The following is a 108,210-nucleotide window of genomic DNA, read 5'->3' as shown; positions in this document are numbered from 1 at the left end:
AACAGAAGAGAAACAGAAATGACATCCAAAGTTCCACCAGATAATATGGACACCGTTGGAAGTCTTTCACCAAACCTATGTCGCCATTAGCCACTAACAGGGTTTTCACAGATTTTTCCCCCACGGATTTTTGGACATTTTAGAAGTACCTTATTCCTTTCCAAAAACTGGTTTACAATCTCAGAGTTAGCAACTTTTTCAAGTATTGGATACCTACTTTTTTTCATTAACTGAAATACTGTAAAATGAGGTACTATGTTATCAACATCAGCGGTAGAGAATCCAGAACTGAACTTGTAGTATCTCGAAGAATGAGTTCTCCACAATACAAAGCTGGGGCATTTTCTGTCACTGCCTCAACTAACTGGATTCAGCCCTTGAGTAATGAGCATCCTTGTAAGATGGCTGCCACTGTAAGAATTCAGCCAAGAAACTAGTGATCCTTTCTATAAGACATAGAAAGAACTTTGGAGGGGAATAATTTGTCAAATGCTCAGCCCAAATGAATCATGAAATGGACAATAAGGCTGTGCGTGCTTTGAAAATGATTGGGGAAAGGTGCTTTGGAATGCGTAACATCTCTTTAAAGGAACAGTGAGGGGTATTTTTCCCCAGGCTTTCAAGGATCAGAATTCTCCCAATATTATTTATTTATTCCACCAGTACCAGCCTTCCCACGAAGGAACATAGAAAGTAATACATGAATTGTCAAATTTCATTCCTGAGAACTGGTCTTTGTCAGGTTCAATCTTTCCGCCGAACAGTATTCACTGAAGGCCCTGGTTTACTCAGCCACCTTTAAAAACTCTGAAGTGAAGACAGCTTCTGCATAGTCTTCACAGAAGCCATGGAGCTCAGCTGCTACATCTGTCAACATTTCCTCTGTCAGCTCCTCTGCCAGGCTAAAGGAAAGAAATGAAAATAGCTCAGCAGCCAAGACCTCAGTTCCAAAGTTTCTACAACAGGGATGTCAAACTTGCGCCGTAATGTTGCTGTCATGTGACGTTCCGTGACATTTTTTTTCTGTTCGTAGAGGTGGGGTGGGCATGGCCTGCGTGTGACACATCTGGTCTGTGGGCTGCCAGTTTGACACCCCTGTCTTACAACCTGATCCATAGCAGCAGCATGTAGACCAGTGGTGGGTTTCAAATTTTTTTAGAACCTCTTCTGTAGGTGTGACCTGCTTTGTGGGAGTAGCTTGCTGGCCATATGACCAGGTGGGAGTAGCTTGGCAGTCATGTGACTGGGTGGGCGTGGCCAACTTGTAAAATGTGGTGAAACTCACTTAACCACGCTCTTGCTTAGCAACCAAAATGTTGGCTCAGAAACTCTGGCATTTGAAGCACGCAAGTCTTAAAGCTGTCAAGTTACAAGACCCTTGCACCCCTAACCCTTTAGGAAAAAACCCCCAGGGGTGTTCATACTTGACAGCTTTAAGACTTTAAGGTTTAGATAGAACTCTTAGAGGCGGGTGGGCGATTGGTGAGCCAGCCAATCAGTGAGCGGTGGGCGGGGCAAGCTTGGTGCGGACGGGCAGGGGGAGGGAGCTGGAACTGGTTCTAAACGGCACGCTAGATTTGTGGAACCTCTTCTATAGAAGAGGTTAGAACTGGCAGGAACCCACCTCCCGTCATTTCCCTCGGTCCTGGTTTCAACCCTTCAAGAAAGGCCACACTAGGAAAGCAAAGTCATGCAAGGCCAAGATTACTGTTGTTATAAGATACCATAACAACATCTTTCAAGCGAGAATGTGCTTCATCCCTCACTCTCTTTATCTCTGAGAACTACGGAGAGTGTTGCATGAGATGTTTCCTCATATCACTGGGCTTTTTTCAAAAAAATATTTTTTTTAATTCCACCTTCATTATTTTTTTATAAATAACTTGAGGCAAATGTAACTAATACTCCTTCCTCCTCACATTTTCCCCGCAATAACCACCCGGTGAGGTGAGGTGAGCTGGGAGAGAATGGCTGGCCCAAAGTCACCTAGCCCAGTGTTTCTCAACCTTGGCAACTTGAAGATGTCTGGACTTCAACTTCCAGAATTCCCCAGCCAGCATTCGCTGGCTGGGGAATTCTGGGAGTTGAAGTCCAGTCATCTTCAAGTTGCCAAGGTTGAGAAACACTGACCTAGCCAACTCTCATGGCTAAGGCAGGACTAGAACTGAGAGTCTCCTGGTTTCAAGACTGTGGTGCCTCAATTTGCTCAGTTCCATTCTGGACTCGAGTTGTTGTTTTTTCCTGACCATAGTCTGGATAGCAGCTCTTTTCCTCCTGTCCCTCATCACCATTCCCTACAACCAGCAAGAAGGAACTGGCAGGCCATTTCTGAAAAAGCTGCTAAGAAAACTGCAGATACACTGCTGTCAAACTGCTGATCAGGGCATAGGAAGCAGCAACCCCTTTTGACTCCTGATTAATCTGATGTCTTCAGCAGCGTCCTTTTTATTGCCTGTACCTGGGGGAACTGCTCCCTCAACCCTCCCTTGGTGCCCCATAGTCATGACCTTACTATAAAGGGATTCCACATATATGTGAATGAGGTATGAGAAAGAGCACTGGGGATGGGCTTGAAGGAAACAAGAACAAAAACATTAGCTATAAGGAAGGAAGTAGAAACGGTGAGAGCAGCTACTCTTGACAATCCCTCTAAAACAGAAATATGAAGGAAGGTGACCAGATATTCAAGAAGGCAGCAATTAGTCTGAAAAATTAAATGATATTCTAACTAGACAAAGCAATTATTTTTTTTGCCCCATTGGAAAATTGTGAAAGGAGAAAAACAAAGGCAGAAAAATGGAAAAACAGAAGGAGATTGACTGCCACCTGGTGGCACTAAAAGAATCCACAACACAATTCTTTTCAATCTATGACTTAAGTGTTTCTCAGCTTTAGCAACTTTAAGATGTGTGGACTCCAAGTCCCAGAATTCCCCATCCAAGGGAACTCCATTTTCCGACAGTGAAGTATGGGTTTTTGAAATAAAAAAAGCAAATCCCTCCAGAAGATACAAAGAAAGCAAGCACACCAAGATTCCCCATACCTCTCTGCAATGTTCCAAGGGTTAAACTGCCCCACCTCTTCGAGGAAAATGCTCTTTAGGTGCTGCCGGTATCGGGCATCATAATCAAAGAGGCTTTGGAGAACTTGTTTCGGTACTGAGAGGAAAGTGCCAGACTCTTTCTCAGGGGGGATGTGATGTGTAAAAGACTGCAGAGTCCCACTCCTGGGCTCTGACAGCTCTTCATCAATAGTGCTGAAAGCATAAATACAACCAGAATTAGGAAAAAAATAAGCCCTAAAATTGGATCAGACCAAAAGCCTCTACTTCACTGAGACAGTCTTGTTATGACTAACACCTATGAGAAGCAAGCTGGCTGGGCACAATAGCAATTGTCTTCTCCCCCATTTCTTTCCCCGAGCCGAGGATTTAGAACCCCTAAATCAAATTCATATTTCAAAACCAATAGGATCTCACCACAGTACAGCTGTTAATTCTTTCTGTAGTCCTCTGCCTCCTTAGCAAGCTTGGCTTATTCTTCTCACTTAAGCTTAAAACAGACCATTGTAGGTACTTGTTCCTTTCTAGCCCATCTCTTGTGTAAGTTCAACTACTGGTTTTAGACCTAGGCTATCTGTCTCCCGAACAATTAAAGAAAACAATAAAGCCAAGCAAGTTTCAGTGAGAAGGTGAAAAGTCAAGGAAAGAAAAGCTGCTTCTCTTTCACTTCAGCCCACCTTCCGACTTTCATTCATTTGTTCATGTTGAAAGATGTAATTTTGCTCTGCTCAAAAACTTCTCTGAGGAATCATGTGAAACAAAATTGTGGGCAAGATAGAACTGTCTCAGTCTATTTAGTACTAACGTTCCTATCTATCTAGTTCCCAGAGTCCTTAAACAGGGGTGGGTTCCGACGGGCACTACTACCGTTTTGCTCGTGTGCTTGCTTTGCATGCAGGTGCACACTTGATACACGCAGTGCAATTAAAATTGTTCTGCTCATGCGCAGAACTGAAAAGCAAGATGGCGGCACTGCCTGGGGAACTGGTTCAGGGGCATGGCAGGCCTGGGTCGCTGCTGGTTCCAGCGACCCAGGCGGCCGAACCAGTCCGAACCAGTAGGAACCCACCGTCCTTACTATCATTACTTGATAATTTGATTATTCCTAAACACCCCATACATTCTAACCAAGGGAGCAAATCCACTTTTAGCATAAACAAAGATGATGCTGTTTAAGCACAGCAAGCTATTAAATCTGTTACTCACCTGGCATCCAAGGGTTTTTCTAATACTATTGCTATTTGTGGCTCTTTGTGATTATCTAGTTTTGTTATCTGGATGGGATGAACAACGGCAGGTTGTTGGTCTCTCACTACAGACTCTTCCTCTGGGAGAAGGAATTGTTAGAAAAATAATTACCTTATCAATACCAAAGTAGACAAGCGCCTAATGTATTTCAAATTCCATGTTCCCCATTCAGTTAACATATTTTTATAGAAACATAAGCCAAGAAGAATCTATGGAATATTTGGATGTTGGATACCCATTTGTCTGGAGTGAGGTAGGGTTTCCTGCCTAAGCAGGGGATTGGACTAGAAGACCTCCAAGGTCCCTTCCAACTCTGTTATTCTATTCTATTCTATTCTATTCTATTCTAATTTTTATTGCTGACCATGAGTTTATCCCAAAGACTACATTATATCAATCATGTCTGTTTCCTTCCTCTCTACAATATACACATATTAAGAATGTAAAAATATATACTCAAAACTAGAGGAGGAAAGAGAACCATTCACTGCTCAGCTGTTATTTCTTAAAAATGCAAAACCAAACCAGAAACTCACCTTTGTTCTGCTGGACCCAGAAATCAACATCGGCATAAGCAATCTGGTTATATCGTCTGCGTATAGTTTCTTGATAGTGCTTCAATATAGAAAGATAAACCCGGTGTTAATACAATATTTTAGTCAATTTGACCGGGTTTGGGAAAGACTGGGAGACTGACAGATTAAAACATTCCTAGCAAAGCAAACCACTCTATTTTGTGCAATGAGAAACTTTAGTTAATGGAGAATTCAGAATGGGAGAAGTTATCTTTTTTCTCTCTGGAAAAAAGTACTTTTATACAATACTTTTTGTACAGGATACAATAAATATACAGTATTAATGTCCTGCCACAAGCTAGCAGGGCTCTGGGCAGCCTACCAAAAGACAAAAATAAAATTACAAAACAAACATAAAATCATATAATCCCAAGTGTCCAATTTGGGTATCAAATTTTGATGATGAATGAGGGCAGGAGAAATGGGAGTATTGGCCAGCATGAATGTCTCTACATTTCTAGCAGTTTGGGTATCTCCAAATAAAACCATCAGAAATCTCAAGTAATCTTCAGTAAAGGAGAGCAGAGCAAACCCTAAATCTAGTGAATCTATCTAAGACACAAATTTTGGCACAAGGCAGCTTTCCCCAATTGACACTCTATGCTGGTTGAGAAGGAATTCTGAGAATTACAATCCCAATGCATCATTCATGGAAGAAAGGATAGAGCAGAACCTGTGCAAAAATACCAGATGGTACAAACAGCAAATAGGTTGTTTTTTTTCTCTTGTAAGGATGACAAAATGCAGCGCCCATAGCAGCAAAATACAGCAGATTCTCAAGATATTCCTTGAGCTCAGTGCTTGAAGTGCCTGACCGCTGAGAGGCATCAAAGCTCAATAACCTGATGCACAGGTATAGGTCAGCAACCAACAAATGAATGCACCTCTATTTCCTCCATCCTCTTCATCATTGTCTCTAGGTCAGAGATGCTGAGTGCAGAAAGAGCCTCATGTTCCATCTTCTTGCACTGTTCCAGATGGCAATCCTCCAAACGAATACCTGGTAAGCTTGTTGCATCCTAACGAGAGAGGGAGGGAGAGACAATAGCTTATTGTGTTCTCTAAAACTACCTGCCCACACACAAAATATCCACTGGGAGAATGAGAGAAGCCAAGCCACAAAGCATCTTCCGTGACCCCAAATCATGCTCCATGAATTGTAACATTGCAGTATTAGAGGTACATTGTAATTTTCAAGTGCCCAGTGCTGAATGGTTATACCACAAAGATCCCCTATGACCAGTCTTTCTTTCTAAGGAGGGATTCAATTTCTAATGAAACAAATGTATATCAGTTAGTCAAGGTGGCCGACATAACCTCAGTCTGAATTAAGACTTTCTGGTAGAAGGGCCAACTCGGTTTAAGAGCATTTATAGTTTCTTAGCAGCTCTCTTAACTCCAAGCTACAAAATTGAAAACACTCCAAACTAATTTATTATTGGATAACTGACATACTAAAGCAGGGGTCTCCAATCTTGGCAACTTTAAGGCTTGTAGACTTCAATTCCCAGAATTCCTCAGCCAACTAGCTGAGGAATTCTGGGAATTGAAGTCTACAAGCCTTAAAGTTGCCAAGATTGGAGAGCTAGAAGCTTTACAGTTGCCAAGATTGGAGAGCTAGAAGCCTTAAAGTTGCCAAGATTGGAGATCCCTGGTCAGTTGCTCTTTCAGAAAAAGTTAATGATAAAGTTCAAATGATTTCACAGAAGTATGAATCACGTTTTTATGGAAGCATGGATCTATTCTAATTAGAAAAATGTAATATAAAACAACTCCATTCACAAAGAAAAAGATAACTGGAAGAATTTAAAGAAAATAAAATTGGTCACAACTCAAATCAAGGGAAGGCTCTGAAAAAATGTAAAGGCTTGTCTCCAGCCTGGTCTCCCCAGAACGACTATTTCCACAATATAGATGCTGCCACAAAAAAGGATAATTATATAACTTATGCTAACTCTTATTTTAATAAATTTAGTGTCATGTGAAAATTATGATTGAACATTGAAATATATTGTTCTGGGTTATTATCCTGTATTTTGATTTCTTCTGGCCTTACAGAATATTAAAAGTGGCAAAAAGACTAAAAATGAGTATGTGGAAGTATTTTCCCCCTACGGTGAAATTTATTTGGCTTTAGAATCCTTTAAAGCTCTTTTTTTTTTGTCAAGATGCTCTCTTGGAGCAACGTTGCAAAGCTAAATTACTTTAGGCTATAGGGATGGTTAAATACATAACCCATTTCAAAAGAAAGCAGGAAGAAAAGTCTGGCACTTTTTCTAATTACTTTGTAAAGTCTGACACTTTTTGCATAAATTATCACACACTGGATGCCCAAGGTGAAACTGTTTAACAATCAAGTGAGCTTAACAACTGAGGTGGGGAGTGGTGGTTTCACACGGATTTGTGATTTATTTCACCAACATGGCATCCAATGCAACTGAGAAGAAATTAAACCTGAGAGCCATATTTGTTTACAAAAATGGAGCTTTCATTTCCCCCCTAACCACATTCAACATCTACTTCAGATGCTGCCTTTTCTGTTCCGTTTTTTTAGCCATTTTTCTCCCAGGTCTGCCCGATTATGTAATGCAGGGATTGACGAGCATATACCTACAGCATCTGTCATCTTACATTACAGGTATTTTTGAAAAGATAGAGAGGGAAATAAACACATGAAGTACCTCATAAAGAAAGGCAAAATTTTCAAACTTCCTTATTTGAGCGTCGTCATTGCCCTGTAATGGAAGGACTGTTTGTGCTGCCTTGAGCTCCTATGTGAAAAGTAGGATATAAGTTCAATGAATGAATGAATGAATTCTAATAAGAACGACTCAATTGTTGCCTTATAAGCCTTACTTCTTGCATTTAGCCACGGTGGCGTAGTGGTAAGAGTGCAGTACTGCAGGAGTACTTCTACTGCCTGCTGGCTGCCTGCAATTTGGCAGTTCGAATCTCACCAGGCTCAAGATTGACTCAGCCTTCCATCCTTCTGAGGTGGGTTAAATGAGGACTCAGATTGTTGGAGGCCATATGCTGACTCTTTAAACCACTTAGAGAGGGCCGCAAAGCACTGTGAAGCAGTACGTAAGTCTCAGGGCTTATTGCTATTTAGCCGAGGCAAAATCTTACTTGTAGTCCTGGCTAATACAAGAGGTAAGACTTTGGAAGCAAGAGTTGAGTCAGACTCAATTTATGTGAAATATCCAGCCTTGAGGTGCTCTTCATAAAAGTTCTGGAAAGAAAGGAGGAAGTTATTTCTTCATCTCATCAACAAGGAAATATGTCAAGAAAATCAAAAGGAAAAGAGGAAGACTGTGATACTCTACCTGCGCTTTTTCCAAAAGAAGCTCCAGGCCCTCAGGGTCAGCTTGCTCCACCTCCTCTGTTGGGGAAGCCCCTTTGTCTCTGAAATTTTTCAAATAATACAGCACAGTGACAATTTGATGACTCATGTTATCTTTTAAAAATGTGACTAACAGAACACCCAAACAATAATAGGACAGCATAATTCAGCATCTCTCCAGACCAGGCACTCTGAAGCCTATGCCTTTCAGAATGCAGGCTTTTATAATAATATGGAAGGGCCTAAAATTCCCATTTCCCATTTGCATTCCTTGTTTAATGCATTCCTGAGAGATAAGACTGAAACAGCAAAATATAGCCCAGGTTTTAATTCTTTCCTCACCAAATGCAAAAGAGTACACAAAGGGAAATAGACACAGGGGACTGGAGCTTTGTTTCTTCCCACAGCTCAAAATCACAGAAACTGGAAGCCTTTTCCAAAAGTGAAAAGCCAACCGATGCCTCGGTCATCACCTCTGCTCCTATCCAAGTTAGTACTGAAGACTATAATACCGAACATTGTCAGAAGAGATGAAATAATAATGTCAGGTGACTATTTCCCTGGGAGTAATGAAAGAGGGTGAGATTTTTCTGTCGCAATATTCTTGTGAAATGTTGCTCTACTCTCGACATCTGACAAGACAAGGTCAAGTACCAAGCAGGTGTAAAGACTTTGTTAATTTTACATATAGTTTTCAAAGAAAGCAACACATGAGAAATGTATACACACAGCTTTTTATGAAAACATGGCAGTTGGGACTGCCCTACTATACAGCCTTCTTAGGTTCAACTAATAAACAACAAGTAATGATGGAAGCAAAGCAGAGTTTTCTCATTTCTCTCATAATTTTGGGAAATCATCCCAACTGCTTCTTTTTGGACAGGATATAAAATCTAGGATATTGGCACATTTTCCCCATAACTAGTTTTCCTTTACTTGCTATATTCTATGCTGGTCGAGGAAACCAAGTCCAATTCAGATCTATTTCCAAAGTAAATGTTCTTCCATATGGGTTTCAGTCCAAATTTAAAATGACAAATGATATATGTTGGGGACAAAGAAAAAAAATCTGTATCTATGAAGAAGAGCCTGTTAGATGTAGTGGTTAAGGCCTCAGGACAGAAACCAAGAGCCTATGTGTTCTTTAGGCACAAAGCCAGCTGGATGACCTTGGGCCAGCTATTCTCTCTCAACCCTAGAAGGAGGCAGAGGCAAATGACCTCCAAAACACCTTGCCAAAGAACATTGCAAGGATTTGACCAGGCATGAAAAATTTACTTGAAGGCACAAGGAGGGAAGGAGAGGGAAAAGGAGAGAGAGAGAAACAGAAGGGTGGGGGGCAGAGAAAGATTCCCAAAATGCAACTATTTAAAAATCCACAACCTTCCACCCTCCCTTTCAGGCCTACCTGAGCACTTCTTTCTCAGGTGTTTCTTTTTCCTTTGTCTCTATCTCCAGAGATGGCTCAGGATTTTCAGGATTTTTCTCCAGGTGCCTACAAGAACGTTGAATTTAAGTGGGAGAAGAAAAATAACAAGGCAAGCTTATCGTTGCTGTTGCCATCCCAGGGGCACCAATTATAAATTTCCACATCATAAATTAATTATTGACATTGGTGAAAACATCATCTGGTGAATGAAAACACTTCTTCAAGCATTCCAGAAAGAGGGACAGGAATAAGTCTCCAAAGAACATGAGGACCTCCTCACAAGAGGTTGACAATTGCTGTAGTATACGAACGCAAAAGGATCTCAGAAATGGTGAGGGCCATGGCTAAGTTTACATTCAGAAAGTTCTGTGTTCATTCCATATTATCACTTGGTGACCATTGGAAATATCTGAAATTCTGCAGAATGAAGAAGACACTGAACCAAATTAATCAAATATCTGATCCATCTTAGTACACAGCAGTTCTGAATGTTTCAATCTCCAGGTAAAATCTTAGAAACTATACTAGACAGACTTGAACACTGGGTGCTATCTAGCAAAATGAAATTCAATGGTAAAAAGAGTAAGGTTCTACATTTAGGCAAGAAAAACGAAATGCACAGCTACAGTATAGTTGGTACCTTGCTCAACATAATAAGTGTGAGAGGGATCTTGGAGTCTAGTGAACAGCCATTTAAATATGAGCCAGCAGGGTGCAGCAGCTGCCAAAAAAGCCAACACAGTTCTAGGCTGCATAAACAGAGGGATAGAATCAAGACCAGTTAATACCACTTTATAATGCCTTGGTAAGGCCACACTTGGAATGCTGCATCCAGTTTTGGTTGCCACGATGTAAAAAAGATGTGGAGACTCCAGAAAGAGTGCAGAAAAAGAGCAACAAAGATGATTAGGGGACTGGAGGCTGAAACATATGAAGAACGGTTGCAGGAACTGGGTATGTCTAGTTTGATGAAAAGAAGGTCTAAGGGAGACATGATAGCTGTGTTCCAATATCTCAGGGGCTGCCACAAAGAAGAGGGAGTCAAGCTATTCTCCAAAGCACCTGAGGGTAGAACAAGAAGCAATGGATGGAAACTAATCAAGGAGAGAAGAAACTTAGAACTGAAGAGAAATTTCCTGACAGTTAGAACAATTAATCAGAGGAACAACTTGCCTCCAGAAGTTGTGAGTGCTCCAACACTGGAAGTTTTTAGGAATATGTTGGATATCCATTTGTCTGAAGTGGTGTAGGGTTTCCTGCCTAGGCAGGGGGTTGGACTAGAAGACCTCCAAGGTCCCCCTATTCTATTAAGCTATTATGCCATCTGTCATAAATGAACCATCGTCAGAATCATAATCCACTGTAGATGTTTACACCCCTAACAACTGCCCTCGCAAGGGTGTTAACCTACCGCAGAGCAGAGTGGAGGGGAGACTTGACACTGGGAGGCATCCATGGGGTCCTATTATCTCGGACAGGTGGTTTGCTCTCCTTAAGCCGGAATGCAACGGTGGGATCTAGAAAGCGGGCTTGTTTGGCTACAGGCTGCACTGTTTTTGTTTTGGGAGGTCGACAGCTACCCTTTAGAGAAACAAAAACATTAAAATAATATGTGTTTCCAGACACGTTTTAGCAGTTTTTCCTACACAACAACATCTATTAAAGCCTTCATTTCAATCACTATGATTTTGGAGGAAAAGACATTACATCAGGGGAGAAAGTGTCTCTCACAGCACCTAAAATTAAGCTTGGAGACAAAGGAAGAGGAGTAGAAGCTGATGATTATATAACCATACCTGAGGTCTGAGGGAAAACAAGCCTCCTCTCTTCTTCAGAGTCCCTGCTTTCTGTTCTGAACCAGAACCTGCTTTCAAGGGTCCTGATCTCCTTACGGCCTCACCCTTGCACCGTGCAACTGCCCCTCGCTCAACAGGGAGTGCGTCTTCCTGGGCTCTTGTGCTGCAGTGATTGATTGTCTTATGTTGGAACAGGTCTGCAGATTCTGGATATTCATCTGAAGTAATTTGTTACGACAAATGGTACACATATTATATTGATTTATTATATGCCCATGACACTTTACCAAAAAAAGAGAGGTAAGAATAGTTGCATACCATAGGGCACTTACTATCTAAAATAAGGGACAGGAAAAAAACAGTATGCAGCAGAGGCATACTAAAAACAGAGGCAAATATACTGAGTTTGACTTAATTACAGTAAGATCTAGGGATAGGAAGCAGAGGGAATAATTTTAAGAGGAAGCAGGAGTCTCTTTACATAATAATCATCCAAATAACCATTTCCCCCTTCAGCATCTTCTTCTGAAATATTCAATTCTGAACATCCTGAATTCTGAACATCCAATTGGACCAGAAGTTAAGTTACAAGTTCACTCATTCCCAACTCATCTGGATCTACAATTTTTCTGGGGAAGAAATCAAACACAATATGTAAGAATTACTAATCAGACTTCTTACAACTCAGCACCCAGAAGACTCACCGGGAAGAAGTTTCCGAGCCACTGAAGACTTTTTTCGGTCCAACGCACAAGGTTTCTTTTGTTTTTTGGGCAATCTGTTGGCACTTTTTGGCGCATAAACTTGTGAGGCAGAGAGCCATTCTTGCCCTTTCTTGGGGGATTCATTTTTGGACAACACAGAGTCCAAGTCCTGCCATAGCAATTTGTATTAAGTTAAACACACAAAAATCTTACACTGAACACCCACAATCCAACCCACAGGATGCAAACTTCAGGTGGATGTTCAGCCTTCTTAATTGACAAAAAGCAAAACCACCTCTGAATAAATTAGAAGAAAAAAATGCTATCTGGCTAACATACTCACTGTCTGCTAACAGATTTAGGGATAATTTTAAGATAACGTAATTATATTACTCATCCCATGGGCACAATACATTTTTTTTTAAATGAGACAACTGATGATCTGTTGAGTCATCCTTTTAAATATATTTCTTCACCAGATTCTTCAATGCCTTAAAAAATGTCAGAACTTCTAATGTCCTGCCTTTACTGGAAAGGTGTATCTGCTTTGAAAATAGCCCACAATGAACTACAGAGCAGAGTCAAACATCAGCACAGGAAATGTTTTCTGACATTTTATATTATGTCATAAGATGTTTTAGGATACTTTTTATCATAACATGTTTTATAAAATTTGTCAACTTTCAATTCCACAGCAGTCTTGAGTTCCAGATTTTAGACACATTCTGCAAGTTAGTCCATTTGGGATCCTTGATTCAAAAATGGTTGCCTGTGATGCACCATTTCACCCAGTTAAAAATTACTAAGCATTTTAGTAGCATATAGCAATAGCACTTAGATTTATATACCGCTTCACGGTGCTTTCAAGCCCTCTCAAAGTGGTTTACAGAGTCAGCCTATTGCCTCCAACAATCTGGGTCCTCATTTTCCCCACCTCGGAAGGATGAAAGGCTGAGTCAACCTTGAGCCTGGTGAGATTTGAATTGCCAAATTGCAGACAGCCAACATTAAGGAGAAGTAGCCTGCACTGCAGTACTCCACTCTAACCACTGCGCCACTGCAGCTGTTTAGATACCTTTAACGTATTCTCAATTCAATGTGAAAGTAAAGAGCAATGGCTCATTCCTTAGAAATCAAATGCCAAAACATGCCATTATTTAACACTTATTTCAAAGGGGTTGTGCCTTCTCTGGATGATGGAAATCTGTTCCTCCCCATAAAGGGTTATATCACACTGCCTAGGAAGCCAAGCAAAGAAAAAACTCACTCTCTCCTGACCTCAATTTGTAGCAGCAGATCTATGATGATATCAGGAATGGATGAGTCCATCTCGAGGCGAGCAGAGCAGAGAGAGAGCTGCCTGATGAGATTGCCCAGCTCTTTACAATGCGCAGAGGCAGACTGCTGCTCTGACTGGTCAGCAAAATGAGTGACAAACATCTGCAGAGCTCGGATGGCACCTCTGTGAGCTGCTGCCAGCTTGGCCATAGCGTGTGACTGCATCACAAAGGAAAAAGAATTCTGGTTTGAATCAAGTAATCTCTTGTCAAGAAACCCAGAGCAATTCCACCCAATCCTCAAACACTAGTTCCTTGACAGCTTGGCTGGATACATGGAATCCATTTTCACAAACTCCCCAGCCAGAATGGCTAGTGAGGAAAATTCTGAAGGTTGAAGCCCTCACAACCTAAGACACCAAGATTGGAGAAGGTTTTTCTAGTCTGTATCAGAAGAATAACTGTAGGGGAATAACACAAAATCGGACTGCTATGACAATACGCAAAGTAGTAACAAACATCAGGTCTGAATGAAAGATCGCACAGCTCAGTGAAAAGCCCACGGAACACAAAGTTTAAAAAGTCATCTTCTACCCCCATGCTTCCAACTATTCTCCCAAAGGATCTTTCAGGGAGGTTCCAACTGCAGCAACTTTAAGATGTGTGAACTTCAACTCCCAAAATTCCCCAGCCACATCTTTAAAAGTTTCTGAGGTTGGGAAACACTGCCCCAAAGGCTCCAACTGAGCTTTTCCCTCATCACTCAGCTTTCTCCCAAACTCGTAAAGCAATTTCATCTTACCTTCTTTGTATGTTTAACTTTAAGGGGGCTCAGCTTCTCGAGATCTTCTTGAATTTGTTTTACCTGTTTGATAATGTGACAAATCAATTAACAACAGAATGCAGTTTGGAAAACTCTCTGCCTGCATAATAAAGTCTGCATTTGGAACCAAGCTATCTGGTTCAGACTGCCTTGTTTGGATTCCCCAGTTTGGGTCTGAAATATCTTCCCAAAGTTTCCAGAGATTGTTCAGACCTGTTGCTGGAGCACATAGAGCACTCGGGCAGAGCGCACAGCTTGTTCCTGCCTCCGAATATGGACCCGGCGTTCTTCCTCAGGATCCAGACATATTTCACTCCTCTCTGGATGAAAAAAGGTTTAGCAAAACTGTTGATTATGCTCAGTTAAGAACTGACAATTTAGTGCAGAAAACATGAAATGTGTAACACAATTGAGAAGACATAATGAAGAAAAATGTCTGTGCCACTCAAAAGCCATCAAAAAATGTTCCAAAAACTGTATTAAATGCTTTACAACCCATAATAGCAGCTTAGATCCAGACTACACAAAAGAAGTCAGCAATATTCACAGTTCTTCACTTTACTGTCTCAAGTGTGAAATTTTAAAACTGATTTCCAAGAGTTCTTCTCTTTAATTCTTGCAGTTCAAATAATCAGCTCACGACTAGCCTCAAAATCAGTGGGCTTAATTAAACTCAAATTATGTCACATGGGATCATTAGTCCAAGGGCACAACACTGAAGCCTTTTCATACATTGATACAAAAATGAAGAAACTAAAAGTATCATAATAGGCTAGTAAGCATGTACTTCAGTCTGGCCACATATACTTAATTTGTTACTGTGTTGATACTTTCCCCCCCACAACATCAGTGCTTCAGAGTATCATTGCAGACTTCAAAAAATGAATAAGGGGAAGCGTATGTAACACATAGGCTACAATTGTAAGACTCTAATCAGTCTGTGAGAGAATCTGGCTGCAAAGTACATATACTCTATTTAGTAACATTGACAAAAATAGTCTCTGACAGTGAAAATGAATATCCTACCCAAATTTTTATTTCTTTTCCAAATGTTACCTAGACATTTTTTTTTTTAGACATTTATTACGATTTATAGGCCGCCCTTCTCCCTGAGGGGACTCAGGGCGGCTTACAATCACGGGAAGGGGATGCAAGAATACAAGACAAACAGTGAGTAAACAAGATAGATAATAAAACACCAACTTGCATTCAACAGTCAACACTCGGGCGGGTAATTTAAAAACTTATCCCCAGGCCTGCTGGGAGAGCCAGGTCTTAAGGGCCGTGCGGAAGGTCTGGATGGTGGTGAGGGTACGAATCTCAACGGGGAGATCGTTCCACAGGGTCGGAGCTACCTATACTTAAAAAAGATGCAAATTTGCTAGAATGGCAGAAGGGTATTAATAAATTTGTATGGGCAGGAAAGAAGCCCAGAGTAAAGTTAAAAATAATGCAGGATGTGCGTGAGAGGGGAGGTTTGAAATTACCCAACCTAAAATTATATTATGATGCAGTAGTATTATCTGTAATCAGTGATTGGATTGATTTAACTAATGACAGGATACTTAATATCGAGGGACATGATTTGGTATATGGCTGGCATGCTTACCTGTTATACAACAAAAAAGTGGACATAAATTTTAAAAGTCATATTTTAAGGAATGCTTTATTGCGGGTTTGGAAAAAATATCAATACAAATTAAATGACAAGATACCCATGTGGGCAATTCCTAGACACGCAATAGAAAATATGAACATAACACAAAAACAGGATAGAATTACTTACAGACAGCTTCTTACCCTAGAAAGGGGGGTACTACAACTAAAACCCTTAGATGTATTAAAAGAGGAAAAGGTAATTCAAACATGGTTCCAGTATGGGCAGTTACAGGCCAGGTGGAAAACAGATCAAAAAATTGGTTTCATGCAAGTTGAGTATAATCTATTTAAACAAATAAGAGATCAAAGTTTAATGCATATAAATATATAATGTATTAGTACAGATGGATTCCGAGACAGAATTAGTTAAAGATTGTATGATAAAGTGGGCTCAAAATATTGAAGAACCAATAATGTTGGACACATGGGAAAGAATCTGGGTAAGAAATGTGAAATTTACACAAGCCCAAAATCTGAGAGAAAATTTTTACAAGATGTTCTATAGATGGCATTTAGATCCTAAAAAGTTGGCTTCTATGTATTCGAATTTACAACCCAAATGTTGGAGATGTGGTTCTCTCGATGCTACATATTTCCATATATGGTGGACTTGTCAAAAGGTTAAGGCATTTTGGATAAAAATATGGTGGATTATACAAAATATTCTTTAAAAAAGGATAAAGTTTACTCCTCAGTTATTTTTGTTAGGTATAATTACTGACTGTACAGCGGTAGAGATTAACTTGATTTTGCACTTAATAACGGCAGCAAGATTGTTGGTGGCGCAATACTGGAAGAAGGAAGACTTGCCTACAATCCAAGAATGGACATTGAAAGTCACAAATTTAGCGGAGATGGCTAAAATATCTGCATATCTTAAAGACCACTCAAATGAGAGATATAAACGAGACTGGAAAAAATGGATTGACTATATACAAAATAAATACGGGACCAAGAAATTCCAGATAGCCTATGCTTAAGATCAGGAATGATTTAAATTGTTTAAAGTTAGTTTAGCAAGGAGGAGCTAAGTTCAATGTAAAGATGCTATTAATTTCTCATTCCTTTTTTCCCCCAATATGTCTTAGACTGTGTTTGTTAAAAATCTATACCGTGTATGGGTTCTGGGAAACCGGGGGGGGGGGGGTGTAGGTTGTGGAGGGTCGGGGGGGGATATATCAGGTTAGATGAGATGTGTTAGATTTCAATGTAATTTGACACCACATGTATACTGTTTCTTTTTTTCTTTTCTCTTTCTTTATTTTATATTCTTACCACTATTACTATTATTACTTTTTCTCTAAAAATAGGATAGGCTAAGCATATTGACATGTAGCGGAAATACACCAAGGAGAGGAGGAGTTGGAAAGAAGAAAGATGGGCAGAGAGGGATGGGAGAGAGGGTGGGGGGGGGAGATGAGAAGGATGTGGGGGGAGTGGATTGTGGAGAGAGGAGTGGTAGAGGGGGAGGGGAAGTAGAGTAGAGGGGGATGATGGAAGGAAGATAGAAAGTTGGAGGGTGGTAGAAGAAAGAGGTGTATGGAGAGCAGAAGAGCTATAATGGGTTCCTATTTTGGGGGGCATTATTGACAAGAGGAACTGATGTAATTATTATTTAATACTATATGATATGGGCTATGTATAGTATACATGTGAGTGTGTGTTATGAAAAGAAAATAAAATATTTCAAAATAAAAAGACAAAAATAGTCTCTGGTCAAGTACTACTATTACGAACATTTCTTTATATTGAACTGGGAGATGACTAGCAGGATAAATGGGTGGGATAGTAGGCACAGAGCCTCGTGCTTACTCAAATCTTCTTTATAAGCCTCATTTAGACTTGAGAACCTTTACAACAAAGTCCTGGAACTCAGGAACAATTACAAAGACTCATTGTTCTTTGCTGTCAATTTGCTTGTCACCATTTTCTTTCCCCGTAAGATTAATCTTTTACCCACTTCTCAGGACTTGCTACAAGAAATTCAAGGTTGCCTTGAATTCAAAGCCTCCCTTCAGTGGGAAACAAAATCCATGAAGATTCTTCTGCATTACCAATCAGAGACTTATATGTGGGTACCTAGCTTGTTAGGCCAAGAGAGTGACCTGTATCTCTTCTACTGTCATATATTGCATTTTCATTTACGTCAGCTTTCCCCCCTTACCTTTTGTTGCTAGCAATTCAATTTTCTGAATGTAAGTCTGAAGCTCTTTTTGTAGCCTTCTGATTTCTATGGCACATTTGTCTTCCTCCTTTTTGGGCCCAGGTCCTGGATCACGTGTTGGTGGAGAATCAGACAAAACGGGTTCTGAGTTCACATGACTTGGATCATAAAGGAGGACTTTTGCCCCAGTGCTGTTCCTCTCCATCTTAGAAGGGTTATTAAGCTGGTGTTCATATTTCAGGTGGGACTTAGATGCTTTCAACACCGCAGCGTTCCCTAAGTCCTTTCCCCAACTAAATCCCACAGGACACTTATTCATCTTGGTGAGATGCTGCTTCATTTGCTCTTGCAGGTGCTTTCTTTTCACATCCCTTCTGGCCATCTGAACAGCCAGGTTGAGCTTCTCTTCAGATACAATGGAGAATTCAACAGAGCCCCTCAGATCATCACCAGCACCTTGATTCTGTTGAGTTGCTGAGTGTTTCAACTTTTCTATGACAATTGGACAGGGATTGGTGTAGTGGATTGACAGGTTTTCAGGCAACGCGGGAGCATTCCGGCTGAACTGCAGCTGTTCCAAACATTTAAAATAGGCAGTGTGGTTACAAGGTGAGTATTGGATTAAAATCACCTAAATGCAAATCTCTGTTTAACCAAAAACAACTACAACCCACCATTGGATAACTGAACCCATCACTCCCTAGCAGTTCAATTGGCTTCCCAGAATTGTGGTGAGGATTAAAGGTGGTAGTGGAGACCATTATATATGCTAGTATACCTACTCAGGTTTCTCTGCACAAGCACAGAATAAGCAGCTTACAAGGCTCTTAAATTATTTCGCAAGCCAGTTGACTAAAAGGTAAACTAAATAATTAAAAATTAATCCACTTTATACTAACGTCATTATCTGTTAGCTTCTCCACAAAGAGAGCAGTTATATAGCCCAAAATACACCATACTAACTTTAGGGGAGTAATAATAGTTGCTCTGCAAAAGGAAGGAAAGAAGACAGGTATGGGCCATAGGTTTCCACAATCCCTATCATATTCCTCTGAGGAACCTCCAACAATCTAAATAGGCCTTATATCTCAATTCATACATGGAAAAATGCAAGCGGTTGTATGCAACTTATTTAAAGACAGAAAACATAAAAAGAAATCCAGACAGGATTTTACTTACGGGTTTATGATAATTAGTATTAAAAGCACAAATCCCATGCAATATGTTTCTAAGAATCAGCACCCTCACATTTAAAAAAAATTACAGGTTGGCAATGCTAGAATTGGCAAGCTTATTACATGTTAGCATTTCATCACATAAAATCCATAGAAGTTGTTGATGTTGTGCAATACCTGTATTTGTGGGGACTTTGTATCACTTTTGGCCATTTGTGGGTGGGATGCCAAAGGAATAGTGGTTGTAGTTGCTTTTCGCAGCTCCATCATAATTTTCAGAAGCTCAAGCTCCTGTTGTTTATGAAGTTACTGAAAGTTACCAAATATTAAATTGCCATTAGCATAAACACATTCTGTTTTCTTAGCTGAAAGACACTTAATTTGGCATAAGAATTTTAATTTTCTGAGCATGTTTAGAATTTGCAATTCACTCATCAGCACAATGCTTAGAATACAAGTGTTAAGGTTATCTTTTTTTAAAAGTTATGGAATCATTTTGTTTGGTTTTGTTTTATCTATGTTTATTTTTTTCAATTGGTTTTGCAGAATGTTTTAATTACTGGTTTTATTGTATGTCATCCAGAATCACTTTGTGTGAGAGGAGTAACCATACAAATTTGATAAACAAACTCAGGTGTGTCTATATAGCCAGCTGTCTTTCAAAAGGCAGCACAAAAATGCTGTTTGCCCCCAATATTGGATATCTGGAAGAAACACATAGAGAGATGATTATCAGAAATAAAGCTTCCTTATATTAAAGCTAATTTGCCATCATTCTGTCATTGATGTAACTAAGCAAAAGGATTGACAGGTTACAGTTTGCTTCTTCTTTACAAAGACTTTGAAAACATGGTAGACACACAGCCAGGAACCTTTTGCAAAAAAAAAAAGTTGTAACCAGAAATAGAATGGATTAAAGTATAAATACCTGATCATCTGCTACAATTCCTTATAAAAATGCTAATTATTTTTAAAATCCTTAACAATCTATAAAATCAATCACACAGATGTAAAAAATTCCTTTCAAAAAAAAAAGTTCAGAAAATATCGTGACTGATATGAAAGATTTATAGTTATACAAAGCTCTGACAATCACTGAGGGATTGAAAGGCAACGAAGACATTGTAAAATTTGGATCCAGCTTTGTTCTGCTGCCCAAATGTCACAAACAGGATTGGGAGGGCTCCTCATGTAGTGTAATCTATCGATAGTGTATGGTCAGAGCTGAAATGAGGGGTTCTTGGTGCTTTCTGAACTTTTTTTTCCTTGCAGGCGTTTAGTTTGGGTAATGAAACATCTGCAAGAAAACAATCAAGCTCAGAGTCTATGGAGTTTCTCAATCATCCAGGTCATGGTTGTTCCAAAGGTGCTTTTTCCAAGAGGAAACTGGACTTTCTGGTTTTTCTTTGAAGACGTTTCGCTTCTCATCCAGAGCTGTAGAAGCTTCTTGGATGATAAGCGAAATTTCTTCCAAAACAAACCCCCAGAAAGTCCAGTTGGGACAAGGGGATAAATGGGGAACTCATCAAGTTTGCAGATGACACTAAACTGGCAGGAATAGCCAATATTCCAGAATATAGGCTTAAGATACAGAAGGATCTTCACAAACCTGAACATTGGATGCTATCTAACAAAATGAAATTCAGTGGTGAAAAGTGTAAAGTTCTACATTTAGGCAAGAAAAACGAAATGCACAGGTACAGTATAGGTCAGTGATGGGCAACCTTTTTGGCGTGGTGTGTCAAAAATCGGCAAAAAATCGAGCATAACTCGCGTTGTGTGTCACTTCGACAAAAACATAATTTTGCGCAATTTATAGTTTAAACTACAAAAATGTATAATTGCAATATATAATTGTATTTAATAAACTAAAAACAAATTATTTAATATACCTGCTTAGTAACTTCTTTGTTCATCAGTCGATTTCATATGTTGCCCTTGATATTATTGAACTTGTTTGGGGTGCCGTGAACCAGGGCTGTGGAGTTGGCTGCTTCCAGCTCCACGTCCTCATCAACATGCCGCTCCAGCCCGCCCCAAGAGAACTCAGATATTCTCTTAATAATTGCATCTTTATTCTGCATATCGTGAAATAGAACTGGCGCACATCTTAGGAGAGTTTCTTTAATAAATTCTCCCTCATTAAGCGCTTTTGCATGCTGAGCTATGGAGTGAGCAATGCTCAAACTTGCAGAGTTTAAATTTGTACAGCTTTTCATAAATAAACAGCGCACTGTTCCCGCGCTCCTCTCCTGCGGGTCCTCCCTCGCCGCGCTGATGACGTGTGTGCGCACGGCATGCACGCCTTACCAGCAGCCCCTGCGCTCAGAAAGGGGCGGCGGCGATACAGTAAGTGAGTGTGGGTGGGGGAGATCACACGTCCCGCTCCCCCCGTTCCTCCAGCACAGATTCTTTCATCCTCGGCGGCCGTGCAGGAGCCGAGGATGAATCGCATGAAATCCTGTGCGTGTCACCCCAAATGGCTACGCGTGTCAGCACTGACACGCGTGTCATAGGTTCGCCATCACTGGTATAGGTGGTACCTTGCTCAACAGTAGTAACTGTGAGAGGGATCTTGGAGTCCTAATGGACAACTATTTAAATATGAGCCAGCAGTGTGCAGCAGCTGCCAAAAAAGCCAACACACTTCTAGGCTACATAAACAGAGGGATAGAATCAAGATCACGTGAAGTGAAGATCACTTTATAATGCTTTGGTAAGGCCACACTTGGAATACTGCATCCAGAGTGCAGAGAAGAGCAACGAAGATTATTAGGGGACTGGAGACTAAAACATGAACAGTTGCTGGAACTGGGTATGTCTAGTTTAATGAAAATAAGGACTAGGGGAGACATGATAGCAGTGTTTTAGAGATTTTTTAGAGATTTTATTAATATTTGTAGGCCGCCCTTTTCCCTGAGGGGACTCAGGGCGGCTCACATAAAATCAGGGAGGGGGAATACAAACATTGACATAGAGACATATAATAAAATAGCAAGCAACATACATTCATCATTCGGGAGGGGCGGCTATCTTTGTCCCCAGGCCTGACGGGCTAGCCAGTTCTTAAGGGCTGTGCGGAAGGCCTGGACGGTGGAGAGGGTACGAATCTCCACGGGGAGCTCGTTCCAAAGGGTCGGGGCTACTACTGAGAAGGCCCTCCTCCTTGTAGTTGCCAGCCGGCACTGGCTGGCCGATGGAATACGGAGGAGGCCTAATCTATGAGATCTTATTGGTCGCAGGGAGGTAATTGGCAGAAGGCGGTCTCTCAAGTATCCAGATCCACTACCATGCAGGGCTTTATGGGTGACTAATAACACCTTGAAGCGCATCCGGAGATCGACAGGTAGCCAGCGCAGCTCGCGGAGGATAGGTGTTATGTGGGTGAACCGAGGTGCACCCACGATCACTCGCGCGGCCGCGTTCTGTACTAGCTGAAGTCGCCGGATGCTCTTCAAGGGCAGCCCCATGTAGAGCACATTGTTCCAATATCTCAGGGGTTGCCACAAAGAAGAGGGAGTCAAACTATTCTCCAAGGCACCTGAGGATAGAACAAGAAGCAATGGGTGGAAACTAATCAAGGAGGGAAGCAACTTAGAACTGAGGAGAAATTTCCTGACAGTTAGAACAATTAATAGCAATAGCAATAGCAATAGCAGTAGACTTATATACCGCTTCATAGGCCTTTCAGGCCTCTCTAAGCGGTTTACAGAGAGTCAGCATATTGCCCCCAACAATCTGGGTCCTCATTTTACCCACCTCGGAAGGATGGAAGGCTGAGTCAACCCTGAGCCGGTGAGATTTGAACCGCTGACCTGCTGATCTAGCAGTAGCCTGCAGCGCTGCATTTAACCACTGCGCCACCTTGGCTCTTGCCAATTAATCAGTGGAACAGCTTGCCTCCAGAAACTGGGAATGCCCCAACACTGGAAGTCTTTAAGAAAATGTTGGATACCTATTTGTCTGAAACGTATAGGGTTTCCTGCCTAGGCAGAGGGTTGGACTAGAAGACCTCCAAGGTCCCTTCCAATTCTGCTATTCTAATTCTAAGTTGCCTCTTGAAAAAAAAGCACCCTTGGGACAACCAAGCTCAGACAGCACCAAGGACCCCTCAAATGCAGTCTATCTCTGAGCAGCACTTACAGCCAATACATTGTTGTTTTCTTAGCCGCTGCAAGGAGCTGGAGCAGGGGTCCCCAAACTTGGCAACTTTAAGACTTGTGAGCTTCAACTCCCAGAATTCTCCAGCCAGCTATAGCTATAGCTATAGCTGGCTGGAGAATTCTGGAAGTTGAAGTCCACAAGTCTTAAAGTTGCCAACTTTGAAGACCTCTGAGTTGGACCTTTGGCCTTGCAGCAGCTGCTGCATTTAACCTAGATAGGTGCAAAAATCAAGATGAGATTCCCTTTCCTCTTCCCCTTCTCTCTCTCTCATTCTCCAAGAAAAATACACGGGACCAACCTGGCGAATTACCGGAAGAAGCCTACAGAACCATAGCGGGGGTCCTCTACAGGCTGAGCCGTTCCCGCCTTCTTCCTGCTTCCTTGGCAACCGGCGCTTGCAAGGACGCCTTGAAACAGGTTCGAGGACAACGGGTAGCGATAATGGCCAATTAGCTGCCGGAGAAGTTCGCAATGCCTTCAAATCTAATCCTGAACATTCTTTTGAACATTTTTGGCCCAGGCGGCCACCATTCTCGGTAGGGAGGGCGTGGTCTTCGCTTTTCCCTTTTCGTCTTCGCACACTTCCGCCCTTCCACAGAGACACGAGATTCCACCATGGGCTGGGAAGAAATCTCTGTGCACGGGTACGAGGAATTCGTTCGGGTCGCCCGCGAACAGCAAAAGCGCGGCCAAGTATTCGTGTATTTTAGCGGTGACAAGGATCCAGCCAGCGGTACTAGTTGGTGCCCAGATTGTGTTAAGGGTAAGCCATCTCTATCATTTTTAGCAGTCGTTCCCAAACTTGGCAACTTTAAGACTTGTGGACTTCAACTCTCAGAATTGTGGAGTTGAAGTCCACAAGTCTTAAGGTTGCCAAGTTTGAAGACCTGATTTATACAAATGGCTTTCTCCACCGCCTTTTCCCTGAATTCAAATAGAGTAGAATAGGAATAGAATTCTTTATTGGCCAAATGTGATTGGACACACAAGGAATTTGTCTTTGGTACATATGCTCTGTGTGCATAAGAATAAAAATACTGTAAAAATAAAGATACTGTAAATGTAAGCTGCAAAAGATTTTGATCAACAAGGTCTTCCTCAGGTTTAAATATTTCTAATTTTTTCTGTGAAATGGTTGTTGGTGAACTGCCTTAAAAGGTTACTTGAGAAAAGTTGTCCGTACCTTTTGAGGAATTTTAAAATGCAAAGTCTGTTAGTCCATGCATATATACAGGCATTGCTGTGTGTCATATGAACTAGCATGAGTGGGAAACAGAACAGGATTTAAGAAAGTTGGAAGGGACCTTGGAAGTTTTCTAGTCAAAAACCCCTGCTCAGGCAGGAAACCCTATACAATTCCAAACAAATGGTTGTCCAATCTCTTCTTAAAAACTTCCAGTGTTGGATGCTCCAGTTCAGTGGAGTTTCTAGTAAAACTAGGAGTGGGTACTACAAGTTGGAGAGGAGGGCATGGAAATGAAAGTTGCAGTATAAAATCTATTACTAGTGTTTCTTCTGTAAGGTCTAATTGGAAACCTTTTTATTATTATTATTCTAGCTGAACCTATTGTACGAGCTGAACTCACAAACCTGCCAGATGGATCTATATTCATTTACTGCCAAGTAGGGCCCAGAGACTAGTAAGTACGATATTTTGAGAAAGGTGGTAGAGTTACTTTGGTTCTGCCAACCGAATAGGTATTGCATATATGGTCATAGAAGTGTAACATTTAGTCTGTTGTCAGCTTGTATGAGGGTCTTAATGTAGTAAAGATATTTAAAAATCTCCATGTGCAGAACATCCTCAATCAGCAAAAAACACTTTTAAAAGGAACTCCTAAATTGCAGAAATACTGGCTTTACTTTAAGTGCAATTTTGAGACAATGACTACTCAGATCAGATCTTCTGCAATCATTTCCTGCTTATACCTTGCTTTGCTTTCTGCCAAATCTCTTATCAGCTGAACTTTACCATTTTGAACTCTGAAATTTGATTATATAGCTGCCCATCTCACTGTTGCTTGATTCTAGGTCGTTTACAGTAAAACAAATAGGTTGTATCTGCCAAGTATTATATACATTTCTAGATCTTTCCATTCACTTGCACACAAAAATTAGAAATGGAATGAGTATTTAAAAACCCATTGTAAACAGCAGGCACTCCAACCAAGAAGACACACCTACTGGGTCCTATAAAATAGCACTACTTAAAAGATGGGATCTGAGCGTGTCTATTCTGTTGCATTTTACAGAAACAGTTGGAGAAAGGCAACCCCTAAAATAACCAGGCCGGGCCATGTAGAGCTTTATAGCTCACGATCAGCATCTGGAAGTATGGTGCCGATACATACCCATAGCTTTTTATACCTCTGCATACCAACAGACCAACTGTTATGCTTTGTTTGAATCTAAAAGATTGCAAATGTACAATTGACTGCAGTTTATTTTCATGATTTCCACACATAGTAGCTGTCTTGTGTATTTACAAAATCTTGCTTTTCCCCACCTCAAAATTGTTTTTTCTGAAACACGGCAATGTTTGAAAAGATGATTGAGTGCATTGTACTCCTCTGTCTGGATCACATCATGTCAAGAGTAATTTACTTTTACCAAAAGTTTGCCCTTCTCAATGGTCTGTCAAATATGGCAACTTCCATTTTTGCGAGTTTTTCTACACAAAAATATTAAAAATGGTTTTCTTCTAATATTCAAGTATATTTTAAGATATAAAACCATTATTTTATTTTATCCATAGCTGGAAAGATCCCAATAATGAATTCAAGAAGAATCTTAAGTTAACTGGTGTACCTACACTTCTCAAATATGGAACTGTAAGTATATACATTTTCTAATTAATTTGGAAAGTCAAATGTAGCCAAAAGCCCATACAATTTAGCCGAACTGCCATATATTTCTTCTCTATTCTTAAGCCTGGCTTTATTGCTCTCAGCTAAAAATGGTAAATTTATAAAGAAATTATATTTGCAAAAAAATGGTATAATCCTGTATAAATACAAGCATCCAAAGAGTTATTTTGTGAACAAAGTCAGGCCATTGGTATCTTAATGGATAAACTATTTATCATCTGTGGTAATTGCATAATTTAGCAGATATAATTTTGTATCTTCTAAAAGTCTAGCTAGTAGCCAAAAAGGGATTGCGGGAGTACTAGAAAAACTGGAAAGAATACAGTTGGGAAAAATGTATCAAAAAATAAGCCATGTGATTATTAAGTTACTTAGAAAGGAATGTTTCTATAAAGAACTTGGATCTCCTGTCATATTTGGAAAAGCAATAATTTATCCTAATTTTTGTTTCAGCCCGAGAAGCTCGTGGAAGAAGAATGCTTTAAATCTAACCTTGTGCAAATGCTGTTTACAGAGGACTAAGTAATTGAAACTATTACTAGCAGAGGGAGTGCTTTTAGATGAAACCATTATGTCAAACTGCAAGTGAATACATCTGTAATCTATAGGCCAACAAATTTAAATAAAATCACTGTAAAACTGGACTGTGTATCAATTGAAACTCGCTAGTTCATATGAACCCATTTGCTGAAGACTGGATATCTACTCATAAGATTAGATTAGACTCCCTTAGTTTCACTGTCTAAGGCAAATATATTTTAGTAAGAATTCAGGCTTCTGCAGTAATTTGCTATTTTATACATTTTAAATGAATGTATATGCTGTACTGCAATAAAGACTTACATTTCTTTCAGAGTAAATTATATAGCTTCATTAATTAGAATAATTTATATATTATTAACTATTCTAAGTAATGAAGCTATGTATTATTCTTATATTTAGTGGACTTCCAAAGTTAGGGAATATAAGGACAAGGATGAGAAAGTATAGTTATTCTATACATTTACAATGGTCAAGAAAATGACTTAGAAAAAGATTTTTCTGAGGGCTAGAATGATTAATAGGAAAAAGGAAAATCATTGAGATTAACAAATGGAAATACTAAGGTGAATACTAACACTGTTTGGATGTAAAATATCTATCTTTAAATTATCTCTATCAGATCTAGAGGAACCCAGGATCTAGAGAAATCTGGGTTCCTCTAACATTTGCCAACTGTTACCGGCACATTACACCAAAGTCTCCCTTGAGGCTGGTTCAGAAAATCTAAAATATATTTTCCTATCAATCTACAAATCAAATATATTTAAGTTAAAAGCCAAGAAATTCTCCACTGTATGCTAATGCTGCATACCTATTTTATACAATACAATACAATAGCAGAGTTGGAAGGGACATTGGAGATCTTCTAATCCAACGCCCTGCCTGGGCAGGAAACACTATACCATTTCAGACAAATAGCTATACAACATCTTAAAGACTTCCAGTGTTGGGGCATTCACAACTTCTGGAGGCAAGCTGTTCCACTGATTAATTGTTCTAACTGCCAGGAAATTTCTCCTCAGTTGCTTCTCTCCTTGATTAGTTTCCATCCATTGCTTCTTGTTCTACCCTCAGGTGCTTTGGAGAATAGGTTGACTCCCTCTTCTTTGTGGCAACCCGAGATATTGGAACACTATCATGTCTCCCCTAGTCCTTCTTTTCATTAGACTAGACATACCCAGTTCCAGCAACTGTTCATATTTTAGTCTCCATTCCCCTAATAATCTTTGTTGCTCTTCTCTGCACTCTGGATGCAGTATTCCAAGTGTGGCCTTACCAAGGCATTATAAAGTGATCTTAACACTTCACGTGATCTTGATTCTATCCCTGTTTATGTAGCCTAGAAGTGTATTGGCTTTTTTGGCAGCTGCTGCACACTGCTGGCTCATATTTAAATGGTTGTCCACTAGGACTCCAAGATCCCTCTCACAGTTGCTACTGTTGAGCAAGGTACCACCTATACTGTACCTGCGCATTTCGTTTTTCTTGCCTAAATGTAGAACTTTACTCTTTTCACCACTGAATTTCATTTTGTTAGATAGCACCCAATGTTCAAGTTTGTGAAGATCCTTCTGTATCTTAAGCCTATATTCTGGAATATTGGCTATTCCTGCCAGCTTGGTGTCATCTGCAAATTTGGTGAGTTCCCCATTTATTCCCTCATCCAAATAATTGAAGATGTTGAAGAGTACTGGGCCTAAAACAGAGCCTTGGGTACTCCACTGCATACTTCCCTCCATGTAGATGCAGTTCCATTGAGGACTACACGTTGAGTGCGGTTGGTCAGCCAGTTATGAATCCATCTGGTGGTGATGCTGTCTAACCCACATTCTTCTACTTTGTCTAGTAGTAGGTTATGGTCTACCTTATCAAATGCCAAGTAAACTATATCGACAGCATTCCTCTGGTCCACTAATTTTGTCACTTTGTCAAAGAATGCAATAAGATTAGTCTGGCATGATCAGTTTTTGACAAACCCATGTTGGCTTTTGGCTATTACTTTCTTTATTTCTAGCTGTTTGCTTATTCGTTGCTTGATTATCTTCTCCAGAATCTTCCCTGGTATTGAGGTCAGGCTGATAGGTCTATAGTTTCTTGGATCTATTTTTTTTTCCTTGTTTGAAGATGGGAACCACATCAGCTCTTTTCCAGTCCTCTGGCAGTTCCCTGGTGCTCCAGGATCTCTGAAAGATATAGTTCAGTGGTTCTGAGATCTCGTCTGCCAGTTCCTTCAGAACCCTGGGGTGCAATCCATCCGGTCCTGGTGATTTGAACTCGTCTAGGGTAGACAGGTACTCACTTACCATTTTCTTCCCTATTTCAATTTGTGTTCCTAATGATTTTTTTTGTGGTGCTGTAGAGTTGGAAGGGATTACAAGGATAATCTAATCCAACCCTCTAAAGTGTGTAGGACAACTATTTAAACTATCCATGAAAGGTAAACCCCAAGTCGCCTGGCTAAGAGCGATGCTGTAAACTATAATTAACAAGTTTTTCCACCTTTTGCAGTTATTGCTGATGCTTTACATCCAAAGCTCAGGATTTAAGATTACAAAACTAATTCCTATGGATTAAGAAATAACCAGAACACCATTTACTAACACCCACAAATTTGATACAACAAAATGTTTAGCCACTTTTACTTCACAGTAAATGTTCCAAAATACTCTTCTGCTATACGGTATCAGGAAACAAATCTACACCTTTTATTCAGGATAGAAGAATCTCTTACATCTTGAAGAAATCATTTGCGGCAAATCTGAAATTCCAAACTGAAGCTTTAAACATCCACAACATTTTACTAACACCATCACCGTGCTAAGGCATTTCCGATAGCAATGCCCCAGATTAAATCCACAGGTGCTTTCTGCCCTTGCAAGGAGTTTTTGTAGCGCCTAATGGCTCACTTGACAGAGGTGCTGTTCTGCTGTTGCTGCTGCTGCTGTTCTGCAAGGGCCTGCTGGAGGCGCATCCGCTTGCGGGAATAGTGCTGCCAGTGGAGTATCTGTTGCTCATCAATGAATTTTGCACATTGTGCATTCACCAGTTCTTTACGGAAATGTTCATATTGGAGCAGTTCTAGCATATGTAGGCATTGGGGATACCTTCATAATACAAGAATATATTATAAGATATTTTTAATGCTTTTCCTAAGTCACCAGTAAAATAAAGAATTCTATAAGTATGAAGGAAGGAATTGAAAAATATTCTGGTCACTTAATTTGAAGCAAATTGCCAGTTTTCTAGTATATTTAGTAAAAAAGCATGCATGTTAATACTATTTTGCAATTACATAAAAGAAGAGGGGACTGGCAAGTGTTTCATAAAAATACAGTTTTATGCTATGTGTTATATGAACTCTAGACATATTTACAAAGAGATAACATTATAATTCTTACTTTAGGTATTTGGCATACTCTGGTTCCTTCCAATAGAGCAAGTATTTTAAATAATTTACAAATGCTTTGTCTTTGAAGTATCCTCTCTGGGCAAGAACTAAAAGAGATATAAACATAAATTTACTTAAAATAGTTTTTCTCTGTATAACCGCACAACAACCTGTAAGGAAATTATTGTTAATCTTCAATGAAGGCACACAATATAAAATTACAAAACAGTACAGCTAGTCCTCACCAAATGTTTAACTTTCTTTTCTGATTTCAACAGTTCTAATATTAACTTTGATGCGGTTTTATTCATTTTTTTTTTCATTTTTAAGCTACTGTACAGATTTTAGTCAAATCAAACAAACAAAGTTCAACTAGCCACCATCTTTGACATTGGCTTTAAAATATTTTGCCTATGAATTTGCAACTATTTACAAATACACATTCATATATTTCTGGTTAGTTTCTACATACATTACTGTTTTCAATTTTGCATTGTAATTTTCTGTCCAGATTTCATGATGTTTGGTTGAAGTCAACAAAGAGATCTTGATCTATATTATATTTTAGATACTTACAATTGAGGTAATTGGGGTTTGCCAGACACTGCACAAATTCCAGCTCTAGCTGGAAACGAAGTCTGTTTCCAGTATCATCTGGGACAAAAATAAAGGAGTGTGGAATTATACAATATATATTGGATGCATGAACTACCTGGTGATGGGTAGTTTTTATATCACTTAGAGAAAAATTGAAAAAAAATGGCAATCTATATTTCAATCAATCAGAATAGAGCTGGAAGGGACCTTGGAGGTCTTCTAGTCCAAGCCCCTGCTCAAGCAGGAGATCCTATACCAGGGGTGTCAAACTCATGGCCTCCGGGTAAGATGCATCACGCACAGGCCACGACCACCCCTGGTTTAGTGAAAGGGGGGGAGGAGTCATGCTATGTCACGTGACGTGACATTGCAAGTTTGACCCCTCACCTGCCCTATACCATTTCAAAGCTGTTTAATTGTGCTAGCTGTTTGGAAGTTTCTCCTCAATTCTAGGTTGCTTCTTTCCTTGATTAGTTTCCATCCATTGTTTCTTATCCTGCCTTTTGGTGCTTTCAAAAATAAATTGACCCCCTCCTCTTTGTGGCAGCCTCTCAAATACTGAAATACTACTATCATGTCCCCTCTAGCCCTTCTTTTCTCTAGACTAGCCAAACCCAAATCCTGCAACCGTTCTTCATATTTTTTAGTCTTCAAGCCTTTAATCATATCTGTTGCTCTTCTCTGACTCCAAAATCTCAACATCTTTTTTGTAATGTTGTGACCAAAACTGGATGCAGTATTCCAGCTATGGTCTTACTAAGGCTTTATAAAGCGGTACTTTAATGGTTCATGTGATTTTGATTCGATGTCTCTGTTTATACAACCAAGGATTGTATTAGCTTTTACTTCTAAAAGTGAGATGTGTGGGGTTAATTCTAGAGGAACTAGTCCCAATCGCTTTAGGAGCCTTGACATGTCTTTCAGGTCTGTGAATAGCCAAGAAACTGCTTTACAAACGATGTGCAAACTTTGTATGTATCTGTTTTGATCTGTTTCAAAATCTGGAACTACAACTCACAACCCCGACCGACCATGCCAACATGGGAAGCAACAGATATGGTGGCCACCTGATGGAGGATGGCTGCTTGCATGTAATCAGCAACGACACAAAGGCAAGAGTTCTCTCCCAGCTCCTGCAACTGCTGGGGGGGGGGGTCTTTTAATACCAATTCCTCCTCCTCCTCCTCGGACATGCAGCATTTATCTTTAAGATCGCCCAAGCAAGAGGCTATTCCATATCAAGAGCAAGGAAGCCGCCATGCTTTCTACGCTAGTTTCTCTTACTTATCTGTACAGATGAACTTATACGACGGGAGTGACTTTTGAATTAATATCATCAATTATATAAAAGGTACAATTGTTTGTTTAGAGGAGGCGTCTCCAACCTGGGCAACTTTAAGACTTGTGGACTTCAACTCCCAGAGTTCCTCAGCCAGCGAGGCTGGCTGAGGAACTCTGGGAGTTGAAGTCCACAAGTCTTAAAGTCCAGGCTGGAGACCTCTGGTTTAAAGGGCTCTTAAAAAGTGAAAGACACCCCCGCCCGCCTCTTCCCCGTTATTTCTTCGGACCCGCGTCTACTCACCGCCCTCCATGGTGGCGGAGACAATACTCCGATCTCAACCGCACCATTCACCAAAATGGCGGCGGCGGCGGCTCTAAGCCCTCCCAATGTATCTCAGTGCATTCTGGGAAATTCCCGGAGGGAGTTAGGACGCGTTGCCGTGGCAACAGTGAAGCCAGAAACTGATATCTAGCCTCATGAGAGCATTTTTTTTTAAAACAGCCTTTTTTTCTATTTAAGCAATGGTCGCCTTTGCTAAATAAAGAAGCATTTTATAGAAGTATTCCCACGGACTCTTCACAGATATTTCTGTTTGTGTCATAAGGATTCCCAAGGCATCCTCATCAATGATAGAATAAAATGCTTCTAATCACTCCCAAATCATGGCTCTTGGATATATTAAATCCATTCCTGTGCTAAGGCTAAGCCATAATATATAAATTGTTTAGTTTTAGTTTAGCATGTTGGACGCTTCTCAGTAGTGATTTAACATTTTGTCGTTATGGAAATGAATTTATAATCCTGTATAATATATGAGTCGGGAATGACTAGCACATATGTGCTTAGGGGAACCTTTACCTTTATAATATATGAACCTGATCAGTAATTCAATCTCTGGCATCCACATTTTTTTTTAAATGCAGAAATTGAGAACTTGCTATTCTTACAGGTTTTTTTATTCTTTATTGCAGGGTATTTACACATTTTAACATTTATGTAAATGTGACAGAATTTTCATGACAGTATTTGAAAAAATATTTTTTCAATGTCATTTCTGTGCAGTTGGGGACCATCTCATGAGCACACTTAAATCATAATTTAGACAGGTATAAAATGCCTTCCATTTTGCTATGTGAAATTTTCTCTTGCTTTTTCCTCAGAAACCTCTATGGTTGCCTGTTTGTTCATTTACTCATTCCATTTGTTTAGGCAGCCATCTCAAATCAGTAACTCTGGATGGCAAACAGTCATAAAAAACAATTTAAACAGTTAAAATACAATACAAAAAAACAAATTAAATACAAATAGCAATCAAGAGATATTATTATTCATTGGTATTAACATTGGTACCGTGTTTCCCCAAAAATAAGACAGGGTCTTATTTTCTTTTTACCACCAAAACGTGACTTTATTTTCGGGGAGGTCTTATTATTTTTGAGGTGCAGGAAGTGGCAAGTGTGGTCACCTCATGGCTGCTGCTGTGTTGCAATATTTTTGGGGAGGGCTTATTTTAGTACATGCGCTCAAAAGTCTGATTGGGCTTATTATCCAGGGAGGTCCTATGTTTGGGAAAACAAGGTATAAACACAAGGCCCTTCACATACCCAAGACCCCAATATAGGTCTTCAATGCCTTCCAGCAGGACTATCCTAATCTTTGGAGGAAGAATGTTACAAATGGTATTAAAGTGTTAGGATTATAACTAAACACAAATAGTTAACTTATGGTGAGATGCTATGTTGACTATGTTATTCAAATAATGAATATGTTATTTCTAAAATGTACGTTTACTGAAATTTGAAACAGAAGTATGATAAAATGGAATGGGTTTTTTTTGGTTACACATATAAATGAAACAATGGGAGAATATGTGGCTGAAATGGTTGAAATGTACATTATTACAAAGAATTTTTTTATAAAAAAGATGTTAGTATATTCAGTGGAAAAAATTCTAGAATGTATAAAGGTATGTTGAATTTATATAGGAAATGTGGGGACATTTGACTATGATTGATGGACATATAAAAAATGTGAACATTTGATTCAATTACATACATTTATTCAGGAGATTTTAAAGATTAATATCAATGGAAGCCAGAGGTGTTTCTTGTGAAACTGATTGAAAAAAGTTGGAAAAAAGTTACAGAATCATTTTTATATGTGATAATTACAATTAGACTAATATATGCATATCAATTGAATAACTTGACCCTGCCCACAATGGAGGAATGGATGGTGAAGATGATGGACTTGCGGAAATGGCTAAATTGACAGCTTTGGTCGGTGAAAAGACATCACTTTTATTAAGTTTATTGCCATTTGGAAACTCCTTTTGGAATTTTTGTGTGAAACAGAAAAAAAAACTTGGATGTTTTTGTTAACTAGAAAGAATAGAAAACATGAAAGTAATGTAATCATTAATTTACATTTATACTTCAGAATTTTTCTGAATTTTTGGTACTTATTTCTTTATTCTAAATATTAGCTTTTGTTAATTTTTATCTTTCATATTTAAAATGCCACTAAAAAATTAAATGTCCAAAATGACAGATTTAGTCTTCCTCTATCCAGCCTCTGACATGTCAACAACTGTGGAGTTAAATCTGTTTCTTTCCATAAACAGGTTCAAAGCTTGATTAGCATGGTTTTAAAGAATCAGTGTAATTCAACAGAGCCTCAAATTTGGTTGCATTGAAGAGGAGAGTATTACACAGAAAAATCATAAAATTACACTGGTTGAAATTCGCCTCCCTCAAAAGTGCAGGAATACTGTCTGTAATGCATTAAAATCAAAATTAGTACCTTTTGTTTTAGATCTCACCTTTTTCCTTTTTGGCTCCTCCTGTTTTTAAGTGTTCAAAGGGCAGAGTGATTTCAGATTTCAGGTGGCAATGTTAACTTTTTACCGTGACTGTGTCTCCTCCCTTTGCAATCATGTTTTTTATGTACTATTCGTCCAGAGGTCGAATTCTGAATGCTTGTAGGGAAAGAGAAGCAAGAGGCAGAAATGAAACAGGGCAGAGACAGACAAACCACTTAAAACATATTTTATACATATATTGACTAAAGAGGTAATCTTTGCTATCAAAATAGTTTGCAAATTATTTTTTTTCCAAGAATTTTTGCAAATAAACTTTTATAGCTAAAAGTTCTTATTCAGTAAACCTCACAAGCCAATGGCTGACCAATTTTTAAAAGACCTTGAAGATTCGGGTTTGAGGGAGCCCTCTGAAATGAGACCTTTGGTGATCAAATGGATTGAAGAGCGGTTTCCAGGAGTCGAGTCAATACCAACACAAACCCTCCAACAGTGGATGGAAGATAAACCGGGAGAGCTTCTCCTTCTTGTAAGTTGCTTTCTCCTTTGCTGAATCATTATTTTTTCTGTTGGATATGCAGAAAGTTTTCCAATATGTTAGTAAGATAAAGGTCATTAGGCTATATCAATTGATAGGACAGTCCTGTAAAGCCACCATGTCACATGAAATACTATGCTGACAAATCTTTAGTTTTTTTTAATTTCTTTTCTCAGGTTGATTCATATCATTTCTGTAACCTACCAGCATTCAAGTTTCCTGGTTTTATTTTCTGAGGTTTGGTAAAACAGTATAAAAATTGTCAGGAGAATGGACCTGTAGAGATAGCAATAGCACTTAAACTTATATACTACACCATAGTGCTTCATAGCACTTTCTGGGCAGTTTACAATGTCAGCGTATTGCCTCCAACAATCTGGGTACTCATTTAACTGACCTCAAAAGGATGGAAGGATGAGTTAACCTTGCTCCTGTCAGGATTGAACTCTAATCTGTGGGCAGAGTCAGCCTGCAATACTGGATTCTAACCACCCCATCGCCCAAGGACGTGCAGACAGGGGAGGCAGGGGAGGCGGGGCCTCACCAGTGTCATGAGGAAAAGAAAAGAATAATTAAAAGGAAAAAGACTAAGGTAGTTGCTGCCAGACTCCAGAGTCACAATGGATGACTCTGAGTCTGCTTAGTGCTAACTGCTGGGGGAGGCGAGAGAACTACAGGCCTCCTTTGCATAAGGAATTTTTCTCCTTTTAACCCTTGCTCAGAGTTAAGCAAGGGTTAAAAGGCGAAAAATTCCTTATGCAAAGGAGGCACGTGGTTCTCTGCCTCCTGATCTGGCAGTAGCAAATCGTGCCTAAGTTGCCTTTTTATTTAATTTTTTACATTTTCATCATGGCGGGCAGACAAGAGGAGAGTTGAAATCCACAGCTGGAAAAGGTATGTGGATCGGACGGAGGGAGGGGGGGAATTCAAAATTATTGTAATTTAATTTGTAATTTTTTATTGTGAGGAATTTGTGTGTGTGTGTGTGTGTGTGTGTGTGTGTGTGTGTGTGTGTTTCTTTCTTCACAGAGGTGGGGTCGGAGGAGGCGGGGGGTGAGGCGGCGGAGCGCGGCAGCAGCAGGGACGTTCTCCCCGCTGTGTCCGACAGGCATCTCATGTTTATGTCCGTCATAAACACGAGACACCTGGCCTGTCGGACACAGTGGCGGGGACGTTGCTTCTTGCGACTGCCGCGCTCTTGCCTCACCAACCATAATCCTCACCGCACGTCACTGCCATTGCCAGATACATGAGAAGCTGCAATCTTATTCTCGCAGGGAAAGGAGGACTTCTTTTCAAGCGGCAGTCTAACCAAAGAATCCAATTAAAAGCTTTAGACCCTCCAAACTAAATATCTTATTTATAATGCCAGGTCAGCTACTGATTAAACAGTTAAAGCAATGTGTAAGTAAACATGAATATGGAAGAACATAATTTCAGAGTTGCCCAAATCTCTAAAAGAAAATTTCAAAAGAAAATGCAATGCTCCAGACAGATCACAAGAGGGCAGTGGTCTGCTACTATTCCCCAAGTCACTATAAAGAGTCTGGAGAACGTTCAGATCAGATTTCTAAAGAAAAAATGTATCTTTATCAACATACACTGAAAAACAATTGAACAGTGAAAATAACTTGTACAAGAAAATAAAGGAAGTAACACTTAGCACACCACAGAAAATAGAAATAAAAATCTTACTACCAATGGCTGGATTATACCAGTACATTTTATCTATTTCTACATTCCTGAGGTGAATAGTTCCTGGTTCCGTTTTCTGGCCTTCCAAATGTTCATCAGTGTCAGCAGGGAAAAATATTGTCTCCTCCTTTTCCATCTTTTCTCCACAGACTTTTCTATTTAAAAAACAAAATGTTCTCTACCTTCAGTGGAGGAAGGGTCTGGGATAACCTGTATGTGACATAGTGCAAGTCTTTTGCATACAAGATGTGAATTGTGAATCTGAGTCTGCAGTTGTCCATGCAGGCTAAATTCACAGGAACATACTTGATAAAAGTGTCATCATCCTGAAATGTATTATAAAAACAAAGCTGAGAGGGGGTGGCTTGAGTTAATCTCCACCAGCTCCTCTGAATTACTCTGTGATTAGTGGTGCAATGGTAGTCTGTGGAAACTGCATCTCACTAACCAGAAGTTCCATCCAACAGTGCTGATTTATCTGGTTAGCTGGATGGCAAGAACATTAACACTCTTAATGTATTCTCCATCCCACCACTGCGTAGTCTTTTTTCCGAGTGATGAAAGAAATGTCCTTCTGGGTTCAGCTCCAAGTGGGGAAAAAGACACTGGAGACATGGAGGCTGCTTGGAAAGATGGTTTATTGTGGACAGGACCACATGGCTTGAGTCCTGAACAGAAAAGGTGATCACATGCTTTAATGTTGGTGGAGAAGAAGAGAAGGGCTGAGGGAGGGGCTTGCTAGGCTTTTTATAACCTGTTCAGTCCCACCTCTCTGTTTCCTGTTCCTGTGTAAGAAATGTATTCTGATTGGTTGTCAGACTCCCATGGGGCCATGCAGGGGCAACTCTCTAGGCTGTGTTTTGAATCCAGGTTTGGTTGAGTTCTCAGATGCCAAGTGGTCAGTTGAGTAAAGGGGCAATATTATCATGCCTTAATCCCTTCCCCCTGGAGCTGAAGTAGAGAAGTCTTTATTATGTAAAGGGATTAGCTTGGCCTTCTTAATGGCCCATTGACAAAGTGGGGAAGGGCAGGAAGCTACAGGCAGCTATTCTCTCTTTTAAAACATGTTTCTTTCTTTTCACATCCAGAGAAATATTCTGCCTTTTCAATATTTCCTAGGATATTTCATTTTTCTGGGAGAGGGCTGGGTGATAACTTCCTACACGAGTTAGCCAGAATGGCTTCTGAAAGAAATACAGTTAAATTTCTAGATATGGCTTGTCTTGAGGGATTTCAGAGCCATCGTGAATTTGCAGCCACTGTTATCTGGCCCACACATGCAGTGTAGAACCCATGCTGGATTTGGTTTGCTGTTGTTAGACCTTTAAAATAATCCAGGTCATGAAACAGTCTGCACATGTCTTCATGGAATTATACTTTGCTGACCTAGGCTATAGTAACAGAATCATGAAAGCCTGGTTGTATTTGCCCATATCCCAGTGATTTAGGGAGGAGTCAGTCTGAAGCTCTTTCTCACACTCTCTGTTTCCTGGGCTTAAAGCACATTTTTGTGACTATAATCTCTGTTTAGCCTCTCCCAACTCATCTCTCTAGTTCTCTATACATGTTTAGCTAGAGTGACTCTAGCTAAATTAGAGAGATCTAATTTAAAAGATTTCTCTGTAACTCTGTTGTCATGAGTTGATGGCTGCCATACATCTCTGCAGCAATTGAGACAGCTAAAATGTCTTAGTCAAAAAATCTGATGGATCTGGTTTTCTAAAAGTGTTTGAGAATTTCCATCTTGTTTGTTATTAAAACTGTTGGATACAGGCTGAACTGTAGAACACAAAAATGAGTAGGTAAGTGATTCTTGTAACATGTTTCCTCTTCTAGTAGACCTAAGTAGATGCCTTCAGGAGTACAGAGCAAAGAATCAGATAGGTGGAAGCTGCAGCACAGGTGAAAGTCATCAAAAATGAAGCGAGGCATATTTAAGTCTCGTGTGAAATCCTATTCTATGACAGTAGATGCAAAAGGGTTATTTCTTTGTATCTATTGATTCAAGCTCTACAAGGCTGATGAACTCAGGAAACAAGAAACACTGGGATTTTCAGAAAGATCGTTATTGGCAGGTAACATAATAGAACCTTGAAAGACTGTCAGGGCCAGTGGCCTGCTCAACATATACCGAGCATGAGGAAGGAGTTACTCTGAGCCTCTTTCTCACGCTTCCCCCCCTCCCCTATGCTGAGATGCCTCTTTTGCAATAGCCCTATTTCCTCCCCTACTTTCCCAGAACCTGTTAGACATTCCAGCATTGTTATGTCTGCCCAAAAGATGCCAGTGATGCTTTTTTTGTATTGTGCAGTATCTCTTCCATCAACATGTTTCAGGGAAGACAACAGTGAGAAGCTCACAATGAGCAATTTTCACAGTCCTTTGGGGACAAAGTTGAGCAAGACTTGGGGTATCAGGACAGGAGAGGGCTGTACCCACTTGCTCAATTCTTGCTCCACCCAGCTGATTAAATCAAACAGTGTGCCTAGCTCATGGTTAAGGGAGATGTGTTTCCTTAAGTGTCTGATCCATTAAGCCTACCTGCTTAAAAGAAATCTTATTATAATGTCTTTACTGAAAAAGGGCTTTTTGTACCCAGAAGATCTCTGTAATTATAGACCAACTTCAAATATTCCTTTCCTGAGTACGATGATCAAGGAAGCAGTGGCCTTCCATACACAGATAGTCCTCAACTTACAATGGAGTCTGTTCATTACAGCTGCAAGTCATAATTTCATTATGTAAGGTGTCCGCAGAATCACTTTGCTTAACAACCCTCATTCCTGCTCTCCCAAATGCAGCCATTAAGTGACCAGATGGGTCATTAAGCCTCAGGTACTTCAGCAGTGGGGGAGTCTTGGGAGTCTTAATGCAGGCTCAGGCTTGCACTGCACTACCTCCCCAGCTCACATATAGCCTGCTCTGGGTGTCCCAAGGCCTCCCCTACCCCGAGGCACCCTGTGTTTCCTTTCTAGCCTCTGGAAGCAACCATCCCACCACACAGCTTCGTACAGAGTCTAGGCTGCAGGGCTTCTTCCCAGAAGTGGGCACCCTTTCCAAATGGCTTCTGCTTCAGGGACAACTACATAGGGAGGCTGAGAGGCAGAGCAGTTTGTCCTCTTTTGCCAATACAATCTCTGGAGCTTAACAGTTTTTAAAATGTATTAAATTAAGTGATTAAGGGTAACTTTCAGTTTCATTAATATTTTTCAAAGAAAGGGGTTTTTTTTGGTCAGTTTTAAACTAGAGTTATCCCAAAGAATCAGATTCTCATGACAATTGTGGTCACATTTTTCTTATTCTTACGTGTGTGTGTGTGTGTGTGTGTGTGTATGTGTATATATATGTGTGTATATATATATGTGTGTGTGTATGTATGTATGTATATATATGTATACATATATATATGTATATATATATATGTATATATATACATATATATATGTATATATATATGTGTGTGTGTGTGTGTGTTTTTGTGCTGATAAATAAAGGGAGACTAGTATAGATCTATTTCAAGCTATTTAGCTCTCATCAGCTAGCCATATCTGGTTCAAATCCCAGTAAGGGTAGGGCTAGCTGATGAGAGCTAAATAGCTTGAAATAGATCTATACTAGTCTCCCTTTATTTATTTATCAGCACAAATAAAAAAACACAAATATAACAAAGGCAACAGTAAAAATATTGGGTTTCTGTCGTGATGGACTCTTGTGACGAGCCAATTGACAGACGATGGAAGCAGTTAGCCTTTGTTATATTTTGTTATTAAAACACACACACACACACACACACCACACACACTCACTCACACACACACACACACACACACACACATATATATATATATATATATATATATATATATATGTTTTTTTTATTTGTGCTGATATATATATATACATACACACACACACACATACATATTTAGTGTTACAACCCCTGGTATGCCCCAATTATGGACGGAAGCTAATATTGGACAGAAACCCAATATTATTACTGTTGTCTTTGTTATAGACAACACAAATATAACACACACACACACACACACACACACACACACACACACACACACATATATATATATATATATATATATATATATATATATATATATATATATATATTCTCCCCCCCCCCTTCTCTGTGTGTGTGTCTCTCCCTGCCTCTCTCTCATTTATATGCTGCCCATTTCATTTTCATCCATCTCTTAATAGCACGTATTCTGTGCAGTACAGTTTCAAATATTAACCTCTTCCAAACAAGATACATTGCTAGAAATATCACCAAGCTTTTTTTAATCTGGAGAAAAAAATATTACCACAAATTATTTAATACCAATTGGTAAATACTGAATTTGTTCCAATTTTTGTATATCTGGAGTATTTACAGCATGGCTATACCATCTCTCCAAATCTATTTAAAAGGAGCATTACATATATCAACAACTTATGTTCAGTTCTTATCCCCTGAATACATTGGATATCACCAGACTGTTTTATTAATGTTAACGTTTTCAGCATCATTATTTTATTTGCCAAAAAGAAAGAACGTATATCAAAATGCCATATTAACAGTATTCTGAAATGACATTTCATTGCATTTCATTTGCATATTTGCATTATCAGTCCTGCTTTTCTTCACTACAGTATCTGGATTTCTGTTGCTAATTTCTCAAGTTTCCCTGTACTTGTCAGCTTCACTTGCTTTCCTCCTTGACAGAAGAAAGGTAGTTTCAGGGAAATGATAATAGGCACCCAGAAACAATTGACAATGAAAGTGGAGGCATATAAATTTAATAAATGAATAAATTATTGTGGGAAGGAATTGCTGACTTCCAAACCAGACATACATATGAACTTTCCAAATCCATTAATTTAGCCATTGTGTAAGACAGTGTTGGACTAGGTGGTCTGATAGGCTTAATAGGATTAATTCATCAAAGCTTTCCTCACATTCGTATATTCTTCTGTTGCCTAGCAGTTAATTTCTATCAGCTACCCATTCAGCAATACCTAGCTAGCATAATCAGGGCAGGATCTGTTTTCCTCCTGCCAACTGCTATTTTTGCTTTAATGGCTTCCCATATATTTCTTGAATTCACGTGATTCCAAGTCAGATGCGGGAGAGGACAGGCAACTATCCTAAATGCAGACAGTTGTGAAATCAGATCTATCTCAAAATGCATTGCCCTTGGCGACACTGCCCCCTCTGGCTTCTTTAATATTGATAGGCGACACATGTGAAAGGGGGGATATGTGTTGCAGCTGTTTCACCACATAGCTTCTCCTACAATGCCTTTTCAACCCCACGCCTGCAAAACCATTGTGGGACGCCTGGCGCAAGTTTTGACAGATGGCTTAGCTTGTCAGTCTTGCTAGCCATCAAAAGTCATTGTATAGTCATTATCTCCAAAGTGATAACGTCATTAAGAGTAACAAGTTGCTTAACAAGTGCAGCTGTGATGCATCACTAGCCCATTCCCTGGTGTTTATGGTGCTACTGGTAGCTGAGAGCTTATGACAAGCTCCCTAGCATGCAAATGATCTGCTTCCTGGAACATTTAAAACAGTCCTCTTCAGATTACACAAATACTTCAAGTGGTCGAGTCTCTGGACTTTGTAAAGTGTTTCATTTCCAAACAGAGGACATTTCCTGTTCTTTCTTCACAGTAAGGTTCCCAGCCTGGCTTGCTTGAATTTACTTGAATAAGGTGTAACTGCAAGTCCCAACATAAGGGGAGGGGTGAAGGGAGGGGATGAGAGTGTCCTCTAGTTGCCTGTAGGTAGGTAGAACTAGCAAAAGCCTTACAGCATCCTGAAATGAGAAGTGTCATGAAAAGGGCTCAGTGAAAGCCACATTAAATTTGGGGGCAGTCAGATCAAAAATAGCGTGGCACTCTGCTTACTGAACCAGATTCTCTTGCCTAAAGAGGTTAACACAACCCTTGTGGTTAACCACAAAGCCCAAATGCAAAGCTTCAGTTGACATTCCTTTGCTGCATTATTTTTAAACTTTCCATTTATAATAGCAGCCTTGAAATATCCATCTGGACTTTTTTTAGTAGTGGTTTTGTTTATTTTTATACAATGAGCTGTTATAAATGTTTCAACCTATAATCCTACACAATCTATTGGTTCATTTAGGAAACAAGATACAAAACCTTCTAAAAAGGACTTATTCTTAGTTTTTGTTTAAAATGAAATTGTAACTTTTAGTTAAGAGGCTTTAGTGGTTAGCAAACTCTTATTATCACAGCAAAAAGAATGGAATCCCTCCCCAGTAAACATAATTTCTGGGTTAAAAGGAGAGAGTAAACCACAGATTCACTTTCAATCCTGATTTCTTTTTCACATGAGAAGTCAGTGCCCTGTAAAAGACTTCGGTGAAACAGAAAATAAATGTTGGCATATCATTCCTGCCAATCAAAAGCTGGAAACATTTTTTTAGGGTGGGGGAGAAAAGAAAAATCAAATAGTTAAATGTAACTCAGCATGCGGATCTGAGATAGCTCAGGAAGCATGGATGGACTAGAGGTGGAGATCAAGAAGGTGAGGGAGACCTGCAGTTCAGATTCTTCCCTCCTCTAGCAGCCATTTGGGAACCATTCCACCTGTGGAAGGAAGGAAGGAAGGAAGGAAGGAAGGAAGGAAGGGAGGGAGGGAGGGAGGGAGGGAGGGAGGGAGGATGGGCTAACATTCTTGTGGCCAAGTATGCCATGGCAGCAAAAAATAAGGTGTCTGGTGGCCTTTTAATAAAATATATCAGCTAGAAAAGCTGCTACAGGACTCCCCTAAATTTTTGACTAAAGGTTGCCTAAGTTGAAAAGAGAACCTAGAAGAAGAAAATGACAATCCACTTGTGCCAATGTTATCTTCTGAGTCAAATCTAACTCTAGGGAGTTTTTAATTTTACCTTTATTGCTTTCCAGATGTTCATCAAGATGCATTATAGAAAAATAAAAATAAAGAGAAAATGCAATATATGTAGTAATTCATTTTGCCTGCTGAAGTATTCAAGATAGTGAAAACTGAATAAAGTCAAATGCCATTTTGACTGCTTGGATTATACGCTGCCCTTTGCTACCAGCCTACTCATTTCAGTTCTGTTCATTTCTCTTTTTATGCATCACAAAGCTCAAAACAACAGTTTGGTCATATCAATCAGAATAGGGCATTTATTCCCAATTTAACATGCTTTGAAATACTGTCTTCCTTTTTGACCGATGCCCCATATTTAAAATTAACATTCTATGTGAGGCCAGGATTGGTATCTCCTCTTTCTTTTGAACTGCATAGGATTTTCACCCTTTTTCTAGTTAGCAAGACCATGACTAACTTCGTAAGTGATTATAAAGTTTGTCTTTTTATGATAAGACCTGATGTAGCTGCTTTCTTGATATCCTGTTAGCCGGAGAATTTGACTATAAATCCCTTTCCATTTTTTTTTCCAGGAGAATCATGAAGATATTTGTGTACAGTGTGCTCAAAGTTTGGTATATTTCCTCCAGAATTTCCTATGCACTCTTCAAATCTGATTCTACTGTGACTAATTTTTGATCTTCAAAACTATCAGAGATATTGCCAACTATAATAATAATCTGTTGTTGTAATAATAATAATAATAATAATAATAATAATAATAATAATAATAACTCCGCCGTTGCCGGTCCCAAGCCCGGATGAGAAAGGAGGAGGGTTGGGGTCAGGTTGGCATCTGGTCCCGTAAAAACCCCCCCGCCAACCCATACAATATGGTGAAAAAAACAAATAAGAATTCCATACCGCATCGGTCGTCGCGCGGGTTAACAAGGGCCGCGTCGGATGTTGGGGTCCCTGGACATCCGTCGACAAGTGGGCTACAAGTGGACCAGCCAACAAAACGACAAAAATATAGTGCAGATGAAAACCGTGCCATAATGGCCTGTTACTACAACTCAGAGCCAGAAAAAAGAGGCTATTTAAAGCGAATGTATGAATTATGGAAACAACAATATCCAGATTCAAATGTTAGTGAACAACGACTAGCAGATCAAAGGCGATTTATTATACGGAATAAAGTGTTTAGTGAAGTTGAACATGAGGAAATTCAGGCAAATTGCAAAACCCAAAAAACAATATCACAAGCGGAAATAACTGATATTCAAGACACAACTAAAGACATTATAGTAGAACTCCCAGAAGAAGCTCTCAGGGAGGAAATAACATCACCACCACTAGAACCAGTTATCACTGAACCAACTGATGAACTAACTCAAAAACAAAAAGAATTGAAGGATAAGATCATGGAGCATTTTCTGCTTAATGAGGAAAGGCAACGTTTACCATCACTAAAAACTGTGCCTAAGAAAATTTTGGCCCCTATCATGAAAATGGTTAATGCAGTGTTTTCAACAATTGAACCGGGATCCATCTTGGAAACCAACCAGTTAATGTACAGCGCAGCTGTAATAGTCACTAATGAACTAGGCATTAAAATTAAAGTACCTAGTCACACAACAGAAAAAGCATCAAAGCCAAAGTGGAAAATCCGTTTAGAACAAAAAATCAAAAAATTAAGGGCAGATGCTAGTAACTTAAAGAACATGCATGAGCAACGGCTTAAAAACAACAAAATCATAGATCGGCTAATCAGACGATATAGATTGGATACAAGAAACATCAATGAAGCTGTAGAGATTGTAAAACAGCAGATAACAGCAACAGCTAGAAAAATTGAAAGATATGAGGCACGAATCATCCAATATAAACAAAATCAGCAATTTCGATCAGACCAACGGCGTTTTTATCAAAGTCTTAATGTAAATGGTGACACCAAAAGTGAAAAACCAGAAAAACAGGCCACAGTTGAATTCTGGAAAGAATTGTGGGAAAATGCAAAGGACTACAACAAGGAAGCAAAGTGGATACATGACTTTGAGAAAAGCATTGGCAACAAGCAAATGCAAGTATTAGAAATAACAACTGAGATGGTCAAAAATCGAGTTAAAAAGGTAAAGAATTGGACATCACCTGGAAAGGACCAATTACATGGTTTCTGGCTCAAATATCTGACCAGTTTACATGCAATATTGGCCAGGCAACTGAATGAAATTTTACAAAAGGGCCAAATTGATGAATGGTTGACAACTGGAAAAACATACTTGATTCAGAAAGATGCAGCTAAAGGAACAACACCTGAAAACTACAGACCAATAACATGCTTGCCAACAACCTTCAAATTACTCACAGGCATTATTGCAGATAACATGATGGATTATTTGGAAACAAACAACATCTTGCCAGTAGAGCAAAAAGGCAACAAAAGAAGGAGCAGGGGCACCAAAGATCAGCTTCTAATTGATAAAATGATATTAGAAAATTGTAAGAACAGAAAAACGAACTTGAATATGGTCTGGATTGATTACAAAAAGGCATTTGACTCACTGCCACATAGTTGGATCATAAAATGGTTAGAAACAACTGGTATTAGCAAAAATATTACATCCTTTACTGAAAAGGCGATGAAACAATGGAGAACTGAGTTGGCAGTAGGGAATGAGATCTACGGAATAGTTAATATCAAGCGAGGAATTTTCCAGGGTGATTCACTTTCACCTCTTCTCTTCATCATCGCAATGATCCCACTATCAGTAATCTTAAAAAAAATGAAATTAGGCTACCAAACAGCCAAAGAAGCTGAAAAAATTTCACATTTACTATATATGGATGATTTGAAACTCTATGGAAAGTCAGAAATAGAAATCCAATCATTGACAAACACAGTCCGAGTATTCAGCACCGATATTTCAATGCAGTTTGGCATGGAAAAATGTGCCACTGTATCCATAAAAAGAGGCAAAATCACTGCATGTGAGGGAATTGAAATGCCCAATGGCCAACTAATTAAATGCAACGAAAATGAAGCCTACAAATACTTAGGCATTCTGCAGTTGGATAACATCAAGCATGGAGAAGTAAAAACTATTGTCAGGCGAGAGTACACCAACAGAGTTAGGAAAATTTTGAAATCTAAATTGAATGGTGGAAATACAATCAAAGCCATAAATACCTGGGTAATACCAGTTATAAGATACACAGCTGGTATAGTTAACTGGACACAAGCTGATGTGGACATTTTGGACCGAAAAACCAGGAAACTAATGACAATGCACTACAGTTTACATCCACTTGGTGATACTGATAGACTATACCTGCCACGAAAATCAGGTGGCAGAGGATTATTACAAGTGAAGCAAACAGTTGAAGAAGAAAAACATGCACTGGCTGATTATTTAAAAGACACCCAAGAACATCTATTAATTGAAGTAAAGAACAAAAATCTACTGAAGGCCCAACAGACGAAACAAGAATTCAGAAAAGATGTGATAAAATCAAGAATGGAGAGTTGGCAGAACAAAGCACTGCATGGCCAATTTCTGGAAAAAATAAAAGATAAAGTGGACAGCGAACAAACTTGGTTATGGTTAACAATAGGTACATTAAAGAAAGAAACAGAGTCACTAATCCTGGCTGCGCAAGAACAAGCTATCCGCACAAATGCCATTAAGGCCAAAATCGAAAAATCCTCTGATGATGCCAATTGCAGACTTTGCAAAGAAGCTGACGAAACTGTTGATCACATACTCAGCTGCTGTAAAAAAATCGCGCAGACTGATTATAAATTGCGGCACAATTCAGTAGCACAAATGATCCATTGGAATTTGTGCAAAAATTATAATATTAAAACAGCAACAAACTGGTGGGAACATCAGCCTGAAAAAGTCACAGAAAATCAGATGGTCAAGATCTTGTGGGATTTCCGTATACAAACCGACAAAATACTGGCGCATAATACACCAGACATCACACTGGTTGAGAAAAATAGGGTCACAATCATAGACATCGCAATACCAGGTGATAGCAGGGTCGCCGAGAAGGAACATGAAAAAATCGCAAGATACCAGGACTTAAAAATCGAAATTCAACGACTATGGCACAAACCAGCAGTGGTAATTCCAGTGGTAATTGGCACACTGGGTGCTATTCCAAAAGCACTGGAATTACATTTAAAACAGTTAAAATTGACAAAATCACCATCAGTCAAATGCAAAAAGCCGCACTGCTTGGATCTGCACGCATATTGCGAAAATACGTTACGACGTCCTAGGCCCCTGGGTGGGGCCCGACTAGTAACCAATGCCAAATCCGGCGAAACAACTGGCCGCTGTGATACAATTGTATAATAATAATAATAATAATAATAATAATGCTGCACACTGCACATTGTAACCAATGCCAAATCCGGCGAAACAATTGTATAATAATGCTGCACACAATCAGGATTTCTACCAAATGCTAGACTAGGGGGATTGGGTAGTTTACAATTTAGCCATTGTCATAGCATGGTCATTACATTAAGCAATAATATTTTTATATATTTGGGCACAATAGTTATGTGAATACAGAAATTATGCTTCATTAATTTAGGCTAAGTGTGTTAAGACTCAGCAACTTTGTTTCTCCTTTTAAACATGGGAGAATCTGTCTTTTGCAGCATTCCTTGTACGTTTTTTCTATGGTTCATAGCAGCAAAATGCCTGGAGCAAAATGTAGGCTACTGTAGATGGAAGTATCTTTCTTGGCATATGTGTATAATCATACATATGCCAAGAAAGATACCTCCATCTACAGTGCATATATGTCTATGAATAAACTGGAGCAGGATGTAATAGCTTTCTCCAAATTATCTGTTGTTTTTAGTTGCAAAGTCATGATGTGACCCCATGGACAACGTTCCTCTAGGCCTTCATGTGCTCTACCATCCTCTAGAGTCCATTTAAGCTCACACCTACTGCTTTGGTAATTCCATCCAGCCACCTCAATTTCTGCTGTCCATTCTTCTTTTGCCTTCAATCTTTCCCAGAATTAGGCTCTTTTCCAATGAGTCCTTCATTCATTGAGTGGTCAAAGTATTTGAGCTTCATCTTCAGGATCTGGCCTTCTAATCCAGGGTTGATCTCCTCTAGGATCACTGGTTTGATTGCCTTGCAGTCCAAGGGACTTGCAGAAGTCTTCTCCAGCACCATATTTCAAAGGCCTCGATTCTTTGGCGCTCAGCCTTTCTTATGGTCCAACTTTCACAGCCATACATTGCAACTGGGAAAACTATAGCCTTGACTATATGCACTTTTGTTGGCAGGGTGGTTTCAAGATTATCTAGAAATCTTCAAATATATTTCTAGCATATGTCCTGTAAAATGTGTAGAAACACCCCCAAAAATTACTTTCAACCAGGTCATAGAAGCAGGGTGTGCATGCAAGATGCTTATTTATAACCACTGGGATGTAGCCTGCAATTTCTTTACTCTTCCTCTGTCATTACACATCAACAGCTGAAAGATCATAGGGAAGCGCTGCCTGAAATGATGCAGGGAACATACTTGATTAGAGATCTGAATGTTCTGCCAGTTCTGTTTTGGGGAGTCATAAGGAACAAAAGTGATGAGACACAATTTACAAAAACTCCATTGTATAACAAGTCTAGTTTCTTAAATTGCTCTCTTGAGCTACTGTTTCAATCAAATGATTTACTATCTCTTGATTCAGTTTTTAGTCTGAAGATGAAACATTAAACAGCATCTGTTCACACAACATCTTGAATCCCCAACTAGCCTACTACATTTTAGCCAACAAGGTGGCAAAAAAGGCAACTTGGATGGTCATCTGAAAGTTTGGCATAGGGTATAAACCAAGAAAATTCATTAATTGTTAAACATGGATCATGTTATAAATACCTATCTGGCTCAAAGAAACAACCTTTCCCCCTCACATTTGTAGCAGTTGTGAAGCTTTACCGATCTTCTAGTAACCATAGCCAGTTCAGTGGGTTTTTTTTAATGGGTCACTGATTAATACTTGGGCAGAATTCCTATCTTACACCCTTAAAGCAGTGCTCCATTCAGTTGGGTGATTTTAGTTCTGCTAAAATGAACCCTTCTTATTCTCCTAGGCATCAAAACTGAATGCTGTCGTTCTGGGCAAACCTAATCAGTTGCTTGATTGAGAGCCATCTCAGCAAAAACCAGTAAACACTGTTCAAAGGGCTCCATTACTGCCTCTCTTTTTAAAATCTCAGATCTCTTTAGGCTACAGGTACAATGATACAGGAAGAAGCAGGAGAAGGCATAAAATTACAAGAAGCAATACATGTGTCCATAATATTGTGTAAACAGAACTGCATTGTGCCCGAGAACAGGAATACGTTTCCTGAGTGGAATTGTTTTTTAAAATTATACTGATATAATTTGCTATCTTTACCTTTGCTTTATTGACTTGATTGAATTTCATTGATTGTTATGAGCTTCCCAGACTTGTTGAGAGTTGGGCAGCACATATTTAATAAATTATTACAGTTGGTCTCACAATCAGCCAGATGTTTAGACTGGATTTGGCATTTTTATCCACCTATCAAATCCTTCCCAAGACCTGGAATAGGCAAATCTTGTTTGATGGTGTTAAAGGTATCATCACAGGATATGAACTGTTCCAAGTAAATCTGCCTTTTGCAGTTGATTGATGATGATTTTGTCCATGCTGATGGTATTCAAATGGTGCTTCAGTTGATTTTAAGTGATTGCAACAAGGCACTTATTACTATTACTACTATCTTTACTTTCTTTTGCTACAGTCATTCCACTTTTATTTGCAGATCTTTTCTTTTCACAATTTTCTTCATTTCTTTATCTTCTATTCTCCTGCTCTGGGTTCTGCTGTGTTCACTATCCAGATATCTTTGTTTTTCTTATTGACAATCGATAAGTCTGGGATGCTATGTGGCAGGTGTTTGTCTGTTTGAATTCTAAAGCCCTAGAGCACTTTAGGTTCTTCATTTTCTATCACCCATTTTCTATCATTCAAGTTCCTATCACCCATCTCCTCCCACTTAGAAGATCACACAAAACTTTTGCACTGTATAAAACTGCTTCCTAGCACGGACCTGTTGTCTTGGGAATCAAGTGGCTGCAGTTATATATCTCAGACATGGATATGATTTGATTGCTTATTTGTACCCTATGACTATCATTAAGTGTTGTACCTTATGATTCTTGAGGAATGTATCTTGTCTTTTTATGTACACTGAGAGGAGCATATGCACCAAAGACAAATTCCTTGTGTGTCCAATCACACTTGGCCAATAAAGAATTCTATTCTATTCTATTCTATTCTATTCCTTTGTTTATTTTGTGGTCCCACCAGTTCTTGCTTGCAGGCAAAATGTATTTCTTGCAGATATTCCAGTGCATCATTGTTGCTACTTTTTCATGCTCTTGTCTGTAGTCAGTCTGTGTGCCATCTTCTTGCAGCAGCTTAACCAGGTGGTCGACAGTTATTATTATTATTATTATTATTATTATTATTATTATTATTATTTATAAAATTTATATGCCGCCCAATCCCAAAGGACTCCGGTCTGCTTACAAAAAAGAGAAAGAAAGAAAGAAAGAAAGAAAGAAAGAAAAACAGTTTAAAATCGCAACACCACATACATTCATTCTAATCGGGGCTGGACTTCAACTATTCAGCTTCTTTGCCGAGGTGGCACTTGCTGTCTGTTGCTGTCTTTTCAATTCTGGCTTTGTATGCATTTGTTCTTAAGAATTGGTCTTGTGTAGCCAGAATTAGTCTTTTTTAAAACTTTCCTGTTCTTAGCCATTGCCAGGTTATCTGATTTATTATGTATGTTCTACTAATACTGAATTATTACTATTTACAGTTTATATCACAATTTTTTTTCTATCTGAAAATGGAAGACTATACTACCGATTTTTTGCAGGAGATGCCCAGAGAACTAAAAAAAAAAAAAAAGCACCAGGGGGTTGAGGGTATCTGAAAATTGTTTTTTCCAATATAATATATAATTTGCAAGCTTTGCTGTTATCTTGGAATCATTCTCCACTAGCCTACTTTTGCTGAGTTACCTCCTTACTTAAGCAGACTGGAAGCTTGGTAATCTTTGGAGAAAAAATAACCAGACTTATGATATGTCTTTCTTTTACTCCATCTTCTTAAGCAGTAATCCTGCTGTCAGGAAGGAACACAAAGAAAGGGAAAAGATGGGATGGGGATTCCCTTGGTGATTCTGCTCAGTCCTTTCAAGATTTTCATTTGCTTATTCCTTTGGTCTTAGGATACTCGAAGTCCAGCAGAATTTGAAGTCAGCCACTTGCCGGAAGCAATCTTAGTTCCTCCTGAAACGGATGCTGTAAAGGAAATTTTCAAAGCTTGGTTCCAACAAGGTATGGTAAAAAAAATATATCTAGAAAGCATTGGCCTGCTTTATGAAGTTTTCAAATGAACCGGGCTATACCAGTGTTTAGACACATGATCGAGATATGCTTAAATACTATTGAGACATTCTTCATCAAGCAGAATTGAATTTCTCCCTTAAATCCTCCATGATTTCAGTTGTTGTATACTCCTAGATTTCTAAAAGGTTATACGTATACACTATGGTGCAAAAGGCTGAGAGTTGGAAGACTTGGAAAATTCTCTTTTTCATTGCAACAATATGGCCAGGAACCAGGCTATTGGCCATGAAGGCTTCTAGCTCCATAATGGTTTGCCTAATATCCTATTTCTGCCCCCTCTCTCAGGACCTTTAAATTCAGTAAAAATTATCCGTTATACTTTCCTTTTTACTTCTTATGGTTCTGCCATATATAGATGTTTTCCTATTGCTCTCTCATTTCTTTCCTTTTGCAAACAACAACAAGAACATGACATTGGCAACTCTACTCAACTGGTGAGAAAAAAGATCCTGAATCAAATTGGCCTTCTTTAGTTTTTCACAGCACACTCTTTCTTCTGACTCCTTCCTTTCTATTTTTGGAAATATTGTCCTATCCTTATTTCCCAGTTCCTGAACTCAAGCAAGCCATTATATCAAACCATTTGCTATAAAAATGTCAATCAGCATGTTCAGTGGGAGAAGCGTACTTACGTATATGTGTAAAACAAGATTTTGAATGGGTGAGTGAATAAAAATGTGAGTGACTGGTAATAAGGGTTGTTCTCACATGTCAAAAGTAAACAAGCTGACTTAAATGAGACTGTGACTACACTAAGAAATGGATGAAAAGTATATGTCTGCCTAAAAAGAATAATTTCTTCTGGTTCTTTTTGTAAAGCCAGCAGAAAAAAAATCACAAGTAATTTGAATAGAATAGAATTGAATTGAATTCTTTATTGGCCAAGTGTGATTGGACACACAAGGAATTTGTCTTTGGTGCATATGCTCTCAGTATACATAAAGAAAAATAAAATAGTATACATTCATTAAGAATCATAAGATACAACACTTAGTGATAGTCATAAGTTACTAATAAGCAATCAAATTATACTAGGAAACAAATAAAACAATATAAATTTTAAAGATACAAGCAATATGGTTATAGTCATAAGTGGAAAGAGATAGGTAGGAAGAGAAGAATAATAGTAATACAGTCTTAGTAGGTAATATGACAGTGTTGTGGGAATTAGTTGTTTAGCAGAATGATGGCATTCTGGAAAAAACTGTCCTTGTGTCTAGTTGTTCTGGTATGCAGTGTCCTATAAAACAATTTACAAGAGTGAACAGGCACAGCTAGCTGATTTAATTTAGTTAGAAGAATATCTGGAGTGATGGTATCAAATGCTGAGCTGAAGCCTACAAAGAGGACCCTTGCATAGGTCTTTGGAGATTCAAGATGTTGTAGGATGTAGTGCAGAGCCATATCAATAGCATCATCTGTCGATCTATTTGCTCAGTATGCAAATTGCAGAGGGTCTAACAGCAGATCCGTGATGGTTTTCAAGTGGGACAGCACTAGCTTTTTATAAATTTATGAATACTACTTATTATAAATTGAACTGACATTTGATAATCCACAGTCAGCCGGAATTCTTTCATAATAGCTTCTTAACTTTTCTTTAATAAAACTTCCTTATGAGAAGTTCCTGGTTTCTGTGTGTCTGTTTAATTAGCTCTTGTTCTAGCCAGCTTGAAGAAGCTAGAGAGAATGAATGAGGACTGAAGGAGAGAAAAGTATGGAAAGCTGTTGGTATAAACTAGCTTTAGCTATATTTTCCTTTTTTTAAATCCAATTTTTCCCTTATGCTTTTAATTTATTTGGTTTACTTACTTTTTCTCTTTTTAGTATCCTGCATAATTTTGTTTATGCCAAAAGAGAACAGTGTGATATGTATCAGCATATATAGCTATGACACTAATTACATATATATAGCTATCGTATATACATATACCTGTGAGTAAGATTTTTATTTTTATTCCATTTCAGAAAATGAAGGGTATCATAGACACATTGTTTGCTACTGCACTGTGGGCTACCGATCATCCATGACAGCTCAGCTCCTGCGTGACTACTTGTGCTGTGAGACAAATCAACATTTCATTACTTCTTCCATGATTTACAATCTTCAAGGAGGTTTAGTGAAATGGGCCTCTGAAAAGAGGTGGATGGTAGACCAATATAACAAACCATCATCCAAAATGCATCCCTATAATGAAGTCTGGGCAAAACTCCTAGAGCCAGAGTTCAAGGTGGAGACTAAAGGAAACATTTAAAGATGGTCTTGAAACAAAAATATTCCAAGCTAGGACATTAATTTCAAAACAGCTTATTTCTCTGAACATTCAACCTGAAAAAAAATATTTTAAGGCCCTTTAATCATTCCAAAAGTGGTCCACAAGATAGCCACAGCTCCATAAACTTCAGAATGAAATAGTTAAAGAATTGCACCAACAAATAATTGGGAAGACTAAACCTCTGGTCCACGTGACTAACCCAGATAGAATCCTGCAATATTATCCTGGGACATGTATGTTTGCCTTCATTCATAATAAATTTTCAGCCAATTTGCCTATCATGCTTGTTGTTTGCTCCGTTTGCTGCAACTTTTCCTTGATGCTGTTTCTGAAATTCCTACAAGATTGGGTGGCATATAAATTTATTAAAAGTTAAAGTTAAATTCCTGAAAAAATATTTCTAAAAATATGATAGAACCCTCACTTGGAGGCTACTGATGCAAAATGTTTTTATATGGCTAAAAATCTTAGGCTCTTTAGTTTTACATAATTTTACAAAGCAGCTTGTTGGTGAGGAGAATGGTAACAATTTTCTTTTTTTTCTGTATTTCTTTTACAATAAGTAGGTCTTTTATTAAAAAAAATATGAAAATACTTCAAAGATTTTTTAAAGAATTTGCTTGGCAATGGTCTCGAAGAGAATTTCATTTTACCATCCAGCTAAAAAATTACCATTAAAAGTAGCACATTTTTGTGATAGCCATATATTCGCCTTAGCATTTTTCTTCAGTCTTCTGGAGACAATATTTCTTTGAGGATACTACAAATATTTAACTCATATCATCTATGGTTCTCTATTTTGCAAACCTAGATAATAGGTCAATATAGTAACTAAGTTTAAAAAGTTGTGAATACAGCCACAATCTCCAGTTGTAGGTTGTTGGATCATTTTGGACCACTGACTAGGTAAGGCTTGGACACTACCCCACAGTAGATTATGTTTTGGTGTTTGTGCAACGTAATTGATCAGGACTGAGCTAAATCTGGGTCTCTTTTGTATTAAAACCAACTTTTTTTCCTGCCCCTGTCTGGGCCCTGTCGTAGGCATAACATGTTATCCTGACCTTGACTCAGTAATGTGTATTCTGCAAATCTGATTTTGGCTCAGACTATGCCTTCTCTCCTGCTCCTGCTTTCTCTTTAGCCCCAACCAGTTGATGTCTCTTCTTTGCAGTTCTAGGGGGGGAAAAACATGTCTTAATATATGTCTGTTTACTGCATTGTGCTTTTCATTTTGGCTTTTTGCACCGTGTGAATTGTCCGTCTTCAATGTTGGCAGCTTGAAGATGCATGGACTTTAACTCTATGAATTCCCATGCAAGCCAGCATGGCTTGCATGGGAATTCTGGGAGTTAAAGTCCACATATTTTCCAGATGCCATGGTTGAGAAATGCTGCTCTTATTTTATTTGATTGAAAGAACATTAACAAACATCACGACATTGCTGGGTCCATAGAACATTCAAATCCAGATCAGTTAAACATTTAGCAATGCATTTCCCCGACAACCTAAGCTTCATTATTGTTAACTTTCACTAGACTTTTTATGAGTTAGCATGTAGTGCAAATAGAGCTGGTTTCTTTTTGAGCAAGATACCATCCTGTGTATTTTGTGTTGAACGCTTTGGTGTGGTGCCTGTGTTAACAATTACCAGAAACTTACCAGGTAAAAAAAGGGTAATGAAAGTTTCTTAACGCAAACAAAACTTTTCTGCAAGAACTTTAGTGAGGCAAACATCCACAACAAGGAAATGAAAATGAGACGGTCTTGGCTGGACTTTGGCTGTCAGAATCTTCAATATTAGCCAATCCAAAAGAATGCTGTTTTTTTTCTTGTTCAACAAACACTTTTGTCTTTTTTTCTGATATTGAAGAATCTGTTTATCCTTCTCCCTTGCTGAATAGCTAATGGAAAAAAGTCACAAACCCAGTGGTGAGTTCTCACCAGTTTGGCCCAGTTTGGCTGAACCAGTAGTGGTATGGCACCTGGATCGCTACAACTGGCTGTGACACAGGCCTGCCACGCCCCCGAACTGGTTCCCTCGTCGTCGTCGCCATCTTGTTTTTTAGTTCTGCGCATGCACAGAACAATTTTAATTGAACTGCGCATATGCATGCAAAGCACGTGCAAGAGTGAAGCGTGCGAGTGAGCGAACTGGCAGTAAAGCCGGGAAGAACCCACCCCTGCACAAACCACTCCAGCCATACTAAAAGATTTGCTGGTTAGGGAATTCTGGGAATTGAAGTCTAAGCAACCTAAAGCTGTCAACGTTGAGAAATACTGCTTTTACACATCTTTCTTTTTACATTAAAAAATCCCAAATACTGTTGCTTTTCCTAGATGGAGAGCAATTTTAACCCCCTAACTATTTTGGTTGCCTTTTTTTGTATTTTTTGTAGCTCAGAGTATTTTGTTTTGAGTATACTGCTGTGTACATGACATCCCTACAATTGTTGCACTACATAAAAGTATTGCTGTCAACCTTTGGCCACATATCTCTCATAATGTGAAGCTGTTTCAGATTCTTTTAGTTCTGTGTTCCTAGACATTGGTGCAATTTGAGCACTGAACCCAAAGAATAGTAGGTGCCCCAGAGGGATGTGGGCCAAATTGATGGAATATGTTGATAAGTCTGCCTATATTAAAGAAAATGACATGTTAGTTACCTGGAGCTTTCTTCTGCTCCAGTCAGGGCAGAATTACCCATTGTGCTAAAAAAATAATAACCCCTCATATATTGTACATGTACTTGCACGTTTTACAACACTTTCATAAATTAACATCCCTACCTCTGGGAACAATGTCTTGGATTGGGTAATGTAAGCATCCCTTAGAGTCAATCAAAGCACCCAACAAGAAACTCCCACCCCAATTTTTTGTTGCTTTATCAGATGAATTAGTGGTATTTCTCAAACTCAGCATCTTTCACATATGTGAACTGAGAAACACTGGTTTACAGGACTTTCCTCACAAAGGTTGTCAGAACCACTTTCTCTTGGATCAGCTCCTTGGGAAGGGTGAAATATTATATGTAACCTCCAAAGGAGTCCATTATCATCACTGCTAGCTATTTGAAGAACTGTGAAAAATTAAGAGTTAGCACTGAATTCTCCTGTAGTCTTTTTTTATGTGGGGGTAAGACACTCCTAAAACCCCTGTTCAGTTCTGGGTTCTGTTAAGATACAGCCTGTTGTGCCTTAAAATGGCTTCTACTGTACTGTCATAAAATGAATTCTACTGTGCAGCACAGTGGAGTTGTCATGGTAATGGCTTCACAGTACTCCACAAGTGGGCTCCCTTTGATAAGGGGGAAAATCCAACATTAAAAATTATGCTTGGTCTGGACATTTTCCCCCTTATAAATAAATGGCAATGCCGGGTTATCGGCTAGTTGTATGATGCAGTATGGAATCATGATAATGGTTTAAATGCTTTCTAGGTTTCCTTCAAATCTTGTAAGAGTAGCGCCTATACGAAGCCTTTGGATACCAATAACATTGAGAAAGAAAGGGAAGAGAGGGAGGAAGGAAATTGTGTGGCTGCATCTTCAGAAGTGTTCCCAATCTTGGATTTATTTTCTTCATCAGGTGATAGGAAAAGTTCTCTTCATATTATGCTATTCTTTGAAACAGCTTAGTGTGGTACGACAGATAACAAGAACCGTCTTGGGATGGTGAAACCATTACTACTTTTATTTTTTTTTATAATAGTTAAGTTAGAACAACAAAATCTTGGCTACAAGTTCATGAAAGATAAAATCTTTACAAAGAGAACTTTAAAAAAGGAACAATTGAACAGTACCCATTGATGCGCACACTCTTTCAAGAAGGCTGAAAAATACTGAGACCCCTGACCAGGAGGTGGGATCCTGCAAGGAGTACACAGCTTCTATTCCCTCAAACACCATGTAAGCTGATGGTGCCAGTTCACAAAATGAATAATGAGATATGTTACGAACCTATATGAAATGGGGAAGATAGGAGGTAGCTATCACCCTTTGGTCTCTTCTCAGGAGTTATATGACCAGAAATCTCCAGTCCTTATGACCCTGGAAGGCAACGCATCCCACTTTCCATACAATCACTAGTGAAGTTGGCCAGGATAAGCTATTTCAAGAATCGTATGACTATCCATGTATTTATACTGCAGGCTAAGCCACAATAGCCAGATTCATCCAACATGCTGTATTGAAACAAAGCAAACCATGTAATAGCTTGGCTCAGAATCAGGTTACAGGGTTTCCTGCCTATTCAGTACTCAAGGGTACAGCTATTCAACTTCATCACATAAATATCTGTCAGAATTGGAAATTTAGGTAGCATTGGATCTTTAACTGAAGAATTAAAATTTATTTTAAAGTCACCCATACTGATTGAAGACAGCAAGGAAAAACATCAAATAAGTTCATCAATTAAAAAATAATTATTATTTTGTGACATTCATTCTTGCAAGTTTCCAAAGTCAGGCAAGCTACTATCGGAAAACTAATGTAAACATCTGCTTTATATATTTGTGTTCCAAGTTCCAAGCCCTTCCTCCTGATTCTTGCAAAGAAACATTTGAAATCATGACTTCTGATAGGCAGAAGGCCAGGCAAGGAGAACTTAGGGAATGGGAAGAAATAGGATGTATATGAGGATACTCCAGATGTTTTCCATGAATATTTATGTAACATTTTAAAGAAGGTCCTCTCTGCCTCTTTTCTCAATGGAAGATTTTATCCAATAGCTCACTGATCAGCTGCCTTCCAGCCACTGAATTCAAAGGCACCGACATACAGTATGTAAAATGTATATTTGTCAGATGCACAAAATGAAAATTGCATTGCGTTGATTTTAAGGCAACTTAAATAATATTAAACATATTACGGTAAGCTACCCGTGTTTAGCTCTGACTGTTTTGCATTTACTTTCTCCCTTTCAAGCTCACCCTTGCCTATCCATATCCCCTTCTGCTTTTTCACTTAACACCTGCCTAGCTCCGGGCCTGCAAAAGGGTTGGGAAGAGACAATTGCATTTCTGCCTGGCTAGGAACTACCAATATCAGAACACAGCAGGCTGTTGTTAGCCCATATAGTCCAGATCAGCATGCCAGTGTGGAAGAGACATTCTTCTTGTCTTGAGACATTTGCCGGGCCTTCCCAGACAAGATTTGCCTGAGTGAGTGAGTTTAGCCAGGCAGCAGGAGCCGCAGAAAATGGTTAACTTGCAGGCCCACCGCAGACAATATGGGGAATTAATCAGGCCTGTGCTTGACATACTCCCAGTTTTACCTTAATGACCGTAGTTTTAGTCTGTTCTGAAGCCACTTTCTTCCTATGTTTAGGCATAGCAGTTTTTGTCACCATGCTTTGTCTCTAAAGAACCCGTATTCTGCTCCTGGTTAGCCTGGAAGCACAACTGGGCAAGCAGTGGCTGCAGAGATGCCACTGAGATATTTGCTCAGAGATTCTTCTGGAAGCAGCACAAACATGTAGGTGTGGCTGGAATACTTTCCAGGTGGTCTGCCCCATCTCAGGACAAAAAAAAAAAAAAAAAATCGACCTCAGTGGGTTTACTAAGGTTTGAGAAAAAAATTGGGGCGAGAAAGGAACAGGACGTCCGTACAAGTGCAGAATGCTTTTGGCTTTGTTTTCACTTCCCTAAGGTGCCGTTTGCCCATGAGGGGAAAGTGTCTAACTGGAACATGAAACGACCCCAGCTGTTGATGGCCAGAGTTACGCAAATAACTCCAATGATGTTCATCACAATTCCAGTTTTAACCTGGAGGGGGAGAGAAAAACAAAGAAAACAATGAGCAGTCCAAAGGTTCTGTGGCTCATTCATAAGGCAAGCAAGAGGAGGAGTCATAAGGCCCATGTCAGTTTGTGACGTTTTTATAACGGAAGGGAATCACACCATTCTCCCTGTTCCAGGAATACATTGTACAAGTGCCCTTTGCTCCCCCTTTTGTATATTCTGGGAAATTCCAAAGAACAAAATGAACACCAACGACCTCCCCCTCCATTTAGAACTTAACATCGTCACTGGGGGAATGGTAGCATTGGACCTTCTGAACTTCTCACAAACTAGGCTCAGATTTAACTGAGATTCACTATTATGCAAGATTGTTTCAATCGTCAGAGATATATCCCTATTTTATTCTAAAGAGGGGGGGGGGAATCTGATGCTGCTGAATTGCAGGAATACCTGGACAAGCTGTTATGGGATAGGATGGGAGCTTTTGGTCCATTTTGTTATTGCTCCTTCCTAATTTATTTTCTGCCTTCAAAGTGGGAGTTACGACTCTGGTTCTATGGAAACTGGAAGGTTAGAATGGATATGTATCACTGAACAACCACTGAGCTTTCTGTGGTACCAGTAATTTATTTATATCCTACTTTACAAAAAGTAAAGGGTGGTATTTCAACAAGTTCTAAATTAGTAATAGGAATGCCTCAAAATTTACGCTTGGACACCAAATTGAAACTTTAGTTTTATTTTTCAAAAGGAGAACAAATCCATTTTTTTTTCAGAACAGTACTTTTATTTAAGTCCACATTCCAGTTGAATAAAAATTTATCTGGCTTTACAGACACTGCCTCTTGTGTGAGCCTTTGCACACAACAAGTGTGTACAGCCTCTTCTGACAGACACGTAAGCACTTTGAGTGATGTGCCTAAAGACATACTCTCAAAAGAAAGCAAGTTCAGGATGAAAAATGTATTTTATTTGAGTCAATTTAAACCAAAATGCAATGGCAACACAACACCTAGCTTTACCCTGATGGATACTGAAAATCAAATGAAAGTTGGATCTGGTTGCTATTTCCATGGGACATAAAAAAACACCCCAAGAATGAAAATTAGATTGAAAAATCTTTAAAAATGGATTTCATTTCTATATTCCTGTCAGCTGGACATATCCTTGAAGTTATTATAGCATTATTAACTCAAAGGAAGTTTACCCAGAGTTACAGTATAAAATTGATAGCTTAAATCCCTTTCAATCAAATAAATAATTTCAGCTTTTATATTTTGGCTGGCCCCCAGGATGTTGGAAATACCTCTTGTGCCTCCCAACCCCAGCCCTTGCCTTCTTTCTAAAAACTTGGATGTGGACGCTTCAGTTGAAAGCAAAACTGCCAGCTTACCATGTCAGATACGTGGATATGGCCGTATGAGAATACAATGGCGTTTGGAGGGGTTGCTACAGGAAGCATGAAGGCGAATGAAGCACTAAGAGTGGCTGGGATCATGATGTACAAAGGGTTGACTTCAATGGACTGTGACTAGACAGACAAAAACAGAGAAGGAATGGGAAAGAAGGGAGAGAAACATTTACAGTATTGAACTGACATGTGGAAATATATGCTGGTTTGAAGCAGTAAAGGAATGTTTTAGATGGGTGTCAAACTCAAGGCCCATGGGCTGGATCCACCCTGTAAACAGCAAAGGACCAGCCCATGGTGCATTTTGGGCTATTTTGGCTGGCAAAGGGTTGCAGGAAGCCATTGCAGCTGAAAACAGAGCTTGGGAGCTCCATTTTGACTGGCAAAGGGCTGCAGGAGGCTGTTGCAGCTGAAAACAGAGCTCGTTTTCACTGCCAGAGTGCTTGGATCACTACATGTACCCCTGACACGAGTGACGTTGAGCTGGTCACGCCCACCCTGGCCCTCCAAGGTCCAACATAACCCTGATGCGGCCTTCAATTAAATTGAGTTTGACACTCCTGTTTTAGAGGCTCCCTCTATCCTTTCTCAAACTACTTCCAGGGCAGAAACACACCATAAGGGAAACAGTTGGTGAAGCTGGCCAAGGATTTTGTACTCCTTTCAGAAGTGATAAACAAAAGTCAAGGTTGATGTCATCATCAGTTGTGTCTTAAAGCAGTGGTCCCCAACCCCCGGTCCGCGGACCGGTGCCGGGCCGTGGAGTACCTGGCACCGGGCCGCGCAGCGGCCGGGGACCATGATCGTTGCAGCGGCCGGGGGCCATATTTGCAACTTTGTAGTCCTCATGAACGCGCCCTTTCTCTGCCCCCCCAGATGTGCGGGGCTGGGGGGGCGAGGGGAGGCCCGATCTCCCCCCCCGCCCTCTTGCTCTGCTCGCCCCGGGAGGGAGGGGGCGGCGGCGGCCTCGGCCCGAACTTGGGATGCTGCTGGCGGAGGCTGCCTGGGAGGCGAAACTTTGTCCGCGGACTCGCCCGGCCCGCCTGCCCCATGGAATGACGAGGGGGGGCAGGAGGGGGGCAGGAGGGGGGGCAGCATTTTCCTCCCAAGGAGAAACTAAGGTTGCGGGGGGAGGGGCGCAGCGCGGCCGTTTCGGGGGAACTTGGGGAGCTTCGCCGTTCCGAGAGGCGCTTCGTGCGCAGCCCCACCCAGGTGGGAGATGTTTTCCTCCGCCGAGGCGGGGAGGGGGGACTTTACGTAAGACTCGCGGCGCAGCTCTTCCCCCCCTCCTGGAGTGTCACCTGCCTCCCGCCCCTCCCCCCCACCGAAGCACTTTTTGCGTCAGGCCGGCGGGGCTCTCGGGGGCCCTTCGGCCGCAGCCCGCCTTCTCCCCCTCTTCCCTTCATGGAGCGCGGCACGGAGGCCCACCCCCTCAGAAGCAGCCGGCCTCCGCCGCGCCAGCCGCCCGCCCGCCCGAAGTAGGACACGGTGCCATCTTTTTCCCCCGCCGAACTGCAGCGAGGAAAAAGGGCTGCCCGAGCGAGCTGATCGCGGGGTCGGTTCCCCCTCCCTTCCCCCGGCGGCCGAGGAGGAGGAGGCGGGGCGGCCTCACAGGCTGTCGGCCTTGGCGTGAAGGAAGCCCCCCCCCGCCCTGCGGAACGCGCGCCCAGGATGGCCGCCTTCCCACCCGCCGGTCCGGAAGGCCGAGGGAGGCTCGTCTAACTGGTCCGCGGCGATAAAAAGGTTGGGGACCACTGTCTTAAAGGACCAAATTAATGTATATTAGTCTCTTGACTGCCACACCAGAAAAAGAACAAAATAATTTCAGAAGCACAGTTGTCCCATAAGAGCATTGCCTTGACATAAAAAGCTGCTGGACAGAATTGATATGGTATTAAACAACTCTCCAACAAGCTGTAATTCCAAGGGTAGCTCTTCCCACAATTCAAAACAATGGACCTCTCTCCAAATTAGGAAGAAATCCTGAAAACAGCAATTTCTACATCAAAAATATACCTCCCCTCACATCATAATCTCATACAATATGTAGTTGCTGCAGTTATGCACTGGAGACAATTTCCTTGTGTGGCCAATCACACTTGGCCAATAAAGAATTCTATCTTGCAATTTGAGCCGTGGTGACATAGTGGTTAGAGTGAAGTACTGCAGACTACTTCTGCGGACTGCTGATTGACAGCAGTTTGGCAGTTCAAGTTCCACTGGCTCAAGATTGACCCATCCTTCCATCCTTCCGAGGTCGGTAAAATGAGGACCCAGATTGTTGGGAGCAATATGCTGACTCTGTAAACTGCTTAGAGAGGGCTATAAAGCACTGTGAAGCAGTATATAAGTCTAAGTGCTATGTGATCAGATTTTACTGAAAAAATGAAGCATGATTGAGGGCAACTGCTCTGAGAAAGATTGTCTCCATATACAAACAAAGGAAGCATAAATATTTAGTCAGTCAATTCAAAAGCTCCCTCAATATTTCTATCCTGTTTTATTTTCCCTTCCATTTAAATCTGCTTTACTCCCTTGTTCTTCCAAATTTCTCTACAATGTTATTGTTCTCATGGTCATGCTGGCCAGTCCCTTATTCTAACATCCTGCTCCATTGTTTTGTTCACATAACATGTGTCACCTGGTTTCTGAATTAACCCATTGTCTGAATTTGCATAAACGCTGAGCCATAAACTAAATTTCACACAAGATAGAACATCACAAAAAAATTAACCAAGGCTACCTTGCTGTAGGAATGCAACTGTTAGCTTATTTAGTTAACAGATCTGATTATATATGTATTATTGTGTGAGCATAGCTATAAATACATAACTGAAATAAATGTACCTTCTGCAGCTGTTTACCCTTGATTTTACTTTCTTCCTTTCCTATTCCTTGTGTTGAAATATTGTGTGTATGTTACTTTAGTAATGGATCGTCTTCTTTGTAACTATGCACATTGATGAAGTTATCAAAGCAACACATCACCCATTTGGTCCTGCTACGTTCAATTAATCAAAGAAAAGTCACCTCTTGGAGCCCCAAACTGAATCTGATCCCCCCCCCCCAAAAAAAAACACTGGATGATCGCCAAGCACCTAATCTGGAAGCCTGTGGATCATTCATGCATCTTGCTGGAATGGTTGTATTATGTTTTACAAAACAAAATCTTCAAAATAAATGTAGGCCATGAAAAGAGCTTTACCAATGATGCAAAGACAGGCAGGAAGAGGGTGGCTGTGGCCACATTACTGGTACATTCGGTGAAAATGGCGATGACGATAGAGAGAATAACTGCAATAGCCCAGGGAGGAATAGTATGTAGTGGTGTCATCTGATTCCCCAGCCATCTGGACAGCCCCGAAGCCTGGTAAATAAAAGGAGGAAAACTGAGTTAGAAAGAAAATCCCCTAAAATAAAAACATTACAAAAACTAAATTCATATAATTCCCAAGATCTCGGTTTTTAAAATGGAATAGCTGTATTTAGGAATATGATTTTCCCAAATAAATAAGTCAAGTTTGGCTTAATGTGATGGAGTAACTTACCCAACATATTATCACAGTGGCTGAGTTGCTACAATATGCTGAACTACAATCTACCCAATCCATTTTAATGTAAACTAGTGCAAATCCAGGCATATTCCTCTCTTGACTATGAAGAAAGATTGTGCCCTGCAAAGATGAAACATAAATCCTTACGTGGTAGCTAGCTAAAAGTCAACTTCTATTTAATGGTGGAGATTTTTTTTTATCAACAACTGTTCACCCTCAGGTTTAAATAGAACTTCCAAATTCATAAAGAGTATATCTCTGTATAGTTGGTCTAGGGCCAAACAACTACTGGCTATCAGAAGGCCCATAATACAATATTCAGATCAGAAGAGTGGAAATCATTTCTGTGTATGTTCAGCCTAGAAAACAGATGATTTTCACATCAATCACATTGGAGGAGAAGAGGAAGAATATCTGTTTTCTACTGCCTCAGAGGGAAGAACTAGAACCAGGTAGTAGGAATTGCAGAAAAGCACAATTTTTAGTAATCCTCAAAAGAAATCACCTAACAACAGTCTACTCTGGGAAGTAATGGGCAATCTCATTGCTGGAAAGGGGTTTTTTGCCCTCTTTCATTAATTGTGTCTGATCTTGAAGACTTCCTGGACAAGACCCTTCAGTTTTCCTGGCAAAGTTTTTCCAAAGTGGTTTCCCATTGTCTGCTTCCTAGGGCTGAGAGAAAGTGACTGGCCCCAATGTCACCAGGGAGGCCTTGTGTCTAAGGCAGGCCTAGAACTCTCAGTCTCCCAGTTCTTAGCCTGAAACACTCCACCAAACCCACTCTCTGGTGGAGCTTAAACAGCAATTTAGTCAAGGAAGATGTACTGACACCTTTGGCTGATTGGGAGATTGGATGTATATGATGTCTAAGATCCCTTCCAAATCTATGGCTGCGTTCACACATACACCACCCCTGATTACTGAATTAACGCACTTAATTCAGTTCTAAACCATCAAAACTGGGCAGAATTTAGCCGTCCCTCCATAACAAAGCTGCTTTTTCGAAAAATAATGGGTTCATTTCTAAGCCACAAACTTAAGGCTATTGACTCAGCCTTCCATCCTTCCGAAATGAGGAGCCAGATTGTTGGGGGCAACATGCTGGCTTTGTAAATCGCTTAGAGAGGGCCTTAAAAACACTATGAAGCGGTACGTAAGTCTAAGTGCTATTGCTACATAACATTACGGAGACCTTGGTGCTCTCCGAGCTTGGTTGTTTGCTTGCAGATGTTTCGTTATCCGACTAGAAAACATCAACAGTGCATGATGTTATCTAGCTGGGTAATGGTTCAACTCAGATCTACAGATATTCTATTGTATGCATTATTATTCCATGCACTATTTTTCCCCATCCCAGCTGCTTACTTGATGGCTACTGCAAGTGCTCTATTAGGCAAACATAGCTCAGTAAGGAATCTCACGAACCCTTCCTTATGTCTCACCAAACATTTTTTTTTGCCTAAGAGGGAAAGCAGGAATCTCAATTTTTATTCCATGAGATGCAAAATGTACTATATATTCTTCACATATACAAAGGAAGCGATGTCCAGTTCCATGGGAGCCACATAAAATCCTCACGCAACTCTTTCCACATCCATGAGGTGTGCGCGGGAGAATTTTCCTATTCTCCTTAAAGCAGAGGTGATATTCAGCCAGTTCTGACTGGTTCTGGCGAACCGATAGCAGGAATTTTGAGTAGTTCGGCAAATACCACCTATGGGTGGCCCCGTCTCCAATCTACTCACTGCGACCCGAGTCCCAGCTGATTGGCTGGGTCTTCTTTTGCTGCCCTGCTGGAAAGCAGGTTAGTGGGGTGGGAGGGAATGGGGATTTTGCAGTATCCTTCCCATGCCACGCACAGCAAGCCATGCCTACAGAACTGGTCATAAAATTTTTTGAATCCCACCACTGCCTTAAAGCTATGACAGTAACCTACAATACGTATTTGCCAGCTATAGAGGAAAAAGCTCAGAGTGTCTGCTTCAGAGGTGGGTTCCTGCCGGATCGGCCGGATTGGCCGAACCAGTAGTGGCGACGGCAGGAAGCTCTGCCCACCTTCCTGAACACTTCTGCACATATGCAGAAGTTTCTGTGCATGCCTAGATGTGTTACGCACGCACGCACGCACGCACAAGCAAACTGGTAGTAAAAAAAAAATGGGAACCCACCACTGGTCTGCTTCTAGTCAGCCAGAGCATAACTATAACCCAAAATACATCAGAATATGAGCAGCAAGATCTTTTGGGTGACCATATGCTCTGCGAGGCATCAACACCAAAAGAAGGGATGTGCCTGGCTGGGAGGCACAGGAACCTCTTTGTCTGGCTCCTGTGTTTCTCTCTCCTGCCAAAGCTCTTTGGGGGGAGAACAAGGGCAGCCTGTTCCTTACAGTCACTGACTGCTCAATTTGAATGGCTGGTATTTTTGAATTAAACCTACAATTTAAAATGTTGCCAGATGAGCCATGCTGAATAACCAACAAGCTTGCAGCCTAGCTATTAGATGCTGCTTCCCAAAAGCTAAATTTAGGTCAAGTTCTCCTAGTCCTGATGCCATCTGAATGCAAACGGCAGCTGCCTGCCATTCAGGCAGAAGCACTGTGGTTAGGTGCCAGGCAGCAGGGTGGGCAGCTCTCTTGAACCCACAGAAGCTCTTATGCAGAGTCCTGAGTGGTTTGCTGTTAGCAGCCACACTTGCAACAGCAGCCACGTTTTCTGGAAAAGCAAAGCAGAATGTGCTAATGGATCGGTGCAGTGTGCTGGCCCAAGCTACACACGACAACGTCACTTGTTTTGTAATCAAGGCTTCTCCAGAAAACGTAGGACAACTTTACCCAAGAGCTTCAAAAACCTATGTCATAAGATGTTGGTCTTTCGCTTTTCTAAACTGTATTTAAAGCCCAGGATGCCCTAATATTACCTACAAACATGAATTGGGGGCTTCATGAGTAGGAACAGAAATTATACTTTGTTGGTTTGTTTGTTTATGTCTTGGATTTTGAGGCCACATGGTTGATTTATGATATTTTAAGGACTACACAAGTAGCATCCCCCAAAATTCAACAGGGGCTCTGCAGACATTCCAATCTCAGGGCTGGGAACAGAACCAGGTCCTTAACAAACTCCCAGAATGCTTAAAGAGTGGAAGCCATATGTATCTCCATCAGTGGTGGGATTCAAATAATTTAACAACCTGTTCTCTGCCCTAATGACCAGCTAGATAGTTGGGGCTCGGTGGTCATGTGACTAGATGGGTGTGGGTGTGGCCAACTCAACGTCACTCACATCCCAAAAAGGTGCGAACTGGCTGAATCCCACCACTGATCTCCATAGACATCAAGCAATCATTGAGACATATTGGTACCTCTTCACTGAAAACTCTACATTAGACCAGAGGAAAATAGCAGAGCAGTAGCACTTAGACTTATATACCGCTTCCCAGTGCCTCTCTAAGCTGTTTACTGCCATCAACAATCCAGGTCCTCATTTTACCCAGCTTGGAAGGATGAAAGCCTGAGTCAACTTTCAGCCTGGTGAGATTTGAACTGCCAAATTGCACGCAGCCGGCAGTCAGCAGAAGTAGCCTGCAGTACTGCACTCTAACCACTGCGCCACCGTGGCTCATAATCTAACCCTCTGCACTGTACAGTCCATGGGAAGATGTTTTTGTTGTTGTTGTTGTTAAGGAAAAATCTGCTCCTCACAGCAGTTGCTATCAATAGGGCTTAATTTGGATCCTGAGCAAGTTTTATGCAAACAGAATAAGTTGGTGATTTCTGATTTAGAGGTCAGCTGAAAAATAACCAGAGTTGTGTATGGACAGAACCAGTGTTTTAGTTTAACCATAGTTTGAACAAGTTACAACGGCTGAGTTTATACATCACGCTAAGAAATAAAGCATGCTTTATAAACCATAGTGGCTGGGTCCATCCATTGCATAAGCTCTATCTCCACAAAACTAATCATGCTTAGTATGTTATGTGAGTGCAGCTGCCAAATTTCTAATTAAACATACTTTAACCCAGGGGCCCAGATGCATCACGCCCTGGCCATGCCCACCAGAGGTGGTATTCTGTTGATTCACCCCCGTTTGGGCGAACCGGTAGTGGTGGTGGGAGGCTCCAGCCAGCCTGCCCAGACGTCATCATGGGCGCTCTGCACATGCACAGCAGGTTCTGCTTATGCGCAGAAGCACCGTGCACGAGCGAAGTGAGCGCAGGTGTGCTCCTGATTCTGAACCAGTAGTGAAGGTAAGAGGATTTCATACCTGATGCCCATGCCTGGTTTACCAAAGGGGGGAAAAGATCACAATACATCACATGACGACCGTGGCACGACAAAACCGCGCTACGCAAAATAGCAGAGATTAAATCGCGTCGCCGGTCCCAGGAGAGCCTCAGCCGCCGCCAGCGTCGGCGGCCCCGCTCGGCCCCCCCGCGGGCTTCCTGCTGCCCTCCACGGCTGAGCTGGACCCTTCCCGTGGGCTACTGCTGCTGGGCAGCCCGCTTTGCCCCGTGCCCGCTGCCGCTGTCAGCTGGAGGAGGAGGGCTACCTTGGAGGCAAAGAACGAAGCATGTAGAATGCCCTTCTGTCACCGCGCTGTTGTCGCGGCGGTAGGGTCGTTTTTTTCTTAGCGCTTCGGACGCCGCGGATTTGCCTCCGCACTTATGTCGGCGCGGATAAGGGCATCGCGGTTTTTGTGGTGGAACCCATGACGACAACAATACACCACGAGTTTGACATCCCTGCTGTAACCAATTCAATTAAAATTTGGCAGCTGCGCTCACACAATATACTATGAATAATTAGTGTTAACTTTTTTGTGTGGTTTAACTCAATTTACAACCCCTACCTGTTTGCTTAATTTATGTAGAAATATAGAAACCGTGTAGAAATATAGGACTCCATGCACATACAGAGAAGGATGTCAATTTAATCACGGTGTTATATGAACAAAGCACAGTAGGATAGGAAAAGAGCTCAGAGGCTGGGTTCACAAAAACAACCACAACACTCAACCTGATAACTACAGCCATGAGATTTCCACCATAGATTGGATCAGGTTTGCAAAGTATGTTAAACCACAAAAAAACAATTACATGCAAGCAGCATGTAATAATGCAGCCAGCGATTCTGCCTTATTACACTGATCCATGTGGGTAAGGTGCAACCATTGTGAATGGACTGGGTTTCCTATTGTAGGATGAATGCTACCAAACAGAATTCCTCTTGCAACGAAGTTTAAGCATTACATGTAGGAAACAAGTGCCAAGGACTTACATCACTCCCACTGGCCAAAGCAAAGCCACCTCCAAGTAGCAGCACAATATTCCAAGGCATCTTCTTCTGAACAGTTTTCCAATCCAGCAACGGGGGTGGGAAAAAATGGTTCCTTCATATCTGTAGAAAGAGCAGAATAAGCTAGATGTCTCGGAAGGGGCCTGGGGTCAGAGGAGGAAATACTTTATTTCCAATACCAACTCTTTCTTTCCAAGAAGTAGATGAAAGGCTTAATGCCATTGTGAGGAATGCATGTTTTGTCTACACTCCCCTGTTGAACTAGTCTGGAGAATGGTATCAATTGTTTATGTTTCGGATACAATCAGAACATTCCCCAAACAGCAACATGTATAGATGTCTAGTCAACAAGGAGTAGCTATTTTATATTTCTCTCTCAGCCTTTTGATCTAAAACTACTCCTGCTTTACCCACGTCCACTCATTCTGATTGGGTTTTATTCTAGTCATAATATACTTGTGACAGTAGGGAATATGCACATTTCAAAAATACTTTGGAATACTTTCACACAAGCAAGAACAACACCTCCCTTCCAGGCATTAAAACAACGGTTTTTTCCCCCTTCGGCCTATCTTATAGGTTCTGAAGCACTTCTGAGACATTTTTGAAGTATCCTCAAACTTGTTGAGTCCCCGCATGACTCATGTCTCCATGTGAACAGGATCATTCCATTCAATGCGGCAACATGGAGCATCACACAGCGGCCTAGGCCTCAAAAGCCTTCTGATTCCATCCCTGAAGAGCATCTCCTTCCTACCCTGCTTCTTGTGAAGAAACTGCTCTTCCGTAGTTCAAAGATGGGGAAAAAAGCTTCCTGAAAGTTTCCAGGAATGAAGGAGAAAAGTAGTGATGTTCATTGTCTTTACCTTCCTCAGCCTCTTCCAAATCACAACTTTTCTGGCTGCAGAAACCACATCTGGGCCTCATGGAAGGAAGAATGAAGAGCAGTAAGGCCACAAACATGGCCACCGTGGCGTCAGTTACATACCTGGAATGAATTTTAGAAAAAAGATAAAGGAGACCTGAGAACTGAGGCCCATCTTAATTTTTTTCAGCCCCTGAAGCAACCTATCAACCAGTGGGAAAGGTTCATCCTTCCTGAGCCCAGCTACTAAACATCTTGAAGTGCGCACAAGTGAGCCCTCTGTATGATGGGAATCAAGATCGCCATCCCTCAGCCTCAATCTCTCCTGGAGTACGTGTATATAATGCTCTGTTTGGTGGCGATTTAGCAAATCAATAAGATTTCCCTCAACTTTGCCTCAATTAACCTAATGTCTGTGTTTCAACTTTGAAATATAAACAACTTCCAGATCAATTGTATGACTGACTCGGGTCAATATTTGTCATGAATCTGATGCTATCTCCTGACCTCTCTCCAAATAGGTTAGGATGATGTCCACTGGATTATCTTATAAACATCCTGCAGAGAGAGGCAGGGTTTGCCCAAACTGTTTACTCATAGCTAAGCAGAGATTTGAACTCAGTACAGGATGACAGAGTGCTCCATGCTAGTCATTGTATTATAAAGCCTGAGTTGCAGCAAACCTCCTTACAAATTCTCTGCTTTCCCTCCCTCTGGAGTGGATGGTGCTAATTTACATGTATGTCTTCAACATATGCAAGTGCAGCGATGCTCTGCCGATTCACTATCAATCATAAGCTCTGTGCCATCTGGGAAGGTACTCAAAGCTCTCTCAAGGTAGTCTCTGTCTTTGCAAGGCAGTTATAATACCCACTCACTCTTTGTCTTTATTGAAGAGAAAAGTTGCCCAGCCTGGGACGAAGCCTGGATCTCGGGTGAACCAGAGGAGAATGAGCAGTGTGAAATTCATGAGGACACTGATTTCAGCGAAGGAGATGGGCCCCAATTTTCGGTATTCCTCCTTCAGCACGTTAAGAGCAGCCTTCTCTTTCTCAGTCTTTTGGCTTCCACAACCCCAGGTTTTCCTAAAGCTGAAAGCACAAGTCAATGGTCAAGCTGGCTGGCTAGGCTTTTTTTTTTTCCTAAATGGGTAAAGGAGAGATGAACAGTTGTCAGCATTCTCTGACACTAATCTGTGTACTTTACATGGGCTACCTTTGAAGATCACTCAGAACCTTCAGCTGGCCAGAATGCAATGGCCCAAGAGTTCTAGTGGTGCTGCAGGCTTTACACTAGCTCCCTATTGGTTTCCAGATGCAATCCAGATGCCTTTGGCAACACAATATTCATTCATTTGCCCAAAAACTTACTTAAATCCTATAAAGGAAAACTGAAGCCAAAACCAGGCCAGCGCCAGCATCAATAACATATTGGGAAAAGCAAATCCAAACCAGGAAGCGAAATTCACGATGTCATCATTTCTGGGAAACAATCTGTTCGCAGAAGGAAAAAAAAAAAGATGTGATTGTGCCCTGATCTAGTGGCTTTTGGCACACTGAAGGTAGATTGGGATGGGTCAACTCTGGGAAGCCCACCATAATGGGGTGCTAGCCAGTGGTGGGATTCAGCTGGTTCGCACCTATTCAGGAGAACCAGTTGTTTAACTTTCTAAGCACTTCGGAGAACCCGGTTGTTGGAAGAAATCTCATTTTGTTTTGTTTTTTCACTTTACAGGGCTAATCCTGTAAGGAAGGCAGGAAAGAAACATTCTGGTGTTGTTGCCCTGCTTACAGAATCTGCCTCTCCAGTTAACCCTTATTACATTGTAACAACTAAGGCGAAGCACCCATCGACGTGAAAGATGTTGAGTTGGCCGCGCCCACCCAGTCTCATGACCACCGAGCCACGCCTACCCAGCTGGTCATTAGGGCAGAGAACCAGTTGTTGAATTATTTTGAATCCCACCAAAGGATCGTGTCCTCTTTCACAAAGGGAACCCAATGGGCAAGATTTGGATGGGTGCTTTCATATGACCTTGGGAAAATGCATTTCTCGGTGATGGTTGACAATTACAAGGAACATAACCTCAGTTGGGATCCCAGGAGGAACGAATGAGTCCTCAAGATAAGGGAAACCACTTCCCCACTCTGGTTTCAAAAATCATAAGTCACTAGGGCACTTACTGATTCATCTGACCTTTCAGGACCAAGTTAGGGCCTGTCCCTGTAAGGGTGGCTGTCCCACCAATGCTTGCTGCGTAACACACACATAGAGTCATTCCCTTGTTAGTGCGCTTCTTTGCTATCCTGTCTTGCTCTTGAGAATCATCAGGAAGATATCCATTGCCTACAGATGGAGAAAAACAAGAACTGCTTGGCCTACTAAAAATCACCCTTGAGATGAGAAGAAACAGTAGGGCACAAAATAAACAGCAGAAGAACAGTTTTCAGTTAGGCTCCCAATACCTGCTCTTAAAGTTCAAAAGCCAGAGAGATAGCTTCTTCGTTATCTGTCCTAAACATCTGCTATCTGGAAATGTATTCTCTCTGAACATGGAGATTTCATTATGCATGACTGATAGCTTCTAGTAGTCTATAGAGTTTACAGGTGGGTGGGTATTTAGCCATCTACATTAACAAACATGATTATATCTTCTGCCAGCAAACATTTGCTTTAGATTTCATCAGTGAGAACTGTTCCCAGGCAATTTTTTTTTCCTTTCCAAGCTGGAAACTGGTGGACTGAACAGAAAGATTTAAAATATAATATTTCAGATTTTAATTGGATTCATTGTTTTGTCACAAAAATGCCAACATCCTTAATATGTTAATCCACAGGGGCTCAATTTACACATTGCAATAAGCCACACTGTGGCCTGTTACAGGTGTATGAACTCAGCTACTGTGGTTTACCAACTTGGTTTATTCATTTGTTGAATTTCTTTACTATATTCCCCAATCTTGTGACACAATGTGTGAATTAAATTGGGCCCTATTTAGGCAAGCACAGTTAACAGAACCAAGGCTTAACATGGTGTATCACTCTAAGGCAGTGTTTCTCAACCTTGGTGACTTTAGTCCTGTGGACTTGAACTCCCAGAATCCCCCAGCCAGCTATGCTGGCTGGGGGATTCTGGGAGTTGAAGTTCACAGGCCTTAAAGTCACCAAGGTTGAGAAACACTGCTCTAAGGAAAGAAGGTTGTGGGGTCTGGAATATTGGAGAACAATTTGTCCTCTCTGGCTGAGATGGTGGATGATGGCTTGGAACCTCTCCAGTGTCTAGGTGGCAGTCTCCTTATCTTTGACTGCTTTATTATTGCGTTAGTAAGCAGAAAACACCTTTGTTTATCTCCATTTATGTTATTGCTCTATAGTGATAAATTATGGGTCCAAAGGCAAAAAGATAGAGAAATTGATCCAACCACCACCTTCAATTTTTAGAGAGAAAAGAAAAAACTTCACAGAATTGAGGGGTAGAGGAGTGTAGAGATGAGCTTGCAGCAACTATTAGTAAAACATGGGAACAGCCTGGGACAACAGGAAAGTATGAAAAGAAAGATTGCCCTGCCTTGACTCTCTTTGATATGAGAGTAATGTGTCGCAACTTTGGCAACTTTAGGCTATGGGGACTTCAAGTCCCAGAATACCCCAGGAGGCAGCCATGTAGAGGGTAGAGGGTAGAGGGTAGGAAGGAGAAACACTGCTGGGCTTTCAAATTCTGTTACTACAGCCTATATTAATAAAGCAGAGTTCCAGTATTTCTTCGACTTATCAAAGGGCCGACATGAAGATGTTTAAAAAGCCATTATGCTCAGAGTTAGAATAGAATAGAATAGAATAATCAACTAGACTAGACTAGACTAGAATAGAATAGAAATAGAATAGAATAGAATAGAATCACAGAGCTGGAAGGGACCTTGGAGGTCTTCTAGTCCAACTCCCTGCTTAGGCAGGAAACCCTACACCACGCCAGATAAATGGTTATCCAATCTCTTCTTAAAAACTTCCACAATTTCTGGAGACAAGTTGTTCCACTGATTAATTTTTCTAACTGTCAGGAAATTTCTTCTTAATTCTAAGTTGCTTCTCTCCTTGATTAGTTTCCACCTATTTGCTCCTTGTCTTGCCCTCAGGTGCTTTGGAGATAGCTTGATGAGTTAAATAGTTGATGAGTTAGAAGTCTTTTAGAATAACTGAATTTATTTATGTAAGTCATGATTTCAGTGGTGAATCGAAACAGTAACTTGAACGTGAGGTAAAGACTCAGACAGGAGCATGGTTTAAATCTTAGTTATTAATCACATGAAAAATGTATTCAAAATCCTGGGAAACAGCAGGTCATAGATGTTGAAACAATGTTGAAATGAAATAAGATATTCAAGATTAGACTCACTCACAGCATTTGCTGTGATTAGATTTTTCAAATCCACAATATGGGTCTATATATCCTGCATTTATCTCAGTAAGAAGGATCTTTGGCATGAAGCGCTAATAAAATCATGCTTTTTCCTATCTGTCTCGATGTAATTTGCAGAACAAGTTGTTTAATGGAGGGTTTTTTTAGCAGCAGACCCCAAAGTAACCGTAATTAACCACTTTTCTTTTTTCAGGACAGTCCTGTTTAACCTTGTGTTCTGGGATTGATGAAATTTTTAAAATAATTTTTATTAAAAGTGTTACACATAACATAAGAACACAAAGTAATACAGATTAAAAAAGCAAAAGATGGAAGGAAAAAGGAAGAAAAAAAGCAAAAGTACAGAAAGAAGAGTAACAAGAAGATTCGGCTATCTATTGTAGCAAATCTAAGTATAATTACAAATTATCTCTTAGTCCATGATTACAGTATAAAAAAGGCTCAATTTTCCCCCTATTATCCAGGCTTTTTGTTCTGATCATCAAAAGTAAAAGTCTAAATGCACTTTTTTATGTTTCATGTAAAAAGTCTATAAGGGATTTTCTGTCAGCCATAAATATAGATACTGTCTTTTGTCTAATCAAAGAAGTTAATTTATCCTTCTCCACAAGGCCTCCATTATCTTCAGCATCCATTTCTCTATTGTGGGTAATGTCAAACCTTTCTGGGATGGTGCAATTATTTCATAAGCAGAATGCAGTTAATTTATTGGGTTAGAATGAGCTGAAATGAGCTAGCACTGTGATGGCGAACCTATGGCAAGTATGCCACAGGTGGCACATGAAGCCCTCTCTGGGGCAATGAGCCATCACCCAGTGGTGGGTTCTGGATCCCGGTGCAACCAGTACGGTGCAACGGGGCCCGGTGTCCCACCACATGAACTTGCGCAGCACGCGCGCACAATGCACACATGCATCCTTACCTCCTGCGATGCTCCATGACGCCTCCATGATGCTCCAGCTGCACAGCGGAGTGGAACACAGGTGCCGTACACTCCGTGCATATGCAATGGAAGCGCCAAAGAGCTCAAATACAGGTAAGGATGGTGGGCAGGCAGGTGTGCCCTCCGGAGCACCATACTGGAACGGTACCCCCCGGTATTCCCAGCACACATTGGCATGCCCATACCAGGGCGTACTGCCTGCAACCCACCATTCTGCCGTCACCCCAACTCGGCTCCACCATGCATGAGCACGCACCTCCCCCAGCCAGCTGATTTTGTACCATGCATGCGTAGGTGCGGGATGCATGCAGGAGACGTGCACGACATGCATGGGGGAGCAAGAGGCTGCAGGAAGGTCTGCTAGACCCAAAATGGGGTGTGGGGGCGCACATATGAATGACAAAAAGGTTGCCATCACTGAACTAGCACCTGTGTGTGAGGGGTGGGTTATGTATACATTCTGAGCTCCGTTTCCTTTCAGTTCAGGTGGATTGGGCATTCTGCTATCCTTGCTGGATTATGGTAAATAACCACGTTAATTCTTGAGAAAGACAATCTTGAAAAGACAAGGGTGCTGCTGAGCAGGCTTTGTAAATTAAAACCACAATTGAAATTTGGCTTGCAAACTTGCAGTGTCGGTGCAATACCATTCCTCCCATTAGCTGTTAGATACTGCATTTTTAATCAACTGCAACTTCTGAGTTGTTTTCAAAGTCACCCGTATGTAAACATGTTGCAGTAGTCTAAACAGGTGATAAGGGCATGAGAATTACAACACTTCAATTCATTAATGAGATGGTGGTCTAATAATTGTATTGCATTCATTAATGTCTACGGCCCAACTAACATCATCCAGAGGTTTCATATACTTTTAAACATCTTATTTAGCTATGAATCTGGTGGTTATGGATGGACATTTTCATTAAATTTTCCATCTTCATTTAGACTCTAATGCTACTCCAATTAAATTTTCATTATTGTACATAGAAAAGGCTAGTAGCTTTTCACAACAAATGCAGTGATTTGCCCAAAAACCGTGGCAAAAAAGGTTATAAAATCAGATACAACTTGCGTAACTACCTTGCTTTGGAACAGAAATTCCACCATTTAATCATTACACCACACCACAAGATCATATTTATATGTTCTGCTACTATTAATTGTACATGCCTCCTTGAATTTTTTTTAAATTAACATTTGGGTCATGGTTAAAGAAACTTTGAATGCATAAGTGCAGGACAGCCTAACGCAAAAGTACAGAAAGTTTTTACATTAGCCAAATTGAAATTCAATTCTCTTTCTGGAGCCACATTGTACTGAATTGCACCAGTGATATTGGGGGTGCCCTGATAAAATTATTGGCTTGTTGACTGAAACAGCAACTTTAAAATAACATAAGCAATTACACTGCTAAGTATGTGAAGAGCAAAGACATAAGGACTCTAACAAATCAGCAAGTTTTTATTATTATTTACACTTGACCTTATAATACTGAGTTCAAAGATTAACCAGGGCAGAAATTAATTGCTTCTTGAATAATGTTGTTTTTTCCATAGATCACACTTAATTAGACTGTTATTTAGCTACACATTTACTTCTTCAAGAAATAATAACTACTATTAAATCTATAACAAAAAAATATATACTGGAGTGATACTTTATTGAATTGTACTGAAATTTGTTCCCATTGTATATTGTTGGTGGTTTATAAGAGTCTTTTTTAAAAAAAAAAAATTTTTTTCAATTTAAATTATTTTAATTGAATAATTAAACAATAATTAATTACACAATTAATAATTATTTGATTATTTAAACAATTTAAATTTTAATAAATTTTAAATAATAGTAAATAATTTTGAAAGCTGGTAAAGAATCTACTGGTCTACGCATCGACTGATTATACACATGATTATCTAATTCTTACTTAAGTGCTGATGCTAACATTTTGATTCTTGCATATAGATTACAAATGAGATTACCTTTGTTTAGTTACCCCATCTACAATCCAGTTTATGAAAGGTCTAATAGTTGAGTAGTAACTGATTATTAATTATGCACTTTCACAAAAGTTGGAATTGGCAATAGCATTTCATTGCAGTGGAAAAGGGTCTTTTGATATGGTGAAGCTGAATTTATTGAAACAAGTTTTAGTCAGAATAATTGGATGAAAATGTATTGTGCAATTCAGCCGTTTGATACAAATTGAATTATCAGCTCAACTACCATGAAGTTGATTAAGATTTTCTTTATTTCTCTTATATTTAATTTAATATTGGAACATTATGCCTGTCTTGTTAAGGACGTAAAAGCAACTAAATACATAGTTACTATATGTTGATAATTTATACTGATCATATAAATGTTTTTTGCCAAATGTGTTGGTATAATACAAAAGTTTAATTCTCAGGCTACTCAATTAATTGAACATTTCATAATACATCTTACTGGTTCAAATGTGCCCAGAGATATTTCTTAAAAAGTGAGTTTTACTTGTATGATTTATTTTAAATAAGAGATTAAAAAGTTTTATTGTATGTAAATATTTCAAATTATATCTAAGATAAAAATGACTGTAATTATGCCTAGTCCAAATGTGTTAGTGACATCAAAAGTTCTTAATTATGAGTAAAGTGTTTTCGATTATTCCAAACCTATGTGGTTTTCTTTAATGGGTAATTAAAGAACACATTTAGGGCACTATTAATTATTTGCAAGAACTTTGAAATAAAAGAGTAGAAGGTATCATATTGAATAATCAGTGGCTAAGAGTCTGAAAGGCTATTAAGTATTATAATCTTATGATGAGATCCATTCAACAAAAGGTGTTTTCATGTTTCTTGGATAATGTTTAAAAATTGAAGAATGTTTAAAAAGAGTAGGTTGTCAATATGTTAAAAATATAACATAATGAAGTGGACTAACGTACTATATATGATATCAGCTTGTTCACAACTACTCTATCCACACATCTCAAATATGGTTGTGGGAAGAATAATATGTTTTTAAAAGATATGAATGTTATTTCAAGTATGTTTTGAAGTAATTGTATCATAATACGAAGAATTATAGTTTCAAACCAGAGTAGGACATGGAAAAAATATGGGGAAAATGTGCATCCTTTGATTTAATTATTTGCATTTGCTTTCCATTTGTGAATGTTTCAATAAAAACTTTGACATTATTATATGTGACCAGGATGTATTGCTATATTTAAAATTATTTCCTATCATATATGATTTCTTTGTTCTTGTTCTTTTTTCTCTCATTTCAGTTTACTTATTTTTCTTTCTTAGTGTATTTCCTACTTATTTCCATATATAATGCACCTACATGTAATCAACTAAAGATAACAAGGGGCTCCAAAGAGCAGGAAGTACAAAAAAGTACACACCACCAAATACTTTGTTGTCCAAATTAGTAGCTTCTGGGCTCTACTTATGTTGGCAAACTGATAATTCTGTTTATCTTTAAGAGAACGTGAGGTTCTCATTACTCTCATCCGTGTCATAACTGTGTCATTGCACTTTCCCCTATTTAGTTCATGTAGCGTTTTTGCAGCTTAAATCAGTAGCCGGGAAGCTGCCAAGGATGTAAATCCCAATGAATTTCAGAAACGTCGCTTCTTTCTATCTGGCTGGGGAGGGAATCCACTCACCTTGCACAGAGGAGACTCCTGTGGCCACCTTCCCTTCCAGTTCAATAGCATTGTTGAGTGTCCGGCAGTTGATTCCATGACAGCCAACTCATGCTCTGAATTGTTCATCTGTTCTAGGGACAGCCTGAATGATGGGAACCATCATAGGCGTGGTTGCTGTGTTGCTGATCCACATGGACAGGGAAGCCGTAACCCCCATAAATCCCAACATCAGGCTGAAAAGAGACACAGTGAGGGGAGAAGTTTCTCATAAATTAGAAGCACCACATCTGTATTTAGGCCTTCCATGCTGCCATCTGATGGTGACCTGGGCTTTTGCTGCCAGATCTGGAGCCTCTGTTAGCTCAATGATCTATTGAATGAGGATGACTCCTTGGGATCAGACTGAAAACCTATGGATTTTCCCTTCCTCTTGTACAACCACATATTCAGGAGGGGAGTCATACAGGTTTCAGTTTGCATAATAGCCTTAATCTCCCCTATACATATAATCCACGCCTGGCCTAATTTGGGGGAAAGGGAGGGGAAGAGTTACTACTTACAGTGCAGGCTTCACTCCAACATTAGCAACACCCTGAGTGCAATCCGCTTGTGCAGGTTCCATGCTCTACAGCAATAGCCACAACCAGGCCCCCAATAAAGAGCATATTTGTGTCCTTTAGGTACTGCATGCATACCTGAGAGGGACAGAAGGATGGCAAATGTAGCATTCTCCTGCCAGGGAGCATTTGGACACATGCAGAATGCTTGTCTTGTAGCAGTAAGGGTACGGCTCGCCTCTTAAAAGTTAGGAAGCAAGCTTCAATACAGAACAAGGACCAAAATCTGCTTTTCCAAATGGTAACTGGCTTTGGAACGTTTCATTTCTCATCCAAGAAACTTCTTCCTTCTTCAGAACAGCTCAGGACTGAAGAAATTTCTTGCATGAGAAGGGAAACATTTTAAAGAAAATATCAAGAAAGTCCAGTTGCCTTTGGGGCGGGGAGGGGGAAGCATCTTTGGGGCAACCATGAACCTGGATGATTGAGAATCTCCATAGATAACTGGGAGCCAGCATTATAGGAACCTATGTTACAAAAGTCCAGACACCCTTCTTATCACCTCTGTTCCTTTTTTCCTATTTACTTCTAACTTTACAGGACACCTGTGGTTGTACAAACTAATCAGATTAAAATAAGCTGAATATTCTGTTTTCAGCAGTATAGTTGAACCCCCAGCCCTCATCCTAGCATATAGAAGCTGCAGTGGCACAATGGTTAGAGTGCAGTATTGCAGCTACGTCTGCTGACTGCTGGCCTGATTGCAATTTAGCTGTGCAAATCTCACCAGGCTCAAGGTTGACTCAGCGCGTTCATCTTTGCGAAGTGGGTAAAATGAGGACACCAAATTGTTGGGGGCAATAGGCTGATTCCGTAAACTGCTTAGAGAGGACTGTAAAGCACTGTGAAGCGGTATATAAGTCCTAAATGCTATTGCTATTGTGTGAATCAGTCCACCTTTATAAGTGACCATGATTTACTGATTTGAGAATAACGTATTATTGAACATAACAAACACTGAACATAGTGGTTGTGTTCTGTTAATCACATTTAGGGTTCAGTGTCTTGTGTGAACAAGAGTCAATAATTTCTCAACCTCTTTCCACTGAATGAGGATTATGGGACTTTTTAAAATCTAAATTCAGTTCGTGATTTCATCAGGGAAGTAGAAACTAAACTCTAAAAGGGTTGAAAAGGGTTTTTACCCTCATTGCTTTTGCTCTTACCTTTTTTGATTCCAGGATGCCAAACATTGGGAATAAAATGAACTGGCAAGAGAGATGTCACAGCTAAAGGAATCACCTCTGTGCACCAGTACACAGCCTGAGAATGATCACATAGCCAGCATTTGGCCTCCTGTGGACAAGGAAGCACACATTCAGACACAGAGAGGCAGACATAAATATCTATAGCATTTTAAACTCTGGATCACAGGCTATGATTAAGAGGATGCAAAAATGCAACCTGTGGCATAAACTCATCAGTCGACAAACCTTCTGATGCACAACTCATTTTTCAGCCCTGGTATTTCTGCTCATGCCATGATGCATAAAGCCTGGTTGCTTTCAGAGGAAAATATTATTGGACACTCCTGCAGAAGAAAAATTGCAGAAAATACGATTGCAGAAAACAGGACTTCAGCAACAGAGTGGTCAATGCCTGGAATGCTCTATTTGACTCCATTGTTACTCCTCAAACCCCACAGCTTCAACCCTAAAACTGTCTACCATGGACTTCACCCATTCCTAAGAAAGGGAGTGTAAAGGGGAGTGTGCATAAGTGCACCAGCGTGCCATTCCCTATCCTACTGTCCCTGGTATTATTTGTATTCATTTCCTTTGTCCATGTCCATGTTCATACTTATACCTGCTACCTTGTTACATGTTTGACAAAGTAAATAAGTAAGTGAATAAGTAAGTAAGTAAGTAAGTAAGAAAGAAAGAAAGAGAAAGAAAGAAAGAAGAAAAAGAAAAAGAAAGAAAAAGAAAGAAAGAAAAAAGAAAGACAAGAAAGAAAGAAAGAAAAAAGAAACGAAAGAAAGAGTATGTGTGATAGGGGGAGGGAGGGATGAGACTTACCTTACTTACTTTACTTACTTTACTTTACTTTACTTTATTTTTGGGACACTGTTCTAGTAGCTCTAACTTCTCACACTAAGATAGGTAAATCAGTGTCCTAAGAGTTACTAGAAGTGTTTTTCAATCTTGGCAACTTGAATATGTCTGGACATCAACTCCGCAGAATTCCATCTGGCCATGGTATTCTGGGAACTGAAATCCATACATCTAAAAATTACCAAAGTTGTGATGAGATACTAGAAGCAAATAAGCAACCCGTCACTTTTCAGGAGCCACTAACAGCCCAGATTTCCTATCTATCAGGAACGAACTGATTATTCCTCGGGAAATTTCATCAGCCATTTTTGGTGCATGGCGAGGAGGGGATTCCCCAACCTTCACAAGTCCCTGCCTGTAATCAGAACGAAGATGCTAAATCACAATTAACGTGCCCACAAACTCGGTATGTTGCATACACATGCCAAATAAACTGCTGATGAGAGAGTAACTGGTCTGGAATTTGTGAAGGTCCAATTTTCTTGTGGGAAGACTAATTTGAGTGGCCAATAAATGGTGCTTAGAAGCTCTGGGTGCAAATGCTTCATACTAGTTAATTTGCCTGTGCCACAAAATGACTATGTAGAAAGCCATACTTGAGGGGCAACAAGTGGATTCATGTCCTGCCAGACTTGCAAGTTTCTCCTCTGGACTAAACAACTGATTTTCACCCTTGCAGTAGAATTTTATATTAACCCTATCATGCCTAACGGGAGGAAAGCTTTATTGGATACTTACCACAAGCAGCTTAAAGTACCTTAAAGATAAGAAGGTATAATTTGCCTTTAAGGTAAGAAGACTTTCGTTACAGACACAGCCCTATTGTTTGTCTAGAAATTACTATGTGATATTTGTCGGAGGGTGTGTGTGTGTTTGCATGTGCAAAAACAGACTTCCATAATTTTGCTACCAAAGCACAAACAGATATTAATTATGACACCTTCGGTTCAGCTCTATTTTGTCTGCAGCGTAGACAAGCAATCATATGCCCTTCAGGTATTGTGACTTTAAAATTCCCCAGCCAACCTGACCCATGGCAAAGGGGATGAGCTTCCACAAAATATTTGGAAGATACTAGATGATTACCTACATTTCTGGATTTTCTTGGACAGATGCAGATCCAAGGATCCAATGGTTAATCAGATTTAAGGTCTGTATGTTCTGCATATTTCAATCATTGTACAGTGTTAAATAATTCTCAAGATTTCTTTGCAAAATGTTTCCGATCTTATCTATATTCACTACCTAGAACGATACTTCCCCAAACCTAAATAAATTGGTTAAAGGTATATTTTCTTTGAATAATGACACAACCGAACCCATTATCCAATCACAACAAGGACATTTAAATAAGACTTTCTGATAAGCCATAAAAAGGGCTTTTGGATAAGTGGTTTTTTGAGTAATGAAGGAAAAGGTTTGGGAAATGCTGACTTAGAGGATTATTGGTTAACAGCTTCCTCTGCGTGTACCAGAGAGGAGTATACTAAGATCTGTGTGCGCACACAGAAGATCTCTGTGCATCTCAATCCTTTCACCTACTCACCCTTAGAAGAATGGTCCTCCTTACTTATTTAGAGCAAATATTAATTCAGAGGTCAAAGAGGACCAGGAGCGGTAGAAATTAACAAGCCGCTATTGAGAAAAACAAATTAAGGAGAACCACATTCATGTCTTGTGAAAAAAAATGTAATGGTTGTAACTTGAGTGATAAAACACAGAACAATTGATGATTAGCCCTGCTTCCCGCAGCAACACAGTACAGTAGTTATTAAGGAGACAAACACAGGCCCATAGAGAATCAGGTAGTCCTCGACTTACAACACTTCATTAGTGACCATTCAAAGTTACTGGAAAAAGTGACTTCTGAAGCCTTTTTCACGGTGGTGAAGACCTTTGAAGCATCCCGGTGATCAAGTGATCAAAATTCAGCTGCTTGGTGCCTGGTTCAGTACTTACATCCGCTGCTGTCTCCCAAAGTCATGTGATCACCTTTTGCAACTTTCTGACAAGCAAAGTCAAACGGGGGAGCCAGGTCACTAACTTATTAACCACAGTGATTCACATAACAAATGTGGCAAGAAAGGGTCGAAAAATGGGGTAAAACCATTTAACAAAATGTCTCACTTGACAGAATTTTGGGCTCAATTGTGGTTGTATGTGGAGGACTAGCTGTGTTGCAGAGTGGAGTCAGAGGCAAAAAAAAATACCACCAGAAATTCAAAACAGTTAAAGCAGTGGTGCTATTCAGCCAGTTTTATCCAGTTTGGGTGAACTGGTAGCAAGCAGTGGCGGGATGCTCCGCCCACCCACCTGGACGTCATCCCCATCCCATTTTGATGCTCCGTGCCTGCGCGGAAGATCCTGTGCACCTGTGGAAAGTCCTGTGGCACCCGTGGAGGGTCCTGTGCCTGGCGTGGAAAGTCCTGTGCATGCGTGGAAAGTTCCTGCGCATGCACGGAGGTGGCGCTCTGCCTTACATTTGGAAACCGGTAGCGAAGGTAAGTTGATTTCACCCCTGAGTGTGGGTGGGATATGTTGTGTTAGCCTTCACCATGTGCCAAAGCAGGCCAAATTGCAATCTGGAAGGATTCGCGGGCACAACATAACCGCGAACGTCAAAAGCGCACCGACAACACCGCGGCGCTAAAACCGCGATGTCAAAAGCGTGCCCACAACAGCGCGCCGAACAACAGCGCGGTCGACAGAAGCGCGATTTAACTTAAGGTAAGGTTTAGGTAGGTTTAGGGTTAGGTTTAGGGGAGGTATAGGGATAGGTTTAGGGTAGGTTTAGGTTAGGTTTAGGGTTAGGTTTAGGGTTATTTTAGTGTTATGTATACAGCGCGCTTCTGTCAGCGTGCTATGTCGCGCGGTTTGACGGTGCGGTTTTGTCACCGCGCTTAGGCACACGCGCTTTAGGTCTACCGCGGTTTGTGTGGTGGACACCGGAAGGATCTATAAAGTCCTCTTTGCTCTTGCTAAGCCTTAATCAATCCTAATAAGACTGACTCTCATTCCAATGGTGTAAAGCAGTGGTTTCCAACCTGGCGATTTAAGTCCTGGGGACTTCAACTCCCAGAATTCCCCAGCCAGCTGTGTTTCTCACTTAAGTCGCCAAGGTTGAGAAACACTGGTATAAAGCGTTTGGCCCAGCATTCTCACTATTGGTTAATGTTTCAGTATTTGCCTGGTCACACCTCCACCTGCCCTTCCTACTTGTCAGGATTACTTTTGAAAAAGCAAACCTGCCTTCCTGATTCTCAGGCAACACAATCATCTTTGAATTATGTCAACATAATTCATTAATGTGTGCCTTAGGGGAGAGGGTATCGCAGTGTTTATGCAGAGGGCTTGTCCTGCAGCAGTTAAAGGTCTGGAATTGCTGCAGACAGACAAATTCTCCTGTTGCTTGTTTCTCTACAAGATTTGGCTAATATCTATTAATTGAATTTCAATTAATCTTCTCCTTATCTCAAGTTTAATATCCTAACGAAGAAAGAGAAGAAGCGCTTCGTATCACCAATTTCTCCAAACTGGCCACCCTTGTGAAATCCCAATTTCCCCCATCCCAGAGTTTCTCAACCTTGGGTGTATTTCAACTCCCAGAATTCCGCCAGCCAGCCAGTTGAAGCCCACACACGTTTGGAAGCTGCTGAAGTTGAAAACTGTGCCCTATCCCATTCAATGAGGAAAATCACCCCTTGTGCAGGAAATTTCAATCCCCTCGTCCCCTTTGCTCAACTGAAAGGCGGCTGCAAGTTTGCCTGCCGGAGACAAAACTTCCTCCAGATCACTCAGAGCAGTTCCCAAAAATCAAAATTCCTGACTTGATGCTTATCAGCCTGATACAGGTAATCCTCAACTTAGGTAAAGGTAAAGGTTCCCCTCATATATGTGCTAGTCGTTCCTGACTCTAGGGGCTGTGCTCATCTCCATTTCAAAGCCAAAGAGCCAGCACTGTCTGAAGACATCTCCGTGGTCATGTGGCCAGTATGATTAAATGCCAAAGGCACAGAACGCTATTACCTTCCCACCAAAGGTGGTTCCTATTTTTCTACTTGCATTTTTACATGCTTTTGAATTGCTAGGTTGGCAAAAGCTGGGACAAGTAAAGGGAGCTCACTCCATTATGTGGCACTAGGGATTCGAACCGCCGAACTGCCAACTTTTCTGATTGACAAGCTCAGCATCTAGCCACTGAGCCACCGCGTTCCCACATGTCCTCAATTGAGCCCCACATTTCGGTTGCTAAGAGAGACAGTGTTAAGTGAGTTTGCCCCATTTCACAACCTTTTTTGCTTTAATTGTTATGTTAGTAACACGGTTGTTAAATGAATCTGGGCTTCCCCATTGACTTTTGCTTGACAGAAGGTCACTAAAGGTGATCACATGACCCTGGGACCATCATAAATGTGAGTTAATTGCCGTCCATAAATATTGAGTTCATTGTCGAGCATCTGAATTTTGATCGCATGACCACAGGGATGCTGCAAAGGTAGGAAATGTCAAAACTGGTCATAAATCACTTTTTCTGTTGTAACTTCAAATGACCACTAAATGGGACTGTTGGTAAGTCTGTAAGTCTTTTTTTGACTTTTCAAACATTGCAAACTGGGGCAAAAATGACAGAAGGCTGAGACAGATTCTGAAAAGCTTTATGTTATTACTGTCATTAGACGTGAGCCAACGGAGACCAAAATCCACCAACTTCCTGCTGGATCACTCAGACTGAAAGATCTGCTATCAAATCTGTCCATGGTCAACGAGATGACTCAAAAAGTTCACACTTGGGTATGAGGAGGGTGTATTCCCCAGGGATTGGCACTCAGCTTCAGGTACTATCTGACTACATAATATCTGTGAACAGACTCAATGCATACTGCAACGCTAACTTTGCCTTCAGATTTTGACTATTTATATATCTGTGGCTCAGTGGCTAGGATGCTGAGCTTGTCAATCAGAAAGATTGGAAGTTTGGCGGTTTCTAATCCCTAGCGCTGCGTAAGGGAGTGAGCTCCCATTACTCGTCCCAGCTCCCTGCCAACCTAGCAGTTCAAAAGCACATAAAATGCAAGTAGAAAAAATAGGGACCACCTTTGGTGGGAAGGTAACAGCATTCTGTGCGCCTTCGGCATTTAGTCATGCCGGCCACAAGGACCATCGGGATGCCTTCAGACAGAACTGGCTCTTCAGCTTTTAAAACATTGATGAGCACCGCCCCCTAGAGGTCGGAAATGACTAGCACATATGTTCGAGGAGAACGTTTACCTTTACCTATCTGCTTCTTACAATTGCTATTGCGTCAGTTGCCTTTTGTCAACACCTTCTCTACAAAGTGGGAAAACTATCCCCCCCTTTTCGCCACCAAAATAGGCATTTGAAAATAGACTGGATTTGTCCATGGAGGCTCTATCTAGCTATCACAATTTTAAGAGGCCACTCCACAAAATAGGCAGTTTCCTCCAGTCCCAGCTGCCTTAAAACAATTTTACACAAACTTTCTTTTCTTTTTCTCCAGGAGGGGAAGAAAGTGCATGCACTATTTCTCCAGCAAACCATCAGCAAACGATTAGAGAGAGGTTTGCTTTCTTCTGTTTCTTCCAGGAGATCGTGGGGCTCCCTCTCTCGCTCGCTTCCAAGCTGTCATCCCATCAGGCAAATATTTGCCTAATAAATCCTTAAAAACCCCAGTGTTGGAGTACCCACAACCTCTGACGACAAGTTATTGCACTGATTAATTGTTTTGTCAGGAAATTTCTCCTTAGTTCTAAGTGATTCTGTCTTTGATTAGTTGGTGACTAATCAAAATGTTGAGACTCTAGAAAAAGTGCATGAGACAGAGCAACCAGGATGATAGGAACTGGAGACTAAAATATATGAAGAACGGTTACAGGAACTGGGCATGGCTAGTCTGGTGAAGAGAAGGGACCAGGAGAGACATGATAGCAGTGTTCAATATTTGAGGGGCTGCCACGAGAAGAGGGGGTCAAGCTATTTTCCAAAGCACCTGAAGGCCAGACAGTAAAACAGTAAGAGTTGGACCGGGACCTTGGAGGTCATCTAGTCCAACTCCTTGCTCACGCAGGAGACCTGTACTAGGGGATCTGAACCGACAACCAATAAGCTCAGCATCTTAACCACTGAGCACCTAGTCAGGCTAGTCACCTAGACAAGGGAATGATGGATGGAAACTGACCAAGGAGAGATTCAACCTAGAAAGAAGGAGGAACTTTCTGCCCGTGAGAACAGTAAAGCAATTGAACAGACGTTCCCTTCGGAGGTTGTGGGAGCTTCATCACTTAGAGGAGATTGGACTGCCATTTGTCAGAAATGGTGTAGGGTCTCCTGCTTGAGGCGGGGCTGGACTAGAGGACCTGTCAGGTCCTTTCCAACTCCGTTAATCTGTTCAATCTCAGCTCCGCCAAGAAGCCAACGGCCATTCGGTTTAAGGGGAGATCCCGTCTCCCGCGGGCGGGCGGGCGGCCATCCGATCCCGCTGCTAAGCCTGGGATCGTTGGAAGAGTCGAAGGACCGTCCGAAAGAGACCGCGCCAGCAGCCTGGGGTTTTTTTTACGGGTGCAGAGCGCGCCGCGCTCTCGCGTCGCCGCACCGGCACCACCGAACGCCGATCCTCCCTCCCTCCCTCCGGCAACCAACCGACCCGCGCCGAGGACCTACCTGGGTGCCGATCAGAAGCGGCAGCGGCAGCAGAACGAGCGGCGTGCCGAAGAGCGTGACGAAGGCCTTGAAGCGCAGCAAGGAGCGCAGGAAGGGCGGGCAGCGGAGGAGCCATAACGGGAGAAGCGGAGAGAGCGGTTTAGACGGGACGGGCGAGGAGAGCGTCCCGGCTGAGGAGCGGGCCTTTTTAAACGGACGCTCCTCCCGGGCGCCGGCCTCGGTCCCTCCTCAGCCCGGCCCCCGGTGACTCTCGCTCGGGAGGCTGCGCTTGCCACCTCCGCGGGATGTCCCTGCCGGGGACCCTCCCCATCTCCTCTGGGCAGGCCGCCCTCGGAGCGCCTAAAGGGCTCCCCTTCCAAGCACAGCCCCCACCCCCACCCACCCCGGGCACCTCTAACATCCTTCCTCCTTACGCTTTTTCTGAATGTTTCTTGCAACGGCTGGGAAGGCCATAAGCTCCTCGCTGGTCCCGGAGAGTTGGAATTTCCTCAGCCAGGGCTGCCTGTCGCCGCTACAAACGGCCTTCGAAGGCTGTTCGAACAGCTGGAGAAGGTCGAGCGGAGCCGCACCGGCTACTCCGGGGTGGGGGATGGGGCACGTGCCACCACGAGCCGCAACTACAGCAACGGCTCTATGAGTGCGGAAGGAGTCCCTCTCCCCAGCTAGTCACCGAAGGGTTCCCAAAGGAGCCAACGGTGGCTGGTGTCTCTCAGTCTTGTACAGGTTGGTCCACAGACTCTACAACAATCGCATAGAGTAGAGTAGAGTAGAGTAGAGTAGAGTAGAGTAGAGTAGAGTAGAGTAGAGTAGAGAAGAGAAGAGAAGAGAAGAGAAGAGGAAGAGAAGAGAAGAGAAGAGAAGAGAAGAGATAGCAGAGCTGGAAGGGACTTTGGAGGTCTTCTACTCCAACCCCCTGCTTAGGCAGGAAACCCTATACAATGGTTATCCAATATCATCTTAAAGACTTCCAGTACTGGGAGCATTTACAACTTCTGGAGGCAAGTTTTTCCACTGATTCCATTGAGTTCTAACTGTCAGGAAATTTCTCCTGCTTCTCTCCTTGATTAGTTTCCACCCATTGCTTCTGTTCTGCCTTCAGGTGCTTTGGAGAATAGCTTGACTCTCTCTTCTTTGTGGCAACTCCTGAGATATTGGAACATTGCTATCATGTCTCCCTAGTCCTTCTTTCATTAAACTAGACATACCCAGTTCCTGCAACCGTTCTTCATATGTTTTAGCCTCCAGTCCCCTAATGAGGGAGCTCAACCAATCTCATTGTACATATGTTGTGCACTGACAATAAACAATTATTATTATTAATCATCTTTGTTGCTCTTCTCTGCGCTCTTTCTAGAGTCTCAACATCTTTTTTACATTTAGTTCATTTAGTGACTGTCGACACTGAAAAAAGGTAACATGACCATTTTTTCACTCTTACGGACTGTTGCAGCAATCCCCAGGATCACATGATATTAGTTGGGATGCTTGACAAAACTGACTCACAATTATGATGGTTGCAGTGTCCCAGAGTCATGTTTGCGACCTTCTGACAATGGGGAAACCAGATTTACCGTGCCACTAATTCAAGAACGGCAGTGGTTCACTTAACCAATGTGGCGAGAAAAGGTGTAAAATGGGGCAAAACTCCGTTATCACATTTCTCACCTAGCAACATAAATGTTGGGCTCAATTGTGGTGTAAGCTGAGGACTACCTGTATTCATCCCTCCCACTCGGAAATTTTCAGCAAGCAAATGGGGCATGTGTCTGCCCACTCTCCCCACTTTTTGAACTGGCCCATATGGTGTACCGCTTTACCTGGGGTATCTGCTTTCCTGCTTCCTGTTTTTCCCCCCTCTCTCTTCTTAGGTTTCTCTCCTCTGTTCCCTCTACCACCTTTCTCTCCCTCTTTGGTAGAACTTGAATGCAAGGCCAAACTAATTTTTTTTCCCCAAAAGATTTTTATTTGTATGTCAACCAAAATCCCTCTATGAGGGAGATGGGTAGTTTCTAAATTTGTTGAATAGATAATTTTAAAAATGTAAAGATGGAAAGAAATCATGAATTGAGATTTTGCATGGCCATTGCCTCTACTATAAAGCCATATACGTGGGCTTGTGTCTCTGGAGTCGATGAAATTGATGAAGGCCACTTTCTCTACCAGTTGGGAGCCTCCAGAATCCACATGCTTGGAGTTGACTCATTGTAATCATTCTTTTTTTTTTTAAGTACCAAATATAGCTGTTTCAATGCATATAGAGAGATCCGTTCTGATACTTCTTATATTTTTTTTTTCTGTTGCTGCACAACAGTAAGAAGAGGTGTCTTTTAATTAGTCCAAAACAATGATTACTTGATGATGATTTGTTGCATTTACTCACCACCTTCCTTCTAGGAGTTTCAAAGTGGTACACACAACATAGTTTTTGCCATTTTTCCTGCAAAAAACAATCTTGTAGGTTGGGCTGAAATAACATGAACGGCTCCTTTTGTCCGGGGTCATTTCCAGGTTTAATGCAAAAGGTGATGACAGCAAAGTGAATAACAGAACAGAATAACGGAGTTGGAAGGGACCATGGAGGTCTTCTAGTCCAACCCTCTGCTCAGGTAGGAAACCTTGTACCATTTCAGACAAATATGTTGTCCAATCTCTTCTTTAAAATTTCTAGTGTTGGAACATTCACAACTTCTGGAGGCAAGTTGTTCCACTGATTAATTGTTCTGTCAGGAAATTTCTTCATAGTTCTATGCTGCTTCTCTCCTTGATTAGTTTCCATCCATTGCTTCTCATCCTGCCTTCAGGTGCTTTGGAGAATAGCTTGACTCCCTCTTCTTTGTGGCAGCCCCCCTAGATATTTGAACATTGCTAAGTGTTGTCATGTTCCCTCCTATTTTTCCCTTAGTCAATCTTCATTTCTTCTGTGCAGATATCTGCTATGACTTTTTGGGGGTCCCTGGCTTGGCTACAACCATTTGTCTGAAGCATCTGGACAACCCATTAAACATGGAAGCAAAGGACTACAGGAACATGATGGCTTTACCGCGACCTGGTCATAAAGATGTTTGACGCTTAGAGAGGATGGCCTATTCTGTACCATAAGAGCTATTGAAGACCTTGGAACGGATTGGGATCTAACTATACTATTTCCTGCAGCTTTTGTTGATGGGATTGGAGGGGAAAATCCTAGGTTCTTTCAAAATCACTTGACCGTATTTTATAAGCTGACTGGTAAGCAACTCATAGCCAAACACTTTTTTTTATTTAGCTGTTTTATTATACCTTTCAAATATCTGAAAAAAGGTGGCATGTAGGTGCAAATGATGACAATAGGTTGATGGGGAAGGGGAAAAATATTATAGTAGTACTGGTATTGTGCTTATATTTAATCTATTGCTGTATGATTGCTGATGTGCATTAAGATTACACCATATTCCCAATGCTTATTGTTCTTTTAACACCCATATACCACATGCAATAGACATCTTGCATATTTATATGATAAACTAATTATCCATTTGAGGAAAAACAAATAGGGAAAACAAGATTTGGCTAACTTCCTTTTCCCTTGCTAGAGTTCTTCGTCCTTTTCTGCCTCCCTGAAAAAGAATTGCGTGGTGGGTATGTCGGTTCAGAAACCAATGAACAAAGACTAATAATGTTTTCAGCATTTCGTGCAATACACCTTTCAAACCTTCAATATTCTTATAGAATAGGAGGAAGAAAATAATCGATGTGTTATAAGAACGGGGAATCCCCTCTGAGCCCCAGGAAATAGGGGGGGGATTAATGATCTTGGTTTGAGTAAGGCAGCCTTTAGATTAAGAAAAAAAAATTTTGGCAGGGATCACAGGTAATTAGGAAACACCTGCGTAGCAGTCAGAAAACCCTGGTGCAATCAATCCCAGCTGAAGAAAACTGGCGCTACGCAACGTTGGAAATACTGAATTAGATGCCAGAAGAATCTGATTACTTGCAAGCCAACATCCGGGTTTCCACAGCTCAGTGAAGCATTTGGGAAGATGAGATACATGAACCCTTCTGATCATACACAAAGGTTCCCATCTACCAGGAGGAGTTCATCAGAAATGTATTTCCCTCACACACGCTACTCAGGGACTGTCGAGCTAGAGAGTTCAGAAGTCTCGCTGTCCTTGCTCGAAGGCCAAGAGGTGACAGGGCGATCGGTACTCTGGGTGACTCTCTCGAGGGCACAGGCCCTCTCCCTAGGAAACCCATTGTGTACATCGATGCCTCAATGTGGGAGTTATCAAAGATACGGGTTATCAACAAGTTACCAGAAAAACTGGCTTCTCCGCATAGCTGGGGGAGGCTGGTGAGTAAGTTGTGTTTAAGTAGCGTCCATTAATCCACTTATGATCGCTGCTGGGAAGGTTGCCTAGACTGTGGCTTAGATTTCACCTGAACCTGAACTCCAGCCTCCCCACAGCCAGTAGGTCAGGCCTGGTTTAAAAAAAAAAAATTCAAATAAGGCAGAGTCTTATTTTCTTTTGACCCCCAAAATAAGCACTTGGTCTTATTTCGGAGAGGTTCTATTATTTTTGAGGTGCAGGAGGTGGACAGCGTGGTCACCTCATGGCTGCTGCTGTGTTGCAATATTTTCAAAGAGGGCTTATTTTGGGGGGAGGGCTATTTTAGTGCATGTGCTCAAAGCCTGATTGGGCTTATTATCCAGGGAGGTCTTATTTTCAGGAAAACTCTGTGTGTGTGTGTGGTGTGTGTGTGTGTGTGTGTGTGGTGTTGCGCGCGCGCTGCGCTAGCCGCGGCACGTGGTGTGTGTGTGTGTAGATAGAGAGAAGGGGGGTGTTATTTATTTATTTGATTCTTTATAGCTGCCTACCTCTGTCGATGACTCGAATGGCTTACGATTCAAAAGCTGCTGCAATGAAAGCAATAACAAACATTTTAAAACAATAAATGATTTATCTCTTCATAAAAGCCTTCTCAAATTAGGGCTCTTCAAAAGTATTGTGACTGCGATCAGAGGGCGGCTCTGGGTCTGTGTACATGAACGCCCCATCTCTTTTTTGTCACGCATTGTGACTTGTATCTAAAAAGGAGTGGAGCTCAGTTGCCCAATTGCCCCATTAGAATTTCTTTGTCTTCCATGGACAAAGACATCGTGGTGCCCCATGGCCTAGATCTGGCTCTGCAATGCTCTCATTCTAGAATCAAACTACTGACAGAAACACTTGAAAGAAGCTTAGTCATCAATCTCTGAAAACATTTCGGGCCTTTTGTTGTGCAAATCCCCAGAAAATCCACTCTGAAGCTGTATTGCACATACCTTGTACCCACACTAAATAGGCTAGTGTTGTGGGCCACGCCAGCTGGCTAAGCAGAACTGGTGGCAGACTCAGTGAGGAGGTTGGGGAGGAACATGGGCCAGTTCTGGAGTCTGGGGGAAGGCTCTGACGAGTGCTTTGTGTCAGAGGCAGAGAGGGGGCCAGGGCCGTCAACAGTTATCAGCTGCCCTCAGAGTCGGTATCAGTGGGGCAGAAGAACAACTGGAGCCTGCACAGAGTTGCCAGGACAAGGGCCAACTCGAAAGTAAAGGCACAGGTGACGGTGAATGGCCCCTCCCATAGGAATAAAGAGGAGCGAAAGGGGAGTGGAGTTTGCAGGAGACATTCAATTCATTAGGGTGAAGCTCAGTGGTGGGTTTTGGCCAGTACACCATGGTACGGGCATTACCGGTAGCAACTGGGAGCAGTGGCCACTGTACCGGAACGGTGCTTTGGAGGGCCCACCCTCCACGCCCTTGTGTCCCTTACCTGTATTTAAGCCAACCGAGCATTTGCACATACGCATGCAGTGTACGGCGCCTGCGCGGACCTCTGCCAAGCAGCTGGAGCATCGTAGGGCAGTGGTGTGCGCACACATGCACAGTGTGTGTGCCCGTGGTGGATGGCCCAGCCCCCTTGCAGCATACCAGTTGCGACGGGATCCAGAACCCACCACTGGCGAAGATCTGTTCCTGACTTCTTGCAAGTAATTGCTGCTATAGCATGGCATTTGGAAGATATCGGCCTGCAACTCTCCAAGCCTGCTAAAGCTCTGTAGTTGTGAAATCTCATGAAAGACTGTTTGCGGGACTTTTGCTGGAGAGGAATTCCCTTTAACCTAAATAAAAGAGGTTTTATCAGGATGGGGAGTCTGCTTCATGACTCTTGGGATGCCTAGGTCAGAACAGTTAGTTCATGTAAGCGCACTGAGCTACCAAAAAGCAAACCAATGTTAATTAAATTAGCATATCAAGAAGCAGCTACTCAGTGCTCCGCTGGCTTGGGTAAGGGTATTATAGCTTACAATGAATCTCTACTTCTTAAGCTATTCACGATCGCCCTTTTTCTTCACATTTATAATATTATTCATCAGTCAGTTTCTAAGCCTCCCATCTCAATCCAATTGGGTGATGAACAATTTCACGTACTGTATCACAGTATCTAGAGCCACGTGGGCCGCAGGGGTTAGAGGTGCAGTACTGCAGGCTGCTTCTGCTGACTGCCGGCTGACTGCAATTTGGCAGTTCGAATCTCACCAGGCTCCAGATTGATCAACCTTCCATCCTTCCGAGGTCCGGTAAAATGGAGGGGCCGAGATTGGAGGTTGGAAGCATAGGCTGGACTTTGTAAACCACTTAGAGAGGGCTATAAAGCACTGTAAAAACAGTAATAATCTACATGTACTATTGCTATCACAGTAACTGTACTACTGCAAACTTTGAGAAATAGTGCAAAGCACAGCCATAAATGTATTTATTAAAATAAATAGTATAATAAGTGTATGTTTCTTGCCCAGCTATAATAATACATTAAATCACTACTTTTCTTCATGGGTGGGAAGTCAATTTGTTAGTCCGGGTAACCCTGACCTTCAGAAGCCTGTAATCTCAGAAGTACTCATGTGCTGCATATTTTTCGGTTAAACTCTCTACAGCTATGCAGTAAGTGCACTTCTGCTAAAATACGCCTGTGTATTGCATGTATGTTCTGTGAGTGTTTGCACATTACTACTATTTCTCTTAAATCTCCTCTCACAAACTGTATCCCTTCCTTGGTTTTGTTATTGGTCTTTGAAACCACCGTTCCATCTGGGTCTGCAAAGCTTCTCAGCCATCTCAGGACTTTCAGTTTTGGGATGCTGGCCGCATATACTCAAATAATCAGTCAATCAAATACAGGTAGTCCTCGATTTACGATCACAACGGAGCCCAGTGGCTGAGAAATTTGTTAAATGAGTTTGCCCCATTTTATGACTTTCACTGCCGTTGTTAAATTAGTTACAAGGTTGTTAAGCGAATTGGCTTCCCCATTGACCTTATTTGTCGGAAGATCACAAAGGTGATCACATGACCCAGGACACTGCAACCATCATAAATGTGAACCAGTTGTTAAGCATCCAAATGTACATCACATGGCCATGGGAATGCTGCCATGATCAGAAGTGAAAAATGGCCGTGAGTCACTTTTTTCAGTATCATACTTTTGGAATGGTCATTAAATGAACTTTTGTTAGTCAAGGACTAACTCTACTGGAAGGGGTGACAAAGCACCTTCCCTTTGATCCATTCATTCTCAAAAGTTAGGGTTGGGAAAAGTGGAAGTACAGGTGGTCCTCGGCTACAACCATAAGTCCAACGACTCTGAAGTTACAATGACACTAAAAAAAAGACTTATAACTGGTCCTTGTGCTTCTGACCATTGTAGCATCCCCAAAGTCAGTTGATCAAAATTCAGAGGCTTTGCAATTGGCATGTATTGAGAACAGTTAGGATCTTGGGATTAGGTGATCACCATTTGCAACCTTCCTAGCTGGCTTCCGACAAGCAAAGTCAAAGAGGGAAGCTACATTCACTTAACACCAGGGGTGGGTTCTTGCCAGTTCTAACCTCTTCTATAGAAGAGGTTCCACAAATCTACCGTGCCATTTAGAACCAGTTCCAGCTCCCTCCCCCCGCCCGCTGCTCACTGATTGGCTGGCTCACCAATCGCCCCCCCACCTCTAAGAGTCCTATCTAAACCTTAAAGTCTTAAAGCTGTCAAGTTTGAACATCCCTCGAGTTTTTTTTCTAAAGGGCTAGGGGTGCAAGGGTCTTGCAACTTGACAGCTTTAAGACTTGCACTATTCAATGCCAGAGTTCGGAGCCAACATTTGGTTGCTAAGCAAGAGAGTTGTTAAGTGAGTTTCACCACATTTACAAGTTGGCCATGCCCACATCAGTCACATGACTGCTAAGCCACTCCCACTCGGTCCATGGCTGGCAAGCACACTCCCACCCAGTCACAGGCTGACAATACAAAGCAGGCCACACCTACAGAAGAGGTTCTAAAATTTTTGAAACCCACCACTGCTTAACATCCTGTGATTCACTTAACAACTGCACAGATTCACTAACAATGGTGGCAAATAAGGTTGTATAATGGAGTGCATTACGTAATGGAAAAATATGCTTCGATTGTGGTCATGAGTTGAGAATACATGTATGGTAAAGAGGAGAACAACTAGCAAAAGCTGAGTGATCAGTTACAGAAGCAATGCGATAGGGAAACTGGCAAGAACAAGTCATGGTCAATGATACCTTGCTTACAACCACAGTTATTCACTTAATGTCCCCAGAAAAAAGGTCATGATCACATGACACTTCACTTAATGACTGTACCTCTTAACAAGTTAATTTCCAATTCCCAATTTTGGTCCTAAACCAAGGACTACCATCTAAAGTTTCTTCTGAATGAATTGCGACAGGTCAGACAATTCTTGAAGTGCTTATTTCCAAGTGTCCCTTTTTAAATATAAATGTGATTGCAATCTCAGATATAAATGAGTCACAGTGGTAAATTTTTGGCCTCCCTGTGTTGATCTGATATCATGGCAGAGGAACAAGAAACTATACCACTCAAAACAAAATGGCCCCTTTGAGGCATCCTTCAGCTCATGGTGCTCCACACACCTATTTTGTATTTTTCTGTTAACACCCTAGAGCTCACACAAGCATTTGTATGAAGGAGAGACAGTGGAACAGAGGGAGTGATATGTTCATCGACGGTGTCCCTGTTTACTTAGCCATTGGGTACCATTCAAGAGTCTCCTTGACAGCCTCAAAGGCAACAGTTTCTCAGGTTCTGCTAGGAATTGCATGCCATCAATCCAAAGCTCTCTGTGACCTTCAGATCAAAATGATGGTCAGTCATGAATGCTAGCTGCACGGTGTGATCAAAGCGCAAGGCGTGGAAGTCCGGCACAGCAGATGAGGCTCTTTTGAGCGCAGCGAGCGCACACAGCATGCACTCACATTTGCGAACCAGTAGGTGAAGGAGTGATACCACCCCTGAGTTGGGTATCCATCTTTGCAGTTGGCTTAATTGAAATTTCATCCAGGAAAGGAAGCCAAGCCTTCTTTACGAAGACAAAAATAATAATAATAATATACAATGTATCTGAAATACAATCGACAATGGTATTATAACAGTTCGTACTACTGTATAACTTGGTGTTACCAGCATTCATAGCACATCCAACTGAATGAGGGCCTACTACCCAGATATGACCACTCACATCTCCTGCAAAACATCAAGACCTCTTCTCATAGAAAGCATAGTGCGTAATGCCTTTGGGAAGTGACCAGTGTGGGTTTCAAAAAATTTTGGAACCTCTTCTGAGGGTGTGGCCTGCTTTCCGGGTCCACTGATGAACCTCTTCTAACCGGTTCAGTAGATTTGACGAACGGTTCTACCGAACTGGTGCAAACTGGTAGGAACCCACCTCTGGAAGTGACCAAGGCACGAGTGACCATGAGCAGAACCTCCCAGTCCCGGAATGGGCTCACTTAGCACACAACACGAAGTTGTGCAAAGGCCCTCCTGACCACAACTACCATATTTCTCAGATTATAAGACGCACCGGTATATAAAACCCACCAAGATTTCGAAGGGGTAAGTAAGAAAAAAAGTTTTTGTCCTCCTCAGCCCCCAGGAGCACTCTGCAGGCTTCAACAGCCCTTCATGGTATTGGACCTGGGTACTTGAGAGACCTGCTGCCAATTACCTCCACTAGACCGATTAGATCCCACAGATTAGGCCTCCTCCGAATCCCATCTGCCGGCCAGTGTCGACTGGCGACTACCCGGAGGAGAGCCTTCTCTGTGGCTGCTCCGACCCTCTGGAACGAACTCCCCGTGGAGATTCGAACCCTCACCACCCTCCAGACCTTCCGCATAGCCCTCAAAAGCTGGCTGTTCCAACAGGCCTGGGGCTAAAGAGCTGTTGCCCTCGTCTCGAATGGTATGACTGTTGTGAGTTTTAAATTATATATTGTTATGTTGTTGTTTTTAAATCTTTTGTCTGTGTCCCCCTCCCCGGTTCGAGTTGTGAAAAGGGCGGCATAGAAATTTAATAAACTGAACTGAACTGAACTGAACAGGGCTGGGGAAAGACAAAAATGCCCCTATTTTTGCAAAAAACGGGTGGAAATGGGCCATTTTTTGCAAAAAAAAAAAAGTGGGGGCATTTTCCCCTTCCCCCAGCCCCGCTGAAGACTGCACAGCACTGCTGGGGGCTGGAGGAAGGGGAAAATGCCTCCACTCTGAGCTGAAGAAGCTTCTTAGATAAGAAGCAAAACATCTTCAAATAAAAACCAGAAAGTCCAGTTGCCTCTTAGAAAAAGCACCTTTGGGACAACCATGACCTGGATGGCTGAGAATCTCCAGAGATGGTTGATTTGAAGCCTATTGTTCCCCATTCTAACCCCACAGCCTCCAGACACTGAGAAAAAACCTCCATAGCATCACTTGGGGGGGAGTTAAAGGTTAGAGAGGTAACGGTGCACATCATTAGCATACTGACGCTATTGCACTCCACGCTGCAAGATGACCTCATCCAAAGGATGTGGATGTTAAGCAGGAGCAGACAGAGTAAAAACCTCTGTGGAACCCAACACAACAGAAACTGAACTCTTCCCTCCCCTTCCCCGCAATCAACACCAGTAGGAACCAGCCTGAAAGCAGGAGGAGAACCGGCACAGCCCAGTGTTACCCATGCAAACTCCCAGCCTAGATCCAGGAGGACACCATAATTGACAGTATCAGAAGCTGCTACCAGAAGAGCAAGGACGGATATGCCACCCCCATCCCACTCCTGCCAGAAGACATTGACAAGAGTAATCAGTGCTGCTTTGATCCCATGCCCAGGCCTAAAACCTAACAGAAAGGGGTTCAGATACAGTAGCCTGTGTTTTCCATTCTCTGGAGTTGCTGGGTGACCATCTTCTCTACAACCTTCCCTAAAAAGGGAAGGTTAGCAATTGGATGAAATTTGTTCAGTACAGTTGGGTCTGCCAATGGCTTCTTTACCCGCTTTAAAAGTTGACCGAGAGTTGAGTGAGCAGCTGGAATGCAACACTAGAATAGCAATAGCACTTAGACTTATACACCGCTTTACAGTGCTTTTACAGCCCTCTCTAAGTGGTTTTACAGAGTCAGCCTATTGCCCCCAACAATCTAGGTCCTCATTTTACCCACCTCGGAAAGATGGAAGGCTGAGTCAACCTTGAGCCTGGTGAGATTGGAACTGCCGAATTGCTGGCAGCCGGCAGTCAGCAGAAGTAACCTGCAGTACTGCACTCTAACCACTGCACCACCGTGGCTCCTAAAAAATAAATAAAAATCAAGAATATGGTTCCTTGATATTGGTCTCCTCATCTCCTCATCTCCCACCATACTTCCCTATCCATCAGAGATATTGTGGCTTGCTCTAAGCCTCCAGAAATCCCGTTCTCCCTCAACCCATAACAGATCCATAAAAACATACAGAATCAGAAACAATTACACCTAAGAACACATGCAGGCAAGTTCAAACAACATCCTGGCCCAAGTGCCGGGGGGGTGGGATCAGGTGTTCAAGATCCCATCAAAGGCCATCAATGCCTCTGAATTAGACAGAAGATGAATCTAGGCATGACATTTTTTTATCAGATTTGCATGAAAACTTTCAACAGGGAGAGAGATGAAAACCTATTCAATGTTTCCATTATCAGCAATATCTCTTGCTGAATGGCCACTCTTAATAATTATCTTTCATTGTTTAAAAGAGCAGGTAATTTTGTCAAGGTAATTTACATAACGTAATTGTCAGTAACTATCCTTTGTGTTTAACGTCCCTGTTTATTTCCATATTGAGTCAGCATACGTTATTTTATACTGGTTTGTACAACATGCTGTGTACTGAATTGTCCCATTTTCTGCACCAGAATATAGAAGACATATAGAATAACAGAGTTGGAAGGAGCCTTGGAAGTCTTCTAATCCAACCCCCTGCCTAGGCAGGAAACACTACACCACTTTTAAGACGATGTTGGATAACCAGACAAATGGTTATCCAACATCTTCTTAAAGACTTCCAGTGTTGGGGCATTCACAACTTCTGGAGGCAAGTTGTTCCACTGATTAATTGTTTTAACTGTCAAGAAATTTCTCCTCAGTTCTAAATTGCTTCTTTCCTTGATTAGTTTCCACTCATTGCTTCTTGTTCTACCCTCAGGTGTTTTGGAGATAGTTTGACTCCCTCTTCTTTGTGGCAATCCCTGAGATATTGGAACACTGCTATCATGTCTCCCCTAGTCCTTCTTTCTATTAAACTTGACATACCTAGTTCCTGCAACTGTTCTTCATATGTTTTAGCCTCCAGTCCTCTAATCATCTTTGTTGCTCTTCTCTGCAATCTTTCCCGAGTCTCCACATCTTTTTTACATCGTGGTGACCAAAACTAGATGCAGTATTCCAAGTGTGGCCTTACCAAGGCATTATAAAGTGGTATTAACACTTCACATGATCTTGATTCTATCCCTATATCAGTGGTTCTCAACTTTCCCAATGCCACAACCCTTTAATACAGTCCCACATGTTGGGATGACCCCCAATCATAAAATTGGTGTCTCGGTTCCTAAGACCATCAACAAATACGTGTTTTCCGATGGTCTTAGGTGACCCCTATGAAAGGGTCATTCGACCTCTCAAAGGGATCCCGACCCACAGGTTGAGAACCACTGCTATATATTGAAATGTAAGCTAGGAAACCACTAAGAATTCCACCACACACTAAGCTATACCTAACCACATTTTACATGTGCAATTGCAATTATTTGTTTTTAATCGATTTGTTTAAATTTATTCCCTGCTAACTAACTCTATTGCTTGAGTTAGAAGAACATACCCAACCATAAACTAGTCAACTATGTGGGTTCGCATAGCATGCTTGGCCCAATCCAGTCACAATTGTAGCCAATTGAAACCATCAATTGAGTCAGACTATGGATTTAGCTGGTCCCGGACTGCCAATGTCAGATTCCTCTTCACTGTTTCAAACTTGGCTGAAGTTCTCCGAACACTTAGCGTAACACAGCTCTAAAAATGTTATTGTCCATTAAGAATGAAGCTATTGTTTAAACAGTTGACAGTCTTATGACAGTTACAGCTGTAGTATCATACCAGCTTAATTTTAAATTCAATACTTTGTCCTAAGTATTGGTTTTACATTTCCTCTGTTTTGTGCTAAATGTCTGTTATTTATATTCTTAGCATTCTTTTCCTGGGAAATTAGTTCCAATATATTTCCTACAGTCATCGCCGACTAGGAGGGGCTCCCTAGAGTTTTACAGTGCTGCTTTTTTTCCAGGTAATGCAAAGGGAGTGGACTTGTGGTCGTTCGCTTTCAAATCATGTGTTTTTCCACAGAGCTTCAACAGCCCCCAACTATAAACATATGTAAATGATGTATTTCATATATTAAGGAAGTGAGTTATGATTTGGTACAAGTCAAACAGCTAATCTTTAAAGTTCAACAATACTTATTTTAGTCTTTGTGCAATTATTTATCTTGGCTGGGGTTGCTCATAAACCAAGGGTGCACATTGGCTATGTTCCCACAACTGATTAAACTAAGCCAGTTAAAGACTTACTGTACGTACATCCCTGCTTGGATAACATGAATATTTCATATTTCTCGCTCCCTCTCTCAGCCTAGGAGGTTGGATAAACCCAATCATATTGGCTAGTTTAAGTGGAATATATCACTGAACCAGGGGTGAAATTCAGCAGGTTCTGACAGGTTCTGGAGAACCGGTAGTGGAAATTTTGAGTAGTTTGGAGAACCGGCAAATACCACCTCGTCCCCTGCCATGCCCACCAAGCCATGGCCATAGAACGGGTAGTAAAAAAAAAATGCGCTGAAGCTCCCCAAATGGCATAATTCAATATCCAGGTGAAATGAGCTATATGGTTTCAGTTTCTGAGTCATCACAATCTTAATGTATGAGAGGGTTTCCCTGTCCTAGAGTGGTTCTGAGCAAAGCTGGTTGAGGAATTCTGGGAGTTGAAGTCCACAAGTCTTAGAGTTGCTAAGATTGGAGAGCCCTGACCTGGTAGATTCCTCTACCATTGCATGAGAAAGTGGACCACTCATTTTAAAAGACCACTCTCCAATGGCTGCTGAGTGACAGGCTGGTTGAATCCCAGAGCCATGATTGGCTGATTCAGCAAGAACCATTGTTACATTGCTAGAGGACAAGGTGATGAGCTATAAAAACATTATTTGCTCTCTTGGGGCTGGTCCAGACATCCTAAGGGGCCCAAGGACGGGTAAGTTCAGAAAAAATAGGGACATCTCCAGAGCTGTTGGGTGACCTTAGCTGAATAGCTGAGGTTTGGCTCTTGCTGCATCCCAAACCCTGAACAATCCCAGCGTTGTGGGATTGAATTGGTCCCAACAGGCATAATTCTCCTGGTTGGACCCTTCTTCCGAGTGGAGGAAATTTGCTGAGGAATCTCATTCCTGGGCCCTAAGGTCTTTTCCACTGTCAGATAGTTGATTAATTGTCCATCTTTGGGAAGCCATGGCTCCTTTTAGGAACAATGGTTATGATTATCATTTCAAGAGGGAGGGCAAGTACTGATCAGCCAATGCAAAAAAAAAAATCCAGAGAGCTTTCTGGCATTTTATCAGGAAAGATCTGCACAAGCTTCAAATCTGTCTGTTATGAAATATAAGAATGATATTGCTTTGTACGTTGGGGATATACGTGCTGTATCTCAGGAAGTAGAACCTTACTTTTTTCACCGTTGAATAACAAAATGAAATTCAATGATGAGAAAAATAAGGTTCTACATTTACGGTAGGCAAGAACAACAAAATGCACAGGTACAGTATAGGTGGTACCTTGCTCAATAGCCGTAACTATGAGAGGGATCTTGGAGTCCTAGTGGACAACCATTTAAATAGAGCCAGCAGTGTGCAGCACTGCCAAAAAAGCCAACACAGTTTTAGGCTGCATAAACAGAGGATAGAATCAAGAACCATGTGAAGTGTTAATATGACTTTATAATTCTTTGGTAAGGCCACACTTGGAATACTGCATTCAGTTTTGGTCGCTACGATGTAAAAAGGATGTAGAGGCTCTAAAAAGAGTGCCGAGAAGATTAGGGGACTGGAGGCTAAAACATACGAAGAACGGTTGCAGGAACTGGGTATGTCTACTTTAATGAAAAGGACTAGGAGAAACATGATAGCAGTTTTCCAATATCTCAGGGATTGCCACAAAGAAGAGGGAGTGAAGCTATTCTCCAAAGCACCTGAGGCCAGGGCAGGAAACAATGGATGGAAACTAATCAAGGAGAGAAGCAACTTAGAACTAAGGAGAAATTTCCTGATAGTTAGAACAATTAATCAGTGGAACAGCTTGCCTCCAGAAGTTGTGAATGCTCCAACACTGGACGTTTTTAAGAAGACATTGGATAACCATTTGTCTGAAGTGGTGTGGGGTTTCCTGCCTAAGTAGGGGGTTGGACTAGAAGACCTCCAAGGTCCCTTCCAACTCTGTTCTTATATGATATTAAGTCAACCCTGGCAGCCAGAAGATGCCTCTCCTATTTCTTAGAGCAGTGTTTCTCAACCTTGGCCACTTGAAGATGTCCGGACTTCAACTCCCAGAATTCCCCAGCCAGCATTCGGAGTTGAAGTCCGGACATCTTCAAGTGGCCAAGGTTGAGAAACACTGTCTCAGAGCCTTTCTTTGGTATAAAGGTAGTCCTTGACTTACCACCATTTGTTTAGCAACTTTTCAAAGTTAAAAATGTGACTGGTGGTCCTTCCACTCCTGACCACTGTAGCATCCCTATCATCATGGGATCGACCAGTTCTTGCACGTATGACTATTACAGCATCCCTACGGTCATAGGTTCAAAATTCAAATACTTGGCAAGCTGCATGTACAGGTAGTCCTCAATGTATGACCACAATTGAGCCCAAAATGTATATTGCTAAGCGAGACATTTATTAAGTGAGTTTTGCCCCGTTTTATGACTTTTCTCGCCACATTTGTTACCTGAATCACTGCAGTTCTTAAATTAGTGACATTTGTTAAGTGACTTTGCTTGTTAGAAGGTCACAAAGGATGACATGACGCTGGGAAACTGCAACCGTCATAAATGTGAGTTAAGCATCCGAATGTAAATCATGTGTCTATGGGGATGCTGCAACAGTCATAAGAGTGAAAAATGGTCATAACTCTGCTTTGTTCGGTGTCGTCGTAACTTTGAACAGTCACTAAGTGAACTGTTGTAAGTCGAGGACTACCTGTATTTAGGACAGATGCAGCATCTTGCAGTCATGTGATCACCACTCAACGCTTCTCAGCTAGCTTCTGACAAACGAAATCAATGGAGGAAGCAGAACTCTCTTTAACAATCATGCGATTCACTTAACAACTATAGAGATTTGCTTAACAATGTAGGCCAAAAGTTGTCAAATCATTTAGAATCACTCAACAACTGCCTTACTCAGCAACAGAAATTCTAAACCCAGTTGTCATCCTAAAGAGCTGCGGTGGCGCAGTGGTTAGAATGCAGTACTGCAGGCTGCTTCGGCTGATTGCTGGCTGCCTGCAATTTGGCACTTCAAATCTCACCAGGCTCAAGGTTAACTCCGCCTTCCATCCTTCCGAGGTCGGTAAAATGAGGACCCAGATTGGGGGAATAGGCTGACTCTGTAAACTGCTTTGAGAGGGCTGTAAAGCACTGTGAAGCGGTTCCACCACAAATGCACGAACAACAAAAGCGCGCCTGACTAAACCGCGGTGACAAAACCGCGCCGACAAAACCGCGCGATGAATGAGCGAAATTAGCCCTGAAGCGCGCCGACAAAAGCGCGCCAACAGAAGCGAGCTGTAACGTAACCCTAAACCTAACCCTAAACCTAACCCTAAACCTAACCCTAACCCTAACCCTAACCCTAACCCTAACCCTAACCCTAACCCTAACCCTAACCCTAACCCTAAACCTTACCTTACCTTAAATCGCGCTTCTGTCAGCGCGCTGTTGTCGGCGCGCTGTTGTCGGCGCGCTTTTGACATCACGGTTTTACCCCGCGGTTTTGTCGGAGCGCTTATGACATTCACGCTTTTGTCGGGTCACGCTGTGAAGTATATAAGTGTCTAAGTCAGTGTTTCTCAACCTTGGCAACTTGAAGATGTCCAGACTTCAACTCCCAGAATTCCCCAGCCAGCGAATGTTGCAGTCCGGACATCTTCAAGTTGCCAAGGTTGAGAAACACTGGTCTAAGTGCTATTCCTAAGTCAAGGGTTACCTGCAGATTCTTAATATCACTTGGCTTTTTCCCTGCAAGTGGTAGCCTACCCTTCCTCTTGTTAGTAAAACATATTCTCATTGTGGGGAGCAGGAAGGATGAGAATATTTTGAGGAAGCTAACTGACTTAATGAATAGCCACTGGGTTTTCCTTCCTATTAAGAATTGGAACCCACCTACCTCCAGGAGTCTATCAAGGAATGATGAAGGCTGAAAGATAAACATCCACCATTAAACTTACAGTCAATGGTGTATGGTGATTTAAGAAGGAGAATAGCTTGCTTCATCGATGTAAGACTTTCCACTTTGGAGGAGGACAACTTGGCCAGCATTACATCATCAAAGCAAAATATCGGGAGTTGCCAGGCACTGTTGGATCAATAGAAAACTGCAAATAAGGAAAATCTTATGTAGGAGAATAGTATTTCTCAGCTCAGGAACTTTAAGATGCATGGACTTCATGCTGCTGGGAATTCTAGGAGTTGAAGTCCGCACCTCTTAAAAGTTTCTGAGCTGAGAAACACCAGTCTTGGTTAACCATTAGGGATCTTGCCATTTTAAATGAAACGGTACACAGG

At 41.1% G+C, this 108,210-nt stretch overlaps 5 protein-coding genes across 5 annotated transcripts; 2 read left to right on the top strand and 3 right to left on the bottom strand.

Moving 5' to 3' along the window:
• Window positions 1–399: 399 nt before the first annotated feature.
• On the bottom strand, window positions 400–23,911 carry KIAA0753 (KIAA0753 ortholog). Its single transcript, XM_032216247.1, has 17 exons — window positions 23,717–23,911; window positions 19,432–19,563; window positions 18,080–18,650; window positions 14,470–14,576; window positions 14,236–14,298; window positions 13,435–13,653; window positions 12,157–12,325; window positions 11,453–11,670; window positions 11,068–11,237; window positions 9,636–9,722; window positions 8,211–8,289; window positions 7,566–7,655; window positions 5,769–5,903; window positions 4,846–4,924; window positions 4,268–4,388; window positions 3,044–3,256; window positions 400–902 (listed from the first exon to the last, which is right to left on the bottom strand). Exons 2-17 carry the CDS (start codon window positions 19,522–19,524, stop codon window positions 785–787), a joined length of 2,532 nt encoding a protein of 843 aa, XP_032072138.1. The 5' UTR covers window positions 19,525–19,563; window positions 23,717–23,911; the 3' UTR covers window positions 400–784.
• A 71-nt stretch (window positions 23,912–23,982) lies between these two features.
• TXNDC17 (thioredoxin domain containing 17) lies at window positions 23,983–26,929 on the top strand. The gene is made up of 4 exons (XM_032216249.1): window positions 23,983–24,181; window positions 24,977–25,058; window positions 26,174–26,249; window positions 26,739–26,929. Exons 1-4 carry the CDS (start codon window positions 24,034–24,036, stop codon window positions 26,805–26,807), a joined length of 375 nt encoding a protein of 124 aa, XP_032072140.1. The 5' UTR covers window positions 23,983–24,033; the 3' UTR covers window positions 26,808–26,929.
• A 2,524-nt stretch (window positions 26,930–29,453) lies between these two features.
• MED31 (mediator complex subunit 31) lies at window positions 29,454–32,492 on the bottom strand. The gene is made up of 4 exons (XM_032215500.1): window positions 32,396–32,492; window positions 30,793–30,870; window positions 30,227–30,323; window positions 29,454–29,932 (listed from the first exon to the last, which is right to left on the bottom strand). The coding sequence occupies exons 1-4, from the start codon at window positions 32,403–32,405 to the stop codon at window positions 29,731–29,733; spliced, it is 387 nt and encodes a 128-aa protein (XP_032071391.1). The 5' UTR covers window positions 32,406–32,492; the 3' UTR covers window positions 29,454–29,730.
• Window positions 32,493–34,927: 2,435 nt separating this feature from the next.
• LOC116507401 (adenylyltransferase and sulfurtransferase MOCS3-like) lies at window positions 34,928–55,050 on the top strand. The gene is made up of 3 exons (XM_032215499.1): window positions 34,928–35,442; window positions 52,313–52,421; window positions 54,462–55,050. Exons 1-3 carry the CDS (start codon window positions 35,272–35,274, stop codon window positions 54,746–54,748), a joined length of 567 nt encoding a protein of 188 aa, XP_032071390.1. The 5' UTR covers window positions 34,928–35,271; the 3' UTR covers window positions 54,749–55,050.
• Window positions 55,051–58,438: 3,388 nt separating this feature from the next.
• Window positions 58,439–95,810, bottom strand: SLC13A5 (solute carrier family 13 member 5). The gene is given in 19 exon segments (XM_032216099.1): window positions 58,439–60,532; window positions 61,902–62,039; window positions 65,125–65,286; window positions 70,753–70,845; window positions 70,847–70,872; window positions 71,637–71,758; window positions 72,514–72,726; window positions 73,006–73,128; window positions 73,819–73,981; window positions 80,651–80,707; window positions 80,710–80,767; window positions 80,769–80,865; window positions 81,193–81,214; window positions 81,217–81,255; window positions 81,258–81,327; window positions 82,416–82,454; window positions 82,456–82,545; window positions 89,982–90,208; window positions 95,774–95,810. Coding segments are annotated over 19 exon segments (1,905 nt in total). The 3' UTR covers window positions 58,439–60,403.
• Window positions 95,811–108,210: the final 12,400 nt, after the last annotated feature.

The sequence above is a fragment of the Thamnophis elegans genome, chromosome 4, assembly GCF_009769535.1.
Source record: "Thamnophis elegans isolate rThaEle1 chromosome 4, rThaEle1.pri, whole genome shotgun sequence".
Classification (NCBI taxonomy): domain Eukaryota; kingdom Metazoa; phylum Chordata; class Lepidosauria; order Squamata; family Colubridae; genus Thamnophis; species Thamnophis elegans.
Note: the sequence above shows the minus strand (reverse complement) of the source record. Positions and strands in the feature narration are given on the sequence as shown.

Coding starts and splice junctions, on each gene's coding strand:
- KIAA0753 (XM_032216247.1), bottom strand. CDS start 19,524: ATGATGGAGCTGCGAAAAGCAACTACAACCACTATTCCTTTGGCATCC. Junction 13,654..14,235: donor AAGTTAAACATACAAAGAAG/GTAAGATGAAAT, acceptor TTTGTGATGCAG/TCACACGCTATGGCCAAGCT. Junction 12,326..13,434: donor ATCTGCTGCTACAAATTGAG/GTCAGGAGAGAG, acceptor TTGCTATGGCAG/GACTTGGACTCTGTGTTGTC.
- LOC116507401 (XM_032215499.1), top strand. CDS start 35,272: ATGGCTGACCAATTTTTAAAAGACCTTGAAGATTCGGGTTTGAGGGAG. Junction 35,443..52,312: donor CGGGAGAGCTTCTCCTTCTT/GTAAGTTGCTTT, acceptor CTTTGGTCTTAG/GATACTCGAAGTCCAGCAGA. Junction 52,422..54,461: donor CAAAGCTTGGTTCCAACAAG/GTATGGTAAAAA, acceptor ATTCCATTTCAG/AAAATGAAGGGTATCATAGA.
- TXNDC17 (XM_032216249.1), top strand. CDS start 24,034: ATGGGCTGGGAAGAAATCTCTGTGCACGGGTACGAGGAATTCGTTCGG. Junction 25,059..26,173: donor CAAGTAGGGCCCAGAGACTA/GTAAGTACGATA, acceptor TTTTATCCATAG/CTGGAAAGATCCCAATAATG. Junction 26,250..26,738: donor CACTTCTCAAATATGGAACT/GTAAGTATATAC, acceptor TTTTTGTTTCAG/CCCGAGAAGCTCGTGGAAGA.
- MED31 (XM_032215500.1), bottom strand. Junction 30,324..30,792: donor AAACCCCAATTACCTCAATT/GTAAGTATCTAA, acceptor TATCTCTTTTAG/TTCTTGCCCAGAGAGGATAC. Junction 29,933..30,226: donor GAGTATGCCAAATACCTAAA/GTAAGAATTATA, acceptor TGTATTATGAAG/GTATCCCCAATGCCTACATA.